General features: G+C 30.5%; 15 protein-coding genes, 1 long non-coding RNA gene and 1 pseudogene across 21 annotated transcripts in view; 9 read left to right on the forward strand and 8 right to left on the reverse strand.

The window, feature by feature from the left end:
- Positions 1-2244: 2244 nt before the first annotated feature.
- On the forward strand, positions 2245-6737 carry LOC108467949 (vesicle transport protein GOT1-like). Of its 2 annotated transcripts, none has more exons than XM_017768777.2 (7): positions 2245-2480; positions 2645-2708; positions 3738-3829; positions 3941-4021; positions 4111-4208; positions 4315-4396; positions 6195-6737. In XM_017768777.2, exons 2-7 carry the CDS (start codon positions 2678-2680, stop codon positions 6231-6233), a joined length of 423 nt encoding a protein of 140 aa, XP_017624266.1. In that variant the 5' UTR covers positions 2245-2480; positions 2645-2677; the 3' UTR covers positions 6234-6737. The 2 variants fall into 2 exon arrangements, with proteins under 2 accessions (XP_017624266.1, XP_017624268.1); XM_017768779.2 differs by having other exon boundaries at positions 2273-2447.
- A 2858-nt stretch (positions 6738-9595) lies between these two features.
- LOC108468084 (SCY1-like protein 2 B) lies at positions 9596-21289 on the forward strand. The gene is made up of 15 exons (XM_053017981.1): positions 9596-10390; positions 12222-12326; positions 12715-12825; positions 13593-13775; positions 15416-15542; positions 15945-16006; positions 16132-16218; positions 16571-16657; positions 16900-17013; positions 18057-18185; positions 18661-18723; positions 19018-19179; positions 19273-19391; positions 19538-19695; positions 20352-21289. The coding sequence occupies exons 1-15, from the start codon at positions 9887-9889 to the stop codon at positions 21062-21064; spliced, it is 2724 nt and encodes a 907-aa protein (XP_052873941.1). The 5' UTR covers positions 9596-9886; the 3' UTR covers positions 21065-21289.
- A 399-nt stretch (positions 21290-21688) lies between these two features.
- LOC108469817 (uncharacterized) lies at positions 21689-28622 on the reverse strand. 2 transcript variants are annotated; one of them, XM_017770873.2, is made up of 9 exons: positions 28343-28622; positions 28142-28253; positions 27365-27555; positions 27164-27258; positions 26663-27085; positions 26134-26242; positions 24630-25275; positions 24181-24315; positions 21689-22138 (listed from the first exon to the last, which is right to left on the reverse strand). In XM_017770873.2, exons 1-8 carry the CDS (start codon positions 28475-28477, stop codon positions 24194-24196), a joined length of 1833 nt encoding a protein of 610 aa, XP_017626362.1. In that variant the 5' UTR covers positions 28478-28622; the 3' UTR covers positions 21689-22138; positions 24181-24193. The 2 variants fall into 2 exon arrangements, with proteins under 2 accessions (XP_017626362.1, XP_017626361.1); XM_017770872.2 differs by having other exon boundaries at positions 21689-22147.
- A 1719-nt stretch (positions 28623-30341) lies between these two features.
- Positions 30342-41127, reverse strand: LOC108469661 (dynamin-2A-like). The gene is made up of 22 exons (XM_053018452.1): positions 40707-41127; positions 40064-40114; positions 39829-39949; positions 39308-39400; positions 38542-38603; positions 38247-38364; positions 37737-38070; positions 36510-36657; positions 35934-36035; positions 35709-35828; positions 35189-35272; positions 34890-35017; positions 34719-34803; positions 34286-34424; positions 33486-33562; positions 33242-33298; positions 32301-32442; positions 32026-32180; positions 31688-31801; positions 31533-31600; positions 31236-31411; positions 30342-30983 (listed from the first exon to the last, which is right to left on the reverse strand). Exons 1-22 carry the CDS (start codon positions 40845-40847, stop codon positions 30766-30768), a joined length of 2733 nt encoding a protein of 910 aa, XP_052874412.1. The 5' UTR covers positions 40848-41127; the 3' UTR covers positions 30342-30765.
- Positions 41128-51117: 9990 nt separating this feature from the next.
- Positions 51118-56832, reverse strand: LOC108470302 (SUN domain-containing protein 3). 2 transcript variants are annotated; one of them, XM_053018235.1, is made up of 5 exons: positions 56595-56832; positions 55798-55951; positions 53165-54438; positions 52990-53075; positions 51118-51387 (listed from the first exon to the last, which is right to left on the reverse strand). In XM_053018235.1, the coding sequence occupies exons 2-5, from the start codon at positions 55904-55906 to the stop codon at positions 51138-51140; spliced, it is 1719 nt and encodes a 572-aa protein (XP_052874195.1). In that variant the 5' UTR covers positions 55907-55951; positions 56595-56832; the 3' UTR covers positions 51118-51137. The 2 variants fall into 2 exon arrangements, with proteins under 2 accessions (XP_052874195.1, XP_017627093.1); XM_017771604.2 differs by having other exon boundaries at positions 55798-55984.
- Positions 56833-65832: 9000 nt separating this feature from the next.
- Positions 65833-66561, reverse strand: LOC128296445 (protein BEARSKIN2-like; annotated as a pseudogene).
- A 1980-nt stretch (positions 66562-68541) lies between these two features.
- On the reverse strand, positions 68542-73375 carry LOC108469252 (protein BEARSKIN2). Its single transcript, XM_017770141.2, has 3 exons — positions 72866-73375; positions 70352-70629; positions 68542-69449 (listed from the first exon to the last, which is right to left on the reverse strand). The coding sequence occupies exons 1-3, from the start codon at positions 73026-73028 to the stop codon at positions 68724-68726; spliced, it is 1167 nt and encodes a 388-aa protein (XP_017625630.1). The 5' UTR covers positions 73029-73375; the 3' UTR covers positions 68542-68723.
- Positions 73376-84078: 10703 nt separating this feature from the next.
- LOC108469815 (bifunctional aspartokinase/homoserine dehydrogenase 2, chloroplastic-like) lies at positions 84079-96015 on the forward strand. The gene is made up of 18 exons (XM_017770870.2): positions 84079-84480; positions 85449-85516; positions 86381-86755; positions 87027-87115; positions 87189-87492; positions 88127-88179; positions 88265-88476; positions 88578-88665; positions 88740-88853; positions 89926-90024; positions 90137-90331; positions 90947-91029; positions 92090-92315; positions 92642-92787; positions 92869-93004; positions 94150-94233; positions 94320-94412; positions 95215-96015. Exons 1-18 carry the CDS (start codon positions 84350-84352, stop codon positions 95458-95460), a joined length of 2742 nt encoding a protein of 913 aa, XP_017626359.1. The 5' UTR covers positions 84079-84349; the 3' UTR covers positions 95461-96015.
- A 1077-nt stretch (positions 96016-97092) lies between these two features.
- LOC108468141 (uncharacterized) lies at positions 97093-99654 on the reverse strand. Its single transcript, XM_017769006.2, has 4 exons — positions 99408-99654; positions 99241-99294; positions 99085-99136; positions 97093-97526 (listed from the first exon to the last, which is right to left on the reverse strand). Exons 1-4 carry the CDS (start codon positions 99470-99472, stop codon positions 97401-97403), a joined length of 297 nt encoding a protein of 98 aa, XP_017624495.1. The 5' UTR covers positions 99473-99654; the 3' UTR covers positions 97093-97400.
- A 1434-nt stretch (positions 99655-101088) lies between these two features.
- On the forward strand, positions 101089-105658 carry LOC108470186 (uncharacterized). Its single transcript, XM_017771450.2, has 2 exons — positions 101089-101227; positions 104880-105658. The coding sequence occupies exon 2, from the start codon at positions 104963-104965 to the stop codon at positions 105380-105382; it is 420 nt and encodes a 139-aa protein (XP_017626939.1). The 5' UTR covers positions 101089-101227; positions 104880-104962; the 3' UTR covers positions 105383-105658.
- Positions 101102-102390, forward strand: LOC108470184 (uncharacterized). Of its 2 annotated transcripts, none has more exons than XM_053017998.1 (2): positions 101102-101227; positions 101651-102390. In XM_053017998.1, the coding sequence occupies exon 2, from the start codon at positions 101691-101693 to the stop codon at positions 102126-102128; it is 438 nt and encodes a 145-aa protein (XP_052873958.1). In that variant the 5' UTR covers positions 101102-101227; positions 101651-101690; the 3' UTR covers positions 102129-102390. The 2 variants fall into 2 exon arrangements, with proteins under 2 accessions (XP_052873958.1, XP_052873959.1); XM_053017999.1 differs by having other exon boundaries at positions 101105-101227; positions 101657-102390.
- A 968-nt stretch (positions 105659-106626) lies between the features above and the next one.
- LOC128279426 (uncharacterized) lies at positions 106627-112629 on the forward strand. The gene is made up of 2 exons (XR_008269573.1): positions 106627-106702; positions 112263-112629. It is a non-coding gene; the product is annotated as an uncharacterized LOC128279426 (long non-coding RNA).
- LOC108468481 (uncharacterized) lies at positions 110483-111431 on the forward strand. The gene has a single exon (XM_017769361.2). It carries the CDS (start codon positions 110544-110546, stop codon positions 111237-111239), a length of 696 nt encoding a protein of 231 aa, XP_017624850.1. The 5' UTR covers positions 110483-110543; the 3' UTR covers positions 111240-111431.
- Positions 112630-115808: 3179 nt separating the features above from the next.
- Positions 115809-118981, reverse strand: LOC108467558 (chaperone protein dnaJ 72). Its single transcript, XM_017768220.2, has 3 exons — positions 118437-118981; positions 117796-117865; positions 115809-116213 (listed from the first exon to the last, which is right to left on the reverse strand). Exons 1-3 carry the CDS (start codon positions 118850-118852, stop codon positions 116154-116156), a joined length of 546 nt encoding a protein of 181 aa, XP_017623709.1. The 5' UTR covers positions 118853-118981; the 3' UTR covers positions 115809-116153.
- Positions 118982-121241: 2260 nt separating this feature from the next.
- On the forward strand, positions 121242-124524 carry LOC108467557 (probable serine/threonine-protein kinase At1g09600). Its single transcript, XM_053018032.1, has 5 exons — positions 121242-122020; positions 123163-123447; positions 123549-123866; positions 123984-124211; positions 124303-124524. The coding sequence occupies exons 1-5, from the start codon at positions 121769-121771 to the stop codon at positions 124447-124449; spliced, it is 1230 nt and encodes a 409-aa protein (XP_052873992.1). The 5' UTR covers positions 121242-121768; the 3' UTR covers positions 124450-124524.
- An 8960-nt stretch (positions 124525-133484) lies between these two features.
- LOC108469269 (probable E3 ubiquitin-protein ligase RHA4A) lies at positions 133485-139257 on the forward strand. 2 transcript variants are annotated; one of them, XM_017770163.2, is made up of 3 exons: positions 133485-133926; positions 134081-134172; positions 138707-139257. In XM_017770163.2, exons 1-3 carry the CDS (start codon positions 133705-133707, stop codon positions 138954-138956), a joined length of 564 nt encoding a protein of 187 aa, XP_017625652.1. In that variant the 5' UTR covers positions 133485-133704; the 3' UTR covers positions 138957-139257. The 2 variants fall into 2 exon arrangements, with proteins under 2 accessions (XP_017625652.1, XP_017625651.1); XM_017770162.2 differs by having other exon boundaries at positions 133490-133926; positions 134078-134172.
- Positions 139258-142175: 2918 nt separating this feature from the next.
- Positions 142176-143372, reverse strand: part of LOC108469345 (protein NRT1/ PTR FAMILY 4.4) — a 3167-nt gene continuing 1970 nt past the window's right edge. Inside the window, exons 4-5 of the mRNA XM_017770233.2 lie at positions 143249-143372; positions 142176-143168 (exon numbers count right to left, since the gene is read on the reverse strand). The exon at positions 143249-143372 is cut by the window's right edge and continues 19 nt beyond it. Of these exons, the coding sequence (XP_017625722.2) occupies positions 142304-143168; positions 143249-143372 (989 nt within the window). The 3' untranslated portion in view covers positions 142176-142303. The remainder of the gene's footprint in view (positions 143169-143248) is intronic.

A 143372-nucleotide genomic window follows, 5' to 3' on the forward strand; every position in this document is an offset into this window, starting at 1 on the left:
TTGTTACCTTCAGCCTGAATAGTATAGATATACAACTAATGAAGTTAATAAAGTGTGCATAGTAAATTTAAAATGTATAAAAAATAAAAATAAAAACTTTAGTTGAATGGTCAATTAAAGTTATTATTATCCTACCATATGCATATATTTATTATTATTTTAAAGAGAAAATATTGAAATATTCTCAAATAATATTACTTATTTTAATCATGAAAAACATTCGATAACTTCCTAACCAATTTGGTGATCCAATTAAGAATGACATCGACTTAATAGTAACTTAAATAATAGTATAGATAACAACTTGTTTTATTTATTTATTAGATAAATGAATTGAAAGTTAAATTTAATGGAATGGCCTATCTTTGAAGGTAACCATTTTGGCATTTAAAATTTAATTTTGATGATGATCCAAATAGGAACTCGCTAAAAATTTGAATGATAAATTTTTTAATTTCGTAATTCTCGTTAGGGATATTTTCAATTCTAGTCACTCCACTATTAAAATGTATTTGATAACTAAACAAAATATTTTTATTGGTATAATAATAAAATTAGTCACTAATATTTTATGCATTCTATCAAGATGATTCTATTTCTAAAAAATTAATACATTTCACCCTTAACATTTACAAATTATCAACTTGATCATTATTCTAAATATTAAAAAGTTTATAATTATAAAATATTGAAAATTTAATATTATAGAAATAAAACACTCAACCATTTTTATGAAATAAAAATTAAATTACAAAAACTATAAAATATTAAATTATAAAACTAAAATATATAAAAATTAAAAACAAGGAAAAAGTGGGGATGAAAAAGAGGTCACATTTTGCCATCATTATTTTTAAATTAAAATATTATTATTTTATTTTATTAAGATATTTTTTATATGTGATGCTGCCTAATACATTTACAACACCATCTTTTACTATTTAAAACAATTCATCTTTGCAAATAATCTGTTTTCTATTCCATTTTCGTATTTTTTTTTGGATATTATTAATGTAAACACCCTCCCCCATTGTCATATGCTATTTAAACCGTCTTATTTTTTTCTTTTATAGAAAAACCGTTTTATTCTTTTTTTTTTAATGAAAAAGACATTGCAATAACACTACTTAAAGCTATCATTCCAATTCTACTGCTTAGAAATAGTTCTAGTACTCTGGTGCTTGCTATCTGGAATTGCTACAACTTTATTAGACTTAGTATCAATTTGAGAATTTATTAAAGTCACCATAGAGTTTATTGAATATAAGAGAGAGACCTTGTTGTTTTTAATAGTGTTAAAATGTTCGACACAATCCTTAATGGTTTTATTAATAACCCAACCTTTCCTAATTACACTGCTTTCCTAACTATCTCACATAGTTTTGAGATTGAAATACCAAATTAAGAATTCGCCAGATCACTAACCTCCAAAGAATCATTATCATTAATCCCAATATGACCCTTAAAATCCACCGCCGAATGCTTCATAGGATCAAGCACATTTGAATTTAGAGTTAACTCTATTTCGATCGAACCTTCAAAAATTGGATTATAATGAGAAGTGGCATTTAGATGAGGACCTCCAGACCCTTTTATTCTTTTTTTTTTTTTGGTGAAAAGAAACAAAAGGACTAACTAATTAGTTACATCTATACGAGCAATAAAAGAACATCTAGCCTGATCCTCCTCTAAAAAATTTCGAACCATAAAAGGGGAAAATAAAAAAATTGCAAATCCACTCTAGAATTTAAAGTCCTTTTGCCAAACAATCAGCAACTGCATTCTTCTCCCTAGGAATATAACGCAATTGCCAAAAGTTCTCCTGAGAATGAATATTCTGGATACGCCGAATCAAAGCAGAATTCGACGTACCTAAGAATCTCCCTTGGATAGCCCGAACAACGTCCAAATTGTCCGAAAGGATTATTACACAATCATGACCTCTTCTTTGGATGAGCTTGAAACCTTCAAGGATGCCCTAAAGTTCAGTATAAAAAATCGAGTACTTTCCAAGATATCGATTAAAACCAAAGAGTCACTGTCCATTTCTATCTCTCGCAACCCCTCTAGTAGATGCATTTCCAGTATCCACTCTCACAGCCCCATCAGTATTGAGGAAGATCTCACACCCTTTTATTCTTAATGTCACTACTATTGCTATTTTCTGATTAACCGTTTTAGTCTTTAGCAAAGACAGCGAATAACAAACATAAATGACAACCTAAGCCAATAAATAACCAAATTAACAACCCCAAACGCCAATTTATCAACTCAGGCTCAGCTTATTATAAACGCAACGCACCACACCCCTCTTACATTTTTTTCTTTCATTCAGTACTTTTTTTCATTTTCATTTCAAGAGATACAAAGAAACCTCTCTCTCTCGCTCTCAGTTCTCGTTTCTCCAATTTCCATCTCTTCTTTCTGTGTTTGGTTACCGAGAAAACGTACGGACCGCGGTTCCGTTTTCTTTTCTTTCGGTAAAAAGATCGTGATTTAATTTATTTTCCTTCTTTTTTTTTGAATTTTTGATGTACACGCACGGTTCTCGTAGATCTGTTTTATTTTTTTGGGTATATTCTCACACGTATTCATTATTTTGGTTTTGAGCTTTGATTCGAATTATTTTTCTTTGTTTTGCTAGTTGAAGGCAACAGGCATTTGAATAATCAGCACGATGGTTTCCTTTGAAATGAGCGATCGAAAGAGTAAAGCTCTTTCGTTGAACTTTTTTGTGCTTTAATGCTTCTTCCATTCAAATTAACGCTTTCTATGAATTTGTGATGATTTCTGCGAGAGTCCTGGTGATTTGGGACAAAATTCAATGTGTGATCTCTAGAAATTCTGTTCATATACATATAGCTAGACTTTGGTATTATATTCACTCTACAGAGTCTTATAGGTGTTTGTTAATACATGTTTATAATTGCTTCTTAGTTAGAACTTTCTTTCAATTCATTTTATTTTACATTGAGGCAATTTAGGAATGATTTAAGCTTTGTGAGAAGCTTGTTAAAAGCAATCAAATATTATTTATTTTCCAAATCAATATTAATAGTAGATAGAAGTTGAAAAAAACGTAGCAGATATTATTGTAACTTATGTAGAGTTATTCAGACTCGAGAGGTGTTAAGAAATTTATGTTAGTGAAATATGAATATAATTTTGCTAGTTGACAACTTCCACTTACATTCGATTTGCTTATATAGTAGAAGGTTTTCTATTGATATGCATCCATCTTCCTTGGCTAAGTTTTAGTACTCTCATCCTTCTAATAAATGAGGCATTTCAATAGAGTGCGGTTCCAATTTTTCACTTTAATTTTGTATGTTTCTTATTGGCGGTGAAGTTTGTCCACCATGCTTACTTGGCAATGCTTACAGTGATATTGTTTAAGAAATGCAAAGTGATAAACCCTCTAGCATTTGGAAATGCTAATTAAATACTCTTCAGATTATGAAACTTTCCTAGGGATAATGGACAATTTAGTTTACTCTGTTCTTTGAAATCTAATATTTTAGTTTAGAACTAAACCTGTTTGCTGAACAAATTATATGTTTGATTGCATGGGTTATTGAGATTGAAAATGCTTGGAAGCAGGTAGAAGTGCTTTGGTGCTCTTAAATGTGATTTATTTGTCATTAATATTTTGAGAAAAAAAGTTGAATGAACAAACTTTGTGTTCATTTTATTCTATTAACGTTCATTGTATTAATATATGAAATTATGAAAAACAGAAATTGGGCTAGGATTAACGGGATTTGGTGTATTTTTCTCATTTATGGGAATTGTCTTCTTTTTCGACAAGGGACTGCTTGCCATGGGAAATGTAAGCTCACTGTTATTATGTTTTTAACCTCTATTCCAAACTGTTTCATTTTCCCCTTCAATCATGTTTGAATAACACCTTTTTAATTTTTTTTTTATTTTTTTAAAATAGATCCTTTTCATATCAGGAGTGACCTTAACCATTGGCCTGAAATCCACTATGCAATTTTTCCTGAAGCGACAAAATTTTAAGGTCTCTCTCTCTCTTATACACACATGTGCGTGCGTGTGCATCATAATTCATTGCTCATTTTCTTTACTATCTGTTGCTATTCAATGCAGGGAACAGTTTCGTTCTTTGTTGGCTTCTTATTTGTTGTCATTGGGTGGCCTATCCTTGGCATGATATTGGAGGCATATGGATTTATTGTACTCTTCAGGTCTAAATGAAAATTTCCTTATCTTGATTTAATACAAATCCTTGGCTTCTGTTAACTTTTGAGCTTCATGTTTACCATTCCTTCTTTTGTTTTTCCCCTTCTGCAGTGGCTTTTGGCCAACACTGGCAGTGTTTATACAGAGGATACCTATTCTTGGTTGGCTTTTCCAGCAACCATTTATCCGAACGGTATGTTTAGTTTGAAAGTCAAGTAATTTTCTTCATAACTTATAAACTGTCTGCTGGAACTGCATGCTTTTATTCTATCATTTTGTTTGCTCTTGGTTGGTTGTTTGCCTGATTTAAAATCTCCGCAAAATATTAAATACATCCTAAACCAGTTTTAAATTTTGAAACGCCAGACAGTGTGATCATCTGAGAGTATGAAAGAAAACCTATACACAATCTTACCCTGAGTTCACATTGATATCTATGACTAGCTCAAAGAAGTAAATTCCAGAAACCTTTTATTATGTATTCAATGTATAAGCTACTGAATCAACATTTCTTTAATTTGCTGAAAGGAGGATGTTAAATATACCTTGTTTCAACATGACTGAGACTGGAATAGAAATCGGAATCATGAAATTGTATAACAGGAGCAGATTATTGGATTGGTTAATTCTCTAAAGCATAATTGAATAATTTGAATACTGAGATGTTTGATTGTTTTAATCCTGCTTTTCATGGTAGTTCAGTTGCCATTTGCAAATATTAATATAATACGAACCATTGATTCCTCCTCTCTCTTTGGTGTTGGAGAGTGATGGCATAAGAAAATGAGAGAACTTGTGAATATCTTCACAATATTGCCAGGTTCACATTTAGGTGCTAAGGCAAGGCACCTTAAGGCAATGATGACTTAAACAAGTGATTGCTTTTGGAACCTGCCTAAGCAGTTCACTAACTAATAGATTCATTTCTTTTTCTGCTTTGGGTGAACTTAATACGTGACCTTATTTAAGAAGCCTTTCATCGAGGTATGGAGGGTATTATTGTCTAGTGTTATTATTTGCCCCCAAAAAACCAGTGACAATCTATCAATTATTAATGTTGTCAAAAGTATCCATTCCCCTTGGTACTTATGCGGTTGTTCATTTCCCAGTTTACCTTTGCATTTCAAAAGTCCTTAGTATCTACAAGGTTTCTTTTAACCATAACATTAACCATTTTTATATTTGATTGTAGAATTTTTGTTATTATTATTTTATGTTTTTGAGTGCATCTTTGATATCAAATATTAATAAACTCATTTTTAGAATTTTGCACCTCCCTTTACTTAGTTTGCCCAAGGCATCCTTGTATACACATGGTGCCTCCACCTTTTTTATTCCTTTGGCATCCTTGGAGATGATCAAAAAGCCTATATGGACGGATAAAGATGGTTTAGATTGTCGCTAAAACCCAAACTTACCCTTTTTATTTTCCAACTTTTGCCTTTTGTCTTCTTACAGAGAGCATTTCATACATGCATGTAAGAACTTTTCATGGAAAAAAAAAAAACAGTGAAAGGAGAAAAGAAGAGTTGATGTTCATTATTATTGCAGTTCCTACGATTTAGAAGCCTGCAACATACTTTAATTGAACCTTCCATCACAGCATCTAGTTTCAGTTACACGTATATAGATCTTAAGTATTTACTGAAGACTTTGCTGGCACCACCAAATGGTGCCAGCGGAATGGATATAGACTAACAAGTGAAAGCTTTGTACACAATATGTAGTTTAATCAGCAATGATCTGAAAATACAAGTCATCACTCATCAGTCTATGGATAAAAACAATGATCAGTCTCTCTTTCCATAGATGCCTTTTTCCTTCCCATTGAGTGAGCTTAAAGTTTGTTGTGTTAGTTGCTCTAGTAACCAATGGATCATTATATCTTTATACTTTCGTGTGAAAATCATGCGAGGTGATACAGATTTAGTTATCCTTTGTATGTATATCTGGTCATATGGAAATGTTTGAACCAACTTTTTTCTGTGCAGTGGTTAGACCGAAACCAGGGCAAGCGTGTACCTGTGTAATCCCCACATACAAGAGGAATTGGAACAAATGGTAGGGTAGTTCACTTGTAAGTCTTTGTAGAAAACTGCTTTGAAGAAGACTGATCTGTGTTTTTTTTCATGTCTTGTTGATACGGTGATGTCAAAATTCTTGTTATACGAGTTAGGGAATTTTTTTGATCAAAGAATAGAAAGAAAAAGAAAAGAAAAACAGAAGTAAATGCACTAATTCTTAGCAGTTTTGTGGGTTGTGACTTGTCTAACCAGGCTTTTATTTGCTGAACTAGAGATATGGAGAGGAGAGTTGGGTTGAGTTGGGTTGAGTTGAGTTGACCATTTAAGGTGACATATTTCAATTGACGACGGGTTCGGATTCTTTCGTTTTTTTTAGTTTTCAATACTTCTTTAATCATTATTTTCATATAATTAAAGAGTCGGATTTTACAAAATGTGAATGCCAATGAACAATGTAAAGAAAAAGTAATGGAATAGATCTCAAAAGGAATATGAGTGTAGTAAAGAAAATAGTGTAGGAGTTAATATATTTGTATTTAGTTTAAAAGTAATATGGAGTTCATTAAGTTTTATTTTGCTCGTCTTTAATATTACTTATTATTTTATTATATTATATTATTTATATTGTTTAATTCGAATTATTGTAAAATCAAATGTATTTTTTAGAGTTTACAAACTAAAAATATAGTACAATCACCCATATATGTTTGACAATTATAAGAAGTACAAATAGAATGAAATAAAATTGATTGATTGGATTAAAATTCACATATTCATGAATTACAATTATGCATGACAAAATATAAAGTATTTAAAAATTAAGATCTCGACCTTTGCTAACTTTAATTGGCATGACTTGATTTTTAAATTATATAATAATTGTTTGATTATCAATCTTTTACGAATTTGCATCATGCTTAAAAATAACTAATACGCCCTTTTAATTTTTTTTAATAACAACACACTATCACCTCGTGTAATTAATTAGTGTGTAATTTAAAAAATTTAATTGATTTAATAATTTTAGAAATGATATTATTAGAAAGTTAGGAATTTTGAAAACATACTACTATCTCATGTAATTAATGAGTATGCAATTTAAAAATAATAATTAGTGTAATAATCTAAAAGATATATTATTTGACACGAATTTTGAAAAAATAATTCTCATAAATGATACAAAAATATTAAAATAATTTTTAACATACCAGAAAAAAATTTTAATAGATAATTATTAAAATAAAGGTCACAATATCTATAATATAATAATTAATTATTTGATAGATAAACGGTATTATTTTGTGAAATGTCTTTCTTTTTTTTTAATGAAAGAGCGACAACTCCTATAACTACAATAGTTTTCTTTCCATGAATGAATATTCATTTTTCTAAAATGATAAATTTATCAAACGTATTGTTTTTATAAAATTACATACTAAAATTTACAACATTATTTGGTGTTTTAAAATTTACAACATTATTTGGTGTTTTACTTTATAAATTAAAATTAACTAAATTTTTTAAATGATAATATTCTATGAAATATAAGTAAAATAAAACAAATATGACATGTAATATTATGAAGATAAGATGTTTGGAAAAGTTTAAAGTTATAATTATATAAGGACCGAGGTTCGAATCTTGGTGACGACATTGTTAGGAGGGGCAACCGCGAACCTTGAATATAGATCGTAGTATAAACATGAATTATATCAAAAGTTATAAATAAAATATAATATAATAATTGAAAATAATAGTAGAAGAAATGAAGAGGAAGAAATAAGTTATCCGAATATGTGTTATAAATAATTTAAAGGTTAAAATATGCCTTAAGTGGTTGTACTATTTGTATATTTGAATTTTAGTCCTTCTACTTTTAATTCAAGGATTTTGCCATTTTATTTTTAGATTTCAAAATTTAAGTCCAAAACGTTAAAATTCTTTTGTTAAATTCTAGTTCATTACAAGTGTCAATTTTTTTTACATGGCTATTAAGTAAGAAATATTTTTGTTCCAAGATATCACACCATTAAATTTAACATAAGAATTTAACAAGATTCATAATTGGACTAGAATTTTGAATCTAAAAATAAAGAGACTAAATTCCTTGAAATAAAAGTAAAGGGACTATATTTCAATATATAAAGAGTACATAGACTTGGAGAATATTTTATCCTAATCTAAATTGTGATTGTATTTATAATATGTTTATAACTTACAAAATGGTAAAACAATTATTCCAATTCCTTTCAATTTTGATATTGAGCAAATTGGTCCATCTAAAAAAATGGAACAACTTAATCCCTGTCAATTCTGAAAGAGAGCAACTAAGCATAATTAATCACAACATTAATATTTTCATCAATTATGCATAAATTTGATTGGTATAATAAATTTAGTCGTCGATGTTTATATATTATGCATAAATATTGACAAAATATGTAAATGTTGTTAGTTAAATTTATTAAATCATGATCAAATTGGCAAAATGTGTAAATGTAGCAAGCTAAAATTGTTACTATGCTAAAAAAAAGAGAGCATAATTGACAGAAAAGTATTAACATTGTGATTAATTGTTCTTAGTTGCTCATTTTCAAAATTAATATAGATTAAATTGCTCTGATTTTTCTAGAGAGATTAATTTACTCAATATCAAAATTGAGAGGAATCAAAGATGTATTTTTAGCAAAAATATCTATAACAATATAAAAAGTATAATTCAACGAACTCTAAAAAAGGGGATACTATAATTTTTTACCCCTGAACTTGGTCCTTTAACTTAGCAACTAGATCCACTTTGGTCCTTTAACTTAGCAACTAGATCCATATTGATCTTTGAACAAGATTGAACTGAACGGATCTAGAACTAATCAATATAATGGTTCAAATAAAGGGCTGAACTGGTTGACTCTAAAATTGCTTGAAATTGGTAAAATAAAAAAACTGAGACAAAAAAAAATTGATAGTTGAACATGTTGAATCAGTGTAAATTTTTTAGATTTTTATAAATTTTTAATTAATTAATTAATTATTATTGATCCAACGATCGAACCAGTCGAATCGATTAAATCGGGAACCAATGACTTAACTTGTTCAACCATCAATCCAATTATTAAATCACTGAATATGTCACTTTAAAATTGTATCACATCATATCCATTACCTTGAGAATTAATATAAATTTTTGAACTTTTTAAGTTATGATATTGGAATTTTATATCTTTCAAGTTTAGGGCCAAAAAAGGACCTAATTGTCAAGTTTAAGTGCTAAAATGGACAAAAAAATACAGACACCAAAATGAACTTAATTGCTAAGTTAACGGACCAAAACTTATATTATCCCGGGAAAAAACCGCGCCAATGTGAAGAAAGCAGCGAAATTATGTATGAAGAGGAAAAATAAGAACGCAGAGCAGACTCGGTGTGAAAGGAAATAAAAAAGAAAAAAAGGAAAACAGAAAACAGAAAACAGAAAACAGAGAGAGAGAGAGAGAGAGGGAGGGTGGGATTGCTTTCATCCAAACAATAAACAGAGCAATATTCCCTTTCCTGTCTTTCTTTCCTTCGTTCTTTCATATCCCATTATTTCTTTCATTTTTTCCCTTTCATTTTTTCCTTTTTTTTTTGTAAAACAAAATATAACACCCAAAGGAACAAAAATGTCGATCAATATGAAAACTCTGACCCAAGCCTTCGCCAAAACAGCTGCCGTCATCGAGAAAACCGTACACACAACCGTGCAATCAGCCGTACAAGAGGTTACAGGATCCAGGGCTCTTCAAGATTACGAGCTTCTCCACCAGATAGGTTCCGCCGGTCCTGGCCTTGCATGGAAGTTGTATTCTGCCAAGGCGCGTGAGGGGACGCATCGCCATCAGTATCCCACAGTTTGTGTGTGGGTTTTGGACAAGAAGGCGATGTCTAAGGCGCGAGCGTGCGCGGGGTTGTCTAAGGCGGTGGAGGATTCGTTTTTTAATTTGATACGGGCGGATGCGGTGAGGTTGGTGAGGCTGAGGCATCCCGGAGTGGTCCATGTTGTACAGGCTTTGGATGAGAATAAGAATGCCATGGCTATGGTTACGGAACCTTTGTTTGCATCGGTGGCTAATGCGCTTGGGAATGTTGATAATGTTGCCAAGGTTCCTAAGGAACTCAAAGAGATCGTACGTGCTTTACTGCCTCTTTTTTCATTATTGAATTTGATTATTGCTTAGTTTCGATTTTCGAATTACTCCAATGCTGGGTATCATTGATTGAATCTTAAATGGTTTTATAGTTGTTGAGAGGGCCAACTCATTGGGAAAAGTCTTTCAGTGTCGTCTGTTGGCTGCCGGCCAAACCCACGAATGGTAGGTATTGTTGTGTTCCATGTAATAGCCTTGAAGGGTTCACGGAGGAAGACTGTCCCGGTTGGTGGAGATACGAACTGTACCTCTCACGGTAGAGGTGTCGGTATAGTGTGTAATATCAATTTTCAAATTACTCCCATACTTATATAGTTTATCCAAATCTGTGAATCTATCTAGAAACCAATTTGTGTGCTTCTAAGTAGTACTGTGAATGTCTTTTTTAAGCATTGTAGTTCTCCAGGATCAATTTCATGCATGATGGAATGGGAGTCACCTTATGCAATTTAGTATAGGGAGCATGGACAAGGGAACACATGAATTTCTACAATTTAGGACACGGTAGGGTAGGACATGCAATGAAAGATATTATATAATAACAATGTAAAACTGATACTTCCAATGAATAATAACATGCAAAGCAGTTTTGTTAAGGGTACAAGGTGCTAGAACCCTTATATTGTCTCAGGTGCAAGGTGCAAAAATATGTTCGACTGAGTGAAGTATAGTGCAATGCATGTGTGTTTTTGTATGTCTCTCTCTCTATATATATATAAACTTAAAATATTATAACTTTATCTACAAAACATGCAAAACTTTTTTAGTCTATATGCTTGATTTTCTTAAGATCCACTTGTTGTTGAATACTCTCAAATCTCAAGAAGTGGAGAATTTGGCATTATCGCTTTCTTACTAGTAAATGTACATCTAATGAAAATTGAAAGATAAAAGAAATTAAAGAGAACCTTAAAAACTTGATAGAATCCATGTTTTAAGATTCATTTTGAATTTAAAAACTAGAACCTTAGAAAACACATCTCTTGTCCCTGTGTGGACCATGTTAGTTCTTCCTAAGATGGAAAATGTTCACTTGCAAAGTTGTTTCAATTTCAATTATGATTCAGCATTGAGGAAAGGTATATATGGCACTAAAATTTGGCGCTTAACCTAAGGCTTAAATGGCAAGTTATTATAACTAAAATATCTTTTAGGCCACGCTCAATGCCTTGTTGCCTCAGCTTCAATGCATCTAAGAGTATGTTGAAAACTTAAAATGTGGAAGTGAGTAGATAGATTGGGTGGAGTGATTACTAGAGTGGAGCTGAGTAGTAAAAATAATATTTACCATTTCTAAGAGTGGAGAGAAGAGAAGGTTAAACTTGTATGTTTATGGGCTCTAACTTCATTCTGAGAATTATTAAAATACATTTTGAATGGCCTAAAGGGAAAACACAATCTTAAATCATTGAAGTGTAATGCTTTTGAATCCTTTTAATTTTGGTGAATTTAAAGTGAGGTTTTGCAGTGGTTAGCTTCATTGTCGAACAATATCCTCTCCCCTTTAAGAAAAAATTCCCAAATGCCAATTATGATAAAGGCAAACTTTTACTACTTTTACTATACTCTCCTCCACTTCCTTTTACATGAAGATATTGCAAGAGTTATTGCTACTTTGGAAAATTGACTCATGCCTTTCTTTTCAACATTGGATATGAATGTCTCTTATATTTGACATGTCATTATATCAGAAGAAGTTGTTGAAGATTCACTTGGAATGCTTAGTGCTTAAATCATACACCACTAGGTTATGTCTTTATCATATAATTTATAATTATAGCAAATTTAAATGGTCTTTTCTGCTTCTCAGGAAATGGGTTTGGTGGAGGTCAAGCATGGTTTGCTTCAGGTTGCAGAATGCTTGAATTTTCTTCATAACAATGCACGTATTGTTCATCGGGCTATATTACCTGAGGTTACATTTTTACCTTTTTCTTAAGATTGTTTTCCTAATTTCTACGACTACGATCACCAAATACTGATAATGTTTCGAAATCTTTGTTTCTCGTTTCTGCTTAATTGTTTTGATGTGCTGTTATTATGAACTAATGATTCTGTAGAATCTGTGCAGTGTTTTTATCCTACTTATTCCTTTTGATTTTTACGAAAGTTTTAACTGTTTTGTTTTAGTAGAGGCTTAGGCCTACAATTCCTTGGTACATTTTCTATTTGCTTCTTTTCACAATTTTCTTGATTGTTGAGAAAAGATTAATTATGTGCCTTTGGAGCTGCAATATAGATCATTGAGGGTAGGGAACATAACCACTGTATAGGTGTCTGACGACTGAGTTTGTTCTTTGCAGAATGTCCTGATGACGTCAAGTGGAGCCTGGAAATTTGGTGGGTTTGGTTTTGCTACCTCAACAGATAAAGCCTCTGGTGATTGTGCTAATGTGCAGGCCTTCCATTATGGCGTAAGTGAAACTTTGGTATTTTAAAGGTTTAGCTCAAGTGGTAAGGGTGGCTGGATTTTGGGAAAAGGAAGGCAAGCCAAAGAATAAGCCAGTGTGTTTTACATATCAATTCAATTCCTTAACCCAACTGAAATCAAACATGAAACAAGGGAAACAAATATATGAAGAGAAACCCATTTTCTTTGGCTATTTTGCTTTGTCTTTTTAGTTTTTCTTGAAATATCCATGCTCAAGACATATTTGGTAGGCATGGGCATGGAGGTTTGACTGTTAAAATATAGGGATAAACATGGAAATTTTTGATGTATCCATGTCAGGCAAATGTGCATATCTGACACGTCCTCAAGTAGAAGTTACATAGTCCGGTTTACTATTGATAATTTATTTAATGTTATGACATCAGCATGTTATGTGTGTTTTTATGTTCTAATATGACATATCATAGATGCAGTATAAGGTCGTACATGGTTGTCTTATTTATTGCAGTTTGTGCTTTTAGAATGCCATTTTAACTCCATTCTTTAACCACCTTATTGGCTTTGGTGTCAATGCTTCAATTCTAAGTCAATTTCTTTCTACTTTTTTAGGCTTTGATTTCTTTTGGATTTTTTTTTTTCATTTTTGACTTCTTGGCTACTAGTGTTTTCTTTGCAAATATTCATTTTTATCAAGTACTTGATTATGATTGATGGATTTACCATGTTTGCAATAATGATACATTTGTAGCTATCACATCCTGATAATATGATTTTATATGGTCTGCTCAGGAATATGATACTGAAGATTCTGTGATGCCTCTTCAGCCATCATTGAATTACACTGCACCTGAACTGGTTCGTAGTAAAGCATCTTCAGCTGGATGTTCTTCTGACATTTTCAGTTTTGGATGCCTTGCCTACCATTTAATTGCTCGAAAGCCTTTGTTTGCCTGCCACAACAATGTCAAAACGGTACTTACTAATTTAAAGTTTTATCCTTTGACATAGCCTAATATTAGTATCTGGAAAGGGGTTCTCTCTCATTTTGAGTTCCTGTTACCCTTTTTGTTTATGATAGAAAAAGAATTTCATTAGATCAACTCAAATCAGGGTTACAAAATGAAGTTAGGAGAGATTTTACTAGTGTAAAATCGAGGGAGAGAGAAAAAGAGGAAGAAAGAAGAGAAAGAAGACAGCCTTGCTGTCACTGCTTTGGCTGTAATCAGCCGTGAAAAAGAAGAAAAAAAGAGAGTAGAGAGAAAAAGGGTTTTTTGAAAGAATTTCTTGTGTATATACATTATGCTACATAACATATTTATACTAGTATCTAGATATACAAAGAAGGAAAGATATTTCAATTAATGCTAATTAATCCCTAGAGTTATGCGCAATAAAGCTAAAGATACTAATATTACCATAACAACAAATTGTCCTACATCACATGTAAGTTTAGCTAAATTGAGCAAAGATGTTAGTACTTCCCTAACAAGAGAGAACTGACAACTACACTCAAAAGATAAATCCAAGATGTGTGAAATGAATAACCTCATTACCAAATGAGTCAAAAATTTTAACTTTGACTTCTTATTATTTTAATTATATTTTTTTATAAAAATTTGAGAAGAAATTTAAAACTTTGAAAGTAGTTTTTAAATATATTTTTTAGAAACTTTAACTAATCAAAATGTTTAAAACAATAGTGGTCAAAGTCTAAAAAAATGACCAAAAAAATGTCAACCATTACAGTTTAATGGTAGGGGATAGTGGGAGTACAAAATGTTTCTCAAATCTTAAGTTATTTTTTTAACTCATTGAGACGACTTTTTTAAAAGTGCAATCTTTTGTGTGAAGTCCATATGAACATCTACTTGAGGTAAAGTTGATTGGTGACTGGTCAAATTTTTTAGATGACCTTTTGCCATAACCAATCAAGAGTTGTGTCATCCATTGCCTCTTGAAGTATCTGATAAAACAGAACCGTTGTACTTCATGATCTGGGTTTAGAATGATAAAGCTTTCCGAAAATGCACTTACAATCCATCTTTTATCTCGGCCTCTGGTTACTCCCATATTATATTTTTGTGTTTCCTGGTTTCTTGATGATGGCTAAAGAAGCAAATCACAAAATAACCATTTTGTACCAACTTTAGGCAAACTGTAAAGCTAGTCTCGGGCCTTAAAAGGTGATACTGAGGAGGCTTAAGGGTCAAGACATAAGACTAGACAGTTTTGACACCCATCATGGTACACTTCGCCACATGTATGGCTTTGCAGTGATTTTGGCAATGTTTCAAACATGCATGTGGCAAAATGAAAAAGCTTTTTTCCACTGCATTTGTTCCTTAATGCAAATTAGAGAAGTATGTGTCTCAAAGAGGCAAAGACTGTCTTAGAAACTCTGGAATTCAACAAATTCAAATAAACATGTTGAAGGTATTCTTTGCAGCATACTTGACTTTCATTATGTTTTCTTTTTCTCTATTTTTCTTTTTAAGTTTTGTGTATAAAAAACAATAAAGTTTACATATGCATATTTCAGCTTCCCCTCTTAAAACTTCTTTTGGATCTATTTTAAAGTAGTAGTTATTGAGTATTGCCTTTCTTTCCTGCAGTATATGAATACGTTGACATACTTACCCAATGAAGCCTTCTCCTCTATTCCACAAGAAGTAATCCATGACTTACAGAGGATGCTTTCTGCAAATGAATCTGTCAGGCCATCAGCACTGGATTTTACTGGTAATAAGGGGAACCTTATAGACCCTGCAATTTTTGTTTGGTCCTCCAAAACAAAGAAAAAGGGGGAAAGCATTTTCGAATAGATGAGTTTGTTTCCCGTATGCAAGTATATTTTAAGGGAATGTTTTGGGTTTTGATAATCTCTCTACTTTGAGTTTTGCTGCATTAAAATTGCTGTGAAAAGTAAAATATGAACTTCCTCTTAAATGGCAATGGGACTGTTTTTAAGTGGTATTCATAGTGTTCGTGCTTTTAATGAAAGACTTGGTCCACCATTATCAAAACTCAATTTTTAATTTTGATTATGTGTATGAATTATCCTATGAGTCCCCCGTGGTTATTACTAAACACTACTATTTGGATTACTTTGATTATTATAAATTTTATTCATTGCATTCGCAGGTTCTCCTTTTTTCCGGGATGACACTAGGTTGCGTGCTCTTCTCTTCCTTGACCACTTGCTTGTATGTGTTTGAATTTTTGCTCGTCTAACACATGATCATTAAACTCAGTCATCTAGAAGTAACTTGCTTGAAATATTTGCAAGGAAAAAGTCTAAATTCGTGGGTTAAATTTTGTTTCCTTGCAGGAAAAGGATAGCATGCAGAAATCTGAGTTTTTAAAAGCTTTATCTGACATGTGGAAAGATTTTGACTCCCGTGTGTTGCGATATAAGGTTTGAGATTTTAATTTGCCTCTCTAAGTGCAGTTTTCCTAATTTTTCTTAGCTTGTAATACAAATTTGAATTTTAAGAACCATTTTAGTTATTAGGCAGGGTCTGTCTTTAAAAATATTTGGGAAACTAAATAAAGAGATATTGGAAACCAGACTTGTTCTTGATTTTGTGAAGTGATATTCATATGTGCATTTGATATTCTTCAAGATCTTCAAGTGTCATCTTTCTCCCTTATTTGTTACTTTTTCTGGTTCACCACACTGAATGATTAGATGTTAATGGTTCAGTTGCTTTACCTATTGCATTTTGCAGACAAAATCAAGTCAAGTGAATAAGATTTTCTAAATGCAGGTACTTCCACCTCTTTGTGCAGAACTAAGGAATTTGGTTATGCAGCCATTGATTTTGCCGATGGTTCTCATGATTGCAGAGTCACAGGTACTTGTTTTGCTCATTGTCAGGTTTTTGAGTATCAAGAGCATGCAATTTTGTTTATTTACAATTGCAATTCTAAAAGAAACTGCTTGAGGATTGTTTTGGCATGTTGATAAAGTTATTGTCTCAATTCATCTCTTGTTCTCTTTTAACAAATTGTGAATAGTGTGATAAATCCCCGTTAATATGTTCAAACTTTTCTATCTTGTTTGAGCAATGAGCTGATGGCTTCAAACGTATTGCAGGATAAAAATGATTTCAAGTTAGTTACTTCACCAGTTCTTATGCCTGTTCTGAGCAATGCTGCAGGAGAGGCCATGTTGTTGCTGTTGAAGAACGCAGAGCTTATTATCAACAAGGTAACTAAAGGTAACCAAAGTAGGTGCTCGCTGAGAGAATGCTCTCACTGAAATATTCATAAGAAAACAAAGAAAATTGAACCCAAAAAGAAAAAAGATTGCTGAGTCACACATAAGGTTCACTGTAGCAGACTCTTAAATGGTGTTATCCTATCTTTTTTAGGTTTCGTGTGGTCTTATATTAAAGTTGAGCCCCTCCGCATATGTCAAATGGTTCTAGGTTTTATGCTTAACATGCTTAATATTGCTTGAAGTTTTCTTATAATATAATTTTGTATCACAATTCAAAGAGTACATTGATTTATATAGACTTCAAGCATCCTTATCCTAGAAGAAAGAGAAGCTTAACTTTAATTGGAACTACTAGATATAAAACTAAAAAACTTAATACAAAACATAATAGGATAAGGAAAACTGAAACCAAGATCCAATACCCTAAAATAAATTCCAAATACAACTATTGTACTTCAAAATTACAACTAAGCTTATATATTCAAATTAATAAAATAAAATATAGTAGTTCAATAGATCAAATATCTTTCCATCCTTCCTCATCCACCCCCCTCAAAAAGGAAAAAGATTTCTTCTTGTTTTGTGTACTTTGTTTAAGCTTTACTAGCATTACGAAGTCTTCTTGTCTCTATTGGTTTAATTACTAATAAATACTTAACAGTATGAGACACTACTCCTGATAATATCATCGTACAAAATTTCTTGAAACATTACAGAATAATTTCCAAATCTATCATAATCTTTAGCTAAAGGGCATACCAGCTCATGTAATATGCGTAGAGTTCTATGGTTTGCCATCTTTTTACTTTTATTAGCTAGTGGGTCAATAAAATCTGTTCAAATGTTGAGAAAATCATGTAAAAGAAGCTTGCTGTTGTAAGTTATTTCAGATATGCTTTTCAATCTCATTGGGCTGATGTGTTACATATGAATGCTGAAAAAGACAACTATATGAAATGGCAATGTTTTGTTACCTATTTTTTTAGAGGCTTGTTTACATCATTTGATTATAGTTGTTCCGATAATTGTAGACAAGTTCGGAGCACCTAGAATCCCATTTACTTCCCATGTTTGTTCGAGCTTATGATGACAGTGATTCTCGTATACAAGAGGAAGTTTTGAGAAAATCTGCATTCCTTGCCAAGCAACTTGATCTGCAGGTGATTCTCGTATACAAGAGGAAGTTTTTTTCGCCATTTTTCTCTGTATTTTGTTGTGTGTAATAATACTTATCTTAAATAGATTCTACCTGTTAGAAAAAAATCAGAGATGTTGCTGAATTCTTTCTGTATCAGATGTTATTGCTTGATATTATTGGTTATTGGGTTAAAAAAGGGGTAAAAGTCATTTGTATCTTTGATTTTCAGACGATTTTACATTTTCTAATAGGATGTATGGATTTGAAAATGAATCAAATGTGAAGTATGGATTTGATCCTTGGTTGGCAGTTTCCTTGAATAATAATGTTAATTATAGATTCGACACTATGGTATCAAACAGCTTGCATGTTTCATCTGTATCTTCTAGTTTTTATTTTATCTTCTTTTCTTTTTTTTTGCATTTTAAATTCCTGATGATATTGCTTATGTTAAGCTTCTAACTTTATTTTTCAAATTGTACTTTTATTCCCTTCAGCTTGTGAAACAAGCCATTCTGCCTCGTATTCATGGCTTAGCTCTTAAAACAACAGTTGCCGCGGTATGCATGCTTCTTTTCTTTGTTATTAACTTAATATTTAATATATACTCATGATTTATTATATGTAATGATATGACCAAACACTGCTATTTCATACAATCCATCAAAGACTTGCTATTTGTGTAAATGAGTGAAGTAACGGACCCATCTGTTTCTCAAAGTTTGTGGAACTGGGGGCCTTTTTTAAAAAAAGAAATTAATACTATATTAAGTTGCCTTTTAATGAACATAGCTACTCCATTTTTATTAAGTTCAGTTACTCATTCTAGCCTCTTAACTGCTTTATTTGAGCAGGTTAGAGTCAATGCTTTGCTATGCTTGGGAGATTTAGTTCACACACTTGATAAAGGTTCTGTCCAGGATGTCTTGCAAACTATTCAACAATGTACAGCTGTTGATCGTTCTGCCCCTACTCTTTTGTGCACCCTGGGGGTTTCAAACTCAGTGCTCAAGAAGGTAATGATGGATTCTTTTTTTTTTTTCTAATTTGTTTGGAAATTCCTAGCGACTTGCAGCTCATTTTTTGTCTTTGCCGTTCATCTTCGTCAGTATGGAGTTGAGTTCACCGCAGAGCATGTCCTCCCTTTACTCACACCTCTTCTCACTGCCCAACAGTTGAATGTTCAGCAGTTTACCAAATATATGCTCTTTGTCAAAGATGTTCTCAGGTGGTTGGTTATTGTTGTGCTTGTTGAATTCCCTAGGAACCTATTTATCCTCAAAAAGTGGTTTTCGTTTTAGTTCTTCTCGCTCCCCTGTTATTGGTTTACCCGTCTCTTATGAAGATGTGATTTATAATTTTGTTTTAACTCAGAAAGATAGAAGAAAAGCGGGGTGTTATTTCAACTGATTCTGGAACTCCAGATGTAAAACATGCTGTCACTGCCAATGGGCTTCAGTCTCAAGTGTTGAGCAATGCAAGTGGAACTGTGGCTCCGGCAAAAAGCAGCCCAGCGTGGGATGAAGCCTGGGGCTCTGCCCACAGAGGAGCTGCCAATGCCACTGCCACTACCACTGCAGATGGGATTCAGTCTCAAGCCTTGAGCAACACAAGTGGAGCCGTGGCTCTGGCAAAAAGCAGCCCAGCATGGGACGAAGAGTGGGGCTCTGCCAACAGTGGAGCTGCCACTACCACTGCAAATGGGATTCAGTCTCAAGCCTTGAGCAACGCAAGTGGAGCTGTGGCTCCTGCAAAAAGCAACCCAGAATGGGATGAAGAGTGGGGCTCTACCTCCAGCAGAACTTCCAATGCCACTACCACTACCGCCGCAGATGGGCTTCAGTCTCAAGCCTTGAGCTATACAAGTGGAACTGTGGCTCTAGCAAAAAGCGGCCCAGCATGGATGAAAACTGGGGCTCTACCACCTGCAGAGCTGCTAATGCCAATGCCAATGTCACTACCACTGGAGATGGGCTTCGGTCTCAAGCCTTCAGCAATGTAAGTGGAACTGTGGCACCAGCGGAAAGCAGCTCATCATGGGATGAAGACAGGGGCTCTACCAACAGAGGAGCTGCCAATGCCACTGCAGGTGGGGTTCAGTCTCAAGCCTTGAGCAATGCAAGTGGAACTGCGGCTCCAGCAAAAAGCTGCTCTCCATGGGGTGAAGACGGAGACTCTACCAACCAAGGAGCTGCCACTGCCACTGCCACTGCCCACCAGCCTTCAAAAGCCAACTTATCTATTCACTCTACTTTGGGGTATAAATCAAGTGAACCAACACCTTGGCAATCTCATTCTCCCATTATGTCCACTATATCTAGCCAGCAAATGCATGCTTCTTGCCCTGCGGTTGACACCGAGTGGCCTCCTGCTTCATCAAGCAATGGAACATCATCCCCATCAAATTTCGATGATTTAGATCCTTTTGCAAACTGGCCTCCACGACCCAGTGCCTTGAACAGTTCTGGGACCTTGAACAATGGCACAACCATGGGACAGGCCACTAACAAGTCTGGATCCAGTTCCATCACAAGTATCCCAAACGACATGAACTATCACACTGACAACAGCAATTGGTCCTTCACCAACAACCAAAACTCAGGGCAGATATCACATCCTAATCACAGAAATCCCACGATAAATGCAACAATCCCAGACAATGGGAATCTCCAGAGCTCTATGGGATTCTTGAAACAGAACCAGTGGATTTCAGTTCCGGTCCGTTTGTACAATAATCAGAAACCAGCAGATTTTGGTTCTACATTTGGTTCTAGCAAGTCAGCTCCAAGACTTGCACCGCCACCCTCAACCGCGGTCGGTAGAGGAGCAAATTCAGCCTCAAGGGCTACTCATGCCACACCTACATCCCAACAGCCTTCTCTTTTGGATTTATTTCGATAGGTGGGGGATTTGGTGTTGTTAAAGCAAACACAAAAAAGTCAATTCTTTTGAATGTGGTTTACATATGGCTAAAATCCCACGTTGTACAGCAGACCTTTGCCCCTGAAACTAAATTTATCCATCATTGTTCATGCCATTGTTTTGTAGTTGTTATGGGCTTGTTTGAATAGGGGGCACCCATTTTGTTATAATTTGTTTGCGTGTTAACTCTATTATTTCTTGATATATGTTTTTTTCAAATATACTGTTCAAACATCTACCTGATTTAATTGGTGATCATGTACTAAATCGTTTACAGCTAATTTTGTATACCGTAAAAACGAGTAGGTCCCAATTCCTATCATCTAACAGAATGTATACTTAATTGGGTAAATTTGACTTTGTATTACTATTTTCGGCTTGGGGGCTTTTAGAAATGTTTTAAAACTCGGTCAATTGAATTAACCATTGATCCAATAATTATTACTGGTTTCAGGCAGTTGGTTAAAATTTTGTCTAGATTAGTATACTAGCTGATTTTTTATCAAACCAGTTCGACTGATTGATCAAATCCAGTTCCAACAACATTGGATTGTAGACCATAAGAAAACAAAAAACTTGTTATTCAAAATGAGAGCTAAACAATTAAATCGGGGCAAAATCAACTCCGCTTATATACGCACAAAAGAACTGTTCAGATTACAGAACAAAATAGTACTTGGAACAAATGCCATCCATTGCTGTTGAAGTTGTAAAACAGAAAGTGCCAAAGTGAAGAGTGCAAATAGCAAACGAGGCATGCAAACCAATGGAACTGGAAGTATATTAGGAGCAGAGACCTAACAGACTGTCTTTAAGCTAAAGCAGAATGCTAGATTTAGTGATATAACAAAGATGATAGTAGTTTTGATATTTCAAGCCGTTCTTCCATTACTGTTGTATCACAAAATATGATGAAACAAAATCAAAGCTCCTTTTGCAGTTGCATCAAGCGCCACAATGATCATCTTCCGAGAGATTTTGACATAAAAAATGCCGCTAACTTATACCGTACTATCTTATCTCAACACCATCGATGTATTTAACTCGCAAAACCTGGAAGAACTATAAAGTTTCTATCAATTCAAGTTCTTCATTTCACATAAATAAATAATAAACGATAATGCAACATATGGATACTAAAGGAGGAAACATATGACTATCAACATGCATTTACAAACAAGGAATTGCTTAAAATGGCTTTCTGACACCCCGACAAGCATCAATGTTCACATGCACGGACCTTATAACCCAAAAGCGTTCAACACGATTGACAATATGCTATCACTCTGGGGCTTAGAACAAAGTAAAACACACCATATCAATGAGAAAACCTTCTAAACGTGATGGATGATATGGAAATGCAACAACTGAATACTCCCAATACACCAAATTCTATGAACATATACACAGACCTTCTAAGCCAATAACACTCAACATGTTTGACAATATGTTATCAATCTGGGGTTTTGAACAAAGTAAAACACACCATATCAACAAAACCTTCTAAACGTGATGGATGGATGATATGATGATACGTCCATTAAATACAGTAGACTCTCAATACACCGAATTCTATGAACATATGCACAGACCTTATAAGCCAAGAGCACTCAACGTGTTTGACAATATGTTATCACTCTGGGGTTTAGAACGGTAAAACACACCATATCAATGATATGATAATACGACCGCTGACTAAGTAGACTCTCAATACACTGAATTCTATCAACATAGGGTTACTGTATAACCTGGCAGCTGAAATTTATAAACAGCTTTAAATGAAATATTTAACTGCAATGCTCGTTCATTCCCCTTCCACTTTATGCTATAACTTCTGGAAAGAGTTATATTACATTACAATATAACTCACTTATTTTGCAGACTTTATTTCCAAAATTCCCACAAACTCCAGCTATGTGGAGGGATATGAGCACCTTTTTCTTTTCCCTAAACTTGCCTTTCATCAAGAGGTGGCAAATGCAGAGGGCAGAATTGGGTAGGGATTGTTAGCTTTTGAAATAAACACTGTTGGTCCAGATTAGATTTCATGCAGGCTTCACAAATTCGGATAACGTTCTGCCACATTATTTTAGAAGAATACATAAAAATATTGATAGATCTCTGGAATTATATGCTCTGTTAAAAACATAGATTCACAATATTACTAATAGATCTTACATCAAGAGGCGCCAAATGAGACATAGAAGTTTGTTCTATTAAAATGACAGTACAAAATAATCATGTAGCTACAAGCATATATTGATTGGATTCCTGTATCCTATCTAGTGTTGTATTAAACTGAAAAACATGAACTTCTCTTTCTGATTATTATATTATAATACTATTTAATAGAATTAATATCATAATATAAATTAAAAGATAAGAGATTATCAAAATTCAATAAACCTCACTCTTGTGGCAATGGCAGCACGGGAGGAGCAACTTTGTTGTTAAGTGCTGCAAAATCTCACTTCTATTATTATTATAATAGTAATACTTAATAATTATTATTATTTGCAGTTTTGCACTGAGTAATTTATGTTAACCAAAAGCTCCTGTCTTTAAAATTAATAATGATTACTTCGTTCTAGATGTTAGTTTTCATTTTTAACAAATAAGCCCTTAACTTCCCCGTGTGCGATGGCCTGTCCCCTGGGGTCTAGCGAAAGGAACTAAAAAGCCAGCAAAAAGCCTTCTGTGGGCCGCTCAAACCAACTGACGATACGGAGGAGCGTACTGTATGGATTGACGAAAATAGTTTAAGCACAATAGGTAGAATGAGAATCGAACTCACTTGTGTACCATTTGGGGAGAAAGACCGATGCCGTTCCTACCTTTTAGCTAGTCGCATGATCAATTGATTTAATACAATATATCGCAGTTAGTTTTCATTTTTAACAAATAAGCCCTTAACTTCCCATTATCATCAACATCATCATCATCAGTAGGAGTAGTCTAAGAGAAAAAGAAAAAACAACAACAAAAGATACGCGTACACATTGACAAAATAGATAAACAAAACACATGCACCAACCTTAGCAACTTTGTCCTAACAAGTTACGGATGACATAATACTTAACAGAAGAGAAACTAACCATTTATCACTTCTTATTTCCTGGTTTTATCAAGAACTTCAATGTATCTCTTTGGGATTCCATATTGCTCAAGCAGATGTCTCGCAACATCATCAATGACCCCACCTTGGATAAGAACCTCAAGCCCTTTCTTACCTATAAACAGTGCAAATGGCTTGCATTCATGTGTTGTTTAAAATACAAGTAAATGCATGCAACAAGGATAATATACAAAAAGAAACATGATTTTGGATTTATCAGGTGCCGCAAGTTTGAGTCATTTCAAGTTGAAGTAGCCTTTTTTTTCTTTTTTTCTTTTTTTTTTGGGGGGGGGGAGGGAGGAGGGTGTTCATGTCAGATTTGATAAAATATCAAGTTATATGTTTATGTATATTGACTTTATGTGTGGGAAGATAGCCAAGCTCATGGACAGCTCTACTATTTCTAAACTGACCAAGCAATAAACCAACCTGGCAATTCTGCCACTGTTGTACTGCAAGCAAACTTCTTCTGCAACTCTGATGCCAATGCTTCTGGATCAATGAGGAAAGTTTCCAAACCTGAAACTTTTGTCACCTTCTTGTTGCCTTGCCTCCGTTCAGTCATTATCTGAACTGTTTTCAAAACACCTTTCCGAACAACAGATTCACCTCCTCTAGTCACCATGTGGTGGGCCTGCATACGGTTTATAAATGTTGCTCCTAAATCTTTCTTGTGGATCTCAGTTGGATATGTTGATCCTTTCTTGATCGCTCCCTTAAATAACGCATCACACAAAGTTGCATCTAATACCACAGTGGCTTTGTTTGTTTGCTTCACCAGATTTTCTTTCTCAATGTACTTGAAGACAATATCAGTAGCTTCAGAAGCTGAGTACAGTTTCCCAGTGTCAGCTCCAACAGAAGCAAAAATGGGATTAACATGCACACTTGACTTATAGACCTCTACCACTTCAAGCGCCTTCTGTGAACGGCTTTCACTAGCAGCAGAATCACCAGCCTGAACAACTTTCTCTACCAGTCGCTTTTCTGGCTTAAATTGCAAGTATTCTGGGTGACCTCGATTAACAGAAATCAACATAGCTTCTTTTTTGTACTTGTCTTCTTTTACTGTTATCTGTTCAAACATTGACAATGTTCATGAAATACAAAATAAAATAATTAATAGAAAAACACAACCACCCTTTCTAGGGAGAAGCCTATGGATGATTTAGACCATTTGACAGCTTGATCATGATATAACCATCTATGAACTAGGGGATGCACTTTTTGTATCAATTTCAGGCCACCATGACAACACTTTTAGATGGATTAAATATGAACAGAGACTTCACCAGTTTGAAACTAGATTAAAATTTCCAATGCCTCATTGTTGTTTGGTTTCATCATTTTATGGGAGTTGGAGAACTTTCAATACCATACGGAAAGGCACAATGCAGTTAATTTCTGTGGCAACAATAAATTTTAAAGTAGAGCAAATTATTCTTAGAAATAGTTGTTTCTCCAACCAGCCAGAAAGTCAGAACCATCTTCTTAGTTTCTTTACCTCATAAAAGCTCCAAGTTTTTTAACTCTTTCTAGTGCCTAAACTCATAGAACCTCAAACCCTTTAACCTTACCTTACCTTTCAATTGCAATAATAGATCAGAAGGAAAAAAACAACGATGCAGCCCATGTAAAGATCAGAATAAATACACTTGTTTACCAATAAATTTATCTTATACAAAGATGCAGCCAAAATGTCAGGTTTCAATCATGTCAGGGCTAATGCAACATCAAACAATAAAGTCTAGCTCATTCAACCCTCAAATGGCATACTCTGCATGCTATTTTACCTTCAAAGCATTGATCCAAATAACTGAGCAAAACCCACATGGAACAACAATACAAACCATTAAAAAATAAAATGAGCACAAATCCACCCAGTTTATAAAATCATGTCACTACTTTCAATAAAAAAATGTAGGAAACAAACCAGTCCTGTAGATGATTTGGCTTGAAGCCACTTTGATAACTTCTTATGAGATGATTTCTTGATATCTAATGTGATTCCTGAAGGTCTACAAGGTAACACGTGATTTGACCTACAACAATCACAAAACCCAAAAACTAAGAAATTGGAGAAAATAGTGATACCTGCCCAAAATTTGAGCAAAAATTTTGGTGATTTGTATCAATCCCATTTAAAAATGTGAGACAATTTGGCGAGGAAGAATGAAAACGATTGTAATGAGAGTTTGCACCCTGGTTCACTTTTATGTCCCAATAAATTTTATTGTATCATCCCCATATTTACTAACTTTCAATTTCTTTTCATTGTTCATAGAATTGATTCTCATTGTCCACCTATACTACCATGCAGAATTTCTTGTATGTGGCCACGCAAAGCATATTCATGCACTTATTTTTACTTCTCTCTTTCATTAAAAACTTCCAAAGAAATAGAGAGGAAGGTGAGGAGAGGAGAAAGATAAGCGCACAAATATCAATTTAAGTAATTTTACCATAACGTGCTTCCAGGCATCGGAAGGTCTTTATCCTTCACTGTTGTATGCAAAGCCTGCAAAAGGCATCTATCCAAATGGGAATCTACATCCTCAATGGAGAGAGACAAGAGCTCAATATCAAGTTTGGCAGCATCAACATTAGCTGTTGACTTCAAATCAGAGGCATCCGTGGTAATTTCTTTTGCAGCATTCTCAGAGTCATTTTGCATTGAGGCAGCACATGCATCAGAAATAGCACCATTTACATCAACAGACCCCTCGGTATTTTCATTGTTAACGCAACTTTGTTGCACATCGGACTTGCAAGTAGCACCTTCAGACGAATCAGAAGGTTGATTTGATGCCAAAAAAGAAGGATCCTCCAAGACAACATCCTCCAAGAAACCTGAGTTAGGAACATAATGACCCTCAACCGACTCCCTGCAAAGATCTTACATGCATGTTAATAACAAAATAACTCATTAATTGATTTCTCATTTAGCTTACAGTTATACTTGCCAAAGTAAGTCACGGTAATAATGCATTATCCTTAAAGCCTTCCCACGCAAACCAGCTTTTAAGGCTTCAGCACTGCTCATTGTGGTGGACCCAACCTGCAGAAAAGAAATCAAATGTTACCAAAACTGACTGCATAGAAATAAGATGTGAAGTATAGGGAACTAGAAAAAGGAAAAGCAGACAAATTTTCAAGATGCTTACTGCAATAGGTGCTGGATTGCCAGGAACTTTAACCGCCCATGGCTCACTAGCTGAAAACGAAGGTAGACCTTCAGCAGCCACACTAATACCAGGGAACATCAAATCTGCCCCTCCAATGACAAATCGAGAAACTTCACCCCCCTTAAGCATAAAATAAGGTAACATTTCAGGGAGCTTCCAGAGAGCAAAAACTGCAAGAAAGTAAATTAAGATAACAAAACATCAAAACCCAGAAATTATATATATAAATATGAACATAACGAATGAAAGAAGTTCACCATTAGAGGTTTCTGAATAGAATTTATGTGAGGTTAATATCATTAGCATTCCAAATTTCCAATGGCCTTCACTTCCAAGGAAAAAAATCACAGTCTTCACTAACAAATTGTTCAACCTTTACCTATAAAACTTAAATTGTAGCTTGCTTTTCTACTATGATTATTGTTTTAAAACATCAAAACAGGCTCCAAATTTCTTTATTCCAGTTAGGATATAGTGAATCTAAATTCAGTTTGATGATTTCCACCATTCTTTTGAATATTCAAATTGAGTTTCATCGAAGCAAAGATATCTAACCACGTTTTCTCCATCAAATTCCATTTTAGGACTACCCTTTAGGTTAATTTAACCAAAGCTCATGGAACAACATTCATACTTAACATACCATGGAAACCAACAAAATTCCATACAAACACACTTGAGAACAAAAACCAGTGACCGTATATTTCACCATAACTAGCAAAAGAAGCAATGAAAGGATGAGTAAAAGAAACAAACCGGTAGGGTATATTTCAGAGCCACGGCCATCAACATCGAAAAACAACGGAAAACCCCCTTCTACACCATACACATGGACTCGATTTTGAAACTTGGAAACAGTAATCTCAGCCTAATAATGAAAAAACACATTGAGTAAAAAGGATTCAAAATTATAAGAACAAAAAAATAATAATAATAAAAAAGATGAAATGGGGGTACCTTGGGAGGAAGCAAAGCATCGATATCGGCATCGGAAGCTCTGGGAAATCGGTCTCTGATGGTGCGTTTTAGCTTCTTCCTGTCGGCACCTGATAGCCTCTGCTGAGCCTTAGCTTCTACTGCCTTCTTGAACATTCTTTTTGTTGTTGTTGTTGTTGATTAAGAACAAATGTTACAATATAACCTGGAAGTATAGCTGATAGCTAAAGGATTAAGGTTTCAGAGTTAATATGATCATATATCAAGCATCTTTTTGGAAGGGAATGAATTTTACCTTTAGGGGTAGTTTCGTGATTTCACAAGTTATTATCCCCATATATACTTTAGGTATATTATTAAAATCTTTGAGAAGTTACATTAATATTTTTTGGTTAAGTTTTGTTATTAGTCACTGTATTTTGTGTAAATTTATAAATTTAATTATTATACTTTTATTTAGTATTTTTGTCTCTATATTTTTAAATATTAAATTTATTAAGTTCTGTATTTTTTTAAATCGATGTGGTAAACATATTATTATATATGTAATATTATGTCAACTTATTTTTTCATATATTACTCATTAGAATTCCAATTATAGACGACTGTCATTTATGTCAAGACTAAAATTTTAAATTTCAAAAGTATAAGGACTCAAAATATTTCGATTGGAGAATATAGATTAAATTTACAACTATACTTATAGTACAATAATAATAATTGACTTTAATCAAATAAATTTAAATGAGTCAAAATTAAAATTTTAATATTTAAAACACAAGTATTAAAAATAACCAAATTGAAGTAGATGGATTAAATTTTGTAAAGTACAGGAATTAATAGCAGAACTTAACCTTTTAATGTTTCCTTTACTGGCAGTTCGGTGATTTTGCATGTTATTATTCAAAGGGATAATGGACCATTGGCTCCTGTATTTTGAGGTTTGTTCAAATATGACCCCTATACTTTCAAAATGTCAAATTAAACCCTTGTACCGTATTTCCGTTTACTAAAGTAGCCCCTGACCCTACGGTGTTATTTTTTTCTGATGTGGCACTTTATCCAATCAAGGGGCACCACGTGTCACCTTTGATTGCCTTACTCTAGTCCTTATTAGCAATTTTTCCTTTTTTTTCGTTTTATTTTCATAATGATTTTTTACCAAATTGAATTTTTAGAATGTAAAAAATATATAAATTTTCTTTTCACTTTTTCTTCCCAAAAAGTAAACGGAAAGAGAAAAAAAAACTTTAATTTAAATTATTAAATAATTTAGGGTAAGTTGGGATAATTGCTCACAAGAGCCCAGTCAATAAGCCTTCAAATCAACACCTGGTGATTGCAATCCATCAATCGATTGTGGTGGAACGCTTTTACTTAAATAAAAGAATATTAATACATTACTTTCCTGATATTGTTAACAAATATTTGAATTAAATATTTAATAACTATTTTAATAGATACTTTAGAATCGTCATTTTAAATTAATTGATGACAAATACATTTCAAATTTTTAGAATAGAATGAAATTTTTTCAACATTTTTTATCATTTTTCATTTTTATTACATGTAATATGCAAATATATATATGTATATTTTCTAAATATAATCATGCATATATATTTCTTAAAAAAATATATTTAAGTTTTGTTGATTAAAAGAGAAAAATTGCGGTGATTAGAAGGTGATTAGAATATGTAAATTATGTAATATATTATTCATCATAGATTATGCAAAATGCACAAAAAAAAAAACCTTATTCTCAAAGAAATTGCGCACTAGTAATAGTTCTTAGGACATTCATTAAGATAATTTCTTTTAATAACATCAACAAATACTTTAAAATATGAATAATCACTCATTAGCAAAACCTTTCAGGAAATTGAAGTAAATTATTTTTAAAGATAAATTTATATTAAAAAGTTAAGAAAATTAAAATGCTACTATATTTTTTATTTGATATAATGATTTAGTTTATTTTAAAAATTAAAATAGAATATCAACTAAACTTAAAAAGTACTTTGAGAGGGAAAAAATTAAACATCTTATTGAGAAATACAATAGAATATCCTCCACCCAATGAACAGTCCTTAAATCCGAATACAATTTTTTAGCATCAATAATAGTCAATACAATCAAATAAATCCGTGGGAGGATGGATTTTAAAATAGGAAAATTATAACCAAGAATAAAAATGACAATAAAAAAAAAACATAACAATATTAATAAAAATAAGACAAAACTTGAGTAGAAAAATTAGATCCACGGTTAGGACACAGCCGTTGAACCTGAAAAATATAGCAACTATGGTCCTATTTACACACACACGTCTGTCCCGTCTCGGTCAAGTCTCCTGTTTTAATGGGCTATTTGTAGAGAATTTTGAAAAAAGATAAAATGCTTAAATCATGAAGTAGGCTTTTCATAATTAAGAATTATGACCATTAATATTTGTAACCGGAGCCAGATTGTGGTGGTGCGGGTGGCATACGGTTAGGGGTACGACGACTGTTGGACCCTGATCGAGAATTCACGTCACCGTTTTGTGTTGGACCATTAGAGCCAGACCTCCTGTAATCCACAGGGCCGTTAGCAGCAGCTGCATCGAATGCAGTCCTCCAGTCGTCACCAACTGAACCACCACTTGTTCTCGGGCTACTTTCTGCGAGCAAGAAAATCCAAAAATTTATAATGTCAACACGATGTAAAGATTATCAGACTAAGGAGTGTAAAAGAAGTTAACCCTACGGTAGGATTGACAGATACGGTTCAATGGAAAGTAAGACTAATTCTAAATGTAGTTTCTCGGTGCTCTCAATGGGCAGATACTCCATAAGTTCGGACATTGTATCCTTTGTGATTAAAAATTAAACAAGTAAAAATTCAAGCCTTTTTACAAAGAGCATTTACATACCTGCCCCAGCGCCACTGTCAGACCAATCAGAAGCAGAAGCAGCTCGATTGTCGTGTATGCTAAGCTGGCGCGTTAATTTTGAAAGAAGTGATGACTGCTTCTGGAAACGCTCCCTTCTACGCTTTACATTTTGATCCTCTTGAAGTAGCTCCTCAATCCTATTCGTGCTTTGAGCACTACACAGTCGAAAACAATACGTATTCGGCAAAGACATCTATGTAAGAAAATCCACGAAATGACGCTACCATGGCCTAAAAGGATTTCATGGTCACAAACAGATATAGAAGGGTACCCAACCTGACGGAGCTATATAACTGATTTAGCATGTCTTCTTTAGCTTTCTCTACTTGGCAAAGAACAACAGCCTGCTCACCATCAGAGAAAAAGATATAAGCTTTCTTATATCCACTAAAAGAAAGAGACAAGGGGCTGGGTCAAAGAACTAAGCTTACCTTGGGGACATTGGCAGCTAAACTGTTCAATACAGCTTCGACATAACCACGAACTTCTTGAGACATCCATCGAAGTTCTTCTTCAGGATCAACAGGTCTTCGAGGCATTGTATCCTGTATGTGACAAGGAAGAAGAAATTAAGGTACAACTCTAAAATTAAAAAATGGACAACCAACACTGATATGACACTTTTAATGTTCACCTCTATAGGGACAAGAATACAGTCAAAATAGTTAATAAATAAACAATCACATAAGCCATTGAAAAAGCAAACATTTGATATACTGATAAAAAGCAGAAAAGAAGGCAGAGATGGAAATAAGATTAAATAACTTACGAGAGAACCATCTGAACGACTCTGTCGCATTCCGGGAGTGCCATCAGCTCCACCTTTCACTGGCCCTGTAGAAGGTTGAATAACTTTTGACAATTTGTTTAACCATTCAGTCTTATCAACCATACTTTCAGCCTTCAACACAACAGCACTGTGAGCTGCAACAGAAACATGAGTTGCAATCAATCTTCTAATAAATGGTTTTATTAATAATAAGAAAGCACGATAGACAACAAGGAGAGGGTCAAGACAGGGGAGGAAAGGGGAGGAAAACATACCTTTCAAGACAGTTTTATAAGGAACCTTGCTAGTTATCTTGAACACAAGACTCGGTTGCTTATCCGAGCCATTAGCCTTTTTATCCTTCGAATTTTTTGGGGCAGGTTCTTCCTCATCTGGTATCTCTTCAATGCTGCATTCCTGCACAGGAACAAATGAGATAGAAAACTAGTGCCTCGTTTGGTTATCTAGTGTATTAACACAAGAAAAAGCTTAATTACTACAAAAAGTATTAAAATGGTTAGTCATAACATAAAAAGAATAATTAGTATGAATTTAAACTTGAAATTAGAAAGATGAGTACAACTCTAGTAAAAAACAAGACCTCGTCAAAATAAATAAATAAAAATTTCCTTCCCTTTGCTCAAAACAAAGTCAGGTGAATGGCTAAAAGTTACAAAGAAAGCAGATTCCAAACTCCTATTTTAATATATTCAGATTTCTGGCCAAGTCGAGGCTTTTGGTAAATGAAAACGATCAAATGCCTCAAACCCCTTACCCAAATTTAACAATAGCCAGCAACCTCATAAGGTAATTATAGAAAGATCATCCGCTAGAACATTTGATACATCCTATATAAAAACAAGATGCCTAATATATTGAGAACCACAATGTACCAAGGTAGTAATACATGTAAGACATTTTTTAGATGGAATAAGCCATAAGGATACCAAATTTTATTATCCTTAACTGTCCCTTCATATTATTTTGCATATAAATCTAATTAATATCTAATCAGTGACTGATAAAACAGAATTCTACCACTTATGCTACTTTTAGTTCAACATTATTTCCACCTCCAATTTTGTTATTATAGACCCATAAAATAAGTAAAGTACCAAAACACTTGCACTCATTACTTGAAATGTTCAAAACATTTAACAGATACAAAACAACAACAATGGCCTCAAAATTAAAAGGTAAAGAAATGTATTCTTACCTCTAACACTATGACACCTCGAAAATGCTTTTCCTCTTGCTTTTTGGTGTAGCCAAGCTGAGAAATAAAGAACAGTTCAGAATCAATTCAACCATTTACAAACTTTTATCGAAGTAATGTATATCTGAATCACAATCACACAATACTTATTAGTATATATGGCTTATAGCACAAAGGACAGTATACCGCCATCCCAATTTGCAAAATAGATTTGTGTCTTAACAAATTAAGAAAAATATCAAACCTTTCCAGTCTTCTCATTCAAAACAAACCATCGCCGACTCCATCCATTAGTTTTAGCACTTTTCTTCAGCAAAAACCCTGCAGATAAAAAAATGTCAAAGGCAGCATTGCCATAGAAATTAAATAAGACTGTAGAGACATCCACATTTTAACAATTACAAAAATGCAGCAGGTTGGGGAAAATTAAGAAGGCAATTATCCATGATAAAGTGTAAGAAAAACATTTTGTACCAAAAAGTGTAATGTCTAACAACTTTTTGAAATCTAAATCAAGGTATCCGATAACATAAAGAAATAAACTGCTTCAACCATAAGTAATGAAGGTAACTGAGAGCTATAATTGATAAAGGGAAAAGTTTATTGCATACAAGAGCACGTTTCAGATAGTTAAAACTTCTCTAAGATTCCACATATAACCAAAAAGAAGAGGATGGAGAGAATGGCATAGGTGGAGGCAGATTATTCTGCATAAATAGAAATTAGAACACCATTCCAAGTAGTGCATTCAACCGTCTAAGCAAAACCAAAATGTTAAATCTAGAATGTGATATGAACAGATTCAATTCCATACTACCTCAGGAACACAATTTACCTATCGTAAGCATACTAAAACAATAAAGTAGTTCCAATCCTCAGAAGTTAATAATTTACATTTCTACTGGCAATGCCTATAAATTTTCTATTAATGACCACAGTACTTAAGAGCACAGCAAAAAAATAATGCTCAAAAATAGTATAACCAAGAACTTGAGTTTTCAGTTATAATCAAGTAACATAATGTGAGTGAGTTAATGAACAGACCTGCGGTTATTTCTTTATCAGCACCAGCAACTTTCAACGCAGACCCCTCCTGTACTTCCTTCTCACCCTGCCCAAATTTCTCTTTCAATGACTTCAAGGTTCCACCAGTTTGCTGACCACCTGGTTGAGGACTTGGTGCCTAAGAAAGGGAAATATTAAAGCATTATTAACAACATAAATCCAGTATAACAACTTCAGACATGAAAGTAAAGTAAAATAAAAATTATGCTGCTAAGACTTGGGAGTAAGTGTCAGCTAAGGTGCATTGAATTGTTTCTATGTTTGTAGTGGGTACAAAGCACGTGCATGTCCATCAAATATTTGTTCGACACTAGTTCTTGAAAAAAAAAAAAAAGAGAAATTGGAGCAACATAGCTAGAGATATTCATCTGCTTCAATCCCTGAAAGAATAGCATTCAAGAAAAGAACCTACCCTATTCAGCATTCCCTGCTCAGCTTCATGTCCTTTCTTTGAGGACCGATTCTTCAGCTCCTCCTCCCGGCGCTGTCTTTCCATCCTAAAGTAAATAAAAAGAATTGAGACAAAAAAAAGTTAGTGGCAAATACAGGAAACCATGTAAGTTGGAAAGCTGGTGGCAAATACCTCCTTTGCACCAATCTAATAAAGTGCTGAGGGGGTACAAAAGCTCGCTCCATGTCAACAAGTGCCACAACCATTTTTTTGGCTTCATTTTTAAACCCATCCAAGGCAGCACTAGCAATGGCCACAACCTACCAAAAAAAAAGAAAAGCTAAGCCTTACAGAGGGGGAAGGGGCAAAACGATTACAAACAAAGGAACAACAACAACAGCAGAAAGCAAGCAAGGGGCAAAACGATTACAAACAAAGGAACAACAGCAACAGCAGAAAGCAAACAAGTTTAACTTTTTAAGATATAATACCTCTCTCTTAAATGGAGGGTACCTTCCCAAACCAGGTGTAGCATTTGCAGCAGCAGAAACTATGTCTATTAGGACACGGTGTACCTGTTTAGTACACAGAAATCAACATAGACAACACATGGTAAGCTGAAGTCGGTTAATAAGGAATTAAAGGAGAACTATTAAATTCATTCAAATCAAAAAAATTAATAGTACTTCTCTTTCAGCGGGGAATAGAGAAAAACTACATCATGGGAAGAGAACTCAATGAATAGAAAAAGTAGAGCAATTCTATTATAACTGAAGAGCACACAGTACAACTGCACAGTAGGGTAGCAACATTAAAGAAGGGTACAGAACAAAGTTGCACAATATCAAAAGATTCTAAGCTAACACAAGAAGAACAAATTAACATGCTACCTTCATGAGAAGGGAAAAGGTGGAAGCCTTTTATATAATACATAAAGCATCAGAAATGGCCAAAATTTCCAAGCTCTAGGCAAAATCAATTTGAAAGGAAGCACACAAACATTAGACTAACCTCATCAACACAAAGACGTGCTGGTTCTTTGGCCAGCTCCAACACCCCTTTTATTAGAGATCTCAAACCCTTTTCAGGGGATATCAAATATGGCTGGTAACCATCAGCTTCTAATACAATCTGAAAAAATAAACATAGAAAGTCGGAGAACATGAAAAATCCTGAAAAGCAACAGAAGATACTGAATATATAAAAGATTGACAGTAAAACTGGGAGAAAACATACCCGTTTGACATTATTGATATCAAAATGTCTGTCTATTGGAAGCTGCTTGATCCTATTCGGAAAATTCCCCTCAAAACTGGCAACAATTTTCCATCCAGAACCCTGAAAGAGAAGATCCTTATTTCAGTTGATATTTTTTTAAAAAGAAACTTCATAATTTTTTTTTTGGATGTGATGACTGAAGACAGAAAAAGACAAAAGAAAACAAGGGGCCAACCAGCTCAAAAAGTGCTGCTTTATACTGTCATATTTAGCCAGTTAAATATTGGCATCCACTAGCAAAATTTACTTGCCAGAAAATCAATGGTATAAAGTTCATGACAATTTTCCATGGGTATAACGGAAACTGCTACTACAGATCCTTATTTCTGGAAGGTCGTCATCCATATTATGGACAGGTTCTACCATAGACACAGATCATACTATTCAATATTGGAACCCTAATATTTCTCCAGGAAGAGTTTCAAAGAAGCTCTCCATACTCACAATCACAATAACGATAGAACCCGTACCATGTCATCTTCCTATAGCAGTTACTTTTCTTTAACATCTAGTTTCAGTAAACTTATCACTCACCTCACCAGTTGTAATGTGTTGCAGAAATCTATCCTCAAATTCACGACAGAGTTCCAATGCAATAGCCCTTGTACCTTCAGCACTCTGGACCATCTGCTCACCAAGCCTTACCAACTCATCCTGAACAATTTGGGACTTCCCTTGTAACCTGTATTGACACAAAGGAGTAAGGGGTAAGAAAGTGGAGTAAATTGAGATGAAAAACACTGCCATGCTTCAAAGAGTAAATACTGATTTATCCTCTTTTACGACTAACCAATTTCATTTATAGCATTCTGAAAATCATGGCACATTAGATTCAGTTATGTTACTTGATAAGAGAAGGGTCATGCCGTGTATCCATAGACAGCCATATATAATCCAGCTTTCATCTGTCTTGCACTTTATGGAATACAAGTATTGAAGATTTTACAGACATACCAAGTAAACCTAAAATATCCATTTTATCATCGCAACTCTGAAAATTAATTGTTGAAATACACCGTACATTAATGATGTATCCCAGAAATATCAAGAAACAGTAAAATATCATAAATACAAGAATGTCATAATTATTATATTACGTGACTAGCAAACATTGCTAACCATAATAAAATATTTAAAATACAAATACAGTGAGGGTTCAAATAACTGTTACTTTGTAAGAAAAGCATGCTTTCTTGTGTAATCTCATATAGGATGGCGTATGTACCATAATAAAATATTTAAAATACAAATACAGTGAGGGTACAAATAACTGTTACTTTGTAAGGAAAAGCATGCTTTCTTGTGTAATCTCATACAGTATGGCATATGTACCAAATAGCTTTAGTATTGTAACTTTGTACGTTCTAATAATATTTTGATGGAGATTGTGATGAAAGACTTACAATTTTTTATATTCCATTTTTTTATACTTGAATTTAATTTTAGCAGTAATATACACATCAATATATCTACAAACTTAGGGTCTAATCTAGATACGTTTGCTAACCTCACACTACTATTTAAAACTTCAGTTATCAGTGATTGCTAAACATACAATACATAAAATGTAGATGTAGTTTGCAACACTAATCAACAAAGAAATTTAGATTTGTTCAACAAATTTCATAAATAATTATTGAATAAGCCTTTAACAGGTGCCTGTTTTAAAGAAGTGAAAACTGACGGACGAAAATACATTTACAGCATTTCAGTTGTACAAAAGACCATACAGATGCATGAAAGAAAGTAGAAAATATTTACCCAGAGAGGAGGTTTGGAAGCCTGACTTTCATGCGGTTACGAATCTGCTGTGCAAGAGCATCGACCAAAGCTATTCTTCCCAGCTTGCTCTGAGGAGCTCCAGTTAGTATGGATTTGAGGGTTTCAAACTCTGCTCTCCATGCTGTTTCCAAAGAATTTTCTGATCCAGACTGTGCAGAAGCTATTGAAACCGATTGACCAATTAAAGCAACCCACGGGATATCAGCAGTCTTTGGTGGTCCCTGATTTAACAGGAGAGCCTGAACAGCCGCAAGTGCTTTTTGCTCAGAGGCAGCTTGATCTATTTTGCTAATTACGCCAATGGTTCTAGTACCTAGCATCAACACAAAAAGCTGGCTGAATTGATCACTAAAGAAGATTTCAGGAAGAATAAAGGTAGTGGGAACACAAACGAAGGAGAAGAGAGAAAAATTGCTCACTCAATGAATTAATTCAGCCTTTATCCAAGAAAAAATAAGTAAATAAAAACTACAAACAATGTTCCTTTACCTTCTCCATCATACTCTTTCGCAAGGCGGAGTGCTCGTGATGAAGCAATTTCAGGTGCTTGGGCCGCAGGAACAATAACTAATAAAATGGCATCATTACGCTCAGCATAATCACTAATCTACACAAAAGTCATCAACAAAGTTGTTATTAAATACCATTTCATTTGCCATACTACAGCAACTCATACCAAATAGCTATCACAAGAACAAAGAGAGCGTCCACCAAAACTAAAAAATAACACTAAGCTACCTACACTTGCAAATTAAATGGTCTTAAACCATTAACCAACACTTACCATTGATTCATCCATAATTCGCTGGTCCAGTCCAGGCAAGTCAATTAATTTCAGGGGAGGTGCTGAGGAATTAAAACTCATGTCAGATTAAAGGCAATGTAGTAAACAATAAAAGTAATCTGGTATATGCACAGGTAGCAAGGAATCAAATGAACCAAATGGAAATTCTCAGAAGCAGCAGAAATTTGGTCTTGAAGTAGTAACCATCAAAAGCCTTCTAATGGAATAAAATTAAAGCTTCACAGAGTTAACCCCCATTTGAGCTCACAAATCAGCATTTCTATCATTAATTGAGGGCTCCTCTTTTTTTTTTTTTTTTTTTTTCTTTTGCAAATATTTTTCCACTTACAAAAAGGTAAAAACAGCCTTTCATCTTAGATACCTAGACATTTTGCAGGCTTGAATTGAAACTCAAAATAATTCACAGGATACTTCTTCATATAAACAGATCTAGCTCAATTTGTGAAGAATGTTCACATTTCTAAAGTATCTCTCATGTATGGAAAGCATTGTTATACACAGACATTATAAATAATTCCACCCAATCAGTTTATCATATATAGATGTCCTGTCATCATCCTGAAATTCCTGTAAAAGTTTCCATGCAATTAAAAGATAATTTTATTACACCAGCATAATACTTGTGAGCAATCTTTAAAATAAAACCATTAAATGTTTCTACCCATAAACAAGACTAACTTTTGAAACTTATCTTACAACATGTGAACAGAAAAAATTAAAAAACATATCTAATATAAGACCCAACCTGTACTTGTCCGCAGCTTAAGGTAAATCTCATCTCGGTTCTTTCCTGAGGAACTCTTACTTAACCTATCTTGTAAAGAATGCCGCAATGCACCTATAGAACAACAAAAAAAATTCAAGCAATACATGAGTAGATGTTTCAAACAAGATAGTTATGTACATTCCATCCTGGTGAGATCTGAAATTGTCTCATGGCGTGATTATTGGCCCAGTTCAAGTTTTCTTATGGCTTTGAATCCTCTAGATTCATGTTCTAGCCTATTTTCCACTAGCCAATTGGTTTCAGATACATCTACCTGAGGCATCTCAAACATCAATAAACACTTCCAAGATCTATTTCTTCAAAACTCAACTTCTTCAGCAGCTTTTATTAAGCATCAGGGTAGGTTAGTGATATCATGAGGGTCCTAGGAAGATGTTTCTAATATGAGCCACAATATTTACCAGAATTCAAATAAAATACTTATGGGTCTGTGCATGTATGTAATTGTAAAATTATGAGCCTTGAACATAGATACTAACTGGCAGAAACTTGTTGAGATTTGTTGTCGATTTGCAGAATTATTGATTTGCTGCTTATAGAACCATCCTTCTGTAAATCAATGCTAATAGGAGCCCTGGTGGCACCATTTTCACCGGTTGGCTGGGTAAGACATAAAGCAAAAATTTAGGAACAGTATAAGCGCTTTAGTTCACTTCAGTTCAACCAGCAACAAAATGGATATCCCAGAAAAGAAACTTGAGCAAGCCAACTTACCAGAATAGGGTGTCCAATTAAACTGTTTAAAACTGCAGATTTCCCAGCCCCCTAAGCAATTTTTCAACAAAAAAAAAAAAAAGAGATGAAAGAAAAATAGTCAGGGCAACGTTTCTATATGCAAACAAATTGAAAGAAAAGTGATACCGCAATGTTACATTAAAATTCCTAATATTATATTTAATACTAGCAAACATGTTTAGAATAAGAAAATAATAAATCAAATTCCAAATGAAGTTCAAATAAGACCGAATATTACATTCAAGCTTCTTTAACGAAGCAACGGTGATTTTTTCATTCCACAGCTCAAAACCCTTTCTAACCTATGACAAAAGTACAAATCAGCCAAGGATTTCGTCTGTATCGCTTAGATTCCCCATCAACTTAGTAATTAGAAATCAGTAAAGAAAATCCAATCTCAAGGAAACAAAAAACCACAAAACCCCCAAAATTCAAGGATCTACTCCTGCCAGCATGCCAGATACAGAAAAAGCTCAAAACCGAAACCGATGAACAAAAACAAAACTAAAACTCAATCCAATCTACAAATAGAGCAATTAACGACAAACAGTTTACTGTAAAGCAGATTAAAAGCTTCAAAAATTCAAGAATAAAAAATTTACTTAAGATATGAACAACTTACAACATTGCCGAGAGCAACAACGTTGAGGAAAGTAGAAGACCTCTTTGAACTTGAGTTTTCATCAACATCTTCGTCGGCAAGCAACGCCGCCGCTTGCCTCATGGAATCTGAAAGCTGCGACAACTCTTCGATCGCTTCCATTTCTTTTTGAATCTAAAGATCTGTTTCCTCTTTTGGATCAGTGAAAATCAAACAGAGTAATAAAGAAGACTAATCGATTAAAAGATGGCGCAGATCGGAGCAAAATCAAAGGTGGCGTAGATCTCTGGAGCAACAATTCAGAGATTTGAAAAAACAAAGAGAAAGGAAAGAAGGTACAGCGTCTCTAAAAGTCTTTTCTCTCTCTGTTTTTTTTTTCTTTTTCGCGTTTTGAAATGTGATTTTTCCATTTCAACTCCTTTTCTATCTGCCGTTTTTTTAACATTGTTTTAACTGTTGGGTAAAACATAAAAAGGAAATTCAAAAATCAAAATTTACCTCCCTACATTTTTATTTTTAATAATTTCTAATGCATAAATAAATAAACATTTACACCATATTTGAATTAACAATTGTAAAGGAAAATAAAGTAAAATAAAAATAAAAATTTATATCAAGGGAATAAAATAATTATATATTATTTTGTTTGGATTGTTAAAATTAATAAGAGAAAGGAAGTAAATTTGATATTATTTTTACAATTGATATTGCGAAAAAGTATGATAAAAAATTAAAATATTTATTTTAGACATGATATTTATATTTTAAATTTTAAATATAATAATAAATAAATTTTAAATAAAATAATATAATGATATATGAAATATAGAATAATATTAAATATAATACTAAATAATATTTAAATTATTTAATATAATACTAGGTAAATTAGAAATTAATCTAAATTTTAAATATTTAATATAAATAAGAGCATTTAGATAATTTGCACCTCCAAGGGTAAAAACCAAAAACATCTAAGCCTCACTTTTACAGTTGGGTGGAAAAATATTTTTTCAATGTATTTTTTACCCCAAAAACCAAGTGTTTGGCATTGTTTTGGGATAGAAAAGTGTTTTTATACAGCCAAACGTAATGCCAAACAAGGCCTTCACCATTTTTGTTTGGTTAAGTGGTAAAAAGGAAATGAAAAAACTCAATATAGATAACTTTTGGTGCTTTTTTATATTATAGCTTCAATGGAATGTGATTTTTTGAAATATAATTGTCAAGAAAGTTAATTTATAAGGTTAGTAACCTTTTTCAATTGAATTCTGTGGAATTATGTGGACACGATAGTTTTAAAATTGTGTTATGATATCACTTTAAAAAATTTAAAATTAAAATTATTTCCATTTTTAAAATCATTGTTTTTTTCTAGAATATATATTATTTAAAAAATTCAGGTGATAATATAACATTATGAGATATCATCATAAATCTAAATATAATGATCAATTTTAAAAATTTGGTCGAGTTCAAAGATTAGCGTGGAAGAAAAAAATTTGGGACTTGGAGAATTTTGTCAAATTTGAGGAGTAATGTTGTTTTATCCATTTGATGTAACTTTATTTTTAGTAAAAATGCATCTTTAGTCTCTCACACTTTCAATGTTAAATAAATTGGTCTCTTTCAAAAATTTTGGAGTAATTAAGGACAATTAATCACAATAGTTTGTGTTTTCCTTCAATTGTACATCATTTTGATTGATATAATAACACATTAAGTCCTCAATATTAACATGTTCTATGATTCTAGTATTGATTCTAAAAAATTTGAAAAATGTATAAACTTTTAAAAATATAAAAAATTCAAAAAGAACACGTAAAAAAACTTTACTTTAAATATGTATAAATAGACAACACATATAAAATTGAGAGCTAAATTTGTTATTAAACCAAACAAAATTATGTGAATTTGAAATAATAATAATAATAATAATGTAATTAATTGTCCTTATATGTTTATTTTCTAAATTGACAATGACTAAATTATTTCGATTTTTGTTGAAGGACTAATTTGTTCAATATCAAAATTTAAAGAGGTTGAAGAGGTATTTTTATATTTTTACCTTTCATGTTTGAATTTGTTTCGACAATACCACCTCTAAGGTTCAAACTAGCGTTCTCTCCTTAAAGGTGCAACGTGCTTTATCGCTATACTAACACTTTAATGTAACTTAATTTAGTAGAATATGTTTTCATTTTATAAAATATATTTTAATATTAAAACTTATTTTTTAATAAAATTAAGGAGAGGATGTAATCATGAAGACTCAAATCTTAAGTATTGAATTGCCAACACAAAATTTTAACCAGTTGTTGCTTCATTTTGTTAACAATATAATTAAGCTAATTGATTTAAATAAATTTATTTAATAATAATTTTTCCATTAATAATAAATTTAAATAGTTCTCTTAATATTTTATATTAATATTTTAATGATAAATACATAGATTATAATTTATAAATTATTAGAAATAACATTTTTATAATGTAAAATTTGAAAATTTTAATAATATAAATACGAGTACTTATTTAAGTCATGTTCAATTTTATTTATTCTTTTCAACTTCTACATGTCACTATTCAATCTCGTACATAACTTTAAATTTAAATTATAAAATAATATAGTTATTATATGATAATCTTCAATATCAAAATATATTATTTCGGTAATATTTAATTTAAGTTTTAATTAAGCATCGGTTATTATTAGTCTATAAAAGTAATATAGACATTATAAGATAAAATTAGTTGTAAAGTAAAATGCTTCAATAATATTTCGTAGTAAATATAATTAATATTATGTTTATTTTCATAAAAAGAGCTTTTAAAAATATTTTAAAAAATTATCAAACAATGGAAATTATTTCCCACACCATAAATTATTAGATTGTTCATCAAAATCAATATGTTTTTCAAAATTCATTTTACGGATTTTTAATAAAATAAAAACAACTTAAGATTAAGATTATAATATGATGCATTAGTGGTGGAGTTTTTAATTGTACCAAAAGATTAAAACATGTATGTTTGTTTAAAATATTAATTAAAAACATGTAATGATTTATTAACTATTGTTTATAAAATTTAAAAATAATATCATCAATGTATTAAATAATTATTCATTAATTTAATGTTTAGTTTGAACTTATAATTAGATCAGAATTACCTATGAAAACTTGGTTTAATGGTAAAAAGTTCAAAATTCATCATATTTAGTACCTATAATGATTGTTTCTTATCATAATTATCGATACCATTATTGTCACAAGATAAAATTCACATGCCAATGAGAGCATATCATTATTGTAAAAACATAAAACTAGGGATATTAAAGCTTAAGTTGAGTCTTATCGTATACAAATTAATTAGAAATTTTTCATATTTATTATAGTAAAAATCCCATCGTATCTAGACTTTTCTTAAATTTATTTTGATTTAGCTCCAAATATATTTCGATATTTAATTTAATTGTTCTTTATAATGTGAATTCTTTTTAAACAGTGACGGTTAGTCAAAGGAGGCAAGTAGGAGCCTTAGCTCCTATTGGCTCAATGAAAAGATTGTTTTATAACCCCTCCTCAAAGTTAAATATTAAATTGGATCCCTTTTAACATTTGATTAAATAGAAAATTATAATTTCAACACTTTTAAAAATTTAATAAATTAATTTAAAGATTTTTAACATAAAATTTTTCCTTTAGTCTCCAAATTTTATAATATTATCTCGACTCTCCTAAACAAAATTTTTTACTTTCTATGATTTCAATTTATTTTAATTTAGCTACAAATATATATTTCAATATTTAGTTAAATTATATTTTGTAATGCTTGATTGAAAAATTAATTGTACCAGTACATATACTTAAATCAACGTAATCAATTTTGAATTAATGCTTATTCATAAAAAAAGTTGTTTTAATTTTATTTTTAATTTGTTCATAAAATAAAATGCGTGTATTTTATAAATATATTGTTCACATGATAAATTATTAGTAAAAATAATATACTTAATAGGTAAGGAAATAAAATTCTAGAAAAAAGGAATTTGGTCATGGCTCTACGTAAGTAGGAACCTATTGACTAGTCAAAATTTGCACTCGTCCAAATTCTAATAGTAATTTGATTTCATACTTTCCATTTTAGTGGCGTACTTGGCCTTCGGTATCACCCGCAAAAGCACCATGATGATCTAATTACAACGGTAATAATCAAAGCTTTTAAAATTGGATTGATGAAGTTATTGATTTATCAGTTCAAATAATTTAATTAATTCAATCGGTATGTTCGGTTTAATTAAATAATTTATTAAAAAATTAAAAAATATATATTTAAAAATTTGATTCAACTAATCTATTGCCATTCTCCATATCAATACTGTGATCAGTTCTCAATCCAATCAGTTATCGATCGTTTCAATTTAACTCAAACAACCATGGTAATGGTACAAGTTCAAAAGAGATTTCTAGGTAGCGATTCTGCACGGCGGTTTGCAATAGGAGAGTTATGACGGAGAATGGGAGAAAAGGAGAGTGAATAATTAGTTTTTTTTTATAAATATTTTGGTTATTTATTTTTAATTAATTTTGATTTTGATAAATAAAAAGGGGAATTTTTTTAACAAGTCCCTCTTATTAGTCGTTCAAAGTTTTGGGTGTGGCTCACTACGCCACATCTCATTATAATATTGGGTCAAGTGTCAATTTGTGTCAAAAATTAACACCGTTAAGTTGAAATACTAAAGTGATGGAAGAAAAAATATATATGGGTGCCAAATTGAACAAATTGAAAGTACACGTACTACATTGACAAATTCATTAAAATGCAGGGGTAAAACTTGCCATTACCCCAAATATTTACTTTAAACTCTATGTTAATCCAAAAATTTGTAGAAATATAATATTTAAATAATTCGTGTATTTTACATTTCATTTAATGTGTTGCTTTAAAAAGCTTAGCTCACATTTTGGCAGTTAAAGTGTTATTATTTTTCCACTTTTCTACCTAAAATTTTTTTCTCAAAGTAATATTTAAAGTACCAATTTCTTTTTTTTCTATTTTGTAACGACAATTAAAAAGAATTCATTAGCCAACATTGGCTAATGAAAAAGCACCATGTAACATATTTTGATCAAGTTTATTTAAAATAAAAATTATAATTATAATATTAAATATTTAAATATCAACAAACTCTTTTGACTTTAACTGACCATTGACCAATATTAATTGATCACATGACATGTTCCAATGGCGTTACATGATCTGTCAAGATTATTTAATGGTTGATCAACGCCAATCAACAGTAAGTCAACATTGGTCAACATTCAATCAAAATGAAAAGTGTTTTTAATATTTAAATATTTAATATTATAATTTTATTTTAAATGTAATATTTTATTTTAAACAAACTTAATTGTCACGTGACATTTTATTGTTTAAAACATCTCATGTGACACTTTTTCATTGGCCAAAATTATTTAATGAAATTTTTAACGGCAGTTATAGAATGGAACAAAAATAAAATAAATTCATACTTTTAAATATCAAATTAAGAAAAATATTTAGATATAAAATGAAAAAAAACCGCCAATCGTGAATTAAACACATTTTAAACTATCCTATAGTCAAAACTTGCCATGCTATTTTGATTTAACACCATTAACTAGAGTTAATGACGTGGCAATGAATAATTAGGTGATGGCCAGAAACATTAATGTTTTGAATATAAATAGTTCTTAAAAATTTAAAATTAATATATAAAAATTTTCACGATAATTTTGAAATGATATACGGAATCAAAATTATCTTAAAATATAAAACAATAAAAAGTCTATTTAAAGTACAAAATTATTTTTAAATCTATTTTGTTATTTAAAAATGTTTTTAAATATAGTTTGTTCTCAATTGGAACATATTTCATAATTATTTACATAACCTCAATCTTTTTCTACCTTCATCGGTGGTTAAAGATTCAATCTTCGTCCTAAATATGGAGTAGTTTTAAAACTTGTGGCTTGCATCTACTCTCTTAATGGATTTACAGAATGCGTAGTATTAGTTATTGGGTTTGCTTCCGTAGATATATTGAGAAATAAAAATAATTAAAATGTCAAGTAACAATCCCTAAAAAATATTTATGTATACAGTTGATTTCACGAGTTAATTAAATATTGACTCAGTTGAAAAATTATTAAAATATCTTTAATGTATAAACTATAAAGTAAATTATATTACTATAATTAAAAATTTAATAAATTAATTTAAAGATTTTTAACATAAAATTTTTCCCTTTAGTCTCCAAATTTTATAATATTATCTCGACTCTCCTAAACAAAATTTTTTACTTTCTATGATTTCAATTTATTTTAATTTAGCTACAAATATATATTTCAATATTTAGTTAAATTATATTTTGTAATGCTTGATTGAAAAATTAATTGTACCAGTACATATACTTAAATCAACGTAATCAATTTTGAATTAATGCTTATTCATAAAAAAAGTTGTTTTAATTTTATTTTTAATTTGTTCATAAAATAAAATGCGTGTATTTTATAAATATATTGTTCACATGATAAATTATTAGTAAAAATAATATACTTAATAGGTAAGGAAATAAAATTCTAGAAAAAAGGAATTTGGTCATGGCTCTACGTAAGTAGGAACCTATTGACTAGTCAAAATTTGCACTCGTCCAAATTCTAATAGTAATTTGATTTCATACTTTCCATTTTAGTGGCGTACTTGGCCTTCGGTATCACCCGCAAAAGCACCATGATGATCTAATTACAACGGTAATAATCAAAGCTTTTAAAATTGGATTGATGAAGTTATTGATTTATCAGTTCAAATAATTTAATTAATTCAATCGGTATGTTCGGTTTAATTAAATAATTTATTAAAAATTAAAAATATATATTTAAAAATTTGATTCAACTAATCTATTGCCATTCTCCATATCAATACTGTGATCAGTTCTCAATCCAATCGTTATCGATCGTTTCAATTTAACTCAAACAACCATGGTAATGGTACAAGTTCAAAAGAGATTTCTAGGTAGCGATTCTTGCGGTTTGCAATAGGAGAGTTATGACGGAGAATGGGAGAAAAGGAGAGTGAATAATTAGTTTTAAAACTTGTGGCTTGCATCTACTCTCTTAATGGATTTACGAATCGTAGTATTAGTTATTGGGTTTGCTTCGTAGATATATTGAGAAATAAAAATAATTAAAATGTCAAGTAACAATCCTAAAAAATATTTATGTATACAGTTGATTTCACGAGTTAATTAAATATTGACTCAGTTGAAAAATTATTAAAATATCTTTAATGTATAAACTATAAAGTAAATTATATTACTATAAAAAATTTTATCTTTTTATATTTTTAAAATCAATAAAATTTAATCATAATAAAATTTAAACCCATGACAATAAATGTTTATGATAGACTACAAATGGTAGAAAGACTACTTAAAATTACTAAATTTATAACAATATTATAAGAGCAGAGATTTACTTATATTAGTGTGAAATTAAAGTGATTTTACATTCTTCTAATATTTTTATTTAATTAATATTTTAACAATTTAACTGTTAAATTTAACAATATATTTATACTTATCATAAACGTAAAATTTTAAATAGATTAGATATATCTATCATATTGATCTAAAATATTAGCTATATTAAAATATAATTAAGAATTGATTTTTTACATAAAGCGAATAATTAAAATTATTAATTTATGCCAAACTTGACATACATAAATAGGAAGATAATATACTTTAGCGCATTTGAACCTACATCTTCCTACATCAACAACAATATCCATATCAATCAAACTAAAACTCAATCGACTATACTAAATTCTTTACAAATTTATTAAAATCTATCAAATTTTTATTCGGCTCATGAAAATTAAAAACTCATTTCAAAAAGTTTAATTTTTCTAGAACTTTCCTCTCAACCGCCACGCAGTATCCGGCGATGGCCGGTTGGACTTTGACGCTTGCGGGCATGATTGGCTTTAACCCAGATTTGGAACCACTTGAAAACAAAGAGAATCTTTTTTAAAATTGTTTCCTAAATATAAATAAAACAAAACAATATATTTGAAATAATTTATCTATCTCCACCTTTATAAATAAATATTATTTTAGTTATTAATTTAACTTTTCATATTTTTAACTTTTAAATTTATATTATTTATTAAATTATCTTAAAATAGATAGAAAATAAATTTATTAACGTAGCATGCAGTGACCATTAATTAATCTTTTAAACATAAAATTTAAAAATATTTAAAAGCGTACAAAAATTATTAAAATATTTTTTAATAAATAAATTAATTATCGACGTGACATATATGTAGATTTTCATGTAGACATTGCATGTTAACAAAGTTAATAACATTAATTTTTCTATTTATTTTTGGGTGATTTGACAAATAAAGAAAGTTCAAAATAAAAATAAACGAATATTTAAATAAAGAGCTAAAATGACATTTTTTATAAAGTTTGAGGGTCATCTAAATCATTATGCCAGGTAATCTTTACTTCAACCTTAATCTTGTTGCCGCAAGAGAAATGGAATTTTTCTTAATGGTGGGGTAACGGATCAAGTAAATTTGGGTAAATCACATTTAAAGTCACTAAACTATTATTAAATTTTTTAGTCATTTTATTTAAAAAGGTTACAATATGATTATTGGGTTATTTGAAATTTTTCAGTTAAACAATTGAATTATCCTAAAGTTTTTATTTAAGTAACTGAGTTGTTAAGTTTCTTTTTAAAGTCCGGCTAGTGAGATTCAAGTAACAACTTAATGATCCGTATGGTGGATCAATAGCCATCGCCAGGTAAAAGAACATATCTTAGATCCAAATCGCTCCGATGGTTAGTGTCGAAAATCAATGAAGAAAGTTGTTTGGATTTTAGTTCATAGAATTACAACATTCAAAGTTGTTTCATAGAAAAGCTGATCTGTAGAAAAAAATGAAATGAGAGTTTTCGGTTGGTGTAAAGATACAAATAGAGGAGACCATATAATAACGGTTTTCACAATCCAATGACTTAAATTAAAGGCTCGAATAATTTAATGATCATTTTATACATTTTTAAATTGAGTGATTAAAACATAAACTTACTAATAACTTAAGGTGTAGTTTACGCTATAATTTTTGATATTGAAAAATTGATATTTTTAAAGTATAATTATCACATTAAAGAATTGGGTTAATTTTTAAATTGGTCATTAAATTATAAAATATTTCAATTGAATTCCAAAAGTATCACTATTATATTGATAATATATTTCCATCAAATTTGTTATTATTTTGCACATCACATGTCAGCCCAAAATTGGTGTGAAACATATTTAAATATATAAATTAAATTGTAAACATATATATATCTATTATATAAATTGCTTGAATTTTACATGTTAAAGGAAAACAAGAAATAACATATTTTTTCCAAATATTAATAACAATTTTTTTGTTAATATATCATATCCAAACTATTCACATAATAAATACACACATATTTACAATATGACATTTAATATTTAAATTAATGATTGATTGATGAAAAGATCTGGATAATACAATATTGAAATTAAGGATTCAATTAAAATATTATAAATATAACAAAAAATCTAATATCTAGATTAAATTAAAATATTTTAAAATGTAATAAAAATTAATATCTAAACAATAGCTTGGCACCCATGTAAAAAAATATGTTAGAATATTACTTACTTAATTAATAACTTTTTAATTGATAAATATATAAAGATATAAATAATTATTAATGAAACATTATCAAAAAAAGTTTTATTTTATAGAAAATATTACATTACAATATGTTAAAAAATTTCCTTATAATTTTGCACGTCAACTTACGACAGCAAACATAGATAAATTAGTACAAATATAGATAAATAGATAATTAAATTAATACAAAGAAGTAAATTAAGGCTTTGGGACTCGAAAGGAATGAATTTGATTTAGTATATGTAATATCATAAATAGATAATGAAATTTTAATTTAATTTAATTTTCACAAATCATTAACAATATTGTCGAATTAATACCATTTTACGTTGATATATTATATACACAAATAATTACATTGATCCAATATAAAAATAAATGTTTTACTTTTTAAATATGTACAACTAAATTAAAATTAAAATTTCATACGTACATATGAACCACAATTTAAATTTCATATATATGATTGCACCAAATCAAAATTTATGTAAATAAATTCACATTTTACCAAAGATAATCTACATGTATCCCTAAAGTTAAAAATGAAATAAAAACTAACATATACAATTCTCAAAAAGTTTAACTTATAAATCAATTGCAAAGCACATGCATGCACTTAGTAAAAAAAAAAAAATCCAAATTGGAAATGTAAAATGCCACCACAAAATTCTATATTAAATTGATAATATAAAAAGAATTATGCTACAACTGCATAGCAAAAGCAGCCAGGAATAACTAGAGGAACAAAATTTCCATGGCTTCTCCAACGTTTCAACACTAATAAAAGACTTGAAAATGCTCAACAACATATCTACCAATAGCCTCACAAATGCAAATAATCCGAATAGTAACGTTACAACAAATACTGCCATGAACTTGTTCTCCATTGATGTTTGCCTCTCCCAAACTTTTTCGATTTCCCATCTGAAATTTAATGGCCATTATTTTCAGTCTAGACATAAATAAAAACCCCCCACCAAAATCCCACAAAAAAGATTTTATAGACCAACAATTTTTCAAAACTATGCAACTTTTATTTAGCAATAAAACTATATACATGGAGGCCCCTGTATTAGTAGTTGGATTGCATTTTGCCCCCTCAACTAAAAAAATGAGCAAATTTGTCATTTCTGCTAAAAATTTTCATCCATTAGTAATATTAAAAATTGACATGACTCACGGAATAACCAAACAGTAACACGTGGCGTGTTATGTGTACTTCATGTTGATGTAAATGACCAATTTTAACAGCAAAAATAAATAGAAGTTTTAACAAAAGGTGCTATTTGATCTAACGTATAGGGACAAATTTGTCCCCTTTCTTATAGGGGGCAAAACGCAATCCGACTTCTAATACAGGGGCCTCCATGGTACTTTTACCAGCATGGAACAGATTTTAGGCAAATAGCCCTATGAACATGGTTTATATGGATGCACAAGAATGCATATGAAAATCACGAGCATAAATGCAATTTTAAGGTGAAAGTACCTGCTTAATTTTACTATTATAGAGATTGGATCAAATTATCTTCATTTAATTTAATCATTGTACTACTAAAAATAATCAAAATAAAGCCAAATTGTAACTGCGTTAACAATTACGGTTTAAAAAATGACATGAAATATTACTACAAACAAAAGATTTCATTTACAGAATCATAAATTTTTTTCAAAACATTAACTGAGTTAAACAGTAAATGCTAACTTTGTTGAAATTTAACCTTATTTGATTCTTTTTTATAGTATAGGGATTAAAATGATCCATTTAATAGTAGAGGGATTAATTTCATTTGATCCCTATAATAGAGGGGCCTGCTAGGCATATTCACCACAATTTTAATCACAACTTTACCCCAAATCTCCTCCTTTTGCTTCTATTTTATTTCCAAATACAATGAAGGAAAAATAACTTCCCTTCCTCCCTCCCCCCCATTTCTTTCACTCCATTTTTCCTTTCAAGCAAACATAGTATAAATGTTTCATTCCCAAAAGAATGAAGAGACAACAAGAAAACCATCATACTTGGTTATCATACATGATATTACAAATTTGGTTTGACTTTGGTTTTTCTATATCATAACTACTTAAAAGTATAAACCGAAACTGTTTTGTATGATTCAAGAAAAAGGTTTTACTATTTCAAATATATTTTTATAATAGATGTAAAATTTTGAATGCACTCACTGTTAAAAAAACTTCAAATGCTACAAAAGGAGATCGAACATAACCAAATTGATGAAATTGCCTATTAAAGGTTTTGTCGGTTTTAAGTTTCCTTTCATTTTAATTCAGCTATAATTGTCTGTTATTCAAAGAAAAAAATATCATGTTTTAACTATATGTTGTCCCAAAACTAGTAGAGAAGCAACCAAGGTGCAGCACCTTATTGGTGAATAACTACACGTTATCACTGGTACACATCATTTTTGGAAAAAATTAAAATAGTAAAATCATACCACAGAGTCATTAAACAAACTAAAATGCAATGAATTTTGAGCAAATTTATCATTAAGAGATAGAACTGACCTGAGATCAGCATTGTCTCTGACTAAAGTATCCAGCTGCACAGAAACCAGAGATTTCCAGGAAGCAATATCAGCAACATGTTTAGCCTGAAAACGAAAACCAAAATGATTAGAGTCAAATGCACCTGATTCAAATAAATAAAACTACTATTGAATCAACTAAGAGTTTCACATACAATGATATTCTGGCTTTCAGTGAGATCTTTTATGTTTGATTTAATTTTCTCTAGAACTTTATCTTTTTCTCCGATATCTTTGTCGAATTCTTTAAAGATATTGCCATACTTGTAATTCAAATCTTCTAAATACCGCTCCAAAACAGATAAATTTAAGTCTAAAGCTCGAACTTTCTGCATCAAAATTTTTAGAACACTGTCTCCAGGCACTCTACCAACTTGTTGATGCCGAACTTCTTCAATTGGATTGGGAACAACATTACTAGTAACATCAAATTGCATATTTAATTGATCCACTGGTGGCTCAGATCCCATTTCCTTGTTTGAATTTTGATTAATATCATCGCGTTGAGTGGACTCCATTTGTGAAGCCGGTTGTTTCTGATCACGTACTCCATCCTCAGGTCCAAACGGATTATCCTGAACAGAGATCAAATCCTCCAGCATCTTCTCCACTGCATCCACTCCATACACTTCAATAACACTTAGTGTACAATAAAACTCGGAACCATAATGGCTCAGAAGGTTTAACTTCAAATACCTAACCCATTTCGGTTCCTGAAGAACAAATCTCTGATCAAGCTTCACGTTGGTGGCAGTAAAGTTCCCCAGATTAATCCAAGCATCTGTTGGAAAAACCAAACTCCCAAGCAACTCAAATGCTTTCAAATTAGAGGAGTAATGTTCAAAATTTGCTATTACAATGGTGTCTACTAAAGTTTCTTCTGAAAGTTCTATAACAACAAATTTCTCTTCTGCAGAACAAGGATTCCGGAGGTACTTGTCCTCGTCTCTGCCTAAGATATTAGAGGCACCCTTTGCTTCCTTGTTACATGCCAGGACCTTTGCTCCTTTTGAAGCTGAGGCATAGTTGTATTCTTTACCCCCAGGCTCCAACCTATGTGTTATTCCTGCCTGACCAGTACCAGATTTACTTTTAGAAATGAATGCTCGGCTCTTGAATTCGTCAAGACCAACAGGCACAGAATGGGACAGTCTATCAGACTTTGGAGAGCCGTTTTCAGATTTTATATCAACAACCGAGTTATCAGCATCAAGTTGCTCATGAGTAGAGACATCATTTTTGCAAGCTTCTTCACTTGCAGGTGAATCAACATGAAGAGCCGTGATCTCAGCACCATTTGTACAAAAACCATCATGAGAAGAAAAAGAACCAGATTCGTCCGCCAAACATTGGCCAGGAGAATCAGAATGTTCATTGTCTCCCACCCTAGCTTCATCCCCTGTTGATAAGCCAAATGCTACAGATCCACCTATATAAAATAACAGGATTACTACTAGTAAGAGGACATGCAAATGCTCTCCAGCAATTAAAGATTATCAAACAGTACATAGGGAAGAAGACCTAAATTTTTCTAATTGGTTAAAATATGCTCCAAGTAAACACATGTACTACTAAGAGGAAAACACCAGTAACAAATGCACTCCAGGAGACAAATACTAGAAATATGAAAGATACCTAAATTCTCAGCACTACAATCAAACAAAATGATAGGACGTTTAACGAATCAGAGTGCTGAAACCTTGAAAAATTAGCAAAGTTTCAAGACAAGGACAATTGGAATAAGTATTTAAGCTCCAACGCAAAGAAAAAGTATAAAACTGAATTGAGATACAGATTAAGAAAACTCGGGGAAAGGGTAATAGCTTAAAACTTCCTTCCGATTCTAGATAAGTCATTTGAAATAAGAATTACATTACCTTCAACATTTGCCCATAATTTTTTTCTAAAATGAGCCACCAACTAACCACAGACAGATTAAAAAGGAAAGATGAAGAGACACTTGAATAAAAACAGAAGAACTAGCATAGATATATTAACTTGATGTTCTGAAGTTCAACTAAATTTATAAACAAAGTCAAGTCTAAAGGCAAAGAGAACCAGCAATGACAACAACATTCAGCATAAACAGGAAGAGCAGCACTGGAGCTAAAATGCTCTGCAGTGGCAAGCATGGGGTAACTGAAAAACAGAAAGGAACCGTGCCAACACTTCTTATTTTTCCCTTCTAAGTATTATGTTACTTCACGTATTTGATGCAACTTAATTGAATTATTACTAGTGAAACTGTATCATGATATTATCCTCAGTTTCTTGCACTTCTTCAATTTATCTGTTTAATTGCAATTCAGCAAAGATGTAAAGCCATTCTAATTTAAAACTTTTTCAAATCCACTCCTTCATTCTCCTAATGTAATCATTTGCTTTCCAGGATCCAGATGACTTGCACCCAACTACTCAAGGCAGATTATTGCGATAATCACACACACAAAAAAAAGGAAGCAAAAGTATAGCATAAGAAATGCCCTTCTGATTCAAAGAACGATTACAATCTGAAAATAGTGTAAAGAGAGGAGAGTAGCGAGGACAGACTCCACTTTCAAATCAAGCAAAGATTAATCTAAGAGTAATATCTGCACATCTATTTAATCCACCATGATGAACCAAAAACATTAAAGAGTAACTCGATGCATGCACAATAATCATGTATGAACAAGAGATCTAATCGAGACTGACACCCACACAAGCACACAAGCAAACAGAACAATAACAATTCTGGTTCGGAGAAGATGACAATTAAGTTGAAGAGGACAATGACCGAAAAGATTACCTGTGTAACCATCACCATGACAAAGCCACAAGCTAAAGAGAAAGAGAAGCCCCCACAAAACAAAAACCAAAGACAGAGAAACCTTGTAGAAGCGACTCCTTACAGACATAACTCCATCCAAAGCTCTTCTTCTCAGAAGAGCTGTACGTGATATCTGCATAGCACATCAATCCAGTATGCCCGCAGACTTCAATATAAAAAACAAAAAGTGTCGATGAGAACCAATAGGCAATCATATACTACAACTTGTAGATTGAGCAAAAGGACTTAAACAAGTCAACAGAAACCAAATAAGGGGGAAGAAAATGATTGCTTCAAATTCAAATTTCAATCACCGACCCGATATTTAAAAAAAACCGAATCTAAAATGGACATCCATTTTCACATCAGCAACCACGAAATTTATCAATAATCGCAAACGACATCAATGATTCTTCCGTAAGGCAATCATATTCACATCCCAAAATAAAATTATACTATTGTAAAAGAAAAAAAAGGACAAATAGAGCAACACCGACTTGATTTGAATTTGAATTTCCATATACAAATCAAAACATTATTTATTCTTCTTATTTTTTTTTTTCATTTCAGCAATTTTCTCAGCCATAACCAAACACCATAAATCATTCAATAACCAGAGAAAATCCAAATGAATTTAGTTGAAAAATAAATTCTTAGAAACTCGAATTGCACGGTTTAGATCCAATCTTACAATCATCAAAGATCAAACAAATAAGAGAGCATAAATATTAATTAATAAAAATAAAATCATAAGCCAAAAATGCAAATCAAATCACCTGAAAATGTATACAGAGTGAAGAGAACAATAAGATTAATAATAATCGGTTATTGGGAAATTAAAAAATGAAAATAAAATAAAAAATAAAGGAATCATTTGTCGAAATTGAAAATTGAAATAAAAGAGAATGTATAGAGACTATAAAAGCACGAAGGAAAGTGTCGTGGGGAAGTAAACAAAAGAGAGCAACGAAACGGCGTAGTTATGGCAATGGTCCGCGTTTTCTCTTGTCCCATCGCCGTTTTTAATTTATTTTTTATTATTATGTCCACTTTGGTAACGGCATTACAGCTTAGACTTTTTTTTTTTTAAATCAAACGATTTCTATTTCCTTTAGATATATTATAAGGTTAAAATATGCTTTATGTATTATTCATATATTTGGATTTAGTAATTTTATTTTAAGGAATTCAGTTTTTATATTTTAGATTTTAAAATTTAGGTTTAATTGTGAAAATATTTAAATTCTTCTACTAAATTTAATTTTAATTACAATGTCAAATTTTTGTTACATATCTATTAAGTGAGTTTTTTTAATTTCAAAGTGTTACATTACTGAATTTAATAGAATAATTTTAATAATATTGACAATTGAACCTAAATTTTAAATTTTAAAAGATAAATAACTAAATTTAAAACATATGAAGAGTATAAGGGTCTTGTTGCATTTTTAAGCATATTATAATCTAGGTTTAAATGTGAAAGTAGCCTAAATCATATTAATTCCGTTTCATTTTACCCAAAAATGTACGGCATCTAAAAAATCATGCCACCTGTTATTTTTATTAGTTGATATTATATTTTATGGCAAAATGAGACGAATATATTTAAAAATTCTTTAATTACTTAAATAAGAAAAACTATATAAATTGAGGGTTAATTTTATAGTTAAGTCTATAATCTATTAAAACATATATTATAATATCTAGAATTATTTTATTTATATTTAAAAAGATAAATTAAAATACAAACTTTTATATGGATGGTTATATTAGGGTTAGTTATTTGCTAAAATTTAGAACTCCGAAATTTTAATAATTAGGTTAATAATTATAATTTTGATTGAACTTTCTTTTATAATATTTATATTTTCTTTTTTAACTCGTGGTGTTAAACTAAGTAAAAATTTATATTAATATATGTATATATAATTTTAAAAATATTTTATAAATTTATATAAACTTTGATATTTTAATAATTTAAGTTATACAATTTAAATTTTGGTAAAAATTTTTATAGAAATTTGTGCGGAATTTGAAAACGTGTGATAATAATTTTGAAAACAAATATTAATAACTGGTAACTCTTTTTTAAATGAAAAGTGTTTCTCTGTAGTTTTGAAGATTCTAGAATTAAAACATATATGAATATTATTCAATAAAAATTGTTACTTGAAATTTGAATAATAACGGGCAATTTATTTAACGTTGGCTTGTTTTTCTTTAAAAAAAATCCTGCTTTTAGACTTATATGGTAGATTTAATAATTGCATTTTAATCCTTATACTTTTAAATTTTTAAATTTAATCTTAATCAAATGGTAACTGGTAAATTTCTTAAATTAAGTTTTGTTATTTGAGATTCATATCGGTAAACATATTAGCACCCATTGAATGTTATATTAGTTTACTATTTTCACATATTACTAAAAAATATAAATTATTGGGTTTAATTTCTATCATTTGCATCAATATCAAAATTCAAAATTCAAAACATAAGGACTAAGAACGATCAAATTAGAAAATATAAACTAAATATACAACTTTACATATAATGCAGGACTAATAGCAAAATTTAACCAAAATGGGTTTAACGAATCAGAGTGCTGAAACCTTGAAAAATTAGCAAAGTTTCAAGACAAGGACAATTGGAATAAGTATTTAAGCTCCAACGCAAAGAAAAAGTATAAAACTGAATTGAGATACAGATTAAGAAAACTCGGGGAAAGGGTAATAGCTTAAAACTTCCTTCCGATTCTAGATAAGTCATTTGAAATAAGAATTACATTACCTTCAACATTTGCCCATAATTTTTTTCTAAAATGAGCCACCAACTAACCACAGACAGATTAAAAAAGGAAAGATGAAGAGACACTTGAATAAAAACAGAAGAACTAGCATAGATATATTAACTTGATGTTCTGAAGTTCAACTAAATTTATAAACAAAGTCAAGTCTAAAGGCAAAGAGAACCAGCAATGACAACAACATTCAGCATAAACAGGAAGAGCAGCACTGGAGCTAAAATGCTCTGCAGTGGCAAGCATGGGGTAACTGAAAAACAGAAAGGAACCGTGCCAACACTTCTTATTTTTCCCCTTCTAAGTATTATGTTACTTCACGTATTTGATGCAACTTAATTGAATTATTACTAGTGAAACTGTATCATGATATTATCCTCAGTTTCTTGCACTTCTTCAATTTATCTGTTTAATTGCAATTCAGCAAAGATGTAAAGCCATTCTAATTTAAAACTTTTTCAAATCCACTCCTTCATTCTCCTAATGTAATCATTTGCTTTCCAGGATCCAGATGACTTGCACCCAACTACTCAAGGCAGATTATTGCGATAATCACACACACAAAAAAAAAAGGAAGCAAAAGTATAGCATAAGAAATGCCCCTTCTGATTCAAAGAACGATTACAATCTGAAAATAGTGTAAAGAGAGGAGAGTAGCGAGGACAGACTCCACTTTCAAATCAAGCAAAGATTAATCTAAGAGTAATATCTGCACATCTATTTAATCCACCATGATGAACCAAAAACATTAAAGAGTAACTCGATGCATGCACAATAATCATGTATGAACAAGAGATCTAATCGAGACTGACACCCACACAAGCACACAAGCAAACAGAACAATAACAATTCTGGTTCGGAGAAGATGACAATTAAGTTGAAGAGGACAATGACCGAAAAGATTACCTGTGTAACCATCACCATGACAAAGCCACAAGCTAAAGAGAAAGAGAAGCCCCCACAAAACAAAAACCAAAGACAGAGAAACCTTGTAGAAGCGACTCCTTACAGACATAACTCCATCCAAAGCTCTTCTTCTCAGAAGAGCTGTACGTGATATCTGCATAGCACATCAATCCAGTATGCCCGCAGACTTCAATATAAAAAACAAAAAGTGTCGATGAGAACCAATAGGCAATCATATACTACAACTTGTAGATTGAGCAAAAGGACTTAAACAAGTCAACAGAAACCAAATAAGGGGGAAGAAAATGATTGCTTCAAATTCAAATTTCAATCACCGACCCGATATTTAAAAAAAAAACCGAATCTAAAAATGGACATCCATTTTTCACATCAGCAACCACGAAATTTATCAATAATCGCAAACGACATCAATGATTCTTCCGTAAGGCAATCATATTCACATCCCAAAATAAAATTATACTATTGTAAAAGAAAAAAAAAAGGACAAATAGAGCAACACCGACTTGATTTGAATTTGAATTTCCATATACAAATCAAAACATTATTTATTCTTCTTATTTTTTTTTCATTTCAGCAATTTTTCAGCCATAACCAAACACCATAAATCATTCAATAACCAGAGAAAATCCAAATGAATTTAGTTGAAAAATAAATTCTTAGAAACTCGAATTGCACGGTTTAGATCCAATCTTACAATCATCAAAGATCAAACAAATAAGAGAGCATAAATATTAATTAATAAAAATAAAATCATAAGCCAAAAATGCAAATCAAATCACCTGAAAATGTATACAGAGTGAAGAGAACAATAAGATTAATAATAATCGGTTATTGGGAAATTAAAAATGAAAATAAAATAAAAATAAAAAAAAAAAAAAAAAAAAAAAAAAAAAAAAAAAAAAAAAAAAAAAAAAAAAAAAAAAAAAAAAAAAAAAAAAAAAAATAGAATAATTTTAATAATATTGACAATTGAACCTAAATTTTAAATTTTAAAAGATAAATAACTAAATTTAAAACATATGAAGAGTATAAGGGTCTTGTTGCATTTTTAAGCATATTATAATCTAGGTTTAAATGTGAAAGTAGCCTAAATCATATTAATTCCGTTTCATTTTACCCAAAAAGTGTACGGCATCTAAAAAATCATGCCACCTGTTATTTTTATTAGTTGATATTATATTTTATGGCAAAATGAGACGAATATATTTAAAAATTCTTTAATTACTTAAATAAGAAAAACTATATAAATTGAGGGTTAATTTTATAGTTAAGTCTATAATCTATTAAAACATATATTATAATATCTAGAATTATTTTATTTATATTTAAAAAGATAAATTAAAATACAAACTTTTATATGGATGGTTATATTAGGGTTAGTTATTTGCTAAAATTTAGAACTCCGAAATTTTAATAATTAGGTTAATAATTATAATTTTGATTGAACTTTCTTTTATAATATTTATATTTTCTTTTTTAACTCGTGGTGTTAAACTAAGTAAAATTTATATTAATATATGTATATATAATTTTAAAAATATTTTATAAATTTATATAAACTTTGATATTTTAATAATTTAAGTTATACAATTTAAATTTTTGGTAAAAATTTTTATAGAAATTTGTGCGGAATTTGAAAACGTGTGATAATAATTTTGAAAACAAATATTAATAACTGGTAACTCTTTTTTAAATGAAAAGTGTTTCTCTGTAGTTTTGAAGATTCTAGAATTAAAACATATATGAATATTATTCAATAAAAATTGTTACTTGAAATTTGAATAATAACGGGCAATTTATTTAACGTTGGCTTGTTTTCTTTAAAAAAAAATCCTGCTTTTAGACTTATATGGTAGATTTAATAATTGCATTTTAATCCTTATACTTTTAAATTTTTAAATTTAATCTTAATCAAATGGTAACTGGTAAATTTCTTAAATTAAGTTTTGTTATTTCGAGATTCATATCGGTAAACATATTAGCACCCATTGAATGTTATATTAGTTTACTATTTTCACATATTACTAAAAAATATAAATTATTGGGTTTAATTTCTATCATTTGCATCAATATCAAAATTCAAAATTCAAAACATAAGGACTAAGAACGATCAAATTAGAAAATATAAACTAAATATACAACTTTACATATAATGCAGGACTAATAGCAAAATTTAACCAAAATGGGTTTAACTGCTATAATTTGGGTCAAGATTGAAATTTTAAAATTATGAAAAAATATGTGGACTAAAAATCACCATTTCGAAAAATACAATGATTAAATTTGACCGAATTAAAATATAAAGACTACATCTGTAACTTATGTATAAATATAATGACTGATGGTACAATTGACTTTAAAGAAAAGGTAATTTGTTTTAGAGGTGAATGTACCTAGTAGATTTTTTATTATTCGGATAAGATCAAACGATCCTTCTACTATTAAATGAATCAATTTAATCATTGTACTATTACAAAAAATCAAATAAATCCAAATTTCAATGCTATTTAATGTTCAACAAAGTTATATTTTAAAATATTTTTAAGATTTTATAGATGAATTTTAATGCTTTAAAAATTATAAAAATATAATTTAATTTTAATATCCGATTTTCAGGATTCCCCATTGAATTTCGCCTCGACATGTTATATAAAAATTTATTTGTAATTTCAATAAAATAAAATTGTATTGAGTTGGTGAGTTGTGTTGGGTTTAGTTGAAAAAGTAGAAGAGCAATCAATCATATCGTGGGGTTTACCAATATTTGTGATATGGAATTGAAGATGACAAATATACACGTATTTCAACTCATCCTTTCCTTAAAAGAATTACCAAAATGGATGTGGTGTAAGCTATCATCATCACCACCTACACTATTAAAAAGAATTGTTTGTTTGTTAAAAGAAAAAAAAAACAACGTAAAGTTTGAAATATTTAATTTTAAAAAATTATAAAATTATTTGAAATTTTTATTTAAGTAATTAAAATATTTAAAAGTTTTTTTAATTTACTAGATTGTTTAAGTTTTTTTTCAAAGTTTAACTAGCGATCTTCAAGTGACAATCGATACGTGGATCAATACCCATCAACGAGTAAAAAAAAATATATTATATTCAAGTCGGTTTGACAGTTAGTGCCAAAAATTGCAGAATAAATTTGTTTGGATTTTAATTCAAAAATTCATGACATTTAAAATTGTTTCATGGAAAAAGCCTTAATTGTAGAAAAGAAAAGAAAGGGTTTGGATTGATGTAAGTAGTGTGAACAGAGAAGCTCATACAACAAGTTTAACAGCCTAGTGATCTAAATGAAATTCTTTGAATAGTTTAGTAACTATTTTGTAACTTTTTTAAAATTGTGTGACTAAAATATAAATTTATTAATAATTTAGTGACTTTAAGTATAGTTTGTTCAAAAAAAATTACCCTTCACCTTAATTCTTACTCCACCTTGATTGATTGTTAATAAAATTGAAGTTCAAGACTCAATATTTAAATTCGAGTTTTATCACATGTAATTTATATATGGGTCTTTTTAAAAAAAAAATTGTTATGATTAGTAAGTTAGTTCAAGTTGAGTTATTATTCAAGTTGAGTTACTAATTTGTAGGGTGAAGTAAAAAATTTGCATCAGGACAAAGATAATCATAAATTTGAGAGATGAAGTGTAATTTTATAATTATACTAACTTATATTTTCATATATTTCAAATGGACTAAAAGGCACTATCTCCCCTACTCATGTAATCCGTGCATTAAAATTATTAATTGAGTTGATATCACGAATTAATTGAACATGAACTCAAAATAACACAAAATAAATTTACAAATATATATATATATATATATATATTAAGAGAGTTATATGAGTAATTTAATATTTGCAAAAACATTTTACATTTTCACACTCATCTTTTTAATTTACATTTTTTATTTTTATCAACAATCATTAAATTTTTATTAATAATTAACATCATTATATATTAAATTTTGATTTGGTTTAATTTTCACAAATTACTAAAAATATTATCAAGTAACATAATGTGACGTTGATGTATTGCATATGCAAATAAATATATTAATTTGGTATGAAAATAAATGTATGCATTCATTTTTTTAAATGTACATAATTGAATCGAAACCAAAGTTTCATATATACGTATGAATCATAATTTAAGTTTCATATATATAATTACACCAAATTAAAGTTTATATATCAAATTCCATATTTAATCAAAGTTTATATATAAATTTAATATTTATCTAATTTTAAAAATATTTGTGAATTAAAAGTCAAACATTAAGCTTTAGCAAAGATTTAACTTACATCAAACCTTTCTTCAATGGTACACAACTTGCACATTCCTTAAAGTATTAATTATATTGAATCATAAGAAATTCTGGAAGTCGGTCGAAAATGTTAATGATTAATAATAAATAATCATATAGTTTTTAATGCGTTCAAACTTTAGCATAATTATTGACAAAGCAACGGACATACGATGAATAAATTAATTAATAAATAGCTGGCCATATTTAAAAAAGAAGAGTCAAACAATGTAAGTCCCTGTAATATGTTATAATTGCAATTTTAATTTTTATTTTAATTTAATCGAATGTAGTTCTATTTTTTTTAAATTTCGGTCATGATACTGACTGTTAATCATCTCTGTATCATGTGATTATAAATTTTAATATTTTATTAATTTTCAGTTGTTTATTTAATTATTTTTGTATCAATTATTAATATAATTGAATCGAGAATAAATAGTGATTGGATATAAAAAAAATGTCATGTCATGATGTTATTAATGGTACTAGCATATTTTTTTATATTTTTAAGAACGAAAATTTAAAATGTTAAAAAGTAGAGATTATATCACATAAAATAGAGTGTATACATTAAGTTCATAACTATTGTAAATATAATTATATTTTTCTTATTAGAAAAATAAGACAAATAGAAATAAAAGGAGAAAAGAAGGGTGTCCTTTAGTCCGTCTGTCTCTCTGTCTGTTTGATTAAATAAATCATAAGAAAATTGGATTCAACATGTTCAATCGATTTTTGCTCAATTTAACTACTCAGTATTAGTTCCTAAATCAACTACTTTAATGAATTTTTACGAATTGATATTCTTGTCTATTCCTAGTTCGATCATTGATTTTAATAAATTGGAGATTTATTAGCAAATGATAATTTTGTTTTAATTGAATTATTTGCTCAAAATTTAATAGTTTTATGTTGTTGAAAATTTTGAGTTATGATAGATTACATTTTATTGCATAGATAAATTCAATCGAATCGATATGTTAGTTGTATAACATCATTGATATAATCGATATCTTAGAATCGGGATTAAATAGAAATTAAAAGGAAAAATTTATGGTTGTTGGAAGTAGATAAAATCAGCCGATATGATAGTTCGGACAAAAATTAAATTGATTATGAATTGATTTTAAATAAACCACTTAGAATTAATTAAATTGATTTTTTATTTTTAAATATATATTTTAAAATTTTATGATTTTTAATAACTTTTTAATTAAAACCGAATCAATTAATCACCGATCTAATTTTAAAACCCGACTTACTAAAAGATAGAATTTTTTGTTCTCATCGTTTTGCTAAATTCTCATGCAAAGCTTTGGGTCAAAAAGAAAATTTGTCGCGTAAACCCAAAGATTTTTGGGCCAGTACCCATCCTTTATCGTATTTGAGTTTTTGGGGATTTTAAATTTTAATATCCACTTGATTTTATTCCATATATATCGGTTTGAAAATTGAGCAAAATATCCTTATATGATTAAAATAAAAAAAGCCATTCCATAAAATTTTCGTTAAATACAAATGCGAAATTTTAATTTGCTTTCTTTTGGATTAAATGACTTATTGGTATAATTACTCTACAAGTCCTTATACTGTAAAAGATAAATATAGATGTATTACATTTAGAGAATCCCGTCATTTGATCATTAAGCCTTCATACAAAACACAAATTGTATGAAATGTTTGAATTCGGGAAACAATGTTAGCACATATCACATTCATTTAGATCATATCACGTAATAAATTTAACTATATTATATAATAATAAATTAAGCTAATTATTAATGATTCTTATAGTAAACAGTTAATTTTTCTTAAAATAAAGTATGAAGTAATTGTTTGATACAATTTTTTTTCACATCAAGGTAACAAAAGTGAAAACTCCCAATAAAAATCATATATATAATTACCAACAATAGAGTAGGTTTTTTTTTAATCCAATCCAATTGAAATTTAAAAAGTATTATTTCCCATAGCCCCAAAATCCATCTCTCCTCTAAGTGAAAGTTGATTAATTGGGTGGACCGATGTGACATTTGTACCATTATTATTACTATCTTCAAACCTTACCCTTTAGATGATGAATCTTGACCTATTCCCATATGAGATGTGACCAACCGGTCCAACATGCCCCATTCATTCATCCTTCATTTTCATCATCTCTTCCACTACCACCACCACCCGCGGCAACACCTTCTAGGCCGGTTTCACATTGGTACCTCACACTTTCACTCCCACTATCACAATCCCTAGGGTTGGATGACATAAGTTGTTTGATCATTATAGGGTGGGAAGATTCCGATGGGAGACCGACCCGGGCGAGGCGTCTAGTGGCGGTCATGCTTTTGTGGGTTGGAAGTAGGGTTTGGGGATGGAAAAGGGAGTATTGATGGGTTGGTGTTGGAATGTGGGGAGGGTAGTGAAGGGCTAATTCAGCTTTGTTTAGCTCTAAGGTGGTGGTGGTGGTGGTGTTGAGGTTGTACTGGTCATTTGATCTATGCATGAAAGATAGTGGTGGTGGTGGTTGAGTTTGGCTACTGCTTGAAGTGGTGTTGGTGTGGTTCATATTGAGATGGTGGTGTTGATCTAAGGAGTTAAGGCTTGAACCTCCATTGATGGTGTTGCTAACTTTGAAGAGGTTTTTCTTCTTGAACACCCTGCATACCACCCATCCATCTTCCTGCACACACATGGAAGCAAATTCTTATATATATATATATATATATATATATAAAACCGTTGATATACACTAATGTCTACTGTTGCATGAGATCATTGATTAAGTATACTATCAACAAGGTTTCCTTAGGGATCTTTAGGGTAAATATAGAAATTATATTGTGACTGGAATTGAATTGTAAACTTTTGAGAGTTGCAACACAAAATTTTCTAGTCTTTAACTATAAATTTACAAATTTTAAGGGATTGAAAAGTTATTTTTCCAAAAAGGGCTAAGGCCATTCCTGCTTCCATGCCACACTTGGGGTTTTTCCTACACATGCATGATATGATAAAACCGTTGATATTTATACATATGAATTCAAGAGGTAGGCAGGAACCTTAATTTGTCTCAAAAAATGGTAAAATTTGTTAAAAATCCTCCGAAATTAATATCTAAAAGGCGCAAGCAAAGCATTGACGCCTAAAACGGTAAACGAATGTAGTTCTATTTTTTTTTAAATTTCGGTCATGATACTGACTGTTAATCATCTCTGTATCATGTGATTATAAATTTTAATATTTTATTAATTTTCAGTTGTTTATTTAATTATTTTTGTATCAATTATTAATATAATTGAATCGAGAATAAATAGTGATTGGATATAAAAAAAATGTCATGTCATGATGTTATTAATGGTACTAGCATATTTTTTTATATTTTAAGAACGAAAATTTAAAATGTTAAAAAGTAGAGATTATATCACATAAAATAGAGTGTATACATTAAGTTCATAACTATTGTAAATATAATTATATTTTTCTTATTAGAAAAATAAGACAAATAGAAATAAAAGGAGAAAAGAAGGGTGTCCTTTCGTCCGTCCGTCTCTCTGTCTGTTTTGATTAAATAAATCATAAGAAAATTGGATTCAACATGTTCAATCGATTTTTGCTCAATTTAACTACTCTGTATTAGTTCCTAAATCAACTACTTTAATGAATTTTTACGAATTGATATTCTTGTCTATTCCTAGTTCGATCATTGATTTTAATAAATTGGAGATTTATTAGCAAATGATAATTTTTGTTTTAATTGAATTATTTGCTCAAAATTTAATAGTTTTATGTTGTTGAAAATTTTGAGTTATGATAGATTACATTTTATTGCATAGATAAATTCAATCGAATCGATATGTTAGTTGTATAACATCATTGATATAATCGATATCTTAGAATCGGGATTAAATAGAAATTAAAAGGAAAAATTTATGGTTGTTGGAAGTAGATAAAATCAGCCGATATGATAGTTCAGACAAAAAATTAAATTGATTATGAATTGATTTTAAATAAACCACTTAGAATTAATTAAATTGATTTTTTATTTTTAAATATATATTTTAAAATTTTATGATTTTTAATAACTTTTTAATTAAAACCGAATCAATTAATCACCGATCTAATTTTAAAAACCCGACTTACTAAAAGATAGAATTTTTTTGTTCTCATCGTTTTGCTAAATTCTCATGCAAAGCTTTGGGTCAAAAAAGAAAATTTGTCGCGTAAACCCAAAGATTTTTGGGCCAGTACCCATCCTTTATCGTATTTGAGTTTTTTGGGGGGGATTTTAAATTTTAATATCCACTTGATTTTATTCCATATATATCGGTTTGAAAATTGAGCAAAATATCCTTATATGATTAAAATAAAAAAAGAAGCCATTCCATAAAATTTTCGTTAAATACAAATGCGAAATTTTAATTTGCTTTCTTTTGGATTAAATGACTTATTGGTATAATTACTCTACAAGTCCTTATACTGTAAAAGATAAATATAGATGTATTACATTTAGAGAATCCCGTCATTTGATCATTAAGCCTTCATACAAAACACAAATTGTATGAAATGTTTGAATTCGGGAAACAATGTTAGCACATATCACATTCATTTAGATCATATCACGTAATAAATTTAACTATATTATATAATAATAAATTAAGCTAATTATTAATGATTCTTATAGTAAACAGTTAATTTTTCTTAAAATAAAGTATGAAGTAATTGTTTGATACAATTTTTTTTTTCACATCAAGGTAACAAAAGTGAAAACTCCCAATAAAAAATCATATATATAATTACCAACAATAGAGTAGGTTTTTTTTTTTTAATCCAATCCAATTGAAATTTAAAAAAGTATTATTTCCCATAGCCCCAAAAATCCATCTCTCCTCTAAGTGAAAGTTGATTAATTGGGTGGACCGATGTGACATTTGTACCATTATTATTACTATCTTCAAACCTTACCCCTTTAGATGATGAATCTTGACCTATTCCCATATGAGATGTGACCAACCGGTCCAACATGCCCCATTCATTCATCCCTTCATTTTCATCATCTCTTCCACTACCACCACCACCCGCGGCAACACCTTCTAGGCCGGTTTCACATTGGTACCTCACACTTTCACTCCCACTATCACAATCCCTAGGGTTGGATGACATAAGTTGTTTGATCATTATAGGGTGGGAAGATTCCGATGGGAGACCGACCGGCGGCGGCGGGGCGTACTCGTAGGCGGTCATGCTTTTGTGGGTTGGAAGTAGGGTTTGGGGATGGAAAAGGGAGTATTGATGGGTTGGTGTTGGAATGTGGGGAGGGTAGTGAAGGGCTAATTCAGCTTTGTTTAGCTCTAAGGTGGTGGTGGTGGTGGTGTTGAGGTTGTACTGGTCATTTGATCTATGCATGAAAGATAGTGGTGGTGGTGGTTGAGTTTGGCTACTGCTTGAAGTGGTGTTGGTGTGGTTCATATTGAGATGGTGGTGTTGATCTAAGGAGTTAAGGCTTGAACCTCCATTGATGGTGTTGCTAACTTTGAAGAGGTTTTTCTTCTTGAACACCCTGCATACCACCCATCCATCTTCCTGCACACACATGGAAGCAAATTCTTATATATATATATATATATATATATATATAAAACCGTTGATATACACTAATGTCTACTGTTGCATGAGATCATTGATTAAGTATACTATCAACAAGGTTTCCTTAGGGATCTTTAGGGGTAAATATAGAAATTATATTGTGACTGGAATTGAATTGTAAACTTTTTGAGAGTTGCAACACAAAATTTTCTAGTCTTTAACTATAAATTTACAAATTTTAAGGGATTGAAAAGTTATTTTTCCAAAAAAGGGGCTAAGGCCATTCCTGCTTCCATGCCACACTTGGGGTTTTTCCTACACATGCATGATATGATAAAAACCGTTGATATTTATACATATGAATTCAAGAGGTAGGCAGGAACCTTAATTTGTCTCAAAAAAATGGTAAAATTTGTTAAAAATCCCTCCGGAAATTAATATCTAAAAGGCGCAAGCAAGAGCATTGACGCCTAAAACGGTAAAATTATTTCTTAAGTGGTTTCGAGAATTATAAAATAGTATAATGGTAAAATTATCTTTTGGACTCTCATGAATTTATGATTCAATTATAGCCTCTAATTTTATTTATTTTTACCTCCACCCAAATATATATTAACTTTTAATGTTACATTAGATCAATAAGTAAATAAGTGCCAACAAGAGGGTTTCCTTGTCAATCTTCTTACACATGCATGCAAATTCTTATATATATATATACATATATATTAAGTGTTCATGTATACTAAATTTTAATGTTGCGCGAGATCTAAGTACTAAGGCTTTCTTATCAATCTTCTTACACATGCATGCATATTTTTATACCTTATACGTTAAAATCATCGATATATATACTAGTTAGGACCTAATGTTGCATGAGAATATAACGAGCGAGTACTCACAGTGGGGTTTCCTTGAGGATCATCCCCGTCCTCGAGCCGGTATTCATGCATGATCCAGTCAGTTTTTTGGCCATGGGGAGCTCTTCCACGGTAGAAAACAAGGGTTTTCCTCATACCAATCTTCTTGTAGCTGTTCCTAATGCATTTGTCCCTCCCCGTAGCTTTCCAAAACCCAGCATTGGTAGCCCTATTAGTCCTTGACCCTGTTGGGTATTTCCTGTCCTTGTGACTGAAAAAATACCACTCGTTTTGTGGACTTGATCCAATTCTGCATCTTTCTATATATAGAGAGAGACAATATTGCAAATTATTATCAAGCTTAATCACCCATCAATTCATCATAATTATATATATAGCTGTTAAAATATGACATAAGTCCTTATACTTTTCAAAAACTTAAAATTTAGTCATTATACTTTTATTTTTAGGAATTTAGTTCTACTTTTTACATTTCAAAATTCAGATTCATCTATTAACATTAATAAAATTATTTTATTAAATTCAAGTTCATACAATGCCCTTTTTAGTTATATGGCTACCAAGCGAGTTTTTTTTATTTCAAAATATAACATCAACAAATTTAACAAACAAATTAACAAAGCGTTAACAATTTAACTTAAATTTTGACATACTGAAACGTAAAGAAAATTTATGTTTAGAAAACCATCTTTTAAAAACTAGAAAGGTATCGTTTTCTTAAAATAAATAATTTAAAATTACCAAAAACTCACTATTTTTATAATGCAACAAAAATAGTTTTGAAAAAATTTGAGAATATATTTTTTATATAAACTCTAAAAAATAGATACACAGAATTTAAGCCTAAAATTTATATTCTTTATTACTTAAATTGTAAATTTAAACTAATACATTTTAGTATAATTTTAAAGATTTATCACATAACTATTTTTTCACATGTTCGCAATATTTTATTAAATCTGAAATTATTTAATTACTTTAATTATTGTACCAACTCTACAGCTTTATTTAGAATCATTTCATTAATTGTTGAGAATATTCGGTGACTCAGTTTCAACACCGTGCACAAAACGGTGCAATAATGGGTTCAATTAATATATTTCCATTTTTTCAGGGGTGGATTTCTAAGAATTATTTTTCTATTTATCCACAAAATTAAAAAATAAAAATGTGTGTGTGATATAGTTTTGAGAAATGAATCTGATTAGTCTTTTGTTTAGGCCATTGATCTGATATTAATTGACATGATCAGAAACTATCTGGTCAAAGTCAAACAGCATTAGTCTACAATTTATCAGTATTTATGACTTAAGTCCACATTAGTATGCAAATTGGAACAAAATGGCAAATTATATAATAATAAAAAAGATTTCAAATCAAATTTTATGAAAGATATATGAAATTTATAATTATTAAATATTATTCGATTTTCTTAAAAAAATTCTTCCATTCAAATATCAAAATAATTTTTTTAAAATTGTAGGGCAACTTTCGGGTATGTATATATATACTGAGGCGAATCTAGGGGCTTGCAGGGACCCGGGTCCTCCTAAAATGAAATTTTTTATTTTAATTCTTTAAAATTTTAAAAATTTAAATTAATAATAGTAAAATTACACTTGACCCTCTTAAAAATGATAAAACTTTGATTTAATTTTTAAAATTACATTTTTATTATCATAAAAATTATAAGTTAATTTCTACCCTAAAAGTATTTTCGGCTTCATCCCTGTATATATATCATTTTACTATGAGATTATGAAAAATTATAGATGAGAACAAATAATTGTTTGGTTGTTTAACTAATAGAGAAGAAAACTAGAATGTTAACTCAAGCTTCTCTTACAAACCATACATTTTTTAACTGTTTTTATGTAAACAGGACATTGTCATTAATAATTTATTAAGATTAGATTTAAATTTCTATCGAAAATATACTTTTAATAACATATAAATTTCGATGAAAATAAGAATTAAAATTATTAAATAATGAAAATAATAATATCTAATTATGATTAATATTTCAATATGTTGAGGTGAGATCGACTCTTTTCAAAGAAATTCGTAAAGTATCGTTAATTTAAAGTTAATAAACTTCTCAATGGGTTAATATTGTCCTTGGGTTAAGTTAAAATTTTATACCTTGCGAAGAGCTTCACTGCCTAAAGAAACAACTTGAAGTATGGATTCATAGAACAAGAGCTCTATGTCGGGTCAGCTGTGCATGGTGGACGGTCACCAATCAAATAAATGGTGACCATTTGCCAAACCCCCATACCTCTTCAGGCAGCTTTTCATAAAACTGGGGCTCTCAACAAATGGAAAGACAAAATCCTAACTCCATCTAGAAACAATACTGATCTATTGAAGTATCTATCAACTTTATATAAACGACAATTGGAAAACTTTTTTGAAACCCTACTCTCAATCAAAACCCTCACCACCATAATTGAGTAAACCATTCTTCACAAAAAGAAACTCAAGCAAATATATATATATACATATATATATAAAATGAAGAAGAAGCTATATTACCTTGCAACTCCCAAGGTTCCATCTTGTTCAAGTCCACTTCTCTAATGACCTCCATATCAAACTTTTGAAACGACACTTTTTTGGTCAAGTAGTAATGGAGTAGCTCCTCGTCCGTCGGATGGAACCTAAACCCCGGTGGGACTCCGCCGTTCGTTGAACCCATTCACCTCCCAATATCTCAATGCTAACTAGCTTTCCACTATTTGTTTTCTCTAAAACTCTCTATAGGATTAAAGTGTACGTGCATATATATGTATATATGGAGAAAGATTGAAGCAATCATATTTTATAGGAAGAAAGGGGAATAAATATGGAAATAAGTATGTCAACGGGTGTGGGTGGGATGGGGATGTGAGGGGAATTGTGTGAGGAAGTTGACGGCCGGTCACTACGCCGTCGGAGAGGGTTAAAGCTGGCGTAAAAATGAAGTTTAAGGAAAATGAATGAGAGACCATGATTAGTATTTTTTTATTCAATGGTTTAACCTCATGGGCCTTCTTTGCTCTACATGCCTTAGAGGAGCGTGTGGCTTAACTTTGCTCCTAATACTTGTTTTTTGTTTTTTTATATAAATACAAAATGATTTGCATTTACTAACGGGAGTTGGGTATAGTGATAATACATATTATACTTTTGAAGAGAGAATTTGAGTTTAAACCCTAAAATGATATTTATAAATCATAAAATGGATACAAAAGATCTTGATCAAAAAAATGTTAAAGACATATTATGCTCTCATATAGAAAATGAGTCTTAATTATCAAAAATACTTAATCTTTTTGTGTAAATGTTTAATATGGTTAAAATATATTGTTATTTCATGTAGTTCAATAAAATTTGAGATTTAATTTTCTATTAAAATTATATTAATTTTACTTTTGTTTAAATATTTTATAGTCTAATAGTTAATGCCAATAGTATTTTCTGTGAATTTATTTTTTATGTCTGCTTAGTAAGTTAATAATGTTTTGCTTGCAATCCTACTTTATACTAAGCAAACTTTTAAAGTAATAAAAAAAAGTAAAATGGTTTAATTTGGAGATAAATATCAAAATTGCCTATGAACTCTATTTGATGTAAACATAAAACTTTGATTATAGATTAAGTATATACACAATTTTTTAATTTTAATTTAATTATACAATTTAAGTTTTGATTATATATGTTTTTTTTACATAATGTCTAGAATTATTTATAGTCCCTTCCCAGCCTATAAGTAGAAGGATAATACGCTTCAACGCACTCAAATTCACGTCCTCCTACATTAACAATAATACTTATAACAATCGAGATAAGACTCGATCGGTAAGAGATGATTTATTTTAGCTTGTTATGTTGAATATTAAAAGTTTGCACGCGCTGCAGAGAAACTTGGGACAAGGGCTACGTTCAAAGAAGCAAATTAATTCATTCAAAAATCATAAATAAAAATGACAGCAAACAATCCCGAGAAAATAAAGAGAGTTCCATTTTGATTGTTCCTAAAGCAAGGCTTGGAGAAAAACAGCTGCTATTACTTCTTGGGATTTTCGCATCTTATTCGACTTGGACGGCCATAATATATACATATATGTATAGATATACATACTGTTTACAATTACAATTATAAGGGTTTAAAAATTGAAATATATTTAAATTCAAATTAGAATAAATTTAGATGGAGATTATGTGTTACGGATTTTACATTAAGCACGTTATATTTTCACATGATGAGACTGAAATATGAGAGTTCAAAGTCTCGATACCTAAATCATTGTCAATGCTATAAGATCTGGTTCATATCTGTACATATAAAGAATTTGCAAGTACAATCACATGGGAGTGAAAAACAAAATATATCCGCATATGATAGGGCTCACCTATGGTGAGACTTAAACATTTTTTACATGATAATTTTACAAGGTAAAACTCAAATTTGGGAGCTCAAGGTCTTAAGACCTAAACTTTTGCTAACACTTTCAATGCCTCGTTTTGGTATGTGTGTATAAAGAGTTTGCAAGTGCAATCACCCATGATTGAAAACTGTAATATATTAAAACTTAGACTAGAATGAATCTAGATAGGGTTTATGCGTGTTGAGATTTAAGCCTAGAATAATCCGAGAGAGGATCCACGCATAATATTTTCATATATTGGGACTCAAACCCAAGAGTTCAAGATCCTAAGACCTACGCATTAAATCTAAAATAATCTATGAGAGATCCACACATGACATTTGTACACAATAAGATTCAAATTTGGAACCTCAAAGTCTCAAAAATTCCTAAGCCTATGCTCTATACACATGTGTATATATTCTAGGTTTTTGGGACTTTGAGTTCTCGGGTTTGAATCTCACTATATACAAGGGTTATGTGCAAATCTCTCTTTAAGATTATTTTAGGTTTAAATCTTGTCAAATGTAAATTTTATCTAAATTTATTCTAGTTTAAGCCTAAATATATATTATCTATGAAAGCCATAATATCATCTATATATATGTGAACTTTGATAATGTATGTATGTATGTATGATCCAAAATAACAACATTTGGAGACGCAGTCGCCACAGCACAAGAGGGCACATGCTGGTACGACTTGATGAGAGATTTCTGAGTATTTTTACTTGGCTTGATTGAATTACACGTTAATTCCTTTCTATATATATAATATGATTAATTTAACTTATTTTATTTTTAAAGATATTTTATTAAATTTAATCCTTTATAGATGATGTAATATGTTTCAATAGGGTTGAATATTATGGTTAACGGATATATATTTTTATTGCAAAAAATAAAAGTTCATATTTTAGAATCAACACTTGCATGCATATAGTCTTAGTTGTTTCCATGCATGTATATAGCATTTTCCCTTCAGTTTACAACTGTGTTTTTTAAACATAGGCTACCATTTGAATATTAATTTCGGTGGGTTTGTCAATGGACCGGTCAGGTTATCAAATTCCAGATCAGTTGATTTTGATTAATTGAATTATCGGTTTAACAATAATAATTAATTAATTATAAATTACAAATTAGTTTAATCGCTGATAAATCATTTGGATTATTTTGATAATAAGTGTATGGATAAATTTTCTATATCTTAACCAGCAAGATTAAGAAGTTGATAAATATTCTTAAAATAAGTTAAAAATAATAATTAATTAAAAAGTATATTATAGTTTTTGTTTTTAATTTGCTAGTGAATTTTTTAGTTTATTATAATATACCTTACAATAACAATATTGTTGGAACTGGATTAAATCGGCAAGTATACTAATCCAAACAAAGAGATTGAATTTGTCTTTGAGCGAGCCACTCAACACCAAAAGCTAGGACAAGGAATCAAAATTAAACTTGTTTATAGAATTTTTAAATTTTATTTGGTTTTATTATTTTTAATTATTGTTGGACCGATAACCAAATTGAGAATTAATGATCTAATTGGTTCAACTATTAATCCGATTTTTAAATATTGGTAATAATTCTAAGATTATATTTTATATAGTTTTGACTTTAACATAAATATATATCCAAAATTTTAAAATAATAACAGAAAACAATAGTTTTCATTTTAGACTATTTCTAAAATGTAAAAGGTAAAGTAACATTAACGTCTATGGACTTCTTAATCCGTCTGGGGATTGACATAGAAAAAAGAAGCTAGAATTTAATGATTTTAAATGATGATATTATGTTAATACGAGTTGATTAAATTGGTTGAGTATTTAATAATATTTTGATAAATATTAAAATTCGAGTTTCATCAACAGTCTCGTTAATCTATAAATATAAATTTCAGTCCTTTGTAAATTAGGTGGCATACATTAAACCGAGGTAACATCCTTTCACAAGCTATTTGAATAGGGGTGTATATGATAAATTTGTATTATGAAGCTATTTGAGTTTAACTTAGAAAAACACTAATTCAACTCGATAACATCGTTCAAGTATTGTAATACTTGACTTGAACAATTTACGAGGCTTATCGAGATTTTCATTTACATATATTTTTCTATTTTAAAACTACATTTTACCCTCGTTTATAGAAAGAGTTTAAATATGAATAAGTTTAATTAAGCTTGAGTTTAAGTATGAAAATTAAAAATAAGTTTAATCGAACTTGAATAACTCAATTATGTTCTAAGTAGAATTCAAACTTAAAATTATTATTCGATTAAACTTGAACCAATTATTGAGTTACCAATATTTTATTTCAGCTTAGTTTGATAATGAAAATTCTAAAAAATGAATCAACATAAGATTACAAGTAAAACAAAATTACCAATATTAAAAACTAAACATCAAAACTTGGGTTGGTTCTCAATAAACCTGATTTATAGTCATGGGCTTTAACCATCTTATCAATATTTCAGTACTTTTAGTAAAGAGTAACATTGAAGATTCACTTTTAGCTCAAATTGATATAATTACTATTATATTAATAAGGACATAAGTTCTAATGAGTTTTAAGCGCATTTTCCTTTGATCAATAGATTAGAGAGATAATAGGTAACAATAAGCATTGTATAAAAATATTAACCATTTAATTTTACTTATAAATGACACTTGGTAAAACTAAACGAGGAATTGAAAATTGATTTGAACTATTGGATTTCAACAATTTTTGAATATAAGAGAAAAAAAATCACAATTATTCAAATCAAATTCTATTTTTAATTTATTTATGATTAATATTAATTTCAATGATGTAAAATAATAATTATATGATTAAATCAGCCAGAAAAAAATTAATGTTTACGAAAAAACTTTAAAATTTTATCAAATAATTTCTAAAAACTATAAAGCAAAGCCTGTTTTGTTAAATAAGTATAAAATCTAAAGTTTAAAATCAATATAAAAACCGAAAATTCAACTGAATTATCTATGATAATTCAGAAAATCTAACAGAACCAAACTCAACCTAGATATATAACATCTCCTTAATCTCCTTAATATCTAAAAGGGAGTAGGCATATGCTTATATTTTAGGGTGGTAGGCCATGAAAGTGACAGAATGTGCTTAAGATGAAAATCAAGTATTTAGGTCCATTATAGTGTATCCAACAATCTCATATTTCCATTGTTATCCTAATAACTCTCTTTTTTTCTTTTTTTTACCGGGATAAATATAAAATTTATATGTAAATTTTATTTTAATATATAAATTTTAATTTTAGTGTAATTATACACATGAAACTTAAAACTTGATTCTTGATTCATATGTATACATAAAATTTTAATTTTGATTGAATCGTCCACATTTAAAGAAATTAATCGTACTTTTATTTTTATATTAGATTAATTTAATTATTTGTGTATACAACATATCGATGTAAAATGATGCTTATTCAATAATGTTGTTAATAATTTATAAAAATTAAATCAAATCAAAATTTTATATATATAAGATCGTAGAAAATCAGAGTTTATATATAATATTACACATTAAATTAATGTTCATATGTAATTTTCATATTTATTCCTTTTATATACATCCCGATCTTTTATAGAACCTCTATCAACCATCCTATATTGAAATTCATTCCTAAGAAATTGATTCATTTATTACTTTATTTATAAAAATAAAATATATTCATTAACTAGTTAGTTGTATAATAAAAATTACTTGTTATAATAGTTTATTATATATAGTATTACGATTTATTATGTTAAATTGTAAAAATATTTAAAAATTAAATATAAAATCAGAAAAAAAAGAGATCAGATATTAATATATTTTTGAGGGAGGACTTAAATTCCACCAGATCCAAAAAATTTACTCATCTTGTCATAATAATTGTATTTTAATTAATATTTTTAAATTTTTGTTGAGATTAATAAAAATTTTAAAAATTTAACGGGATTTCTATTTAAGTCCATCACACAATTTATCCAATAATAGAATTTATATAAATAAAATTATATAAAATGTATTTATAGAAATATATGCATTTTTAGTTGAAATGGTCTAATAAAGATATCAAAAGCTATTATATTATTTAAAATAAATATTTTATGATTAAAATTTTAAATATATTTTATTATTTAATTAAATTCAAGCAAGTTAATCTAAAATAAAAAGATATTATCTAATCCCGACTCAAGTCGAGCCGGGTCAACTATCCGATCTTCGGACAGATGTACTTAGCCGAAAAAAAAAAGAAATGTGTAAAATATTTTGGACTGACGTTGAAACGGGCGCTTGTGAGTCGGAAGGGGCACTGCCACTGTCACGGATCTTAAAAGCCACACAATTTTTTTTATTAAAATATATATTTTCCAAGTGTCATTTTTTTACTGGTGATTCCAAACACGTTTCTGTGTCTCATCTGCACCATGTTAACCTTTTGGATAATTTTTTCTTCTTCATGAAATTATTACTATTTTTTCAAAGGATGATTTGATGTCCTTTTCAAACACTGACACTGCCACTACACAGCAGTTTTTTTTTTTTGCCCTTTTTTGCTATTATTTTATCATCCATCACCACTATTCAATATTTTCGTACCGTCGAATATAATTATTGGGATTACCATTAATTATTAAATGAGTAAATTTTTGTTTTGGGTACTTAAAGTTATACTTTAATTATTAAATTATTCAAAAAAATTTATTTAAGTTATTGAGTTGTTAAAATTTATATTCACACTGCTTACACTAATCGAAAGCTCTCTTTTTTTTCTCTTCTACAGTTAAGTTTTTTTCATAAAAATAACTTTTGGACATCACGAATTTATAAACCAAAATTTAAACAATTTTTTCCTGCAATCTCCAATAATGATCATTAGATTAACTTGGATATAAGGTATATTTTTCTACTTGTTAATGGTACTGATCTACGGTATCAATCATCAAATCATCGCCTGTAGCTCGCTAGTCAGACTTTTTCTTTTTCAAAATTAAAAGTCCAATGACTTAAATAAAATTTTTTTGAATAGTTCAATAAATTAAATGAAAACTTTAAAATAGTTTAATAAACAAATTGAAACTTTTGAAGTTGAGTGACTAATATGTGAACTTACTAACAATTTAGTGATCTTTGGTTTAGCTTAACCAATATTTTTATATGCATCAAACGGTTTACATGGTTCTACCTATTTTTATTTAGTTCAGTTGGCAGCAACATTTATGCCAATGTAGGAGGATGTAAATTTGAGCGCGTTAAAACGAGTTAATCCTCCTATTTAAGGGTTTTGAGGAATTATACATAATTCTAAGCTTTGTATCGAAATTTTTTTATATTTTAATGAAATTTAAGAAAAAACATTTAAAATTAAAATTTCTCACTTTTTTTTTTTCATTTATGTTTAAAATTGACATCAATACACCTATATAATCATGTGTGATTGGAAGCAACTTGAAAAAAAATGTTATACCTACTCAACAATTTAGTCCTTACGGTATATAACACATCGAGATCAAAGGCATTATGCTAAATAAAGGTCGCTCAAACTTGAACATTGCCACCTCTACACAACCTTGCCTTTTTTACCTTTATACATTTTTAGTTACTAATCTAGAATTCCCAAAACTTCATAAATAGGTTCTTATAATCATAAAAAGGGGATTCTAAGACCAAGACACCAAACATTCATGGATATTTTTGTATAGTGATGAAGATAGAAAATTTCTGCGAGGTCCAAATTAGCTTACATGTTTTTATGATAGCTTAAATGTAATTTTACCATTCTATTAGCTTATAACTTTTTATATATTTTTTAAAGGATTAAAATTAAAATTTAAAATTTTACTGAGCTAATGTGTAAATTTATCATATGCTGACTTATAAATTTATAAAATTTATAGGGGCAAAGTATAATTTTCCATTTTAAGAGGTCAGGGTCCCTGCCCGTTTTTCGATGCCTTATTCCTATGTAACTCTGTGACTTTTGATATGACTGTGTAAATCACTTGCAAATTCCATTATTAAACCTTATATCAACAATACTAATAACCTCAATAATTGAATTTAAAATTAAAAAATAAAATGATTTAATTTTTAATTAAAGAATACTAAATTTTTCAAAATTACCTAATATTTTAAAGCTTAAACCCACATCACTATTTCTTTTAGCATTGTAAAAATCTATATATCAATAATGTTTTAGGCTTTTAATAGATCCTATATAAATAGTTTAAAAAATGTTGAAAAATCAAAATAGGAAAGATTCGACTATTTTAATGAGTGACAAAAGGAAAAAAAAAAAAGAAAGATTTTTTCTTTTTGGGAAAGATTTTTTTCTTTTTAGGAATGACCTTTTAAGTTAAATTACATGACTAAATTAGTTGAATATGTTGAAAAAAAAGTTAACTAGTAAAATAGATTTTTATTTTTTTTGTAATTTAAGGAAATAGACTATTTTTTTGAGAGTGTGGACGTATTTTTTTTGTAATTATCGGAAAACACGTTCAGTTAGGTACAGTTCCTCTAACATGTCATTAAAAAAGTTCGTCCAGTTGGACGCGCTTTCACACTCTCTTTAAAAAAAATTCTATTTTTCTTAAATTTTAAAAAAAATTGACCTATTTTACCGATTAATATTTTTAATATGTTTGATTAATTTAGGTACATGCTCATTTTGAAATTTATTTGATTTTTAAGAGTTTAAATAAAAATATTATGTTTAAAAAATAAAATGAGATAAAAAAAATAAAAGTGTTTAAAATCTAATTTGACGTCGGGTTTTAACATTTAAAGTATAGATTAGACTTCACTTTATATTTTTTAATTATGTGTTATATTATTTTATATTTATATATTACGTCATTTATATTGCATGAATACTGAATGTGTAATATTAGAATGTAGCTTTAAAAATTAAATTGTTTATATTCAAAAGTTTAATAAAAATAAATTAAATCATTAAATATTAAATTAAAAATACATAATTTCTTTTGTAAAAAGAAAAAAAAACAGGAAAGAGCCTAATGATTTCGTATTTTATGACTCAAAGCATTGAACTTACTTAACAGAATATTTATATGGGTAAAAGTTTATAATTTTTCTCGGTAATTTATTTTTGACTTTAGGGTAAAAGAAAATAATCTTTCACTGAAAGCTTCATGCAATTCAACCTTTATTGAGAAAATCTAAGTTAACGAAATTCATCGTTGATCAATTTGATCATTAATTAACATTAACGGACATTAACAATACTAGCAAAATCAATTAAAAGTTAATACATGCCATAACAACATATATTTAAAAATTTTAAAATTATATAAAAATTATAAGTCCGAAATGGATTTGGACAAATCAACATCTAAATTTATTTAAATATAAACATATATTTATCTAAAATCTTTCTAAATATGATTTTTAAATATTTTTATAATTAAAAATAGTTTAAAACTCACAATTTTAGATTTTCAAAATTTTAAATTTTATTTGGTGAGAAATTTACCAATTTATAATTTTCTTTAAAATAATACAAATTGAATTTTTTTTTTTTGCGTTTTCCTTTTATTCAATGTTGAGAGTAGAAATAAAAGTTACGGTTTGAACTCATATTAGATTAGTGTTTGATTACTGTTTCATACAAAGACGATTTTGATGTTTATTAAACTTAATAAAATATAATATTCTATAATTTTCTTAATCCATGAGTTCTCCCAGATTTTTAGCGTGTTTTTAAAACTCGCGTAAAATTTAATATTCGTGTTTTTGGTTGGTAGTCATATAATATTCTTGTCTTTATTGCCAACTGCTTTTTTTGTTTTCCTTATTTATGCATTACATCATTTTAAGAGCAAGCAAACAAAATTTTTAGATAAAAAACTAAAATTTATAGTTTTTTTATTATCAAAACTCATAACATATATTATTTTAGAGATATTTTAATTTCTTCATATAAAATTTAGAAAAATAATTACATGTAATAAAATTTGAATTACAAATATCAGGTTTTAACTTTACTATTTTAACAAAACTACATTTGGTCACTAATTTTTTATAAATATGTTATATAAAATTTGCATCCACATTTTAGTTAGAATAATTGTATTTATAACATTTACAAAAATCACAAATAAAATTAAAAAAATTCATATATTTACACATTATATTAAAAAATTAAAAGAATAGTTATCGATGGAGTATTAATTCGATTGGCATAAACATTGTTATTAATATAGGGGGATGTGAGTTCGAGTTAGAGGTGTGCATGGGCCGGGCCACCCGGCCCGCTCGAAATATGGGAGAGTTTGGGTAAAAATATATGCCTGAAAAATGGGCTTGGGCAAAAAAATATGGCCCGTTTTAAAAACAGGCCGGGCCTCGGGTAAGACATTTTTAGATCGGGCCCGGCCCAAATTCACTACATGACAAAAAATCTTTTTTTAATATTATTTTCTTATTGCTTTCTTTCTATTTTGCTACTATTTTACTATTATGTTGCTACTATTTTGTTGTTATTGTCTGGATATTGTATAAAACTTATTTTATTGTTAATTTTTTATTATTTTAAAGATATTTGTTAATTTTGTTATTATTTTAGAAACATTTACTTGTTAAGTTGCATCTATTTTAGTGTTATTTAAGTATACATATTTTTTAAAATTTATTTTCAATTTGTTGAGAAATATTTATTTGATGTTTTTAGTATTTTTGATGGTTTATATATATTTTAAAATAATATAAAAATTAATATGGGCTAATGAATTCGGGCCCAAATTTTAACATTTTTATTCGGTGGGCTTGGGCAAAATTTTAGGCCCATTTTTGGGCCGGAACTGAGCCTAGCAAATGGACCTAAATTTTAGTTGGGACCGGCCCGAACCCGGCCCGGCCCGTCCCATGCACACCTCTAGTTCGAATGCACTGAAACGCATTATCCTTTTATTTATGGGTTGAAGAGTGGTATGCTAAAAAGAATAGATATGATCAAAATTTATAATTAAATTATTAAAAATAGTTAAAATATGTTAGATATTAAAATTTAAATTCTGAAGAATATATGGATCTATGATATATTTTAACCAAAAATAATTTATGACACATGGATGATATGGATAAAAATATTTATAAAAATAAAACGATTTGAATATGTGTTGAGATTTTTAAGGTTTAAATAAAATCTTATGGATTTTATATAAAAATATAAAAAGTATTTATTATTTTATAGAAAAGAATTTTAATCTTTGAAATTAAATTAGTGTTGATTATCCTGCAACCAAAGGGCCCATTGGAAAAGTAACAACATACAAACAAAGTACAAAGCAACAAATATTTACCCACCATTTTCAATTTAATAATAAAAGAATATAAAAAATTATCACCCTATTCAAAAACCATAGGTTTTTAGTAGGTTTAGTAGTACTCACTGAAATTGAATGGAGTTTTGTCACTTTTGTCATCCCTAATTGAAAAAAAAATTACAAATTATACAAAGCAGCAGCAGCCATTGAAAAGAGCAAAAAGAAAAAAAAAAAAAAAAAACTCTACTCTCTGGTTTTTGCTTGAAGTGGTGATTATTTGTGGTAACTATTGAGAACTGATACTAATGGCGGCTTTCTCAGCCACGATCTCTGATTCTTCACGCTTTCTTTCATCTACCTCATTGCCTAAACGGAAGATCTCTGCTCCTTCTCAATGTCGTTCCTTTTCGCTTTCAAAGCCTTTTCCGCTTTCCAGGTTATTATCGTTTTTATCCGCTTTGTTTCTGTATTTAGTTGTTGCGGTAAACTCTGTTTGATTTCTGTTTGGTTCTGAGGAAATGATGGTTAATATTTGGATAAATGAATAGATGTAACGCGTTATTTGTTTGTTTATTGTTTTTCTGCCATTTTTAAGCTCGTTTGAAGTGTTTTATTTTGTTTTTTCAGTGTTTTTTGTTTCGTGGAGGTAGAATCAATTTGGTTTTTGTTTCGATTATGCTTAGATAGATGTGTTAGCTTAGATTTCGAGGAGATTGGAATTGGATTGCGGTTGTGTACTGGTGCTTAGATTGCTGTGCTCCTAAATTTTGACTTAATTTGTTTGTTATTTTAGAGCCAAAAAGCAAAGGGAAAAAAGAAGTGTTGATTGTAGTTTTTTGTCTAATTTTTATGAATAACAACATGCTTTAGCTCATAAGATTATGCTCTTGTTTCTGAGCAAGTCTTAATGTCTTAAAGCTTCTTGTATATGTAACATTGGTTTGTTATTTGTTAATGCGTTAGTGTTAGAGAAAATTCCACCTTGACTCGTTGATTATTTAAATTAGCAATGCTTTAGTGTTTGATCAAATTCCACCTTGATTCGTGACTAATTTTTGTGCCTATTGCCTTGGTTTAGAGTCTACATTATGCTTTGGACAACTTTGGTGGAAGTCCTGCTGATATAGGCCTAGGATATTGGTGAGCTGAATGCTCAAATATGTATCCATACAACCAATTCAAACAACATAGGCCTAGGCTAATCGCTTTTTGAAAATTTGGACCCTCATTGTCTTTCTCACGAAGATATCAATTTAAACTCTTAAGTAGCTCAATAGATGAAGGGTCTGGGTAATTTTTGTGGGGTTGTCATCAAATAACCTGTCCTTTGATATTCTAGTTGGCTTTTCTGTTATTTCATTTTAATAAAGCACTAAAGGGTTTCTCTTGTTATCTATGTTCCAGATCAAATATCGGTTCTCGGTTGGGAAGAAGGAAGTCACTGAATATCTTTGTCCAGGCTTCAGTATCAGGTTTGTTTTACATGTTATAGTCCTCTTTCATGTTTTTAATAACAAATTTTGGATTTATCTTCACATCTTTACTCTTGAAGTTTGTTTCATTGTTCTCTCTTGTACCTATCATCGATGGTTATGCAATTTATATAAGATGATCATCTATGGATTGTATTTGTTGTGTAATGTAATTTATTTTTATGTTTATGTAAATGGTTATTGAATCTCCTCTTTCATTGATTTAGGAGCTAGGCTTTACTAAAATAATCTCAATGGTAATTAGTTAATTAGTACAACAGACATGATTTTACAGTGTTGACCATTGAACTTTTTTTTTTTTTTTTACCTTGATCAACCTTGGTAATGCATTTACATTTACTAGGTATAATTTCCTTTAGAGAGAGACCTGGATCTAATTTTGGTTACAAAATGTAAAGAGTACAAAGAAGATAAAAGAAAAGGAAGGAAATGATGATGGTTTGATTAGTTTTTTAATTGATTTTTGTAATATTGTTGCCATATCAGCTCAAATTTTCTCTCATCAACACCTTAATAATTAAAACACATAAGCTGAATCTGTGGTTTTAGATTGACACTGTATGCAATTTTTTTCAATTCATCTGCAATTAAATGTTTTGAGACTACATTTCACAAATGAAACTACATGGATTGATTTTAATATATTCTTTGAGCTAGCACAATGGCTAATTCTTGATTTCAACCAATAGAAAATATCTGCAACGAATTAACATTGTAATTTATTTTGGCCTGATATATATGATTAGGTGCATTGTATATTAGCTTAATCAAATAGTTTGTAGGTTATTTAGTTCTGGTTATTGACATTTAAAAGTTACATCTTATTTTCCCTCTCACTTACAGATATCTCAGTGGAGAAATCGATGGATAAAGTGCATCTTCCCAAGGGAGACATGTGGGCCGTCCATAAGTTTGGTGGCACTTGTGTTGGGACCTCCCAGAGGATCAAGAATGTTGCAGATATAATTATTAGTGATGATTCAGAAAGAAAGTTGGTAGTGGTATCGGCCATGTCTAAGGTGACAGATATGATGTATGACCTTATCAACAAGGCACAATCTCGAGATGATTCCTACATCTCTGCATTGGACTCTGTCTTAGAAAAACATAATTCCACAGCACTTGATTTGCTTGAAGGAGATGATCTTGCTAGTTTCTTATCTCAACTGCATCATGATATTAGTAACCTCAAAGCGATGCTACGTGCAATATATATAGGTAGTAGAGCTCTTTCTCTCTCCCCGATCTCAACTAGCAACATTCCTGAGTTTAATTAGTCAAATAATTGTGTTAAGTTCATTTTCAAGTTTGGGTTCTGGATCTTCATTGTTGTTTAATTACTTTTATTCAAGTTTTCCATTACTATAGTTTGGCCTTTTGACAGGCTTGTGGTATTTTGTTTGTTTCTCCTTTTATAGTATGATTAATACTTCTAAAGGGGTATTTCATGTTATGTAAACTTACATGCTTATCTTTTCCTTCTTTTCAGCTGGTCATGTCACGGAATCTTTCTCAGACTTTGTTGTTGGGCATGGGGAGTTATGGTCTGCTCAAATGTTATCTTATGTTGTTAGAAAGGTATGTGGTTTTTTTGCTAATTAAAACTTTTGGTGACATTATCTGATGAATTATGAAATGAATTTTGGTGCAGAATGGGCTAGATTGCAAATGGATGGATACAAGGGAGGTCCTTATTGTAAACCCCACTAGCTCAAATCAGGTTGATCCTGATTTCTTGGAATCAGAAAAAAGACTTGAAAAATGGTTTTCACAGAATCCATCTGAGATAATAATTGCCACTGGTTTCATTGCCAGTACACCTCAGAATATTCCTACAACTTTAAAGAGGGATGGAAGTGACTTCTCTGCTGCCATAATGGGCGCTCTATTTAGAGCTCGCCAAGTTACAATATGGACAGATGTTGATGGTGTGTATAGTGCAGACCCTCGAAAAGGTTGGCTCTTGGCCATTCATCTTCATTCAGTCTCATTAACATTCATCTTTTGGCATTGTCTATAGAGAATGGTTTAGTGCTTATTTGTTTTGAAGTGGTTCGCTGTCTGTGATTTCTTTTATTTCCTACTCAAAAAAAAACTTTAAATCTAAAATCTATAATAGAAGGTGCTTGAGGTGCCAAGCATTGTTGTGTCAGTAACACTTTACTTTTTAGTTTTTTTTGGTAATTTTGTTTCATTTTTTCCCCTTAAAAAATATAAAACACCTCAATATTCAGAACACATCCGCATCAGTTCTTGTAATCCTGCTTGTACACTTGTCTCAAGCAACAATACTTTCTTCATTTCTTTTTCCTTTCATAAATTTCAAGGTTCCAACCACAGCTTCTATTTCCTTATTTTCTCTGCTAAAGTCCCCCAAAAATTTTGGGTCCTGTCTGCAAGACAAACCGCAGCACATGTTTTTCTTTCATCTAAAATTTTATAAAATATTGATTTAGACTTCAATGAAAGAGGTTAGATGTGCTCCCAAATTAATGCTGTCAACGATTCCTTACATTTATTTTTTCCCTTTAAAGATGATATCGTTGTGAGGTTTGACTTTAATGATAATGAATAACTTTTCTCCTGCAGTTAGTGAAGCTGTGATATTAACAAAATTGTCTTATCAAGAGGCATGGGAAATGGTAGGCTCCATGTCTTCTTCTATACCTGTTGAACTTTCTCAACTTTCTAGATATATTTCTAAGATAAGTTAATGTAATCATGCAGTCATATTTTGGGGCAAATGTTTTGCATCCTCGCACCATTATACCTGTGATGCGATATGATATTCCAATTGTAATAAGGAATATTTTCAATCTTTCTGCTCCTGGAACAACAATCTGCCGTTCTGCAAGTGCAGATGTAGATGGTCAGAACCTAGATTCTCCAGTCAAGGGGTTTGCAACTATTGATAATCTGGCACTAGTAAATGTTGAAGGGTATGTTCTCTCATATGATTTCTGCATATATTTGGTTATGTTTTGCTGTACTATTTCATCTTCATCATATTTATGCTGCACCTGTGATTTTCTTTTGGTAGAACTGGAATGGCTGGTGTTCCTGGTACAGCTAGTGCCATTTTTAGTGCTGTGAAGGATGTGGGAGCTAATGTTATTATGATATCCCAGGTGCCTACACTACATTCTCTTATCCCAGCTATTCTTGATATGCATGGGGTGCTTATTTCTTGATATTGGTGCAGGCTAGTAGTGAGCATTCTGTCTGCTTTGCTGTGCCTGAGAAGGAGGTAAAAGCTGTTGCTGAGGCTTTGGAGTCTAGATTCCGCCAAGCTTTGGATGCTGGACGTCTTTCACAGGTGCTTTTTTCAGTTTAAACATGCATATGGACTTGCTTATCAGAAAAGCATAATTGATGCAGTGGAAATGCAATAAAACTAGAGGGGAAATAGAAGACAGAAGCAAAAGGGAGATTTTGACAGAGAACTAGGGGAGAAAACTGGCAAATATCAATGGAGAGAAATCTCAATATTCAATATCACAATATCTCGAATATTAATCATCCAAAATCTAGTTAAAACTAAAGTAACATAGGTATTTATAACTAAATTCGAAACCCTGATAAAACGCAAATATCAGATATGACTCCAAAACCTGAAAGACTTGGGGCATACCGTGAAATACTAATTAATATTAAATACCGAATGTTCTAAAATATTGATAAAAGTTACAATTAAACCCCTAAAATATAATAAGAAATGAAGTCTTAGAAAATTTGTTCTCTCAACTAGCATATCTACATCTACCGTCTATGGCAGCCTATTGTTATTTTGGTTTGTTTGAGCTGTTACACTTTTAATGATTCAAGAAAACTCTGATTTCCTAGCTTTCATTTGGGTTTATCTAGGTCTTGGGACTCTGGCATTATAATTTGAATAATGGAAACTAAATTTATGCTAGTTCAAAACTCACTTTGTAGGTTGAATTCAGAGCATGCATAGCATGCATACCAATAAGTGTATTTGACATCTTAATACTTCTAATATAAGCTATCTTCGTCTTGGGATTCTGGTGCTATAATTTGAATAATGGAAACTAAATTTATACTAGTTTAAAGCTCACTTTGTAGGTTGAATTCAGAGCATGCATACCAATAAGTGTATTTGAAATCTTAACTAATATAAGCTATCTCCGTGTTTGCTATTCTGGACATTATCTAGCATGTTGCAGCATCAGGATCAATTATAAGTTGTTAACCTGTGTATCAATATTGTCCTCATGGGTTAAATTCTGTTTACTATCTCAATTCAAAATCTGTTATTGGCTGCTTTTTTTTATTTGGAGGAGGAACTTAATATTTATTTTGTGGTTATGGTGTTCATATTCAGTTACATTTATGCTACATTAGCATGGTCCTATTTGTTGTCTCAGGTTGCGGTCATTCCTAACTGTAGCATATTAGCAGCAGTTGGCCAGAAAATGGCTAGCACTCCTGGAGTCAGTGCTACTCTTTTCAATGCTCTGGCAAAGGTAGAAGGTTCCATATATACCCTTTCAGACAAATATTTTGCTTTTTGCTATGTTTATATGATATTCGTGTTGGCACTTACTATTTTCCCCTTTTTTCCATCTCATAATACAGGCTAATATTAACATTCGTGCTATAGCTCAAGGTTGTTCTGAGTACAATATCACAGTGGTTCTCAAGCGTGAAGATTGTATACGGGCTTTAAGAGCTGTGCATTCAAGGTTTTATCTTTCAAGGACGACCATAGCAATGGGGATCATTGGACCTGGATTGATTGGTGCGACATTACTCGACCAGTTGAGGGATCAGGTGTAGTATCAGAGGAAGTATTATTTATTTATTGTTTTTTTCCTCTGTTGCTAACAAATAATTTATTATTTATTTGGACATGGAATAATTTATTTTATTACTTTTTTCTCTTCTATAAACACATTGCATGAGTAAATTAAAAGTTGCAGTAAGATGTGCAACTCATTTATTCTACTTGATAACCATATTATTTCACATTTTTTCTATAGAGGTTAATCTTTGTGTTTAACCTTTGCAAATATTATTGTGATTGATCTGTCATTTTGTAAAATAGGGATGTAATTGAGTTGAGTCAGTCACAAGTTACTCAACTGACTTGCCAGTTGCTCTTACTTGAGTTGGCTTCTATCAGCAGTGAGTTACTGGAGTAGCTTGCATATAAAGTGTAGCTTGAGTATGAGAAATGAAATGCAATCAAGCCTTAGGCAAGTTAGTTTGTCTATTTTCATATACATCCATGTAAAAGTGGGCATTCCTTGCCCAGCAAAATTCAGTCAATTTTTTACCTAGGCAGCCGTGGGTCTGCTCCGGTGACAGCAATATTGATTAAGGATGAAATGTTGCTCACTTCTGATCTTATTGAACCTGAATGAATGGTTGAATTGCTTTTTGCAGGCAGCAGTCCTCAAGGAAGAATTTAACATTGATTTGCGTGTTATGGGGATTACTGGTTCGAGGACAATGCTCTTAAGTGAAGTGTAAGTCTTGAGCATTCACAGAAATAGTCCTATGTTCAGATATGTTTTTAAAATCTTATTTAAGAAGAAATCATCTTGTTTGCTCTTGTAATGGGATAAAATTTAAAAATATTTAGAACTGATATAACCATTGTATAAAGCTTATGGGTACTGTGTTCTTTCTGTTCTTAGTTTCTGTTTGAAATAAACTAGTTCCACTAAACGTTCTGGAATTGTCTCTTTTCCATTGGTTTGAAGAATATTAAATTATTGATGGAAATGAATCCAACAAAAATATGGTTTTCATTTGTTTTTTGAAAAACATTCTTTGGTGTGATTTGGGTATTGCATTGAAGTAGAAATAATTTCTTCAGATCAAATGCTAAATTTTAAAGAGCCCATTTCTTATTAATTTGCACTATGATAAGCCTGTATGCCACCTTTGACCTATAATTGCTGGTTTGGCTTGTGAAGGATATAATTGGGTTTGTCTTTAAGTATTTCTTGTGAATATGGAGAGACTTCTTGGAAGCTTAGAGAAAGCCTAAAATTAAGCATTTAAGTTGACGTGTGTGCTCTATTGTTTAAAGTTTCTATTGCTTTAGTGTGACTTTCAAGGTGATCTATTTCTTTCTTCTTGCCTTATTAATTTTATTAGTTTAATTACCTTTCTGTCTTCTTGCCTTCCCTCTTTCTTTTGCATCTTTTTTTTTTTGAATTTTTTAATTCTGTCATTTGTATTACAAACCATAGTATACCTCCTTTTACATGTATGCAAAATTATGAATTTACCATGTCATAGTTAATGGCCCTTGTGTTGATTTTCTGTTTTTGTGGTTTCTCATTTATACTTTCTTTTCTTTTCTTTCAATCTTGTGTTTTACAGCAATAATCTCCCATCATTGTAATTGTAATTTAGATGCATTTCTACTGTGTTTTCTCCTTTAATTTGACTGTTTGGCATGTGTTGATGAACTGTTTTTATAATTTAGAAGTATTTGTTTTGACTTATCTTGCCTTTGATTGCATGTTTTTTTGTTCTGAATTATGTTCCTATGATTGACTCGTCCATATGTTATAGTGGTCTCGACTTGTCAAGATGGAGAGAACTTCTGAAGCAGAAAGGACAAGTTGCTGATTTAGAAAAATTTACTCAACACGTGCATGGAAACCATTTTATTCCAAATACTGTTTTGGTAGATTGTACGGCGGACTCTAATGTTGCAAGCTGTTACCATGACTGGTTGCGTAAAGGGATTCATGTGATCACTCCAAACAAAAAGGCCAATTCAGGACCACTTGATAAGGTAATATCAATTTTGGCTACTAGAACTTGTAAGAGTTCAAACTTGATTTTTTTCGTTGTTATCTTAAATATATAGATCACTGCTATCTTCCATTAATTCATTAGTGGCTTATCCTCACTGAAAGGTTATTTGGATGACATTTATGTTTTGGTATTGAATTTCGTTTCTAATGTTATATTAAAAACGGTTATCTTAGTGATTTAGCTTTGTGCAATTTGTTTTTGCCGAAACTTTGTGATTGCATCTCTGATTACTTCTCTATTTATATTTTGTTTTACTGGATTTGTCTCTCTGCTTTGTTGATATGCTCTTTGTGTGAAACACAGTACCTAAAGTTGAGAGCTCTTCAACGGCAATCCTACACACATTACTTCTATGAAGCAACTGTAGGAGCAGGTCTTCCAATTATTAGCACTTTACGAGGCCTCCTTGAAACCGGGGACAGAATATTGCGCATTGAGGGCATTTTTAGGTGAGTCATGTTTTCTGTTAAAATTAAAATTTAGTCTCCTAATGTACATTGTTTGACATGCTTTAATATTATTAACTGCAGTGGCACTTTGAGCTATATTTTCAACAACTTCACCGGTAATAAAACCTTCAGTGAGGTGGTGGCAGAGGCAAAAGCAGCAGGTTTTACTGAACCAGATCCTAGGGATGATCTGTCTGGAACTGATGTTGCAAGAAAGGTAAGTGGTCACTTTTTCTTTTGTTCCTTTGGTTAAATAAGTAAGTTAAGGCTGTATTATTTTTCTACATGTTGGCACTTACCAAATTGTGTCATAGAGGTGGCAGTTGGGAGAGGTGGCAATTGGGAGGGTAGGACTATATGGGGTCAAGTAAAATTGGGGTTATTTTGAGTTTCAATCACTTTACACTCTGGTCATTTTGAGTTCAGGTTCAGATTGTTGACTTTTAAAATCCAGTCAGGTTAGATATGGGGGGTCATTCAGATCTTGTCTGGTTTTATCATCCCAAATTAAGTTACTTACGGACAAATGTTAATTGGTGGTATGCTTCCAGTTTCGATATCATAGAGATAATCCAGAAAAAAGAATCAATGGATTATATAAAATGACTGAAGAAGTCATTTATGAATTTTCGTTGATTGGGTAGTTGATATCAATCTTTATTACACTAGTTACTAATTATATAATGGTTAAAATATGTCATCAGTCCCTGTAATATTCTTACATTTGAAATTTAGTCCCTATACATTTATTTTTAGGAATTTAGTCTTACTTTCCATTTTTTGTTAAATTTGTTGATGTGACATTTTGAAATAAAAAATTCTCACTTGGTGGGCCATGGAACTAAAAAAATAATGTTGTAATGTACCTAAATTTAACAAAATAATTTTAGCAGAATTAACAATTGGACTTGAGTTTTGAAATCTGAGAAGTAGAGGGATTGAATTCCTAGAAATAAAAGTACATGAACTAAGTTCTAAATTTATAAAGAGTACAAGGACTAATGTTATATTTTAACCTTCTATAATTTACCACTTAATAGCTAGATTCATCATGACTTAGGAAATGTTAGAAGTGGTGTTGTTAATTAACTTCTCGAATGCTAGTATTCTTTCGATAGTTTTTAAAAAAAAATGCCACTTGAATATAGGTATAAAAATTGTTCGTTATAAATTAAATTAAAACTATGCTTTTTGTGTACAAAAATACATAATTATTGTAATACAAGAGTGACAAAAGATTTAAAAAAATATATTAACAGACTAATAATAGTATCATTTCTTTTTTTCATTTTCTAGTTGCTCTGCTTTATGCTCCCTGCAATCAGATGAGATTCAGATCATATATCTATTTGCATTTTGTAGGTGATAATTCTTGCCAGAGAATCTGGCTTGAAGTTGGAACTTTCTGATATACCTGTTCAGACTCTGGTTCCGGAACCACTACGTGTAAGGGTTATTTTTGTGTTATTATGCTTGGAAAAGGAAACGATTTCGTTTTTGAAAAGATGTGACACTTTTATTTGCCTTTGCAGGCGACTGCATCTGCTGAAGAGTTTATGAAGCAATTACCTGAGTTTGACAAAGACTTGGCTAAGGAGAGACAGGATGCTGAGGAATCAGGGGAAGTGAGTATTTGGTTTTTGTTCCTTCTTTTTTCCTTATTTCTACTTGTATATTAAAACTAAAACAAACTCTAAAACCATACCCGTAATTGCGGATAAAACTCAAAAAACAATAGTAGGGCATGCTTTGAGATGTGCCTTGATGCAAGGTGACAAGGAATTTGTATTTTAAATAGGTGCCGCCGTGCCAGTGCCTTGAGGGTAATATCTTTTTTTATTTTCAAAGTTAATCAAATATTGCATGTGTACGAAAGAATTGCTTCTTTGAGTCAGATTGCATATTGTCCCCTCTACTAAAAAAATAGGCAAATTAATCTCTGTACATTAGATCAAAGAGCAAAGTGGTCTTTCGACTAAAAATTTCATCTCTTTCTACGGTTTAAAATTGGCTTCTATATGGTAGCATGACGTACATGTAACACGCCACGTGTCATTGTCTAATTATGCCGGCAGGCACGCCAGTTTTTAACATTACAAATAGATGAAATTTTTAATAGAAAGGATTAAATTGCTTTTTGATCTAATTTATAGAGATTAATTTCTGCAATTTTTAAGTAGAGGGGACAAAATGTGATTTTGACACCTATTATAGGAGCCTCTATGGTACTTTTACTGCAAGAAGGGGGTGAAAGCGAATGTAGTGAGGTACAAAAGCAATTAATTTTATATTTCAACGATCACCTTTCTTAAAATTTGTTTTGAAATTTCTTCAAGGTTGATATTGACTTCTGTTATGTTCGCGTTTACTTGCGTGCGTGTAATGTTGAAATACCTCTGTAGGTTATGACGAATCATTCTTTGGCAGGTCCTAAGATATGTCGGTGTAGTGGATGCCATTAACCAAAAGGGAGTTGTGGAGCTACGAAGATACAGCAAAAGTCACCCATTTGCTCAACTCTCAGGATCCGACAACATCATAGCTTTCACAACTAAGAGGTACAAGGAGCAGCCACTGATAGTCCGTGGTCCAGGTGCTGGTGCCCAAGTAACAGCCGGTGGAATATTCAGTGACATTTTGCGGCTTGCTTCATACCTCGGGGCTCCATCTTAGGCAACATCAAACACTCCGGTTTTGGGCACTCTTTGGTCTTTCAGACTCGAATCGAGTGTTGTATTAGTGTTTATACTCTCGTTTTACATATCTTGAAAAGCTTTAAGTTTTTATTTAAGGGATTTGTGGACTGAAATAGTGATTAGATTAGTCCAAGCAATGATGCTTTTCTTCTAATTAAAGGAAGTCACCCATGTTTATAAAGAATGAAACAGGTCCTTCGAATTATGGAATGGAAATACAACCCCTGCTTGGTCCTTTGCCTGGCACTTGGAATTCAAACCCCGGAAAAAGGGGAAGGTTCTGCAACTGGTACTGGATAAGGTGAAAATCTTTCCACTGGCTGTCTTGGAGAGGTCCGTGCTTTCTAAATCTTTCCACTGGCTGTCTTGGAGATCAATCAAATAATAATTTTGATTTAATATGTAATGTGTTGCATCAATTTTGATTCACTGTAGTTTTTTATGCCTACTTGATATTATTTTATGTTTACTCAAATAACTATATTTTTGAAAATAGTTGATATTTTTAAGAAAATTATTAAGTGAATTGAAATCTTTCTTGCAAATAGTTGATATTTCTTGCAAATAAGGTAATAACAAACTATTAGTAAGGTCCTTACAATTTCAAAAGTTATAAAAAGTTATAAAATGATTATCAAATAATTTTGAAATTTTTATTTAAGTTATTAGGTTATTAAAATTGTTGTTGAATGGCTTTCTTTGTTCGTACCATTTGTATCAATCAAAAACCCTTTCTCTTTTTCTTCTACAATTTAGTTTATTTTTTTTCTATAAAATAACTTTGAACGTCATGAATCAATTTGGATCTAAGGCATGTTCTTCTATTCGTTGATGGGTATTGATCATTGAATCGTTGCTTGGAGTTCACTAGCCGGATTCTATTTTACGACAAAACTTAACAGTCCAATTATTTAAATAAACACTTTCAATGACTTAAATGAAAACTTTTAAATAGTTCAATGAATATTTCGTAACTTTTTGAAGTTGAGTGGTCAAAATGTAGACTTTTAGTTAGTTTTGTGACCATGAGTGTAGTTTACATTGAATAAAAACCAAAATTTTGTACATACTATTAAGGGTGTAGTAGAACTTGAATAATGGCAAAACTTGAGCTTGACTTGAAATTTGGAGCTTAATACTTGGCTCGAGCTCTATCGAATATCTACTTTTAAGCTTGAGATATAATTGAATTATTCGAGCTCGAATAAGCTTGTATGTATTCAAACTTGAGTTTAGTTTGATAATTAAACTCAAGATTAATAATATATATGAAGGCAATAATGTAATTTAATAATATAAAAATATTATTAAAAATAAAAAGCACAATAGAGCTCATGAGTTGTTTGAGTAGAGTATTACTAAGCTTGAATTCGATTAGATTGATAACTTGAGTTCAATCCGATAATTATTAAATTGAATTTAGGTTCTTTTTCGAATTAAACTCGTGTAGCTTCTAAACACCAATATCTCAACTACGGTTATTTTGATTGCAAATCATTTACGGTTAGAATCTTTTGAATTTTACTCTTAAATTATTCTTGTTTGGTCCAACACATATTGGGATACAAATATGAGAGTATGATTCTCATAAAATATCAAAAAACTTGAAAAAAAAAAAACACTTGCCCGAGTCTAGATAACATTGAATAAACATAACCCCAACGGTTATCTGTATTTCATGCGAGTGAACAACACATGCTCTTTAACATCAACATCTAATCTGTTCCAGCATATCAAAGTCCATGTGCATGAATATTTTTTTTGATGTGAAATACTGATACTTGGAAAATAATAGATATAAATACATATACATATTTTAAGCAATTAGGCACTTTTTGGTTCATTGTTTTCAATGCCTAGATCATCAAAACTGCTGCTGGCATGACAAGGATTTTCCATCGAGATGACTCATTCGAGTTATGGTTTTTGTATAATATTTGTGACTCTACTGAGCTGATCTTTGAGGCTAGCTTGCAGCTGCCGGGGGTCGAGCAAGTCTGGCTTTTCTAAGACTTTTACAGTAGACCTTGCCACAAAATTGATCTGCGAGAAACAAAGTAGAAAATGGTAACTACAAAGAACAGGCTATTTTGATATCATAATACTGGATGAGTGATTTGGAACAATCATTGGTGATGCTCAAAGAATAAATATCTAACATTTCATACTCTGCTAAAGATATCATGCAGCCGAGTGTCGGCAAAATCATAAATAAAAAGGGCATGGTTGAGTGACCAAAAATGCAAAGATGCATAACTGTGTAAGGCATCGACCTCTACAAGTGGAAGCCGTCCGAGAGGAAAGTGCCTATCTTCAAACAAGGAAGGTTTTTACGTGCAATTGTAGGCTGTAATTCACAATATAGCTTGTGCGTATCAGTTTGCTATAATGTTAATTTCGAAACAAGCCAAAGTTAAAGGCATCCAACAGGGCTGGCCTCATTGTGCTCTTAAAAATGTAGATTATTGACCCTCTAAGCAAATAATAACTTTCAAGGTGGGTTCAGCTAATGGAGTGATATAGGTATCATCGAAAAATCATTTTTGAGTGCCTAGGTTGACCTGTACTAGATTGTTTTGAAGGAATAACTGAGAATATTTAAGGGTGCACATGTTCGTGGCCAACCATAATTCCATTTTTCCTTATTCTTTGCTTCTTAAAAGCCAGGCAAATTTCTTTACTCAGCATCAGAACTATATTACAAGGCAAGGCAATTATTCTAAAGAACAAGTAATGCAATAATGATCTAATTCCACTTCTGCAGCATCTTGCTTATATGAAATATCCTTAGTTTCGTGCACCTTTGCACCTGCCACTCCTTGTGTGTAAAGAATTGGTGCCCAGCACACATGACGAACGAAAATACCAAAGGTATGAGCACAATCAACGAAAAAGGCAGCCAAGTTCGGAGACACTAAGGATAGTATCAGAAGCAAGTCTTTAATGAAAAACTAAATTCACAACTCAATAGATTATATAGTTTGTTATACCCTTACGCCATGTCAGGGAGCCGATGCCATGCCAATACAAATGTCTTAGCAGACAACACTGGAATATCATTAAAAAGCTATCACATCGAGTCCAGTCTCGTTTAAAGATGCCAACTTCCTAGGCTCACAAATTCTCATGGTAGTCCCATCGAGCTCATTTCTCATGCTAAGGGGTCAAATCCTTATGATCTGACTCCACACAAAGATCATCAGGAAAGGTGCGTCTGCTCTAAACCCTTTATCCATCTATAAAAGCCCACCTTTCAGGAGGAATATAAGCAAAGCTTACATATGCAGAAAAACTCTGCTCGTATAACAACCTGACATCCTCCGGCCATCATTTCAGCAGCTCTCGGAACTCCCATGGTTCACATCAGCCTTCTAAAGCAGTTCCCAATATTTTATGTTCTAAAATAGTTGGTTTTACTCCTTCCTATATATAAAAAACAGTATCCTACTTGAAGTTATTGCCTTAACCTTGAAACATAAAATCCCTTTGGTAGATACATTCATAGCATTTCCCAAATGGATATGATACAATACAATACAACAAACATAACATGCAGAAGCTTCATACCATAAAAATCTGTAAAATTCTAATAGCACCATACCGAATTTGTAGCCGTCTTCAAGAAAGCTTTTGTTAGAGGAACTATGCAAAACCTTTCGAAAATGAATCCCAAGAAAAAAACCAAAAAAGAAGAGTGGTTAAGTAAAGCAATTGCTAATATTTGATTTAATTAGGGAAGAAAAGAGAGAAAACCTACATTCCTCGGCCAGCAGCAAGAGCTTCTTCCGATGGGTCTTTCCATTCATCAAACCTGCAACTCAATTTTGAAGCATATAAATATAAATTCTTTGGAAATTTAAAACTAAAAAGAGAGAAAATTACGTATAGAAAAGATATAAAGAGAGAAGATTTGAGGGGTCTTACACCCAACCATAACGCCGGTCGAATAGCAGGCGTTTCGAAGATGGTTTAGGGTTCGTTATCTCCATTGATGAATTTTTTTTTAAATATCTATATTTTTTTAGCTCTTCTTCTCTTCCTTTCTGCTTTGTTTCCACTCTGTTTCTCTGTGTAGCAGCTAACTCCCAATTTTCTTAGAGGTAGCCGAGTCTGAATATTGGATATACTATTCGAGCTCCAGCAACTCGAGCTCGGTTTAATTATTAAATTTAATGTTAATAAATATATATTAAGAATAATAATATAATTTAATAATAAAATATTTAAAATATATAGTAAAATTAAAAAATTCGATAAGATTCACCAGTCATATGAATCGAGTATTATTGAACTAGAATTGATTCAATCAACAGCTCAATTTAATAATTACTGAATTAAATTTAATTTTTTTAATTAAACTCAAGTAGCTTATAAACGTAGTGCTTTATCCGTATGTCAATATCTCTTTACCCTATATTAAATTTGAAAATTTAATTTGATTCAAATTAAATAACATGAATTTAAAATTTTCGTGTATCGACTTAATTTTGAGTTATGCTAGTCGCGTTGCTATTAAATTATACCTTTCTCTTATAATTCACAAAAAAAAAAAGACATAAATTTGAAATGATTCAAATTTTAATCGCTTAATTTAAAAACTTAAATTTATATTACCTTAAATTCAAAATTTGAGGAAAATGACGAATAACAAAAATATGAATAACAAAAATATGAAAAATACCCAAAATTATTTTAACAATAAACTCTTTTATGTCTGGATTATGGGTTTTACTTAATCATATAGAATGAAAGATTGGAGTTGCCTCTCATATAAATAAAGGCCAATAAGGTAATGAACTCTAAAGCTGTTGATGACTTCAGTTCCGTACAAGACAAAACTCCAAATGTGAATATAGCACTCTATGATGTACTACGAATCTCTATTGCTTGAACCAACAAGATAAATAGAACTTTGATGAGATGAGTCTCTCTATTCAAATCGTTGTTGCTGTAGCAGACAAAACATATCTGATCGTGAAACAACGTTTGTAATAAAATCCTAGCAAAATAATTTCTCGCAAATTCAAGAAACAAAGTAACAACTGATTGGAAAACTTAAGTCACCAGGAGCAACCACCATGTGAAGCCAAAACACGGTCCAACTCATGGATCAAGAGTTATTATTCCAACAAATGAAAATGGCTGGAGTTTGGCATTAGGGACTTGACCAAGGATAACGAGGTTGGCAATCGAATGTTCAACTATCGTAAAGCTAGTCACCATTAACACTTCCAAAATCTCTAGGCTTTTTGCCGAACTTCACTGTTCAAGATATTCTACTGGAGATCCAAATGGTCAAACTCATCGAATAGACAATAGAAGTGTTCGATCGAAGACTCATGACGATTGAATGGTAGGTGAGCAACAATCAAAGGAAAGCTCCTTTTGGACCTGAAGAGAGGTGAGGAGTCCACCGGTTCTCTTCAATTACATCTTAAAAGAAATTCAAGTTTAGAAATTCAAAGGATTAAATTAAAAATAAAAAGTCAAATGATACTTTGACTTTAAAAAAATTATATTCTACTTTAGCAGGATTTTTATCCGTCTAACAGGGCAATTAGGAGACGCAGCTTTAGGGCATTGGATAATGATATAGAAATTTCTCAATTTGGGGCAACAGCAAGCAAAAAAATCCACTCAATTGAAGAACACCAGATCATATAATTGCTAATCGATCTCTCAGTACTGATTCAGATTTCCTGAATCGAAAGCAAGTAATTTTCAAAGGAGCTTGTGCAACACAGGTAACCCTAAAACTGACGATTGTTTTGATTTTTGCTTATGCTAATTAGTATGTCGAATCACGAGTTTATTTCCCTATTTTGGGATCAATATTTTCCTCAAATGAAACAGGTTTTTGATTTATCTTTTAAGTGCTATAAGCTGTTGATTTTTGGGTTTTTTCCTTTCCATGTAAGGTGTTTTGATATATATTTTTTCTCTTAAAGATGAAAGATTGATGGTGTTGTTGTGTTCACTTTTTCATTGTTTTATATTTATGCATTTTTGTGGGGTTAAAAGAAAAGTGGAAACGGTTCATTGCGTGATGGTTCTTAAGATGCTATTGCATTTGAACAGTGTTATGAAGATGTGGGATTAATGGTTTCATTGCGTGATGGTTGTTAGGATGCTATCGCATTTGAACTTAGTTACTAACTAGAAATCAGCTTTAGGATAAACTTTGAACTTGTCCTGGTTGTTGTCGGCATGGAATCCGAGTTAGTACTGCACAATGGCGGTTGCCACTGTAAGAAAGTAAGATGGAAAGTCCAAGCACCCACTAGTGTTATTGCTTGGAAATGCAACTGTTCTGACTGCTCCATGAGAGGGAACGTTCACTTTGTTGTCCCACATCAAAGGTGTGAGCTTTTGGGTGATTCGGACCAGTTCATTACTACATACACTTTCGGAACTCACACCGCGAAACATACATTCTGTAAGGTTTGTGGAATAACTTCATTCTATACACCACAGTCGAACCCCGATGGCATTGCTGTGACACGTGCATGTTTAGACCCTGGAACGCTTTCCCATGTCGAGATTCGGAATTTTGATGGCAAGAATTGGGAAGACTTCTGTGATCAGAGTGGCATTGCTTTACAATCCAAAATTCAAATGGCTTTCACAAGAGAGGATTACCATTAATTTGATTGTCTTTTAAAAATGCAGTCGTTTAGCTTCTACGTTACATCCGATGTGTATTGGGGCTTCGTGGAACTGGATGCTATATGTATGGTACTTGTGTGTCTGTCTGTCTCTATGTCTGTATGTATATGTGTGTTCTAACTTTTGTTCTCTTGTTGGTAGTCATAAAAGTTTGGTTGCAATTGGAGTTTGCTATGAATAAACTCTATGTTATGATTTACACAATATATATATGGGTGGACCCTTTCTTCTTTTTCTATAACCAGAGCTGTTCTCATCTGTTTTATGGTCTTAGACGAACCCTGTTCAGGTTGGGAGTGGTATTCAGATAAAGTCCTCCCAACAATGACGACTTTAGTATTCAAACTCAGTCCAAACGCCCGAGAAAGCAGTCCACTGTCACTTCCTCTAAGCACTTGTTGTTATGGGTAGACACTTACAAACGTAGATATATTGCTTTAACCAGTTCATAGTGTGAAATGCTAACATTGTTCCTTTCCATGTGAGATTCTTACGTTGTTAAGCCTGCCGCTTCAGTGTTTGTTGTTCATTTTAAATATTTAGAAATTAATATTTTTCAGACTGATAAAAATTTAATCAATAAAAACAAAAGCTCCTCTTATTAACTGAACTAGTATATAAACATTGAAAATTTTGTGTGCGTTTTAATTAATTTTCTAAAACTTCTAGCCTGCTAACTGTTTTGATTTTGCTTATTCTAGTTAGTATGTTCATCTCTAGTTCATTTCCCCATTTTGTGATCAAGATAAACAGGCTTTTTATTTTATCTTTTGTTCTATAAGCTGTTGATTTTTGGGATCTTTTTTCTTCTTTACATGTAAGGTGTTGACAATTGTTTTCCTTTTTTCTGTTTTTTTTTCTTAAGATGAGGATTAAGGGTGTTGTGTTCAGTTTTCATTGATTATATTTATGCGTTTTGTGGGGTTAAAAGAGAAATGGAAATGGTTCATTGCTTGGATGCTATTGCATTTGAACTGAGTTATGAAGATTTGGGATTAATGGTTTCATTTCATGAATCGTGATGGTACTTAGATGCTATTGCATTTGAACTGAGTTATGAACCGAGTAATGAAGTTTTGGGATTAATGATTCCATTGCATGATGGTTGTCAGGCTGCTATTGCCTTTGAACTGAGTTTCAAACTACGGAATCATTTTAGGATGAACTTGTGCTCACCATTGTTGTTGTTGGCATAGACTCTGAGTTAGTACTGCATGGCATGTCCAAGCACCTACTAGTGTTGTTGCTTGGAAATGCAACTGTTCCAACTGGTCCATGAGAGGAAACATTCCCTTCGTTGTCCCGCGTCAAAGGTTTGAGCTTTTGGGTGATTCGAAGGAATTTGTTACTACCTACACTTTCGGAACTCACACTGCAAAGCATACGTTTTGTAAGGTTTGTGGAATAACTTCATTCTATACCCCACAGTCGAATCCCAATGACATTGCTGTGACACTTGCATATTTAGACCCTGGAACACTTTCCCATGTTGAGATTCGGCTTTTTGATGGCAAGAATTTGTAAAACTTCTATGATCAGAGTAGAATTGCTTTACAATCTAAAATTCATTCCACCTAGTAGCTCTCACTTCAGGTTTGTCAATGGCCGTATATTGGGGCTTCGTGGAACCGGATGCTATATGTATATGGTACCTGTGTGACTGTATGAATGTATATGTGATTTCTAACTTTTGTTTCCAAGTTGGTTGCCATTAAACGTTTGGTTGTACTTGGGTTTTCTATGGATAAACTCTACGTTATGATTTACCTAGTATATATATGGGTGGGCACTTCCTTTCCTTTTTATTTTCTTGTATAACCATGAGACAAACATTGATGACTTTAAGATTCAAATTCAATTCAAATGCTTTAAGATTCTAACTCAGTTCAAATGCTCAAGGAAGAAACCCACTGTCAGTTCTCGCAGCCACTTATTGGTACCGGCGACACTTACGAACATAGATAGATTGCTTTGATCGGTTCATAGTGTGAAGTGCTAACAGAGTTCCTTTCCACGTGAGATTCTTACGTCGCTTTGGTTGGTTGAAATTAAAACTCGCTCCATTGTTTGTTGTCCATTTTAGATATTTAGAAATTAACAAATTTTAGACTGATAAAGTTTTAATCAATAAAAACAAAAGTTCATCTCTTATTAACCGAACTAATTAAATATAAACACTGAAAATTTTGTGTGATTTTTAATTAAATTTCTAAAACTTCTAGCCCGCTTACTGTTTTGATTTTGCTTATGCTAATTAGTATGTCCATCACCAGTATATTTCCCTATTTTAGGACAAAAAATTTCCTCAAAGATGAAGATTAAGGGTGGTGTTGTGTTAAGTTGATAAAACTAGCATAGAAGTTCTAATATTAAGAGTCAAATTGTATTTTTCCTATTTACTGAACAAATAAGTGCATTAGTCTTGTCTTTTGGTACAAGGGCTCCATACCATGATTTTTATTGCTTATATTTATGCATATCGTGGGGTCAAAAGAGAAGTGGAAATAGTTCATTGAGTGACGGTTCTTAGGAAGCTATTGCATTTGAACCGAGTCATGAAGATGTTTTATTGCATTACGGTACTTAGATGCTATTGCATTTGAACTTAGTTATGAGCTGATTTATAAAGAATTGGGATTAATTGTTTTATTTCGATATGGTACTGCTATTGCATTTGAACTGAGTTATTAAGATGCGGGATTAATGGTTTCATTGCATGGTCATTGATAGGATATGCTATTGCATTTGAGCTGAGTTATCTACTACGGAATCAGCTTTAGAATAAAGTTTCACTTGCCCTGGTTGTTGTTGGCATGGAATCCGAGTTAGTACTGCACAATGGCGGTTGCCACTGTAAGAAAGTAAGATGGAAAGTCCAAGCACCTATTAGTATTATTGCTTGGAAATGCAACTGTTCTGACTGCTCCATGAGAGGGAACGTTCACTTTGTTGTCCCGCGTCAAAGGTTCGAGCTTTTGGGTGATTCGAACCAGTTCATTACTACGTACACTTTTGGAACTCACACCGCCAAACATACATTCTGTAAGGTTTGTGGAATAACTTCATTCTATACACCACGGTCGAACCCCGATGGCATTGCTGTGACACTCGCGTGTTTAGACCCTGGGACACTTTCCCATGTCGAGATTCGGCATGCTGATGGCAAGAATTGGGAGGACTTCTTCCATCGGAGCGGCATTGCTTTACAATCCAAAATCCATTCCTCTCAGTAGCTGGGAATATACCCCAACTCTGGTGGAGTTACCAATGACTCCTCGCCAGAGAGGATTGCATTAATTTGATTATCTTTCCGAAATGCAGTTTATTAGGTTGTAGTCTAAAACTGCTTGTGCATTGAGGTATCATGGAACTGGATGCTATATATATGGTACCTGTGTGTCTCTATGTGTGTATGTATATATAATATATATATGTGTGATTTCTAACTTTTGTTCCCAAGTTTGTAGCCATGAAAAGTTTGGATGTAATTGGAGTTTGCTATGAATAAACCCTATGTTATGCTTTACCTTATATATACTAATTTTCTATCCCTTTTAGGGGCGAAGTTAGATTTTTTTTTTTTGGGTCAAAATTCAATTGTATATTTTTACGATAATAAAATGTAATCACCATTTTAATAGTCTATATCTTTATATTTTTAAAGAATTAAATTAATTTTTTATCATTTTGGGATCAAAATATAATTTTACTATTATTAATTTAAAATTTTATAAATAATAAAGAGACCTAAAAAGAAAAGAGAATCGGAGTTTTATCACCCACGACTTTGCCCTTGATTCTTGCTTTATTTGTTATAAACAAATAATTACTTGAATTAATTTAATTAAAAATTATATTCTTTAAAAATTATATCAATTTTATTAAATCAAATGTCAAAAGATTGTGTTAAACATAGATTATTTTAAGTCAAATTATGATTTTAATCTTCTTCTATGTAATAGCCTGAATTTCAACGATGTCGAAAATAGTGGTTCGAGACCATCAAATCAGACAAATGAACTCGTAGATTATATTATTTAATATTTACGAGCCAAATGTAGTTTTTAAAAGATTTTTGGAGTAGTAAATTGTGTTTTATAAAGATTTATTTGGTCAAGAAATTGAGAAAAAGAGGTATCGAGATCTTGATGTTATAAACCGAGCCATAAATATTTTTATAAATATTTACGGAATGTCAATAAGGTAGTATTAAAATTTCGTTAGAAAATTTTGACGTTTGGGTGGTCAATTAAATAAAAGGGATTAAATTGGAAAATGTGTAAAAGTTGCTAAAAGGATTAAATAGCTCAATTGTCAAATGAGGAAGGACCTAAAGTGAAAATAAGCCCAAAGGAGATATTTTGGGCGGCAATAGCTGAGAAAAATCAGGAAATGGGTGAAATAAGGGCAAAATTGGAAAATTGCCAAAATTTGCTAAATAAAAATGGGACTAAATTGGAGTATCTAGAATTCTCTTCATTTCTCTTCATATTCATCAGCTGAAAAACAGCCATGGAAGGGGGTTCAAGCTGGTTTTCATGCTCTAGCTTCATGTAAGTTTAATTCTTGCTTTCTCCTTGAAATTTCTATGTTTTTGGAATTTTACAATTGGGTCCAACTTACTATTTCATTAGTTTTTGATTCCATGGCTAATTTTTAAAGTTTTTATGGATGAGTGCTGAAATAATATGATGAATAATCATAGAATTGAAGCTTTGCTTTTGGTATATGATGATTTTATCAAGTAAAATTGATGGAAAATTCATTTTAGGACCTAATAAAGAAAGAGTTTGGAATTAATGTCTAATGCTAAAGTTCTGATTTTTAGGGGTTATGAAGAAGTTTAAAATGATAGACTAAAGTATTAATTGAGAAAAATTAGCTCAATTGAGGGGTTAATTGAGCAAGGACTGAATTGTACAAACTGTGAAATTTGGGGCAAAATGGAAATCAACATTTTTCATTAAAACTGTTTTGGACAGCAGTAGTAGTGTAACTTTGAAAAATCACCAAAAATTGTATAAATCGAATTAGAGGATGAATAAAATATGAAATTAAAGCTTATTGAGTCTAGTTTCTTATAACAGAAACTATGTCAGCAATAGAATTGTGAATCATGATATATAATAAATTTTATGAGACAAGATCAGAATGATTTCGGGTTCTCCTGTTTTGACTTTGGAAAATCATAAAAAAATTGGAGGAAAATATATATGAATATCTAGCTAGCATGGCTAATTTGCATGTTTTAGGCTTAAGGACTGAATTGAATAAAAGTAAAACTTCAGGGGTAATTTTGTAAAAATGTCAAAAATGACCAAATTGAAGGGAATGAATTTTTTTATTATCTAAATTAATAAATTGAATGAAATTTTCAATTTAAGATCGGGTGAAAATTGGGAAAATGATAAATTACCAAAATGGCCCTTAATCTTGATATTTCTGCAATTTCACCAAGTAAGTTCGTGTAACTTGAATTATATTCTTAAATGCTTGAAATGCATGTTTTTTTATATGAATATGATTTGAATGTTCATTATATGGAAATTTATGAAACATTGATATATTTGAAAAAAAAGGAAAAAAATCACGGTTGAATGGAAGGAAAATTCGATGGATCTCTGAAAAGGAATTGACGGTAAAAAGGATCTAGCTTAGACGGGTGATCCTATCCTTATATAGCCCTCCCGAAGAATATGTGGAAAATGGATTTAGCCGGACGGTAATCCAATTAGGTCTGAATTTAGCCTTTGGTGGTAATTGATTCAAGCTCATTAGAGTAATTGTCGTTGCATGGGATTTAGCTTTGGGCTGGTAATCCCGACAATATTCTATGAGTTTATATTACGAGGATTTAGCCTGGTGGTAATCCCTTTGTAAGGATGAGGTTCATGAGTGTGCTCTCTGATATGGAATGTGTAAGACCATGGTTGAAAGATACCATGACAACCTGATATGAAATGTGTAAGACCATGGTTGAAAGATACCATGGCAACGTGATATGGAATGTGTAAGACCATGGTTGAAAGATACCATGGCAATCTGATATGAAATGTGTAAGACCATCGTTGAAAGATACCATGGCAACCTGATATGAAATGTGTATGACCATGGTTGAAAGATACCATGGCAACGTGATATGAAATGCGTAAGACCATGGTTGAAAAATACCATGGCAATGTGATATGAAATGAATAAGACCATGGTTGAAAGATACCATGGCAACCTGACATGAAATGAGTAAGACCATGGTTGAAAGATACCATGGCAACATGACGGGAAAATGAATAAGACCATGGTTGAAAGATACCATGGCAACATGACAGAAAACGAGTAAAACCATAGTTGAAAGATACTATGACATCATGTCGAAGATAAATAAGACCGAGGAAGAGAAACGCCAAGATATCTATTGAACAATCGATATTCAAGTAATATGTATAAGATGGAATGGTTATATGAAATGGTTGTGTGAAATGTTTACAGGAATTGGTCATATGGAAATATATGTACAAAATAGTTGTATGAAATAATTAAGAAGATAGATAAATGAAATAAGTATGGGTACATGGAATTTAATTTATGTTAAGTTTAATCTGAAATATTACCGAAATAAATATATACAAGATATAAGGAAATGATGGTGCATGAAATATTGACATAACGAAATGAATGATATATGCTTATGAAGAAACAAGAAGAGAATAATATATTTTGTGACATGTACATATATAATTATCTTTGATATGTTGATACAAGGAAATTATGTAAGTTGAGACTATTATTAAATTCAAGTGTGATATGTTGAGAAAATAGGTATATTAATGTTGAATTTATATGAAATATGTGCAAGTATACTAATAATGTTGTTGTTTGACGCTTAGACAAGTGTCAAGCTATTGATTGAATGGTAAAATGTTTAATTATAAGGAGCATTGAAATGGTAAGTACTTAGATGAAAATATAATTTAAGATTTTGCGAAAATTTTTATGATCTCGATTTTATTCCAGTTGGTTTCTAATGTATGTTTTGGGCTTCGAGAGCCCAATAGAGAAACGTTATGATTCTTACAAAATATGAATAATAAATGGCTCAAAATTATCTGAAAATGTTCAGTAAACTCCGGTAATGCCTCGTACCCTATTCCGGCAATGAATACGGGTAGGGGGTGTTACATTCTATGTTTAACTTTGGGATGTATTTTAATATGACATTCTTTGGTTCTTGTATTTTATAATACTCCTAATTGTTTCAGATAAAATATTGAGGTCAGATTTTTTTAATATATATATATATTCTCCAAATAGATAATACTTTTAATTGTTTCCCACAAATATTTCTTAAAATAGAAATAGAATTTTTTTTATGTGTTATAAATGTGTTTTTAAGAAAAATTAGTGTAATCATTTTAATCATAATTAGAGATGCTAATTATTTCAATTAATTAATATAATTGTAAAAATAAAAAATTAAATTATGTTAAATTAAAAATTCATCATTTCAAGTATTGAATTAAATAATGATTTAAATTATGCAATTTTTCATTTAAGTACTTAAAATTTTATTTCGTTATTACTTTACTCTAGACCAATAAAATTATGACTTGCAGTATTTTAATTAAATAAAAGTATTTAAAATTAAAAATTAATTAAAATGATAGGCTATGAAATGTGTTCTATTTTTATAAACGAGGATTGAACTCCTAACCATATAATTAAGAGATGAGGTGAGTAATTAAGCCACACAATTTTATAATTTAACATCTGATTTTAAAATTTTAATAAAAAATTAATTTATTTTTCAATTTAACGTAAAAAATATTTTACTTATTTTTAAATAAAAAAACAATGAAATCTAACTTTTAAAGTGACTTTCATGATAGTTTTACCCTTTTATCTCACAAATAATGCGCAAATAAAAGTGAAGAACGATCATAACGACAGATTCAATGCACTTAGCATAGGTGATAGGTGTAAGCAGGTCGTTTTCGAGTAACCATTAATGTCCACGTGTCTTATCCAACTGACCGCCACGTTCATCCATGTGACAACAGTCAGAGACCAACATGTTTTATCTTGAATTATTTTGGTTACGTCAGCAAATTTATCACATGGGATGCCTCAAAATTTGCCACCACTTATAAAATCGCATGAAAATTAGGTGCACCTTTTTTTTGAACATTCTTAAATACACGCGTCGCCTTATTTGACAGCCATATGTATGCCACTTGTCAACCTAGCTAGTATCTAATGTGGTTGTACCCATAATTGGCCAACAACGTATTTGTTTTATTATCATCAAGGTTCTGACGTAGAAAGTGCTATAAATTTGGTCATAAACCCTAAGTTTTTTCATCATCTTATTTCCATCCAATAATTTCTATAACAAAAAAAATGAAGGAATGGTCTCCTCAAGATGCCATGAAAGCTTATTTGGACACACTTCATCTTGTAAGTTCATCTTTACCTACTGCATGGAACCCAACTGCAAAGAGCACAGTTGAAGAAGATGACAAGCAAGGACTAATAGAACCCAACTGCATGGAACTGATATCAGCCATGGCAGCCGGCAAAGGAGCCAAACACATCGTTGAAATCACAACCCAAGGCATTACACCATTAACCATCGCACTCGCTGTCGCAGCAAAACACACCGGCGGTCAACTCAGTTGCATCCTCCCATCCCACCACCACCACCACCACCACCACACCGCCGATCATCTTCAACAATACATAAATCTGGTTCACGCTGAACCCACCAACACTAGCCCACGCGAGACAATCATAAAACAGATAAAAATGCGGTTGAAGAACGTGGATTTTGCAGTGATCGATTGTAAGTTCGACGATGAGTACTTGAAATTAATGTTTAAAACAATGGTGGAGGAGGAGGATGGTATCAAAACAGGGTCGACTGTGATAGTTCATAATATTCATCATAAAAAAGATGGGTCGATATTTGGTCAACTTTTGAGGAAAAAGAGAGTGGAAGCTGTGACTTTGCCTATTGGTGAAGGAACTGAGATGACTCGAATTTTGGGATGTAGGTTTAAGAGACGAAATAGGTTTCTCGTCACCTTCCATAATTGATTTTATGTAATTATATCAGTTTTCTTTTTCTGTACTGGAAGGTGGTCTACGAAAAAAAATACTTCTTTCTGTGTTTGTATTATATGTTAATATTTTCGAACTGTAATTGTATTCCAAATTTTTAATTTTAGGATTTATAATTTTGTAAAGATTTTATGTATTTAAATTTCATAATTAAATTTGGAGAATAAATTATATTAGGATGAACCTAAAAGTATAATTTTTATGCACTAATAAAATAGTCTCATGTCGTTAAATTTTTAAATATAACAAAGTATTATTATACATTTATCTATATCTAATATCTTCTTAAACTTAATTTAATTTTAATTAAATTAGTTAAAATAATTAAATTTTTTATAAACAAACATATTTTCTTCTTTTATAAATTTTAATCATTTAAGTCAATATTTTTTATTTTGTGTAATCAATTAAAAAAAAATTCTGTAATTTTTTCCATGTCATTGACACATAATTTTGATAATTATTTTCCTCAAAACCCCGAACTTTTAACTCGAACCCTAAACCTTATGAATCCTGGGATTTAGGGTTTATGATTTGTACTTGAGTTCAAGGTTCAAGATTTAAGTTCAGAGTTTAAGGTTATAAGTTCGAGTTTTGGGTTTAAGGTTCAAAATTCTATATTCAAAGTTCACGGTACATTTTTTTTACCAAAATTATGTTTTAGGGGCATGGAAAAATGAAATGTAATTAAATAATTGAAAAGGAACAACGACAAATGTGGCGGGAAGGGTCCATAAAATAATTTCTTTATAAATGAGTGTATAATAATAATTTATTGTCTTTAAAATTGGATGATGTGGCAAAATTTTATTGGTGCCTAAAACCCCTAATTTTTTGGATAATCCTAATGCAAATTATTCCCATAAGATATTCGATATAGATGAGTATAATAATATTTTGTTATCTTTAAAATTTAATGACGTGACACTATTTTATTAGTGCCTAAAAACTATACTTTTTAGGATGATTCTAATTTAATTTATTCTCTTCTAATAATAGGTTGCGCATGGGAGCCTGCAACCATGATGAACTTGTACGATCCATCGCATTTGAGGGAGGTCATTAGGCTCAATTAGACTGGTCCATTGTTTGGAGAGATTGAAAGCCCATCTCCGGAGCTCGGTAAATATGGAAAGTAATCTTCAAAGATATGCTTGGCAAATATGGAAGGTGAACTTATATGTGATCATAGACATTAAATGTAATCTTTAGAAAATACGATTCTGTAATCTTAGAGATTTGATATTGGGATAGCTTTTAATCTTAGCAATTGATGTATTTCGATATGTACCGTTGATTTTGGGGAGGCTCAGTTATAAATAGAGGCCTCTCCCTCTCATCGTAATTCATTTAGTTATTAATAGAATTTTGAGAGCATTCACTTAAACTTTTCTCTCAAGTGTTCTTGCTTTTCTGTGGCTTTTGTTCATCTTTTAAGTTTGTTTTTACTTCGTTCTTCTGCTGTTCTTCATGGGCGCCTTAGAGGAGTTCTCAAAATAGTAAAAATAACAGTAAAGGGGAAGTAGGGTCGAATCCTCAGGGACCAGATTGTACAAATTAATGCTCGTTCCTTGAAATCCTGGACAATTTTTTTAGCCAAGAAAACCTGCGTTCCTGAAAAATAAAAAAAATAAAATTAAGAGTCTGAAAAAATAAAAACAGAATTTAAAGTGAATTGAAATTGCGAAATTAAATAAATTGCAGAAATTGAAATAAGAAAAAATAAATAGAGTTGGGAAAAGAGAAAGTTTCTTATGTGGCGAGATTCCAGCCTCCGGTTGTCTCGTTCCGCCTTGGGTTCAATCCTTGGCTTTTAAGTAAGCCTTATCAACTCAAGTAAGCCAGTTATAGTGGAAGAGGACGCCTACGACTACCAGCTCCAAAGATTAGACTTACGATTTTTAGGGAACTGACTTTAGCCAGTAATCTATGCTAGATCAACGCTTCTCAATAGCGAATCCCACGCTATTTTGTCTCTTTGGCTCGCCAACCTCTGACGCAGTAAGTTAACGAACCGACTGTGCAATCCTTCCAAAACATACTAAGCGACCGCCTTTGCATATGTTGAAAAGCTTACTTCTTAAGGGCCATGGACAGAAGCGTCAGCCCGTAGTACGGAGAAACAATGAATACTTGGCGAGAAGGCTAAGTACGGATTCTAGGCCTCAAGAACCCTTTTTAGGGAATATTGACAACTTTCGGCTAAATAGGTTTTAGTGGCTCATGATAATGGTGGAAAAGAAAATAAATATAAAAATGGAAAAGGGAATTTTATTGAAAGAAAATATGAAGAAACAAACTTAGACTTTCAGGGAGAGAGTGTTTACAGAAAAAGATGAACCAAATAAAGTCACTTCACCCCCTATTTATAGTCCTAGGAAGATAGTCTAATTTAACTTAAATTCTAAAAAGATAGATACATTTAATTAAAGATAAATAAAGATAATTAAAATAAAATCCTAAAATTTAAATAATCCTACTAATTATCCTAATATAAATAAAATGGAGTCTTATAAAATAAAATCTCTTCTTTTTGCGTTTTTAGTCCTTGTGTCTTCCATGCTCGCACTTTTGGTACAATCTTTTTCTTGTGTCGCATATCAACCCATTGTGTCTCCAAATTCGCACTTTTGTCCATTAATTTTGCTTTTGCCTCCAAATCAGTCCTTAAAAGATAAAAAAGACATAAATAGCTCAAATTAGTAGGATCAAGCTCAGAATAAACACGTGATTAATATATAGAAATACGTTATTCTAGAGCATTATCAGATATGTACCGTTGATTTTGGGGGGGCTCAGTTATAAATAGAGGCCTCTCCCTCTCATTGTAATTCATTCAGTTATTAATAGAATTTTGAGAGCATTCACTTAAACTTTTCTCTCAAGTGTTTTTGCTTTTCTGTGGCTTTTGTTCATCTTTCAAGCTTGTTCATACTTCGTTCTTCTGCTGTTCTTCATGGGCGCCTTAGAGGAGTTCTGCTGAATCCTCAATTGTTGCGAGTTAGGCTGACTTAGGCATTTTTTAGCAAAGAAACTGCCTAAAGCCGCACGGATTGCTTGTAAAAACTCTAAGTCTGTGACACTATTAAGTAGTTTACTTTAGAAATTTAATTAAAATAATGTTATTTAAAACAATTAGTACAATATTTAAATAATTTCTAATCATTATTAAAGCTTAAATTAGTACAATCTTTTTCTAATAATTAACAAATTTATCACAATTATATTAAGTAATGCTTATTGTATTTTATTGAGATACATATGAAAATAAAGTTATTATATAAATAAAATTTCAGTATTATAGAAGTTAGCTCTTTAAAATGTTATGACATAAGTTTATTTAACATTAACGTATCATAGAGGTTTTCTATTAAAAGTAATTGTGTTTTATATATTTTACTTAAAGAATAGAAATATTAGTTCGTGTACATTAAATCAATAATAAATTGATTGTTTTGTTAAAATTCTATAAATCTTTATTGTAAAAATTAATCTATGTACATCGAATAAGGTATACGTGGTATGCCACAATGTTACTATTTGGTTATTTTATCAGTAAAAAACAAATTAAATTTTTAACATAAATGATTAATTTATTTTTGATCTAACATATAAGATTAACTTATCTATTTTTAATAGAAAAGAAAATATTATTTAACTCTTAGCACAAAAGTCTCTCTTATACTTTTACCATCATAATCCATATAAGAAATATTTTAATAAAATTATAGTTCTTATTTATAAATATAATAATCTTTATAATAATAAATAATATATGTAAAATTACAAAAGAATAATAAAATGGTATATTAGTTGGTTTAAAAGTTTCTATAACTCCATCCTTTTATATATATTATAATTATTTACGATAAAAAGAATTATCGTAAATTGCCATAATTTTATGAAAATTTTAACTAAAAACATTATATCAAAGATAATTTAATACATGTCCAATATATCACCCTATAATATTATTACTAAAAGTAAAATTATATTTATTGAACCCGACATCCCATACTACTTTTTATTAATACATATGCCATTTTGAATTTACCAATAATAAAATTATATGAAATAGATTTCAAAAATAAAATTCTTTTTTTTTTACCAAGTATACCACACTGGGGCCTATTTAGTGTGTATATGGTACCCTTAACAGAGCAAAATATCATATATGATTATCTTGATTAAGGTAAAAATAAAAACCACTGCTTGGTAAACTGATTCTCAATAACCTCCATTTTCTTTTTAGAAGATGAAGAGGAAAAGCATTTCTTATGAAGTGTATAAATATATTGGTACAACTTGAATCATTCCCCCATAGCAGGCAATTCCTGCGATTTGATCTCATAACACTCTTTGCCAATGGGTCCAATGCTGGGGTTCCAACATTTATAATCAACTATATTAGCTATAGATAAAATGTCAAGTTCCAACAAAACAATCACATAAAACTGGTTGGCAAAATCTACAAAAATATGCTCGCTATGCCATTTCACAAAATTCTACAAGAAGAAATGCAGCAAAATATCGGTTCAATTCAAGTTCAATCCCAACTCCAATTATTCTATTTCTACCATTCATCTCTATAATAATAAAAATGCTAGTAGCTTGTTCTCTAGAACAGGGAACATAGGCATGGTTGTGGCTTTAACATATACAACCACAAGTTTACAGGTTTGACAAATAGACCTTGTAATACAATAACTATAACTATCACAGACTGAGAACTATAATATAAAATAACTATAGAAACGGAAAATAAAATATCAACAAAAAATAAGAGGAAGTGAGAAACTATACAGCAATACTCTTGATCCCCAAAGCTGAGGAAAAAGGCACCATTGATCAAACAAGCAGAGACCGAATAAAGTTTAAGCAATAGTCTTCTTATGTATCTCTACGTGCTTTGGCTTTCTCAATTGATTCCATGGCTTCTTCAAATGATTTCTGAGTCAAAAATTGGAATCAGTAATGTTCTGAAGCAAGTCTTAATTGAGTAAATATCATCTAGTATCTAATCTAACCAAAAGTTCAATCCAGCACAACATTAGAGGTCGAATCAATCAAACTGTAATTTCTTGTTACTTTGGATTTATGAAGTATTTTTATGCGAAGGCAAGGCTTTATCATGCAAGAAAATGTCATAAACATAGATAATATTAGAGAGAATATATTAGAAATTTAAGCACATATACCATTTATAACTAGTTCAATAAATAAACCAATAGAAAGATATGAAATGGGAATGGAGAGGGATGAATATGGGTCCAAAGACTTGAAATTCTACAATCTAACAACAAATCTACGCCTTAGAGCACCTGAGCATTTGCTTCAGTGATTGGTGCATAATCCCCTCATTCAGAAGAGTAGGGTCAAAGAAAATAAGAAATCTAATGCCTTAGACCATACTTAAATAAAAAGATAAAGATGCCAAAAAGGATAAAATTCAACAAAGAAAGTATATATACTTTCTTATGAGGAACTAAGAATGCTTAAGCAAAATGATCTAGCATCTACTATTAAAAAAAGGGTTTCACTTTATACACACATTGGAAGTAATGTGTAAACGGGATTTGTTTTAAGATTGCAGTTCTCTGTTTGAAATCTAACCATATATGTTAGGATCATATTGGGAAGAAAATTTCTTGTATCTAAAAATTCAATGTTCTCTCTCTATTGAGATATAGAATATTATCAATGCATTTTCATCATCGATACACTTGCAGTTGCCTGATATGATTAAAGTTAACTTGTAAGGTACTCTAGGTGAGAAGCTTTATGCTATCTTTTCTTACCTCAATTACATTTTCCTGTGTTCCTCAACCCTCAAGAATTCAAATCACAAACATGCCATGAAAATTACCCTCCTAGGCTAGCTTTCCTACATCAGTATTTAGTAAAGAATACTTGCCTAGTTTCTCCCTATAGTATAGAACAGCTCAGAAGTTTCTAGTTTTAAACAAAATGATAAAGGAAGCTAGCTAGTATTAGAGATTATAGTGAATAACTTGGGAAGACAAAAGTTGTCACAAATAAAGATGTAATTGAAAGATTGGTACTCACAAGCTACTCAAGTTTGACTCAAAAAAATTCGAACTCGATTTGGTAATTATTGAGCTGGGCTAGAGCTTGAGCAGCTCAAGCTATTGATTGAGCTGAATTCATGCTTAGTAATACTTTGCTCGAATGGCTCACAACCCTTATTGAGCTTTTCATTTTTAATATGTATGTTAAATATTTTTCAATTATTAAATTATGATATTGTCCTTAATATATATTATTAACCCTAAACTTAATTATCCAGCTGAGCTCAAGCTTGAATACTTCCGAGCTTAATCGAGCTCAATTATATCTTGAGCCTCAAGTTTAAAAATAGATGTTGGATTGAGCTTGAGCTGAGTATCAAGCTCGAGCTTGCCAGTATTTGGACACAGCTCGGCCTGGTTGCACCCTTAGCCACAACTGAAATGAACAGACTCAAATGAGCAGCAGTGAAAAAGAGAAAGGATAGAGCAAAATATATACATACCCCAGAATTATGCATTTTCCACAGTGCTTCTCTGCTGTTATCAATTACAACGGTTCCACCATACAAAGCACTGTAGTGAAGGACATAAACAAGTCATTCACCGCTAAATATCCCAAATCAAATTGGTTTTAATACCTCCACCATGCTGAAATCTAAGATTTAATCCTTCTACAAATTGATAACATTGTTAGCTGTTGCGAATTTTTCGTTAATGACTTCTTTTTTTTTTTTATACAAGTAAGCAATTACAGTTGGGGAAGGGAGAACGGGTTCACAAACAACATGAATCCAACCCTGAAACTCATGCAATCAACTTAAAACCCGCAAAAGTTTGCCACTGAAATAGTGGCGTGATTGGCTTTAATAACCTTCTTACAGTGCTGATAAAAATAAAAAGGCAGTTCCTCACAGTCACAGTAGCCTGGATAACTTTTCTACAGTAAAAAGCTACATCATCGTTCTTTTATCGGAAACTGTTAACAATGTAATCAGTAATCAATTTGGACAAACAAGGATCAAATTATGTTAAATTAGATGGACTAAATCTAAATTTTCAGCATAATAGAGGGACTAAAACCAAAATTAGACCAATTTTAAAGAGACACAGCGAAAAGACCCAAGGAGAGAGATAGATTGATTACCCAGCGAAGGCAAGATTGAGAAGGAAGGCGCGCGTAGTGAAAAATCGTAGCGAAACATGCCAGAAATTACTCGCGTAATTTTGACGATTATTTTTATAAGAATTGGCCGAAGAGAAACCGTAGCCGCCATCGCCGCTGCGGCGGCTGGCGTTTGCGTATCGCTGATAATAATTATAAGAAGAAGAAGCGGAGGAAGAGGAAGAAGTAAGATTGTAGTGAGCGCGTTTCCGATCGTCGCTGAGGACCTCGTAAGCCTCGGAGACTTGCTTGAATCGGAGGGTGGCGGAATCTCGAACGGGTTTCGGCGAATGGGAGTGCTTATCGGGATGGTATTTCACTGCCAGTTTCCGAAACGCTTCCTTGATTTCATCTTTGGTGGCGCTCCGATTCACGCCCAGTACCTTGTAAAGATCCATTTTTCCTTAAGTTTCGATTTGCCCCTTTCTCTCTATCAGTTTCGTGTATTGTCTTTACCAAGTTCGAAGCCATCATCGCCTTCGTGGCTCGTCCCTGTCCTTTCTTTGATTTCCACTTAAAACTTTCATTTATTTTTGGTTAAAATATGGTCTTAGTCCCTATATTCTTCGTGTACTTGGAATTTAGATATTTTACTTTTATTTTGGTGAATGAACCTGAGAGGTCCCTCTATAATAAGTACCCAATCAAATTAGTCCCTATACTATTAAATGGATTAATTTTATTCTTCTACTATTAAAAAAAATCAAATAAGACCAAATCAAGATAGAGTTAGCGTTTATTGTTTAATAGAGTTAATATTTTTAATATTTTTTATAATTTTGTAAATAAAATATTTTATTTGAAATTGAACGCAATTGGAAATAAATAATTTTCAAGATATTTTTTAATCAATAAATGTTAACTTTGTTACAAGTTGAACTTATTTGATTTGTTTTAATAGTATATGAACTAAATTGATTCATTTAATAACATGATTAATTTGATACAACCTCTCGAGTACTTTAACCCTTTTATTTTTAGGAATTTACTCATTTAGTCTCTCTTCTTTTCAAATTTCAAAATTTTAGTCTAATTATTAATATTATTAAACTTGCTAGTCTAATATTTTGAAATAAAAAATTCACTTAATAGTTATGTATAAAAAACAAAACAATGAACTTAAATTTAATGGAAGAATTTTAATAATATTAAGAATTTAGACTTATAATTTTAAAGCAAATTAGAAAAGAAGAAAGACTAAATTTTCATACGCAACACATAATGAGATGAGAGAGCCACATATTGCAATTACAAATGGTGGGACTCGAACTTGGCTACTCAAGGCTTTCATCTTAACCAACAAGCCAAGGCCTCGTTGGCTTTGCTTTCTGATATAATGTAGACGGACTAATTTGCCCATTTTTTAGTAGAGTGGACAAAATGTAATTTAACTCTTAATATAATAACCTCCATGATACTTTTATCGCGTCATCTCTTTTTAAGTCATATACTTTTCTTCAGATAAAAATATAATCATGTTTTTTTATTATGTTATAAAATGTATTACATTATAAATATTTTACAATAATATTTACATTTTTTTGTGAATGAAGAAGCAAAATATAATTAGCTTTGAAGAATCTTCTCTTGAATACCAACACTCTCTTATAAGACTTCTAGACGAATCGATTTGGAGGGAAACTCATAGATGTTTAGGTCAATAGAATCATTTCCGCATAAAGCTGCCTTAGAATCAACAATCATATTTGTTGTACGTAGAGTATACATTACCTTCGCAGTCTATTCCCTAACTAACAACGCTTTAATAATTCACACCAAACTTGCATCAGTCTCCCATGTCTGACCATTAAGCATATTGACAGCAACCAAGCAATAACTTTCCACCAACAATTACTTAATGCCTCTCTTCCAGGCTATGTTAAACCATCTATAATTGCCAAAAGTTCCGCATCAAGAACTGAACACACACCTATATTCCGACTATATCACGTAATCCACTTACTTTAGTGGTCTCGAAACAAACCTCCAGCTGAGGCACAGCCTGTCATCAAATGCATTGAACTATCCGTGTTCAATTTGCTCCAATCCCTGGGCGATTGAGACCAACAAATACGAGAACTTCCTGGTTCACTTCGTTGATTGCTCTTTTTGGTGCCATAGTGACTGGTTTAGCAAATGCTATAATTCCAGCATTGTCATTCATCACCTCACCAGATTCGTTGCTGAAGATTGCATTATGATAGTTTTAATTGCTTCCTCTAAAATTCTTAGTCCTTCCCACTAGAAATGGAAGTAATTAAGGACAATTAATCATTAACCGTTAATATTTTTGATTAATTGTACATAATTTTAATTGATATAAAATAAACTAATCTCTCAATATTTTCTATTTAATCAATTTGGCTTTAATTCTAAAAATTATCGAAAAATTTTGAAATTCTAAAAACCTAAAAATTCAAAAGAATATATAAAAAGAAACTTTAGCTTCAATATATAAACAAAATGTATAATTTTGAGGACTAAATTTATTATTATGATAATTAAAATTATATAAAATTGATGAAATATATTAACATTGTTATTATGCTCACTTTTAAAATTGATAATTAAGGGTTTTGGAACTGGACCAATAATAAAATTTGTCAAGTCATCAATTACTTACTTGACCAGTTAAGTCAATTTTAATTAAATAAATTATTTAAAATATTAAAAACTAAACGAAATTTAGTTTATCTAATTTAATTATATGTTGAATCAATTTTAACTCGATTAAACTGATTCATATCGGTTGACAATCGGTGTACTTACTGTTTTTTATCTAACCGATTTAATTCAACAATCCAATTTAAAAAATTTTGTCTGCAGACATTACTTTGATCAACATTGAGAGGTGTGGAAAAAGTTTTTTCAGTGAAAACTAAAAGAGCAAACATCAGTGTGTCTGTTTGTCACATATCCTAAAAACATCTTCGGTTTGTCGCAATTTTAGGAGCTTATCTCACAAAACTAATTGCATTTTTGTTTCTCACCCATTTTTCCTTTATCTTTTCCTTTGAATTTTACCATTTGATAAAGATTTTTTCTTTTTTTTTCCTGGGATTTTTTTTTTCTCTGGGTTTTCATTCTTTTCTCTCAACTATTTGAATTTTAGTTTTTTTTTCCATAATTAATTTGCAAGATAATATTGTTGATTTCATCTCCTTTTTTAGATTTTAATTGTTTTTTTCCCTATGGTTGAGAAGATAATGAAAACAATGTTGACCTGGGAATCCCAGGATTCATTCATGGTGATGATCCTTTTTGTTTAGCTTATTCAAAAAAAAAAAAAAAAAGAAGCATTTTTTGAGAAGATTATGGGCTGCATTTTTTCAAAAGAAGCCCAAGAAGAAAACAACAATGACAAGGACATTGATAGCAACAGCAACAAAGACAGCGAAAAGAACAATGGCAATGGTGATGTTTCAATTGCTAAAGGTGAAAAGAAATTGGTGATTGAAAGGGGATTAGTTTCTGCAGGGTGGCCTTCATGGTTAGCTTCAGTTGCAGGTGAAGCTATTGATGGATGGTTGCCTAGAAGGGTGGAATCTTTTGAGAAGTTAGATAAGGTATATTGCTTCTCTATATCAATGTCTCTTTATGATTAGTTTCATTTTACTCTCTTAAGCAATGATGTATGTAGTTAATTATATGATTTGATGATGAGTCAAATTGAACCATGGAACTTGAAGTAACATATGAAGTTGTTATGTACATTCATCTGGTTATATGATCTAATGAGGATTAAATGGAACGGTGGAACTTGAAGTACCTTTGAAGTTACTATGTACATTCATCTCTTATATGATTTGCTTGTACATTCATATATGGAACCATGGAATTTGAAGTACATATGGAGTTGCTATGCGCCCATCATGGTTATGTGAGAACTTTTCACTCCATGCTTCCTATGACTTGCATGTACATTCATATGGTTATATATGATTTATTGATGATCAAATGGAACCATGGAACTTGAAGTACATTTGAAGTTACTATATACATTCATATATGGAACCATGGAATTTGAAGTACATATGAAGTTACTATGTGACCATCATGGTTATGTGAGAACTTTTCACTCCATGCTTCATATGACTTGCATGTACATTCATATGGTTATATATCATTTAATGATGATCAAATGGAAACATGGAATTTGAAGTACATATGAAGTTGCTATGTGATCATCATGGCTATATGAGAACCTTTTAGTTCATGCTTCCTTTGACTTGCATGTACATTCATCTGCATGTGCAATGATATTCAAGTTCATGAATACTAGTTGAAAATACTACATATAATTTTTTTTTCATATGGAGCAAGCATGAATAATTGGATTGCCAATTCTCTTTAAAATTGATAAATATGTTGAAAGGGTGATGCAATGTTAAAAGTTACATTGGCAGCAAATTTTTGGTACTGGTCACCTACAAATGAGCATCTTTAATCATTTATGCATTCTTGTTGGTTAATTATCATGGACAGGGGCGAAGCTAGAAATCTTTTCTGGGGGGTCAAGATTGAGTTGTATAGTTTTATGAGAGCTAAAATGCAATTTCACCATTGTATTGACATATGTCTTCATAATTTTCATGACAAAATTATTTTCTTTTCCATTTTGGGGGGGCCAGGGCCCCTGCCTATGGATGCATACTGAAATGATTTTAATTTTTTGCCTATAATGACATAATAAGCTCCATATATGTAGGTTGGACAAGGAACTTATGGCAGTGTATATAAGGCCCGTGACGTAGAAACAGGCAAAACCGTTGCCATGAAGAAGGTCCGGTTTGTTAATATGGATCCACATAGTGTTTGTTTTATGGCTAGGGAAATCATTATCTTACGGCGGCTTGACCATCCAAATGTTATGAAACTCGAGGGTATAGTCACTTCAAGGATGTCGAGCAGCTTGTATCTTGTTTTCGAGTACATGGAGCATGATCTTGCTGGGCTTGCAGCAACTCCCGGCAACAAGTTCACTGAACCGCAGGTACATGTTTCTCTATTTATCATTTATTTCAGATATAATGATATTACGCATGTTATAATATATTGTTGGTTTTATAAGAGGCATATGTGATTTTGTTGTAGATTAAATGTTACATACAACAGTTGTTCCGTGGCCTCGAACACTGCCATAGCCGCGGTGTCCTCCGTAGAGACATTAAGGGCTCAAATCTTCTGGTAGACATCAATGGAATTCTTAAGATTGCAGATTTTGGTCTAGGTACAATCTTTCAGGTTGGTCAAAAGCAGCCTTTAACAAGTCGAGTCGTAACACTTTGGTACAGGGCACCCGAGCTGTTGCTTGGGGATACTGAATATGGAATTGCAATAGATTTGTGGAGTACTGGTTGTATACTTGCCGAATTATTTGCTGGGAAGCCGATTATGCCTGGAAGAACAGAGGTAACGTCTCATTTATGTGTTCATCCTTTTCTGTCTGGTCGTGTTAGACAAGGTTATTGAGTCCATATTGCATAATGCAAACTGTTCATCGGTGATTGCTTTTCCGATTGTTTCCAGGTGGAGCAAATGCATAAGATCTTTAAGCTCTGCGGTTCACCTAGTGAGGAGTATTGGCAAAAAACAAAACTTCCACATGCAACTAGTTTTAAACCGCAACAACCTTACAGGCGCCATGTCACCGACATGTTCAGAAACTTCCCACAATCTGCCTTGTCTCTTGTCGATAAACTCCTTTCAATGGAACCGGAAGATCGAGGAACTGCTGCTTCAGCACTTAACAGTGAGGTATTTAAACAACCGTGTATATATATATGCCCTTCCCTTGTGATTTGAAGTGTTAACTTTCTTGAGCTACTCTGTTGAACTGATTTCTTAGTTCTTCACAACGGAGCCTTTCCCTTGTGATCCGTCTGACCTACCAAAACATTCTCCGTGCAAAGAACTAGATATCAAACTTCGCGATGAGGAAGCAAGAAGGTATTTCTTTTATGGCTTATTTCAATGTTACGAATTTTTGTTTTGATTTTGTGTTCTCCCATGTAACATTAGGAAAAGAGCCGAGGCTGCGAAGGGACGAGGACCTGAATCTGTTAGAAGAGGGACGTCAGATTTTAAGGGAGTGCGGACTCTGGAATTCATTGAAGAAGGACAGTCAAAAATACGAGCCGGTCATATCGAGGATGGTGCCTCTGGCTTCCATATTGATACACACGATATCACTTTGCAAAACTGTTTATCTCAATCCTCTTCGATGATCCACCGTAATGCGGTAGGAACATGGAAAAAGTCAGTTCCTACACGAACTAGTGTTGATTTAAGACCACAACCTTCACTAATGCCTCAAGCAACTAAAGCTTCCCATAAGACACAGGATACAGCAACTAATGAAGATCCTACTTCAGTAAGTAACTGACTCATTTTGCCTACTTTTCCTTGTAACTGATACTTTCATCATCATTTTCTGGTTAAATGATCATCACGATCATTGAGATTAGATATGGAACCCAATACATGAATTCATATAGGCTATAGTATGCTGAACTTGAATTTGAATATGAAATGTGTATCAAACATGTTGCGTTAATCATGCTTAAACGTATCGTGTTTATATGTGTTTACCAAGTCTAGTTTGTGGTTGTGTTATTGCAGGTTCGTGCACTACGGAAAACCCGGATCCACTGTTCTGGACCATTGATGCCTCCTGGGGGAAACATTGAGGATATACTTAAAGAGCATGAGAGACATATCCAGCAGGCTGTACGTAAAGCACGTCTTGAGAAGCCATGAAACCGATAAAAAATGCAACCTAGTATTCTTAGCAGAAACATAATGGAATATTTGAACAATGATTCTTACAAAGGTTTGCTGTCTGCTTCCGTGTGGGAAGCTTGCTTCACGGTTGTTTACTGGTTGCTTCCATGTGGAAGGCTTGCTCCGAGGTTCTTTGCTCATTGCTTCCTCGAAAAGACTTGCTCTGAAGTTATTTGCTGGTTGCTTCAAGTCCAAGGTATCCAATTGTTATCACAGGCAAATGCAAGGTGCAAAAAGGCTACAATATAGTGAGATTGAAATGCTACACAAATTTGAGGTCCTCGGAGTATTTAAAAAGAAGGCATTCGTTTTCGCTTGATATTGCCTTTGCTTGAAGATGCTATCTGATCCAATGTCGCGAGATGAACGAACGCTGGCAGAAAGAAGGATTTTGAGGAACAAGGTTGAAAGATTAAGCTAAACTGAAAGATACAACATGGAAACGAATTCAAAGTTTCGAAGCATACAATGGATTCAACATTGTAAAACCCAAGGCTCAAACATGAGAATTTTAAATCCCTACTTACGTTTTAAAAATTTTAATGATTTAAAATTTTCAGATCATCGTTTCTGGTTTGGGTCATTTTTCGAATTTAAATTATTAATATTTTAATCGAGTTTGAATTCAAATTAATCGATTTTGTGTTGTCACCAATAATACTATTCATGTAGTGATTGTCATCAGCAATGGCTTCCTCAACTTGTTATTATATATATATATATATACACCACCCAATGCTTCTAATGGCCACCATAAGATATACAGATATGTTTGGTTTCTTGATATTTACTTAATGTCATGATGATTTATTTGGCTCTTCAAATTTAAAATAAAGTCATTTTAGTTTTTTTACTTAATTTATTGTCTCTTTTAGCCCTTAAACTTGCATTATTTGTCAAATTACTTCGAAATGGAGGAAAAAGTTAACTTTTACTGTATTAGCAATTAATTAATTTCTTGAAAATTAATTAATTTTTATACTTTTTAATATTTTTATAATTTAAAAAATTAATTAATTGCTAACCTGACATCCACTGGTATGCTACGTTAGTAAAGTTAACAGATTTGAACTTTTCAATCCATTTCGAGTGATTTGACAAACAATACAAGTTTAAGGGTTAAAAGAGGCGAAAAAATTAAATGAAGGGTTAAAATAATTTTTTTGTAAAATTAAAAGTTAAATAAATCATTATGCCTTGATTAATTACTAAAGATTGATTAAAAATTAATATGCTGTTTTCCTTTATGCAAAATCAACATAAATATTTATTTCTTCAATCAAATACAGGTTTGTAATTCAAACAAGACTTGTTTAATGTGATAAAACAAATAAAGTAAATAAAATATACAAAATAATTGTACAACTATGTCATGGTTAAATTAAATATATAATTGCACCAAACATCCCCAAATTATGACCCTCATTTTAAATTGGTCCTCAAATTTTAAAACATTCTAGTTACATTCTCAAACTATTGATATTATATCAATAAGGTCCTTCCGTTACTAAAATCGTTAATTTAACCGTTAAATAGGATGTCAGGTAATATATGACATAATTTAAAATGAAAAGTTTAAAGAAAAATGAGTATTGTAAAAAATTTGGTTTAGAGATTTTTGAAACTTTTACAGAAACTATCGTTCACAAACTCTTTCTTTTTCAGTTTTACTTTATTTTTAATTTTAAAAGTTTTGCAACAACAATTTACATTTCTTTGAAATTTTCATTTTAAATTATATCACATAAAATTTACGTGCCATTTGATGGTTAAATTTATTTTTCAATAATAGAATGACTTGATAGATATAACATCGAGAGTTTAAGAATGTAATTAGAGCATTTTGAAGTTTAATGACTAATTTAAAATGAGGGTTATAATACGAAAATGTTTGATGCAATTAACTCTTAATTAAAAGATGTATTAAATAATAATTACACAAAAAAAGGCATAAATTTTTTGTTCATTAATTAAAAGGCATAACAAAGGTAAAAGTATCACAGATGTCCTTATATTAAAAGTCGAATTACATTTTGCCCCATTCACTTAAAAAATAGACAAATTAGTTCTTATACGATAGATTAAAGAGCAAACTGGTCTTTCTATTAAAATTTTATCTATTTCTACTGTTAAAAAAAGGGATCCATGTACATTAGCATGAGGTACACATTACACACCACGTATAACTTTCTGGTGATTTCATCAGCTACACCAATTCTTAATAGTAACAATGGATAAAAAATTTATCAAAAAAAGACCAATTTAATTTTTAATCTAACTTGCACGACTACCCACTGAAATTAACCTTTTAGGTGAGCATTTATGAAATTAATATATACATATAGTACAAAAAGGGTGTGTTTGAGATAAGGCAAATATATAGTCGTTATATAATAATTAATTAATTAATTAATTATAATTGTGTGGAAAAGGACAACACTATCATTTTTAATAAATAATAATATAATTTTGGTCACTTTTTAGCAAATCTTTAGAATCTGATATAGTGTTGAGTGGAGGAGTTTCGGATCTTTATCTCATTATTCCCACTTTGTGCGACTTTCATCATACCTTAGGCCTTTTCCTCATCATTTATTAATTTATTATTAAATTATCTGAAACCTTTTAAATTTTATTTCACTTTTCTTTTCTTTTCTTTCTTTTTTTAAATAAAGTAGGATAAACAACAATTTATTAAATTAATAAAGTTTATTTCAATATATAAAAATATATTACTTGAGACTAGAGGCGAAGTCAGAAAATTTATAGGGTTGAAATTAAATTATATATCTTTACGATAATATAATATAATTTTACCATTAATAACTTATATTTTTATAATTTTAAAAGATTAAATCAAATTTTAAGAGATTTAAATAAAAAATTTCCATTTTAGAAGGGCCGGCCTCTGCCATCCTCCATATTTGCCGCTGCTTGAGACGAATTGTATAAAACAATTGCACTATGTTAGTATATATTATTTTATTCAAATAGAAGTTATATTTTTAAAAATTTAACTATTTATTATATATAACATGTGATAATTAAATAATGAAAAATAATTTAATAATAATTATAAAAATTGATATAAAATAAAATTAAATATGATATGAATAGAACCCAAAAAATTTAAAATAATATTTATTTCTCCAAAATGAAATATATATATATATTTATCTATAATTTATAATATATATAAATATGAGTTTGAAAAATTTTGAATTGATTAATATAACCTTTGTTGTTCGTGATATTATTGAATTTTTTATTTAAATGATTTTTATAAATTTATCACATTTATAAATAAGAATTTTAATTTGACTAAAATATTTATTTAATTAAATAATTTTACTTCATTAGACAATTTATCATACTTATAAATAAAAATTTTGATTCAATAAAATACTTTTATTAAATGAATTTTATATAATAATAAATAAACAAACTTAAACATTATATTGACTTAATTTATATTTAAACTATTATGTGTTCATTAACCAAAAATTGAAAAGAAAAAAATTTATATTACTTTAGTTTTAAAAATAATTTTTATTTATATATAATAAATAATTTTATATATCATATATAAAATTTTATAAACAATACATTTATTTAATCTAATTTGATAGATTATAATTATATTAATTATATATATATGGTATGGTGAATTTATTAATTTTATTTAACATATGATTTAAGGTGTGATCTATAAAAGCTCAATTAATTTTGAAAATTTTTGAAGTAATTTGATAATTAATTTTTGTTGATTTTGAAGGTGAGCAATCAAAATAATTAATTATCTTGTCAATGTTTTTCTTTAATTATATGTAATTTTGATTGGTATAATAACAAATTTAGCTCCGGTCATTTATATATTTTGTGTAAATGTTGAGAAAATGTGTAAATATTATGGGTTAAATTATTTAATTATGATTTTAATCCCTCAATTATATTATCTTCTTTAAACAATACTTTTGTTTTTTTGTTTTATAATATTATTAGTTGGTCCAAATTAATAATACCATTAATTGCTATCCTTAACATGGTGATGTGAAACTTTTTAAAATAACATTAAACATTCGACTATTATATAAATTTATTTTTGATTGAACACGAATGATTGAATTTTCACATGTGATTGAATAATAGTAAAAATAATTTAACTTTAACAGATAACAACTAACCGTATTTTCAAATTCAACTTACTAATAACATTAATAAAATAAAGACAAAATTATGTTTAACATTATTAAAATAAAGACCAAATTATGTTTAAGTTAAAATCGTGAGATTAAATTTTAAATTTAACATAATAGAGAGACTGAATCCATAATTAAACCTTCCTTAAAAATTATATTGGAGTTGGTCTTTGTTTTGCATTTTAAATTGGCAATATGCTTCTCTGTTAGGATTAGTTTGGTAATGCTTTTGAAAAGTGCTTTTGAAAAGTACTGTGAAAAAATACTTTTGAAAAGTTTAGTTTAAAATTTGAATGTTTAGCATTCTTGCTAAAAAGTACTTTTGAGAAATAAAATTTCTATTTTAGATATGTTATTATTAACTAACAAATATACATTTAAATAATATTTAAATTAATTAATATTATTATATTTAGAAGAATATAAAAATTATTATAAATTTTTCTTAATATTTTAATATATAAAATATAAATTTCAAATATTTTTAAGTAATAAATATTAATGATTTATAAAATTTAATTAGAATATATAAATCGTATTTTAAATATTTAAATATAACTATTAAATATTTGTAATTAGTATTTTAAAAATATTTTTTATTTTTAATTAATGATTTTAATACATTTGTAATTAAGTACTAAGAAAAAAAGAGAAAATATTATGTTATTGGAGGGGTAAAAAAGTAATTAAGCACTAAAAGTGCTTTTGTTAAAAATTTCAGTCAAAAGCAGTTTGTTCTGCACAGTTTTTCTTCCAGAAGTACTTTTGAAAAGTAATGCAGAACTGGCTCATAGTCTTGTTTTAACAATGTTTTTCATTGTAGCTGTTGAACTGCTGTGCTGTACTGTGCTAAAGAAAAAAAAACATAAATTTAGCTCTTAATGTTTATATTTCTTATCAATTTAGTCTTTTTTTTTTGAGCTAAACTTAACCCTTAATTTTTCAAAAGAGTCAAATCATTTTTTTAACGAAATGCTAACTAAAGTATTAATTTTCCAACAATGTTGGCGTTAGAAGCGAATCTACGGGGTGGCAAGGCCATCGGCTCCCCTAAAATGAAAATTCGTTATTTAGGCTCTTTAAAATTTTTTAAAATTTAAATTAATGAAGGTAAAATTGTACTTTTGGGCCCTTAGAATTATAAAAATTTGATTTAATCTTTTAAAAATTATAAAGATATGAACTATTAAAAATTAAAATTTCATCCAACTCTCTTAAAAAAAAATTGGTTTCGTCCCTAGTTTGCGTGGCAATCCATGTGTATTTTATAATAACATGACATTATTTACCTTATATGCCACGTTAACAAATAATTTAAAAAGTAAAAATTCAAAAAATATAAAAGGTTCATAAAATTTATTAAGGGTAAGGAATGAAGGTAACATAGTTCGAACCTATACCAAACAAGTGACTGACAAGAGTTTTCATTTATTAAAATTTTATATATAGGCTTTTTAACATTTTTTAATGTTTATATGATAGTATTATATATCATTATAGATTTAGTTTTTATGTGTTATAAATTATATATATATATATATATATATATATATATATAAATGAGATAAAATAATACATTATAAACATAGAAAACATGTCAAGCCGGGCTTGGGCCTTGAACGTTTGAGCTTGATCTCGGCCTATATTTAAATGGGCTTAATATTTTTATCTAAGCCCATTTTTAAGCGTAATATTCTTGTCTAAATCTTCTCAAATTTCGAACAATTCTTCAAATTTAGACGAGTAGCTCAATTCATAAACAAGTCTACTCATATCCTCCAACAAAATGAATTTTACTTTATTATGTTTTTTTAGGAATTGGTCATAAAAAGATAAATAGAAAAAAGATATTTATAAGATTATAATTCAAGCTTCTATTGATTTCAAAACAGCTCATAAAAAGAAAAATACAAAAAGGAAATGATTTTAACCAAATATTGTTTCTATGGCACGAGCAAAAAAGCCGGTGAGGTCTTTTTACTCAATCACAACGAAAAAATTGTGCTACAAGTCGGAAGAAATGGCCTTTGGATTATAAATTTGGACATGGATAGATATGTCATGTCATAAAAACTTCGATGATCAGAGAGAAAGAGAAAAGGTGGTTGAGAATTATTAATTCGATGGACGGAGAGATATAAATAATATTTTTAAAATTAGACTAGTGTTTTATTAACTTTGAATTAGTTAAATTATTGATTTGTCAGTTTGATCTATTTAATCAAAAAACATTAAAAATTTAAAAAAAAAATTAGTTCAATAGAATTTTTAACTTGTCCAATTGATTTAATATAATTATTTGGATCAATACCCCAACCAATTTGATTCAAACATCATTGGTTGTACGTGGTTGAGTATGATGGTAAAGAGGAAGAAGGAGAAATTATAAGGAGAGAAAGAGAGAGCTTTAGCTAGTTTTTAGGCCTCGATGACTTTATAAAAGGTGTTGACCAGTTCCAACGATATTTAATAAGAGACCCACAATATCCTTTATAAAAAATTATCTATTATTATTTGATCACATTTAGTTACTCTATTTTTTTTAACAATAATTTCATTATAAGTTTTTATCATATCTGTTCTTTTTTTATACAATACCTTAAACTACTTATAGTCCATTCTCAACCCTTAAATAGGATGATAATGTACTTCGGCATACTCAAACTCATATCCTCTTGCATTAACAACAACATCAATACTAACCGAGCTAAAACTCAATTAGTAATTTTCAAGTAATTAATTGGAGATGCTTAGTTGTCATCATTTAAACTTTTATTTTATCCATTAAGGACTATAGTAGAATAAATTAAGACATGTTTTTGGATTTTTCTTCAAAAAAAAATGATGAAAAGAATATGGGATCGATTCATGTTTACAATATGTGAGCGTGAGAGTAAAGGGGTCCCTCCCCTTTTTCAGTGGAGAGTGGCGGGCTTGTCCCATCGCTCCAAAAGAAAGCATAAATATATATCCCACATTGTATGCGAGTTGTGTATTTTTTTTCTTATAATATATTTAAAATGTTTTATATTTTAATAAATTTTAATGTATTTGTTTATTTTTGTGCTATTTGCATTATTATAAATGGACTGTTATTCATATCAAATTTTAATGAAAATATTTTATATGATTTATTCATGGGTCAAATTGACTGCAACATAGTTCTAAAATTTTCGTGCTTAAATTTGAACTTAACATAATTTAATGGTACATTTTACTATTTGTATATTATAAAATATTAAAAGAATTAATATTTATATATTTTAATTAAATTTAAATAAAATACTTTTCATTATTTAATTTGAATACAAGCTATGCCAATAGGGGCAGAGAGAGGTGGCAGGTAGTCCCTTTGGTTTCTAAAAATAATTTTTTTATATAACCCCTTTAATTTTTAGGGAATTATAAGTTAGTACAAAATTAAAATTCTATTTTAGTCTCCCCGAAAATTTTTATTCATTTCTGACCACTTTAAAATAATATTTTGGCTTCTCCGCTTTCAAGCCAATAAGATAATCAAAAGGGAAAGCAAGTGGTTCATATAATGAAATTATATTTTAGTCCCTCGAAAATAATTAACTTAATCCAAGTCCACTTAACTAAAATTTCTAAATTTGAACTTAAAAATTTTATAATTTTATCTCAATCCTTGACGCAAATTCCTAATTTGGTCCTTCCAAACAACTTGGAGTAAAAAATTTCTTTATGCAAACTCAACCCAAATCAAACTAGACTCGCTGGATTAAGGAAGCTACTCAACCCTTCAACATATGCACTCGTTATTTAATTTGAATACAAGTCGAGCCAATAGTAGAATCTAAGGGGACAACCAGAAGTATTTTAATCCAAGTCCTCCTAACATAAAATATTTTACTTTGATCCTTGAAAATTTTATAATTTCATCTCAACTTCGAACACAAAATCCCTAACTTCATCCTTTTACTTAAAGTCAAAATTTTCTTTATACAAACTCAATCCAAATCAAAACCAAACTCATCGAACCAAGTAAGCTACTCGATCTTTGAACAGTTCAACTCATTAATCATCATGTAATAGTTGATCTTTAAAACTTATTTATTTTCTTTTTCCTTTTTCAAGTTTATCATGTCCTTTGTTCCACTCTTATAACATCTTTGCTTTAAGCATCTAGTGCTGTTTTCCCCTCCTTAAGTACAATCACCATACATACTCACACACACACACACATATATATATACACTCAAGTAAGCTAGAGAGCCATTGCCATTTCTCTTAGGCTATAGGCTCTAATGGGTGTTCCTCAAAACCAAACACAAACACCACTTTCAGCTCCTCACCTTTATCCACGAGCACTTCAACTGAAACTCTATCAGGCTTTCATATTTTCAATTCCCATCCTTTTTTCAATAATCCTCTTCTTATTGTTTTACTTGTTTTATCTCAAGAGAAGAGCTACCAATATATCAAACCCTAGGCCTATTCTTCCAACAGCTACTACTTTTAATCCCTCAGTAAGTGTATCTTTCTTTTTTCTTTTTATTTACTTTATTCAATCATGCATATAAATCATGTGGTGGTAATTTTTTAATCAAAGTTACCTTCTTCTTCTTTTCTTTTTTTTTATTACTTTGCAGTTAATTTATGTATGTGCATTTACTGCAGCAGCAGCAGCCTTGTCAATTGAGTTTAAAAACTGGGTTCAAAGATAAGTTGCCTACAGTCTTATTTGATGAAGAATTGAGGACAAGGGATACACTGTGAGTTTCATGTTTTATTTTTCTTTTGGGTTTAGGGTTTTTTTTTACATCAACATTATTAATAATAAATATTGCAGTAAGATAGTGACACGCGACATCAGCTGACATTTAATTAAAAAATTAACAGAAGGATTGACGGAAGGATTTAATTGAAACAATATTAATAATTTAAAAACTCAATTAGAATATTTTAAAAGATTATAAGCTAATTTAATATTTGAAATATAGTTTCAGATTCTATTATAATTACCAATATATATTCAGCATCTAAGTTTGATTTCAATGTTCAATTTGATACATGAGTTTAGTTTTAATGTTCAATTAGGTGTTTGAGTATTTTTTTTCAATTTGATGTTTGAGTTTTTCTTCATCCCATTTAAGTACCTGAGTTTGACTTCAATATTCAATTTGGTACTTAAATTTTTTTCGTCTCAATTAAGTACTGTATTTTTTTACTGGAGCATATGTGTCAAATACCAGTTGAGCCACATGATGTTGTTTAATCTAAATACCAAATTAAATATTGAAACTAAACTAAAATACCAATCATAGATTACCCCTCAATATATTATGTGCAATCACTGTAGTGTATAAAATCCACTCTGCCCTACGCCATGTGCTTCTGAGGTGTGACACTATACATACATGTATATATATATATATATATCTTTATCCCTGAAATTGATGGAAGATGATTGTATAGGAAAAGGAATGATGAAAAATTGACTATCAATAAAGTATAAAGTGGTCATCTAAGAAAAGACCTAGATGAGGAATTAAATTTTGCTTGATTTTCCCTCCTACTAGCTAGAATCTAATTCTTTTCACAAGTTTTTCTTTTTAAATTAATCATTTTTACCCACAAAATATTTCAAAACAATACTAAGAATTTTGTTTACATAATAGAGAATTTAATAGATGAATTAGGACCATTCATATCAAAAGCATAAAATAAGAGTCTTGGATTCTTAAGTATCAATACCAGTTGAATATATAACAAACTAATATGTGTTCAATATTGTGCACATTATCAACAATTTTATTCTAATGCATTAAATCCATGATTTTTTAAAAAAATTATTGGAAATTGACTATTCAATTATTGAATTTTAATAATATAAAACAATATTTTTATTAATTTTGAGATTTTTTCTTATGTTAAATAACTTTTCAGTGCTTTAGGGTATTCATTTGAGAGGCACAATTAATGTGGTAGAATGTTGATTTAGACATACTAGCTAAAAGTATATTTCAATCTATAGTTGTAATTTTTTTTTTTGGATTAAAATTCTTTACCTTATAATAATGGTACTAGAGCAGTAGGTTGCTCAAGATATTGAATAAAGATAATGTTTCAGTTTGATATTTTGAGCTATTAAAAAAATAATAGAATACTTAAAATGCTAACAAATACAAGAAACGTGGTTTAGGAAGGGTTAGAAGGATATTCTAGTGTTTATAGATACATGTATTGTCAAAATGAAATCAATTATTTTGAAACTTAAGATCAAGAATATGTGTCAATATTGAAAGAGTAGAACCAGAAGAGAGGAGCTAAAAGAAGGCATTAGAGGTGTCATTTTTTATGTCGTATAAGCTCACTGAAAAATAATTTCTTAAAATTTTGCTTGGTATGAAAGATAGAAAGGAGTGAGAATGAAAAATTATTAATCAAATAGGTCAATTATAAAATAAAAAAAATGGTTATGAATTTTAATCATTTGATCAATAAATTTTCCATTCATAGTTATTTCCATCTTTAACAATATACTGACCAAAGCTAAAGGAATGGGTAGAGGTAACTGAAAGGAGTTAGAAAATCTTAGAGCTCGATATTAACCGTGAGATGAAACTAAAAATATGCATTTAGGAATGGTCAAGTTTGGTTATTAGTCCTTATACTCTACGTAAGTTATGGATTTAGGCTCTTCAAATTTAATCTTTGTACATTTTGAAATTTCAGTTCTAGCCCAAATTATAGTAGTTAAATCTATTTGGTTAAATCCTACTATTAGTATTGTATTATGCGTAAAGTTGTAAACTTAGCTCATATTCTCCAATTGGATTGTTCTCAATCCTTATACTTTTCAAATTCCAAAGGTTCAATCTTGACCCAAATGACCGTCACTAAATTTATTAACTAGTTTTTCTGTGAGTAATGTGTAGAAAAAATAAGTCAACATGACATTACACATGTGACAATATGTTTGTCACGTCATATTTTGAAAATAACAGAAGTTAATGAATTTAACAGTTACCATCTAGTTAGGAATAAAATTCTAAAATTTGAAAAGTATAAGGATTAAAACTGACCAATTTACAATACAAAGACTAAAAGTAACTAAATTAAAATATAGAGATTAAATCTACAATTTAAGTATAATACAAGGACTAATAACAAAATTTAACCTTTTTTAAGACTTACATCACTTTCGTTGTTAGCAATCTAAACCAGTGGGTGATAAGATCATTGTTTTACCAATCCCTTAATGTTTATCCATTACAAATTAGCCCTAACAATAGTAACACGTGAAAATTTTGCTAGTTAATCCTTGCATATGCCTCTAGAGTCTAGACTTAAGCCAAAATGTTATCATTAGCTAGGGTCTAAGATTTTGTATTTTTTAATAAAATATTTTATACTAATATTTATATATTTTTAATTCAATTTAAATAAAATAACTTTTAATTATTTAATTTAATTTAGGGAAAACTAAGTCGGCTCGAAATAAAAAACATATATGTCCAAGGCTTGAACTGAGTAAATCATCCAACCCATGAATAGATTTATACATCAAACACAGTGATATAAAAGGTTAAATTTTACTATTAGTCCCTGTATTATGCGTAAGTTATGGATTTAGTTCATACTCCTTAGTTCCTATGTTTTTTGAATTTTAAAATTTAAATCTTGATCTAGATGGTAGTCATTAAACTTGCAAAGTTAAGTTTTGTTATTTCCAGAATCTTATGTGACAAACATATTATCATATGTCTTGCTATTTTCACTTAGTATTAAAAAAGTCATGTTATTTTAGTTAATAGATTCAATGACTACCAATTTAATTAGAACTAAAATTTTAAATTTTGAAAAGTATAGAAATTAAAAAGATTAAATTGAATAATATGGACTAAATCCACAACTTACACTTAGTAGAAAACTAATAGCATAATTTGACTTAATGGGTTTAACTGTTACCATTTGGGTCATGAATAAAGTTCTAAATTTTGAAAAATATAGAGACTAAAATTAAACAAATTAAAGTATATGGACTAAATTCACAACTTATGCATGATATAGGGACTAATATAAAATTCCCTAAACCCTAAACTTGAGAATTACACCAAATGTTACCTAAGTGTGTATTGATAAATTCTCAAAACGGACGGATACAGAGTAACTTAACAACTAACTAAACTCAAATTAACTAACTATAACTAAAATAAACCTAAAGAAGAGCCACACATTTATATACGACGAGACTTAGAGATTTTAAAGTTCTCAAAACTTCAATTTTATCATTAAAACAAAACCTCGTTCACAATACAAATAAAAACTTTAACCCCATTGCAAAGCGGGTGAAAAAAATTATAAAACAAATTTACAAAAAATTGATGTAAAAGTTAAATATTTCTTTAATTAAAATGGTAAATTAAATTGAAATAGTGAAAATTATGATGTTTTGGGTTCAAATCCCACGATCCTCATCGTTTGTATATATTTTTCTAAATATCCAGATCGTAAATGTCATTAATTCAATCAAACACATCATAATAGTATAAATAATAGTGTATATTAACTAGACTTGTTTATGGGCCGAGCTACACGCCCAGGCATGAAGTTTCGCTCGAAATTTGAGAGAGTTTGGGCAAAAATATTAGACCCGAAAAATAGACTTAGATAAAAAAAGTTAGACCCATTTAAATTATAGGTCGGGCTTAAACATTCAGGGCTTGAGTCCAGGCCGACCCATTTTTAAGTTTATAATACTTTATATTATGTTATTTTTATATATTATGTAATTTAGAACATATTAAAAAAATAAACTTATACTAAATATATAATACTACTCTAATGTAAACACTAAAATAATATTAAAATGACTATATAAAAATTAAAAAAATTAAAAAATATAAAATTAGTTAATATTAAAATAATATAATTTAAATATTTTTTTAAAAATAATATAGGCGGACTTGGGCAAATTTTAGACCCATATTTTAGGTTAAACCAAATTAAAACAAGTATAAAATATGTTAATATCATACTTAAATCCGGTCCATGAGCACCTTACCATAATGCATTTCAAATGTGGCTAGCATACACTACATCAACCTTGAAAAGGGTTAAAAACCTTGGTGGCCTTACTAGCCCACAGTCCAATAAGTGCAAATAGATAATTTGGTTGAAGCATAGTAGGAGTTAAGCCCAAATCTCAATACACTATTGTATATTTCATTGCATTTTTTTTTCTTGGTACCATATTGCATAAGTAGATAAACTTATTCAACTTTTTGGAAAATACTTTTACAGATGCAGCGTTTGCTTAGGTGAATTTGAGATGAAAGAGGAACTGCTCCAAGTCCCATCTTGCAAACATGTGTTCCACATCGAATGCATGCATCGTTGGCTACATTCTAATTCAACTTGTCCACTTTGTAGATGTTGTGTTGCCGTTAGTGTTATTCCCATCTCTAAACTCCATCCTCCGTTACCATTTATCCACACTGACCCCCCTCCGCCGCCGTCATCACCGCCACACCAACAAAACATCTTGTCTTAGCCACAACTTGAGTTACATCGACAAAGCATGCCCCTTTGTTGGTATACATAATTTGTTTCATTTATTAAATAATAGTTAATCGCAAATCATACGCGCACAATTCATCAGAGAATAAAACGACACCGACAAATCAATAAGTTACTCGTCTAGTGATAAAAATTACTTGCAAAGATTCAAGTTTCAAAGTTGACATTAATGTCTAGAGGTTCAAATCTTGTAATTTGAATGTAAAAAAATGTTGTTACTCCTTATACTTTGACAAAATTAGAGATTTAATCTATATATTTTAAAAAATTAGAAATTAGGTCCTCTAACTGTGTTGATTTGAAAAATCTCAATTCAATCATTAACAAAAACTACCAACAATAATAATGATTAGAATAAAATTTTTAAATTAAAAAGCAAGAAGATTGTATTTTTAAATCTCAAATTCTATAAAAGTATAGGGACTAATATCATATTTTAACCTAAAAGATGGCAATCCTACTTGCGTGAAACATGTAAGGACAAATTAATTTATTGAATTAATTATTCAATCCAATATATGTAATGATTGATTCGATAGTAATTATTGTTAAATCCAAACGCAAATATTTGCTCAAATTGAGTTGCAAATACAAGTAGTGAGGGTAATGAATATATTCAATTATGGGAAAAAATTTAGGGTTATTAATTTCAAAAACTCTAAAGAGGCATCATTGAATGGATTGGTTTAAATTTATATATGGGAAAGAAATAATTAAGTAATGGAAGCATGATTGGAGTGAATGAAGGAAATTTAAGGAGAAATTAAAGAATGGAAAAAAATTGAGATAGTGGGTATGTATGGGTTTGAGCTTAGTGCCTAAAGTCATCATTTAGTGATGAACATAATAGGGGATTAATATTATTATTGTATTTGGAGCATTGGCCAACTTTGTTGGTAAAGATCATTGCTTATGGGACCAATGCTTATGATATTCTTCTAGTCTAATTTTATTTGTTTAGCTATATCATTGTTAATATTTTGGTTATTTGTATTTTATAAAAGTTTTAGTTTTAGTTTTTATACTTTAATTTGATGTTTTTAGTTCATATTCAGTCTTCACAATATAATAATTGTTAAAGCCATTAAGTTAAGTTCTGATCTTTTCAAATCTGATACAACAAAACATATTATCATATGTATAATGTTATGTCAAACTTGTCATTTTTACATATTACGAACCAAAAATCTAATTAATCGATTAACGACTTCATTTGCACCAAAACTAAAATTTTAAAATTCGAAAGTTATAGAAATTTAGAATAATTCAATCGGAGAATATGAATTAAATATACAATTGAATGCATAATATAGGACTAGTGATTGAATTTAACCTAACCGATTTAACCATTATTTTTGGTCAAAACTAAAATTTTAAATTCTAAAAAAATATAAAAATTAATTATTTAATATTTATAATTTTTATTTAATTATTATTAAATCGAAAACCGATAATATGAATAATTTAACCACCATACGATTTGTAGAAAGTCCTAGTTCGATTGCAAAACATGCATGGGACATGTTCCGTTGCTTGCGGTGAGACATCAATAATAAAATAGCTGAGTGAGGTAGTGAAAATGAAAATATGGAGTTCCCCCTTTTTAACCTTTTTAACTCAACCCACAAAATAAAAGGTTAAATATCTTTGTAGATCCCTATACTATATATTGGAAAGTAAATTAGTTCATTTACTATAAAGTGATTAATTCTAAACAAGGAAAACCTTGAATAGTAAAAAATATCAACTTGTCATGTTCAAAAAAACATTCAAAAATCGACATTTTTTAAAAAACAACAAATTTTCTTGTCGTTTTCAATTTTACTTGCTTCGAAATTAAATGTAGATAGATTAATTTACTTTGAAATCTATAATACAAGCACCTATCCAACACTTTAACCCCGAATTAAATAATTATAATGTTAGCAATATCAACATTATGCTTGAAATCGGTGCATCCTTCACATCACAATCCCTAAAAATATATTAACTATCTAATGCAAGAACCCCACCACTCACATCTTCCTCTCCTTTTCCTTTTCCACTAAAAAAGAAAATGAGAGGAAATGATGTGCTCAATCTTCAACTTTTGCTAAATCTTGGTATTTCAACTTCACTCCACTGAGGACTTGGTTGTATTTATGAGATTTGAGATTTTGAAATTTTGAGTTAAATTGGAATTTTATTATACAAGTTTTTTTAGATTTATTCTATTTATTTAGCTAAATAATTGGAATTGAATTAGTCAGTTTAGTGTTTGTAATGATTAATTTTAATTGGAACAGTTGATATATAATTATAACTTTATCACTTTAGTCACTGAGGACTTGGTTATATTGACAAGGTTGGGTCTAAGATCTTGAGTGTCTAAGTTCGAATTTTGGTTAGTTGGTTTGTGTTGAGCAGGGGCGAAATCAGAAAATTTTTTTAGGGGGGGCCGGATAAAATTTTAATTTTTTATAGTTTATATTTTTATAATTTGTAAAGGATTAAATTGAATTTTTATAATTTTAGGGGAGGCCAAATTGCAATTTTACCTTTACTAATTTAAAATTTTTAAAAATTTTTAAGGGCCTAAAATGAAATTTTCTATTTTAGGGGGGGCCGGGGCCCATGCCAGCCCCCCTAGCTACGCCCCTGGTGTTGAGTTAGTCACTTCAGTACTTATAATGATTGATTCTAGTTGAAATTGTAAATCCATAGTTAATAACTTTTAAAAAGATAAAGGCACAATGATAAATTCAGCCCTTAACGTTTATATTTTTTAACAGTTTAACCCTTATTTTTTTGAGCTAAATTTAGTTATCAACCTTTTAAAAAGAGTCAAATAACTTTTTTTAATGGAAATGTTGACTAAAACATTAATTTTTTTAACGATGTTGTTGCAACAACACACGTGTTAGTCCACGTGTACTTCATGTTGACATAAAACTTTTTGCCTTGTATGCCATGTCAACAAATAACTTTTATAAAAATATTCAAAAAAAATAATATGTTCATAAAAATAGCATGATATACACATGGATTGTTGTGTAGGCTATCATGTTTAAAATTTTAAAGTTTTAGTTAGTATTTCCATTAAAAAATAATTCGACTCTTCTTGAGAGGTTGATGGTTAAATTTGACTCTTTTCAAATGCTTGAAGGCCAAATTTAACTCAAAGAAATAATAAGGACCAAATTGACAAAAGGTATAAACATTAAAGGCTAAATTTATCATTATACCAAAAAAAAACAGTCACCGCTTTTAGAACATAATGAGTAGAAGCAAAATCTTATTTGATTCTATAGAACTATTACTAACGCCATACTCTGTTACATTTCATATATCATATACTTCTTCTAAGCTTCCTTGCCTAGCTTTTGGGTCATCATGACATGGACCACCATTTGACAAAGATGGATTGTAAGAGAAAAACTTGGAACAAAACATATAATTGAAGAAATTAATGAGGCTAAGAGCAGCTAACATCCAATAAAAAAGGTCTAACCTATCCTTATTAAGGTCATTGTCACTTAGCCACCCTCCATGGGATTTAGACCTTGTAATTTGGTTCACAAGGGAAACCAATAAGGAGCTAAGATAGAACCCAAAAGAGTAAGAGCAATAGGTCATGGCTGTTAAAAATGATTGCATCCCTTCCAAGGATTGTTTATAGAAGAATTCTATGAGTCCCACTGCTGTGAACATCTCTGAAACCCCGAAAATAAGGAATTGTGGTGCAATCCAAAAGATGGACATGGTTTCATCGTGATGTAAAGCCGATACCCTTCTTTTCTTCTCCACCAAGGCAGCTGATACCATCGAGAATGTTGCAACGAATAGACCGATTCCTACCCTTTGTAAAGGGGTTATTCCAGAGTCGTTCCCAGTGATTTTTCGAGCGGTGGGTACGAGGACGGTTTCGTAGAGAGGGACGACGAAAATGAGCATGATGTAAGGGATAGATTGTAATGAAGCCGGTGGGATTTCGAAACCGTCGATGATCTTGGTGTTCATTGTGCTCCCTTGTTGGACTGAAAATGTTTGGAGTTGTGCTAAAATGGTGTTGAAAATTATGGTGCAAGCAAATATGGGAACAACTGATATGATTATCTTCACTTGCTCCACTTGGCTCACAGTGCATAGTCTCCATGGACTCTCATTTTTACCATCTTGGGTTCTAATACATGCCTTATCAAGGAATCTACATTAAAATCACTAAAATATTTTAAAAATTAAAAAAAATTAACTTTTCTAAAAGTTTCATTTTTCAAAAACACTTACTTGAATTTATTAGTATGAAGAAGGTTCTCGGTGTTGAACGACGTATCGAAGACTCGGTTCGGTCCATTGTTTCGGCTTACATTGAGCATCTCAACATTTGAAGGACATATTTGCTTTCTTTTTG

Source organism: Gossypium arboreum, chromosome 8 (assembly GCF_025698485.1).
Source record: "Gossypium arboreum isolate Shixiya-1 chromosome 8, ASM2569848v2, whole genome shotgun sequence".
NCBI lineage: Eukaryota > Viridiplantae > Streptophyta > Magnoliopsida > Malvales > Malvaceae > Gossypium > Gossypium arboreum.

Excerpts from the sequence above, each read along its gene's own strand:
- LOC108467949 (XM_017768777.2), top strand. The coding sequence starts at position 2,678 with ATGGTTTCCTTTGAAATGAGCGATCGAAAGA. Across the intron at positions 2,709-3,737 it reads TGAAATGAGCGATCGAAAGA|AAATTGGGCTAGGATTAACG; the intron begins GTAAAGCTCTTT and ends TATGAAAAACAG. Across the intron at positions 4,022-4,110 it reads TGAAGCGACAAAATTTTAAG|GGAACAGTTTCGTTCTTTGT; the intron begins GTCTCTCTCTCT and ends TATTCAATGCAG.
- LOC108468084 (XM_053017981.1), top strand. The coding sequence starts at position 9,887 with ATGTCGATCAATATGAAAACTCTGACCCAAGCCTTCGCCAAAACAGCT. Across the intron at positions 13,776-15,415 it reads GCCACAACAATGTCAAAACG|TATATGAATACGTTGACATA; the intron begins GTACTTACTAAT and ends TCTTTCCTGCAG. Across the intron at positions 15,543-15,944 it reads ATCAGCACTGGATTTTACTG|GTTCTCCTTTTTTCCGGGAT; the intron begins GTAATAAGGGGA and ends TTGCATTCGCAG.
- LOC108469817 (XM_017770873.2), bottom strand. The coding sequence starts at position 28,477 with ATGTTCAAGAAGGCAGTAGAAGCTAAGGCTCAGCAGAGGCTATCAGGT. Across the intron at positions 27,556-28,141 it reads CTCTGAAATATACCCTACCG|TTTTTGCTCTCTGGAAGCTC; the intron begins GTTTGTTTCTTT and ends ACTTTCTTGCAG. Across the intron at positions 27,086-27,163 it reads TATTACCGTGACTTACTTTG|GGAGTCGGTTGAGGGTCATT; the intron begins GCAAGTATAACT and ends AGATCTTTGCAG.
- LOC108469661 (XM_053018452.1), bottom strand. The coding sequence starts at position 40,847 with ATGGAAGCGATCGAAGAGTTGTCGCAGCTTTCAGATTCCATGAGGCAA. Across the intron at positions 38,365-38,541 it reads GAATTATGGATGAATCAATG|ATTAGTGATTATGCTGAGCG; the intron begins GTAAGTGTTGGT and ends ACTTTTGTGTAG. Across the intron at positions 33,299-33,485 it reads TGAATGAGAAGACTGGAAAG|CTTGGCTACACCAAAAAGCA; the intron begins GTTTGATATTTT and ends TTTATTTCTCAG.
- LOC108470302 (XM_017771604.2), bottom strand. The coding sequence starts at position 55,957 with ATGCAGATATCACGTACAGCTCTTCTGAGAAGAAGAGCTTTGGATGGA. Across the intron at positions 54,439-55,797 it reads TCATGGTGATGGTTACACAG|GTGGATCTGTAGCATTTGGC; the intron begins GTAATCTTTTCG and ends TATTTTATATAG. Across the intron at positions 53,076-53,164 it reads CTGAAAGCCAGAATATCATT|GCTAAACATGTTGCTGATAT; the intron begins GTATGTGAAACT and ends TTTCGTTTTCAG.
- LOC108469252 (XM_017770141.2), bottom strand. The coding sequence starts at position 73,028 with ATGGGTTCAACGAACGGCGGAGTCCCACCGGGGTTTAGGTTCCATCCG. Across the intron at positions 70,630-72,865 it reads GGAACCTTGGGAGTTGCAAG|AAAGATGCAGAATTGGATCA; the intron begins GTAATATAGCTT and ends CTCTATATATAG. Across the intron at positions 69,450-70,351 it reads ATCCTCAAGGAAACCCCACT|GAAGATGGATGGGTGGTATG; the intron begins GTGAGTACTCGC and ends ATGTGTGTGCAG.
- LOC108469815 (XM_017770870.2), top strand. The coding sequence starts at position 84,350 with ATGGCGGCTTTCTCAGCCACGATCTCTGATTCTTCACGCTTTCTTTCA. Across the intron at positions 84,481-85,448 it reads AAGCCTTTTCCGCTTTCCAG|ATCAAATATCGGTTCTCGGT; the intron begins GTTATTATCGTT and ends TCTATGTTCCAG. Across the intron at positions 87,493-88,126 it reads TAGTGCAGACCCTCGAAAAG|TTAGTGAAGCTGTGATATTA; the intron begins GTTGGCTCTTGG and ends TTTCTCCTGCAG.
- LOC108468141 (XM_017769006.2), bottom strand. The coding sequence starts at position 99,472 with ATGGAGATAACGAACCCTAAACCATCTTCGAAACGCCTGCTATTCGAC. Across the intron at positions 99,295-99,407 it reads GACCGGCGTTATGGTTGGGT|GTTTGATGAATGGAAAGACC; the intron begins GTAAGACCCCTC and ends ATTGAGTTGCAG. Across the intron at positions 97,527-99,084 it reads TGAAGACGGCTACAAATTCG|ATCAATTTTGTGGCAAGGTC; the intron begins GTATGGTGCTAT and ends TGTTTCTCGCAG.
- LOC108470184 (XM_053017998.1), top strand. The coding sequence starts at position 101,691 with ATGGAATCCGAGTTAGTACTGCACAATGGCGGTTGCCACTGTAAGAAA.
- LOC108470186 (XM_017771450.2), top strand. The coding sequence starts at position 104,963 with ATGGAATCCGAGTTAGTACTGCACAATGGCGGTTGCCACTGTAAGAAA.
- LOC108468481 (XM_017769361.2), top strand. The coding sequence starts at position 110,544 with ATGAAGGAATGGTCTCCTCAAGATGCCATGAAAGCTTATTTGGACACA.
- LOC108467558 (XM_017768220.2), bottom strand. The coding sequence starts at position 118,852 with ATGGATCTTTACAAGGTACTGGGCGTGAATCGGAGCGCCACCAAAGAT. Across the intron at positions 117,866-118,436 it reads CTCAATCTTGCCTTCGCTGG|TGCTTTGTATGGTGGAACCG; the intron begins GTAATCAATCTA and ends CCTTCACTACAG. Across the intron at positions 116,214-117,795 it reads GGAAAATGCATAATTCTGGG|AAATCATTTGAAGAAGCCAT; the intron begins GTATGTATATAT and ends TTTTTGACTCAG.
- LOC108467557 (XM_053018032.1), top strand. The coding sequence starts at position 121,769 with ATGGGCTGCATTTTTTCAAAAGAAGCCCAAGAAGAAAACAACAATGAC. Across the intron at positions 122,021-123,162 it reads CTTTTGAGAAGTTAGATAAG|GTTGGACAAGGAACTTATGG; the intron begins GTATATTGCTTC and ends CCATATATGTAG. Across the intron at positions 124,212-124,302 it reads CTTCAGCACTTAACAGTGAG|TTCTTCACAACGGAGCCTTT; the intron begins GTATTTAAACAA and ends CTGATTTCTTAG.
- LOC108469269 (XM_017770162.2), top strand. The coding sequence starts at position 133,705 with ATGGGTGTTCCTCAAAACCAAACACAAACACCACTTTCAGCTCCTCAC. Across the intron at positions 133,927-134,077 it reads CTACTACTTTTAATCCCTCA|CAGCAGCAGCCTTGTCAATT; the intron begins GTAAGTGTATCT and ends CATTTACTGCAG. Across the intron at positions 134,173-138,706 it reads TTGAGGACAAGGGATACACT|ATGCAGCGTTTGCTTAGGTG; the intron begins GTGAGTTTCATG and ends ATACTTTTACAG.